Here is a 144,179-nt window from a genome sequence, read left to right as displayed (position 1 = left end):
TAATAAAAATCAGAAGTAAACTCCTTTTGTATTCAAATAACTGAAAATAAACATATTTACAGCGTCTGTGTTTAGCCGTCACTTTAATTCAATAACATTTTATTTACAGAGCACCAAATAAAGCCTTTACAACTGATTAGGAGTGAATGTTGCAACCGGATAGATTTCCTAGAACACTTTTTGCCAATTGGAAGAATGAATGAAACTGTATTGTCTGCATTGTTATATATATATATATATATATATATATATATATATATATATATATATATATATATATATATATATATATATATATATATATATATATATATATATATATATATATATATATAAAAAGATCGAATTGAAATGTATGTAAATAACTTTAAATATTTCGCTGTAGTTGGATTGATGACTTTTTTCAATTAAATTTTATTTATATAGCGCTAATTCACAACACATCATCTCAAGGTTCTTTTCAAAGTCAGACTCCATCAGATCCTCCAGGTTGGTGAGAAAGTTTCCTCTCTAAGGAAACCCAGCAGGTTGCATCAAGTCTCTCCAAGCAGCATTCACTCCTCCTGAAAGAGCGTAGAGCCACAGTGGACAGTCGTCTGCATTGTTGATGGCTTTGCAGCAATCCCTCATACTGAGCATGCATGAAGCGACAGTGGAGAGGAAAACTCCCCTTTAACAGGGAGGAGAACCTCCAGCAGAACCAGAACCAGGCTCAGTGTGAACGCTCATCTGCCTCCACCCACTGGGGCTTAGAGAAGACAGAGCAGAGACACAGAAAGCTCAGAAGCTCACATTTAACCCAAAATAAGATTTTTAAATCTAAAGCTTTATATTGAATCACAGTGACTGTATCCATGAAATATGTTAATATAATTGTAAAGCAACATCTAAACTGAACAAATTTCACAGAGTACATTTTTCTTTGACCAAAACAAAATGCAGAAGCAGTCTAAGTACACACCAATGTTTAGCAGCAATAACTCTCAATATTTATTTCCTGACTTTCTCAGTGTGTCACATCCTTGTGAAGATCTCTCTCTCTCCTACAGCTTTTCAATCAGGTCTGGACTTTGACTAGGCCACTGAAACACCGTTTCTTTTTCAGATGTTCTGTTGCAGAGGAGCTGCTGAGTAGCACCGTAGTCCAGTTATCATTTACATGCCGCTTAGTAAGCCTAAGTCTTGCTGCTGTATTAATTATTATTAGACAGCAGAGACGTCCTCCTTTTAAACAAGTCAGAGTTGTTCAGGCTTTTTATTTAAGTTATCATTTAAGATACAGACGTCTGCAGTGTCTGAGAAGATCTTTTTGGGGGGTTGTTTTGTCATTTCTGAGCATCGTACGCTCTGACCTTGGGATGAATGTTGTGGGACGTCCACTCCTCGTCCCTCAGTGTTTTCTAATCAACACCAACCCTTCCCTCTGTCTATTGTTTTAACTTGTTACCAACACCTTAAGCTGTTTCTGTCCGTACCTGTCTGTAGCTGATGGTCACTGTTCCAAGTCCCATCATGTCGTACGTCTGAAATTTGTCTGCAGTGAAGAAGAAGAGGGAGGAGGAGAATTAATTTGCTTATTTTCTGTGGACAAACCTCCTGATATTGAGCCATGAGGACACAACTGTTCAGATTTACTGAGCAACTCGTCACATTTCCAATGAGATGATTGCCTGTTGGGTCAGAGTCTGCAGGTGAAAACGGGCGAATTTGACCCAAACAAAGAATGTAAATTATACAGTCACATTATTTTATTCAATGTCTTCAACCTTCACAAGAGCTTGTTCTGATCTCAGTTCACAGATTAAAAGGAGGATCATTCATGTTCACAGTTAATCACCTAAAAAGGAGCAAAAAAAAAGAGATTTCTGATTTTCTTGAGTCATAAAGACTGATTTTATAATTCCCTTCACTTTCAGGACACTGAGTGATGCTCTACTGCAGTAAGATCCTGATTTTTATTTAATAACCTTCACTCAGCTGCAGCCAAGGCCAAAAAGCTTTGGCGGGGACTCAAAGTTCTGGCAAAATTAAGATTACTGATGCACAGCTTTGCATCAGTGTGCAGGGAACCGCTGAAGGAATGATTTTATGCATCGTCAAGAACTTCAATGTTGGGGGTTCGGCTGCAGGGAAGAAGGTTTCAGGACGTCCAAGAGAGTCCAGGAACCGGCAGGACGGCGCTACGGAATCACACTGCCACCGGTGCAGAGCCTGCTCAAGCCTGGCAGCAGATTAATGTCAGTTTACTTAAGTAAAATTAAGTAACATTTTCTCAAAATGAGTCTATTTGTCCTTGATTTGAACCAATGGAATGAGTATTTCAACCCCTAAAATAGGATAATTAGATATGCTGCACTTGAAATAAGATGATGGAGACGAGCTGTTGACATTCTCAGTGCAAAAATCGTGTTCCATTAGCAGATCATCTTATTTTCCTGCTCAATTTAAGGACAAATACACTCATTTTGAGAAAATTTCACTTATTTCTAGTTCTGCCTTTGCAGTGTTCAGACCCCAAAGCCACCTCTCTCCAAGAAAACCACAGACCACAGCCTGAAGTTGCTCCAGGAGGGAGGATGGTTGTATTTCCTCTGATCAGACCTCCTTCTGTCTGTCTGAGACATCTGGAGGAGAAAAGCTGAGCCGTACCAGGAGCAGTGAGGTGAATCCTGATCCAGTCCCTTTTTAAAGGTCGCTGTTTGCATCCATCGGAGTGGACTTCCTCCCATTTCTGAGGAAGAACACTGTTATAAACCAAGAGTTCAATCCAAATGTCCTCCAAGAGCAACAGTCCAACAGTTCCTGCAGACCTGCTGGTCTTCCAGCATGATGGGTCTCACAAGGCTCATGAGATGCAGAGCGATGAGAGCGGTGAGACTTTGAACCTGTGGTCAGGTGAGTCCCTAGATCTGTAACTCCAGGAGAAGTGTGACCAATGAGACAAAATCCAAGGAAACGCATCAACCATGATTTGGTCCAGAAGTTGGTATCCAGTAACCTGACTCCACCAGATGGATTTGCTCCGCATATCCATCTGGAAACCTTCCGTTGAAGTAATTTTGGGAAGGGGCGAAAATACTGGTTAGCTGATTGGCCTATGTTGGTGATAGACGGGCCAAATAAACCAATCAGATCAACGAAGCATATGACGTACTAACAGCGACGACGAAAACACAAACCAGTCGGGAGAAGAGCAAAAACATGTTTTCCTCTGAGAAAAGCCTCCAGAGCAGTGTTTTGCTCTTCTTTCAGTGAAGAAATACTCTGTAATTCCGATAAAACTTGCTCGATAGCCACGCTAACGCTAGTTTCATCGGCTGAAGCCGCCATGTTCTTTAGACTGAACTGTCGCGCTCCTCGTTGCGTCACACCTCAACCCGCCTCAAAGCCAACGCTGATTGGACGTTCGTTTGGTGAACGGCTCCAAATTTTCTTTAACGGAAAGTAGCCAGACTGATCTGCGAGTGAAACCTTGAAAGCTCGCGAGATCAGGATGGTCTAACGAGGCTAGGTATTCAGCACCTCAGAGAGAATCACAGGAGTTATGAAGGAGGTCCAACACTGGCAATGTTGGTTCACTTCCAGTTCCTTGGAACCCAACCTTTCTCTGGACCTGAGCCGGTCCTCACACATTGGCCCAGTTCTGAGGAAGGTCCAGCAGAGACTGGACTTCATGCAGCAACTCCAGAAGCGTCAGCGTTCCCCAGGACCTGCAGGTCTGCCATCGCTCAGGCTGTCCTGTGTGGTTTGGCTGACCCAGAACAGGACCGGACCGGACTACAACAGGCGACTGGGTCTGCAGAGAGGATGGTCAGGACTGACCTGCCCTCCATCCAGGAAAAGAGCAGCTAACATCTCTGCAGAACCCACACATCCTGGACACAGACGGACGTTTGCCTTCAGGTCTGCACTACACAGCTCCATCTGCTGAGCCCAGAAGAACCAGAACCCCAGAGACCGCTTGTTCCCTCCGATCAACACTCAGCAGTCACAACTTATCTGCACCAATCCAACCACGTCTTCCTTTTTCTGTAGAGACCTCCATGTAAACATACTTACAAGAAAAATAGCTTAGTTCTCCTTTTTAGTATATTTGCACAGACTCACAACCTGCTCGGCTGTTAAACACTGAGCAGGTTGTGAGAAAACCTTTTAGTTTTGAGTCATTTCTGCTTACGGATCATGCTCTCCAGCTTCATGATCATGTACAGGAAGCCCGGGTAGCTGAGGGTCAGGTCGGGCTCCGTGTATCTCAGTCCGACCAGCTGCATCACCAAGCTGTCCACCGTGATGCCTGCAGCACAGAGAAGGCCGACAGGTCAGGGAGACATTCAGGAATGATCAGAGGAGAAAGGAAAATGTCTCAAACTGGGATCAAATATGCCCAATGATGATTTAGACTGAATTTTAAATATAATAATAGTTGTTTTTAAATTATGACCCTTTTTTTAAGTGATCTAAGTCAGTTTGTTGCGAATTATTATCAACCAAGAGGCTGAAAATCCAGCCTCAGGCTCAAAGAAGTTTTTATAATAAACGTCATTGTGTCAGAAGAGGCAATCCGCCCCCTGCTGGTCACATCTGTTATTACACATGCAGAGAAAAAAAGGTTTCTGGTGTATTTTCGCTGCTGCACACTGCCTACCTGCTGCCTTCAGGGCAGGTTCGACCTCTTTGTACTCCAGGCGATGACTTTTATTCGTGTCGTAGACCAAGAAGATGTCCTGGAACACAAACTGAGCATCAGAACCAACTTATGGGAGACTCATGTTTCACTAAATCAAATTAAGGGTTGTCTTCTTCTGGTTACGCTGCAAACATCTGGATTTTTTATTTTTTTTTTCATGCATCCTTGTAAAGAAATGAAAATATCCGCAGCCATGTGATCAGCGTTGCTGCAGGTGATGCGGATATTTACCGTCCACTTCCTGATTTTGTCCCACAGAGTCTCGAACACGTTCCAGGTGAGCTGAGCGCTGCCTCGGCTCTGCAGAAAACACCGAGGTCAAAGAAAACATGCAAGCAATGGAAAGATCCCAGCCGTCCTTGAACGCGGCGCAGAGGCTTCTGGCCTGCAGCACCTGAGTCCTGAGCAAACATGCTACGTTTGCATCTGCATGTGGTTTTAAATGAAAACCGAAATGAGAATCAGGACAGAGCGGGACCTAAAGCAGCGGCTAAAACCGAAGGACCTCCAATTATTGTTTCTTTTAGAGATGTTTTCCTGAAGGATACGTCCATCAGGACCACCAGGCTCTTGCAGTGCTCCATGGAAAGGTACTTCTCACTTCCTGCCAACACTGGAGACACGAGAGACGAACGTCAGCAGGTTAATTTTACCATCTACCAAGTGATTAGATCTGTGCTGAATATTCAGGAGGATGCAGAGGACAGCAGACAGGGACTGTGACACAGTCAGGTGGAGACACCCCAGAAGGAATCTGGACTGAAAGGACGGGGACAACACGGACCTCCTCCCTTTATGACCTCAGTCAGAAGGTGGTAGAGGTGCAGAGGCCTGCAGATTCCGTGCTGAGGACATGAAAAGCAGGAATAACATGAATCAGAGCAGAGCACTAATAAATCTGCATTAAAACAAACACACCCAACATCCTCCTAGATCTGAGAGCATCTGCAGAACCTGCAGCTTTCATTTAGAGCTGGGCCATAAATCGATTTAATCGATTAATTCGAATTTACAATTCTTTAAGATTTCATTTTTGGAAAATCTGGATTTTATTTTGCCAATACACTCATTGGGTTTCCATGAAGAGAACAGCATGTGATGCTGAATAAATGTTTAGGCAAAATTATTGTCAAAATATTGTTAAGTAGAAACTTTTTTTTACCATAATACGAGGTACTTCATTTACTTATTTACTTTTTTTAAACTTAGTTTGAAGTTCACAAGTGCAGTGAAGCCTGTTCTTAGCTCAATGTGTAATACCACTAGCAGCAAATGTTTTGTTATATTTTCATTGTTCATAATGGCACGGCTGCCATCTTGTTTTACATGTTTCACAGCTTGTTTTTAGTTGCTCTTTGAATTCAGGTCAACTCCCTGATAATGCTTGACATAAAAGCAAGGTTTTAAAATAATTTCTTTTTATGAAACAAAAAGGAGGAAAAAATTGATTAATCGGATTTGGTATGATAAAATCGGAGATTTATATTTTAATCCATATCGCCCAGCCCTAATTTCACTGTCTTCCTGCTCAGAGCAGCAGGGACGTCTCACCTTGTTGCTGTGCTTGTAGAACAGCTGTTTGATGGATGTGAGGGAAGGCAGGGCGTCCAGGTGAGGAAACGACGGCTGCAGGGAAAAATTCACAAACAGACCTTCATTCCAACACCTTTAATAAGTTATGTTAAAAAAAAGATGTTTAACTTCATTCAACCTTAGTTTTATAACAGATTTATGAATGACTGCAATGTTTGGGGAGGATTCAGCGAGTTATTCGTGGTTTTTGTGACAATATTAAAGGCAAGTAAAGAGATGGAAGGAGAATAAACAAATAATCAACCAAACAGATTCCCTGACTCTCTGAGCTGCGTAGTGACTTTATTTAGACCATGGGGTGTCCAAAGTGTAGGATTTTATGTGCTAATTTGGCCCCCAGCACATTTGTTTGGTGCCGTTGGAGACTTTTTATTTTTAATACGGGAAAAATTATTACCGACAAATTAAAATCTTATCACAATAGAAAATATTAAGCATTTGCCTTTGAAACAACCGTGTTTTGTATCCACATCTTTACTTTTTCTCAAAATGGGGCCACATCTATCCAGAGAGTTTTACTCAAAAGCAGACTTTGATCCCCCCCAAATCTGCTTTTAATGAATTTATCCTAATTTATCACTCTGTCTCTGTTCTCAGAGACAGAGTGATCCAAATCTTGTTTCTGTTAGTCAGAATATTTCCCAATCAAGCTCATGGTATTTAACAAACTGGACGCTTTTCTAAACATTCAAACTGCTTTTTAAGTTTTCTACAGTCACCCCCAACGTCCCCCGAAGGAAAAATAAAAAAATCCAACTACCTTAGACATTTAATGACAAAATCAGATGTGTTGTTTTTTGAGTCTATAAGACATGACAATGTATTTTTTGTAATTTTAGTCAAGACACCCCTGATTTAGTCAGTTCCCTCACTGCTTACGTCATGTTTCATGATTTAGCGCCACCTGAGGCTTAAAGGGGAACTGCAGGTGATGTGGCTTTCAACTTCCAAAAACTATAACCATAATTTAGCTTAATATAAAATAATTTGTTCTACTTTTAGGAATGAAAAATCTTGAATGCTTTGTAAACCATCTTTACCTTCCTCAGTGGAGTTTGTTTCCATCATTTGGAGTAAACCACTGTTTTTATTCATTAAATTGTGAATTCTGGTTACCCTCTGCACAGGAATCAGTTTTTATGGCTTATAAATGGAAGCTAAACATCTGTGATTTCATCAGCAGAGCTCTGTTTTAATTCACAAGGTGTGATAACTTTAATTTGGGAGACAGTAAACTATTACCTCTTTTATTAACGACACATCCTGTGGTTTTGGTTTGTCAGCCGGACTGGAACAAAAGACATTTAAAGCAAAGAATCAAGCACACAGTTATGGTTAAAAAAGAAAGTACACCCTCTTTCAGTTCTTGGGTTTCGTGTTTGGGGACAAAAGCTTTAAAATGATTTAAACCTGAGCTAGAACGAATAAAAGCACTGATTGGACACTATTGATATTTATGAAACAAACATGAATCTATTGCTGTGTGTGAAAATCTAAAGTACATCCCATAATTCAACAGATGGACTCACAGGTGACTCTAAAACAGGGATGGGCAACTTCCATGATAAAGAGGGCCACGTTTTTTTCAGCATGACCATTGGAGGGCCACATGACCACGCACTTCAAATAATTGGATATGAAAGACGCTACAAATTATTCTCAATAAGAACAAATTTTAGATGAATTTATATCTGTATTTACTGCACCAACATATAACTATTTTCTGCATATAAATGCATTTTAATATGTCCTTAAGCAAAAGACAAACTGTTTGCTTTAAAAAAATGCAAAAAAGGAATTTAAACTCCTCCATATCAATGCATTCAGGAGCATGGGTCATTTCATATTTACAAGGAAATAGGCATAAAACGGAACAGAACTTCACTCATACAATAATGTGTCTATCCAGAAACAGTGTGGGCTTTCTTACAATAATGAATGCTCTATAATTGTATTTCTGTTATTTTTTTATTATGCGCATCTGTTAGCTTTTTATTCTGAAAATGCACCATAGCTTTCTGACGCTTGCGAATGCATCACACTGGTCTGTGAACGCGGTGCTGCACGTTTGATCTTCCGCTTAAGACAAAGCTTTGCAGTTTCAAAAGTCACGTCGGCTCTCGCGGTTTATTTTTGTGTGTGAATGACAAGAGACCACAACAAATAAATCAGCCATACCTCGAGGGAACGCAAAAAAAAAAAAAAAAAAAAATCCCCATGTCCGTACTTCTTCCCATTTTGTCTGAAAAATGTGACTTTCTCGGTCAAGTTTTCCCTTTATGCCACTGCTAGTGGCCAGGGCTCCTGACTTTCTTCCTCGCTGTTGCAAAGAAGCCGCTATTGTTTGGGTACGGCGCGCCCTCTATCGGTCAAAAGTATAATTACAATTATTATTATTATTTTTTAATTATTAAATTTTTATTGATGTATTCGTGGGCCGCACTGAGTGATGACGAGGGCCGTGTGCGGCCCCCGGGCCGCCAGTTGCCCATCCCTACTCTAAAACACCTCAGCCCAGACCATCACTCCTCCACCGCCGTGCTCCACATAGGGTCTCCTTTCCTGCTTAAATAAAAGCAGCAAGGGTGTACTTAGTTTTCCACAAACTTTTTCTATGTTGGGTTAATTTTTTTGTTTGTTTAACCAACAATGGAACAATTACTTTGAGTAGGGCTGGACTATATAGATAAATATAAAATATAATATAGAAATAGAAATCATATTGATCGATATCAATAATTATCAACAAAGTGCAGCCCTGGCCATTTTATGCTGTTGCTTAGCAACCTAATTTTAGATAAAGACACAAACACTCTTAATTCAAACTCAACCCTTTATTCAACCAACTTTTTACCAAAACCGCAAGTTTTTAAAAAAGAAAAAAGAATGTGAGCTTGGTTCCTGGGTCTGCGTTGTGATTGGTTGGGAGGATGTGATGATGTAATATTAACCTACATGATTGGCTAGAATCCAAAAAGAAGGAAAACTGTTATTCTATTGAACTTTTTATTGACCCTTTTTTTTTTCTATCATTGATATATATCGTTACTGAATTATCGTCCAGCCCTAGATTCGAGGTTCAGCTGGAATAATTTTAGGACCAGCAAAGAGCAGATAATCTTTTCATTTTGTCCTTCGACATAAGACCCCCGGAAGTGAGCGGGGTGCACTTTCTTTTAACCGTGATCATAAATGTGAAGTCATGTGGAAGCGTCATGTCTGCTTCACCGTGTCGACGGCTGACTCACGTGGCGGCGTTCCCCGGCTCCGTCAGCACCCTCAGCAGGAACTCTCCCTGCTGATTGGCCTCCATGGTGGAAGGGATGATGATGTAGCGGCCCGGAGGAAGCGAGCTGCGGATAATCACCTCCCGGCGGGGGGAGGGCTGGTTGTAGCAGATGGGATAGACTTTACGCAGGTCCTGGGATGACAGGTAGGTGTTCTGAGGATGGGCCTGGGGGGGATTAAAAACAGCCTGAGCTGCTGGGAAACTGCAGGATTTTGTTTCATCTAGACTTCATACCGAGCCTATTTTCTTCAAAATGAGCGTTTTTAACAGTTTTTCTGCGTTTTTTATTGGAACCTGTGTTGCATTTGTCATTTCTGGTGGTGCCTCTCGTACTTTTTAACATTAATTTTTGGTTGGAACTCCATGCAGAGAGCTCTGTACATGCAGAAGCTGCAAAAAAGTCTTTAATCACAACCCAAAAACCTACATTTATATGTGTTGTGCTGGGAAAAAAAACTGGCACCGTAAAGTTCAGGAACCGTAAATAACGTCAAAACCAAATTTACTCAATAGTCTGAAAAAAAAAAAAAATACCAGAAAGGCAGCATGGACAAAATCACTTGGACTCTCTATTTATATCCTCAGGTACGATCTTAAATGAATAAAGCTGTAATTAATGAATGTGATGGAAATCTGTCTTTCTAAATTAAAACATAAATAAAAAGCCCAAATGAACTCTTTTGGAAAACTACTTTTAGCGTTGCAGGCCGGTGAGGATGTAAAATCATAGTTTCTTGCATCTACACACTGTTCCTAATTAAAAACCCTTTTATTTATAATGCATATTTAAAAAAAATTATTTGTTTAATCGACTTGCTGCACAGTACTAAAACACATCAAACCGAGACACATATAATAATAAAATGCAACAAAAAACAAACAATAAAAGCAAAATATGACGCACTGTGAACAACAACAAACTGACTCTGATCCAGTCACAAGCCGCTGAGAGCAAATAAATGTGTTTAAGAGAGACTTAAAGCCTGGAGATTATTTGGAGCCACGGCTGAAAAGTGTCCGATCTCCTCTGAGCTTCAGCCCAGTTTCTGGTTCAGCTCCTGAATTTGCTCTGATCCACACCGAGGGAAAGCTGGAGTCTGAATGAAAGATGTTCTCCTGGTGAAACTGATTAGACCAGAGCACAGCGCAGCTGGAATATGAATAATGAGGGAATGATGTCATCACTTTGTGTCTGTAAGTCATGTATCTGGTCTGCTGCAGGAAGCAGGAGTACCCAGAGAGAACCAATCAACACACATGGAAAACATGCAACCTCCATGCATTAAGACCCCAGGCCAGGATTCAAACTCGGGACCTTCTAGCTGCAAAGCAACAGTGCTCTAGATGCGTTTTTATTAAACCACATTGCTTCTCTTTGGAGATCTGGATTGAGATCATCAAGGTCTTCATTTAGGATGGGCATTAAAATTAATCCAAAACCTGATAGATTATACATCCAAATAACTCTTTAACAAACGTAAAGTAATCAGCAAAGTCCTTTTTCTGATCATTTTATGTTTGTTTTTTTACAAATAGTCTTAATCAGCTAAATATCATGACATCTGGACCTTAAAGCCTGGAAGAATTGAAATACTCCAGGCCCTGTAAATATATATATATATATATATATATATATATATATATATATATATATATATATATATATATATATATATATGTGTGTGTGTGTGTATATATATGTATGTGTGCGTGCGTGTGTGTATGTACCGGATATATATGCAGGGAAACGTAGAGGTTAATGCCTTTGCGTCTCTGGTACTTCTGCATGAGAGCCACGACGAAGGAGCAGGTCCTCTGGCTGTTTCTGGGGGAGTTGTCCGCCTCCGACAGAACCAGGAGGAACTGAGGGTTCTGCCAAAACAACGCTGGACAACACAAACGCGTTCAGTTGTGAGCCGTCATGCTGGTAAAGATGTGTTGGACATCATGTAAAAACTACGTGTTGCTGGAGCGGCTGAAAGCAGTTATGGGGAAAATAACGGCTAAATTACAGCCATTGTGGACGTCACAGAGGTAACATCCTGATAAAGGAAAATGGGCCAGTTATCCCGGGGGCAGTTCTGGACACCATGTTATTACACAATCTATCAGAGGACACCCAAGTGGAGACACATTTTCCACTGATATCATACGAGGAAGTGTGCAGCTCCTAGCACCCAGATTCTATAAAATGCTGATGTAACGATCATTCAAGGCTCTTTCCCTTTCATTTTTACCACAGCGGTATTATAACAGCCTCAGCTGAATACCTGTAAACTATTTGTCTGGCTTGTTTAGACTAAAAGTGTTGAAGTAGAGTAATTTCCTACAAAAGAAGTGTTCAGTGTGTGGGAAAAAGGCTTTTACAGAAGCAGAGGCCTGTTTGCATCAGGGACCTGCAGATAGGAAGGTAAACAGGGTTTAGGCTCCTGGGCATCAATTCAATTCAATTCAATTTTATTTATATAGCGCCAAATCATGAAACATGTCATCTCAAGGCACTTTACAAAGTCAAGTTCAATCATATTATACAGATTGGGTCAGATTCAAACACCCCCACCCTGGTTAGGAGCTCACTGGCTCATTTATAGATGTATAAACCTGCTAGAATATCCAATTAAAGCAGGTGGAAGAGTTTTAGCCTCATTCTGACTCATCAGTGTTATTTTTTTAACATCAGTGCTCACGTCCTCAAATAAAAACCTTAGTCTTCTGATTAAAAGGAAACTGAATGATAGAGATATGTAAAAACAAATTTTTCGGTAGGCTAATAAAGGTTAAAAGGTTCTTAAGAGAAAAAAAAACACCTTGAGCTGCTTCATAAATGAGTTCAGATTCCATTTTTTCTGGTTCTTGGGATGATGAGTAGATTTTCTAAGAGCTAGTGTTGGAATGTTTGGCTTCGAAGATTAAATAATAAAGATGAGAGATTTTATCAGAGAAGATTTACTAAAGATGAAGCTTGGGACAATGTCTCCACAGAAAGACAAATAAACTTGTCTGAACTCGCTGCGGCTTGTCGGCTGACGCAAAAGAATCAGCCTGAAGGGATTTATAAAGCTCTTTGTTGAAACACCACAAAGGTACACATGTTCAAACGATCATGGCATTGGGAAAGACTTCAGGATTAATACACAGAATCTCACAAAGAAAACCCATTTGGTTGTCAAAGTGAGCTTTTTTTCCAGCTACGACTTGCCAAGGATTCTGTTTTCGTGTCAACTCGCAGAGATTATTGTGACTCCCTTCATATCGGTTTAGATCTGTCATCCCCCCCCCCGCCACCGGCAGAAACCAGGACCGTGTAGCTCCGGCTCTGGCTTCCTGTTCGCTACACGATGGATTAAATCTTAACAGTCTTGTCCAATCGTATTATGCACTGACGCTGTCCTACCCACAAAGACTATCAGAGAGTTTCCTAACCAGAAACAATGGGTGGACAGCTGGGTGCGGTCCCTGCTGAAGGCCTGGTTCAGATCTGGAGACAGACTGGCCTACAGCAGGGCTAGAAGTGAACTTAAAGGTCCAGAAGGCGAAGCAAAGGTACAAGCAGCGCATCGAGGACCACTTCAGCAGCAACAATCCAGGTAATGTGTGGAGAGGCATCAGAAACATCACAGACTACAAGCACAGCGACCAGCGGCTCTCCCTGACACCTTAAACAGCTTCTTTGACTCTACAAGCTGCAGGGAGCCCGAACATCTCCCCCAGCCAGAGGAGAACCATCAGCCTCTCCTCCTGCAGCTCCACCAGGTGACCTCTACCCTGAAGAAGGTCAACACCAACAAGGCTGTAGGTCCAGACATGGTGTCAGCTAGCAGGGGTCTTTCTGGACATCTTCAGTCTCTCCCTGCAGCTCTCCAAAGTTCCTGCCTGTCTGAAATCATCCGTTATCGTTTCTGTCCCCAAAAAACCAACCATCTCCTGCCTCAGTGACTATCGTCCCATCGCTCTGACCACCGTCATCATGAAGGGCTTCCAGAGGATCCTTCTAAAGTCCATCAAGGACGCCGTCCCTGCTGGACAGCCTGCAGTTCTCCTACAGGGAGAATCTCTCCACAGAGGACGCCGTCTCATTAGCACTCAGCTCTGACTCACCTGCAGCAGAGCATCACCTGTCATGATGCTCTTCATGGACTTTAGCATCAGCACCGTGCTCCCAGACATGTTGGCTCTGAAGCTCCACAGCACCACACCACTGCTCTCTGCTCCTGGATCAGTGACCTTCTCTCCAGGTGGTGAGGAAAGGGAACATCTGCTCCACTGATCCTCAGGAACACCAGTGGGCTGTGTCCTTAGCCCAGCTCTCTTCACCTTTTCTCCCAGGACTGTCCTGCTGTCCCCCCCCACAGACACAGTGGAGAAGTTTGTGGACGACACCACTGTAGTGGGTCTGATCTCCACCAATAATGAGTCCCACTACAGACAGGAGGTCAGCAATCTGACCCAGTGGAGCTCCAGGAACAACCTGATCCTGAACACCAGGTTGACCAAGGAGGTAATAACAGACTGCAGGAGGTCCAGGAGGACTGAACACCTCCTCTCTACATGCAGGGAGGAGGTGGTGGAGGCATGGACAGCATCAGGTACCTGGATATCCACATCTCCTCTGACCTCTCCTGGGCTGAGAACACCTCCTACCTGGTGACGAAGGCCTAACAACAGCTCCTCTTCTTCAGGAACCTGAAACGGACTGGACTTTCCACTAAGCTGCTAAAGAACTTCTACAGAGCTACAATAGAGAGCGTTTATGTCTCAGCATAACTGTGTGATATGGGAGCTGCACAGTCCAGGAGAGGAAGGACTTAGCACAGGTGGTGAGGACAGAGCCGGGGATTATGGGATGCGCTCTGCAGGATCTAGACTCAGTTCATGCAGAACGAGTCCAGAGGAGAGCCAGACGATGGATCCCTGGTGGGATCAGCGCACTGCCCTGGTGGGATCAGGGCAGTGCGCTGATCCCACCAGGGCAGTGCGCTGATTGTCCCTCGCCATCAGGTAAACACTTCAGGAGCATCAAATCCAGTACGAGCTGATTTAGAAAGAGCTTCTTCTCTAAAGCTGTGAGGGCTATCGCCCCCTGCTGAGGAGACTGAGTCTGTACACGTTACAACACCACCACTGTGAATGCCTATTTTTTGCACACTCTTAACTATCAGGAATGTTGTATTGCACAGTTCTGCATATCAGGTTGAAGAACATTGCACAATCTTAAACGTACCATCAAAGAAGCTTCCAGTGACTGATTCATCCAACACAACGGATCACGTTTAGGTGGGAGTGACTTTCAGAACTCGGTGTGAGTACTAGCAGAACGCAAAGACTATCTTAGAACGTATTGTTCTTGTTATTGCTTATTGTTTATTGTTTGTTGTGTGTGTTCTAAGCCGGAGTATGTCCTGAAAAAATATCACCACAGTAAAACTTCTTTATTCTTGATCCAGAGGGACTCTGAGGTCCAAACAACCAGTTGTGTTCTTGGAGGTTCTGAGGTCCAACTTGGAGAAGCCGAGGTTCTCCGTAGCAGCGCCTGGAATAATCTACTGGTCTATATATGAACTGATCATAATCTCAAATTTTAAGGGATTTTTAAAGACCCGCGTACACTTAGCTATTTCTATTTTTTACATTATGTTGTTTCTTTTAAAACAAATTAATTATTTCACCCACATGCCTTTTTGTCTTTTTCTCTCCCCTCCTATTAAATATTTTATTGTTTTGCTGTGCATCCCTTTAACCCGTAGAAGCCTTTCCACATCTTTTCACATTTGGTCACAAACCTTTCAGCCTGAGAACCCCAGAGTAACAGAGCCAGAGACCGGCAACTCCATTTTGTCAAGAAGGAGGGGGGATTATGAGAATAAAGTCATAAAATTACAAAAATAAAGTAATATTTTTGTAAGAACTATTTTAAAAAAAGTGAAGCCATCCCCCATGGTTTACACGAGGGATGTGGAGCATCTTATAAAGTGACACTTTCACTTTTTTTAAATCACATCAGCATCAAATCATCATGTGACCCAAAAATTAATCAGCATCTGCTAGAATGGCCTAGTCAAAGTACAGGCCTGAATCCTGTTGAGAAAGGGGCCAAGACTTGACATGAATGGGAATGAGCAATGTTGCAAAGAAGTAAAATGTGTTTCTCCAGATGTTCATAGCTGGTGGAGGCTGTAACCGGACTGAAAATACAAAACGGACTTTTTACCGTTCTTACCAGTATAAATATTTTAAACCATGTATTATTTTCCTTCCAGTTCGCAACTACACAAAACTCAGTGTTGGTTTATCACATTAAACCCCCCAAAAAAACAGATGTTTGTGGTTGGGATGTGACAAATGATGCCAAACGTGACGCTAAAACTGTCTCTGCCTAACAGTTGCGTGTTCCTCGTTCTCTTACTGCTGGCGGGCGATCCTCCCGCCGTGATGCCCGGCATCCAGGTCCCGTGGTGCATGACGCAGCTCCACGGCTGCACGGCGGAGCCGGGCGCGCCCAGAGCCTGCGTCAGGTGGCACACCTCCATCGCGTCAAAGTTCAGCTGGAAGTCCACCACTGACATCCTGTTGGAGGCAGAAACAGTCAGAGCTCGCTGCTCCCGCCGGGCTTCGTGTTCGGAGGACAGCAAAGGTGTAAAGGTGTGAGGGAAACTCACCAGAACTCCCCGTCCTCCCGGCTGACCCTGCCCAGCCGATCCTGCTCCTCGGGGCTCACCGTCCTCCACTCTCCGCTGGAACCAGACGGTACAGAAATAATTTAAATCTGTAAAACATCCTTTGGCCCTGTTTCAACAAATCAAGGCTAGTTGATGTTTTACCGACCTGTTCACGTCACTCCAAGGCCCCGTCCACTCCGTGTTGCCCCACGGATTGAGGATCCGCACCAAATCTACATACCCATAAGATGATTTAACCTGATGGAGGGGTGGGGTGGGGGATTTTAGCAGAGGATAATTTCACCTTTAAATTAAATCTTAGCTCTAATTCTACTTTCATCCCAATAAACACCGCGGGGGGATTCAACAGCGGCTGTGGCTCTTTCAACAACATTGAGTTTGACGTTTATAATCTGAGATAATCTCCCGTTTGTGTTTGTTCAGTTACCTTCTCCACGGCTGTGAGCGAGTAAGCGTGTTTGAACATGATCCCCAGCTCGTTCCTCTGCTCCAGAGGACCCTGACGTGCAGAGAACATCCACCCACGGTCAGAAAGGGATGACTCAACCTTACAGCGCAACATTTCTACACACACTGCATAAAAATACATAAAACCCTCCAGAACTAGAGCAACAGACCTTGTAAAGATATGATGGCGAAAGCTGGTAGAGTCTAATTATTTACAGTAAAACGAACAAAAGGCAACGGTACTAAAGAAATGAATGTAAACTTATGAATGTAACTAAAGTTAAACATCATCTCTGTAATTTCCCTGGCATTTGGCAGACAGGAATGCTCTGGTGCATGTTGATGCTTTTGGATGCTTTCACTGGGATTTTCTCTGCAGGTTCGGGGATCCAACCAGAACCGGCTGACAGGTTCCAGGCACACCTCCTCCGCCTCCGTACCTTGCCGTTGGCACAGTTAATGAGCGCTCCTTTGGCCAGCAGGTCTCTGAGGAGCTCCGGCAGGTTTTTGGACGCCAAGGGGAGGTTAAAAACCTCGGTCACGCCGCCGGTCATGTCCACCATGGCCTCGTGAGGGAAGCCCATTTCCAGAGCTCTGTAGCCTCCTTTCAGCCTGAGACGACAAACGCAGTCAGACGTTAGCGGCTCAACACAGGGGGTAACTTCAACTGCCAAAGGTAAATACTGTAGATAAACGTCCATTCAGACCAACTATTGGTGGGCTTTAGAAGATTCAAGGTTCCCGTTATTACTGTCTCTATATTGGGCCAGGATGTTGAAGTTGTGCAGACCTGCAGAAAACTTGGGGTCCTGATTGATGAAAACCTAGACCCTGAAGGAATTCTAGGGCCAAAATATTAACACAATTTATTTATTTTTTACAAAAAAGATTATGGTAATTGTTTACCTTCTCTGAAAATATAATAATTTTTAATAAATTAGTCAGATTTTTGTAGGAAATGAATGCGTAAATCACTGTAGATCCAAAGGTAAAAAAAAAAGGGTTTTGCTCATTTGTCGTATTAAAAGATCGTCATCCAATTTGCAAATGATTTTGAATAGTTTATTTTTCATTTTTTAACAATAATAAACTCTTTTTGGTCTATCAATGTGAGAACAGTATTTGGGTCAGTTGTTCTTTCAAAACACTTGCTGTAATTAATCAATTTTAATAATTTAATTCAAAGCAGATTTTAATGCACCTAAGTCTGCATTTGAGTAATCAAATCTCATTGGATAGATGTTACTATGAAATTAAAGAGAATCTCAAAAGTGTGTTTATTAAAAGATGAATACTTTGTGTTGTACTAAACATTTTCAATTGTAGGATTTTAACTTTTCTGTAATAATTTTTCCCTTATTAAAAACTAAAATCTTCCATCTGCATCAGCCACCTGTGCTGGTGAACCAGATCTTTCTTGAAATGCAGCTGGAGGGCCGCCCAGAATCAGTGCAGTGGCCACAAACGGCCCGCGGGCCGCACATTGGACATGCCTGAACTGGACTGTAGGAGGAAGCCTAGGCACCTGGAGATAAGTTATGCATGCACAGGTAAATCATGCAAACCCCATGCACAAAGAGGATTTGAACCCAACACCTTCTTGACTCCAACAGTTCTCCCACCTGCAGTCATTTTCTCTCGTCTCTGAATGCATTTCTGTGTGCTGCTGCCAGATATGTGAATTTTCCCGTGGTTGATTAATAAAGTGTCTGCCTGTCCGTCCATCTATCTAAACAATGTGTTCTGCAGATATAGATGGGGTTTCTATATTGTTTATTATTTTCAGAAGTTGTCCTGTAAAATTTATCGGTACCACTTTACAATAAGGCTTCCCTCATAGATGGCTAGTAAATAGTATTAAGATATGTTATTAATTAATCTGTAAACACTTTATAACTCATTCATAGGTGTTTATTATGCATTAATTCAGGGCGAGCAAGAGAAAGAATTGAGCGGTTTGTGCTTACAAAGTAGAGTTAGTCTAACATGTTTGATATAAGCAACTCTAGAAATATATAGTTGAACAGATTAGGCTCATTATTTGGCAAGAAACCGGTCAGCTTTCTCTTTTGCTAATAAACACTTATGAAAAACGTATAAAATGTTTACAGTTTAATTAATAAAAATCCATAAACTATTTATTAGCCATCTATAAGGGAAGGCTTATTGTAAAGTGGTACTAATTTACCCAACAAGAAGAACGTAAGACGAAAAGGAAAGTTCTCTAAATAAAAAAGTCTTTTTTGTGACTTTCAGACTCCTTTATTGAATTTTTCTTTTTAGAAATATCTGCTTTTTCATCAAAAAATTAACAACCTAAAACCAGAAGAGCCTGACTAAAAGTGACAATGAGTGAAAGAATTTGCTGCATAAATTTGATTGAAATAAAACGTTTCTGCCCACATATTAACAGGAACTCACTTGGCGTAGGCTTTTTCCAGCAGAGCGCTCCAGAACTCGTGTCTTTCAGGGGAGCTGAGGTAGAGCAGCTTGTTGCCCTGCGTTGGCAGCAGGTCATCGATCCTCACCTCCACCCACTGCCCGTACTGCCAAAACTACACAAAGAGACGTTACACCACAGAACCGTTACAATAAAGTCCAACACTACTACAATTGGGTATGTTATGGTCTTTACCAGAGGCCTGGTGTTCAACAGCAGCTTAAAATATGTCCACTTCTTAAAATTCATAATTTTAAAAAGTGATCTAAGACCAGACACTGACATAGCCCAGCTACAGAGAGTACAAAATCTACCTGGCACATACAAATATGTGCACATTTCCCTTATTTTAACTTTTCTCTTTTAACTTTTTTAACCATTTGTCTTTAGCACCTTCCTTCTGGAGCACAGCATGAAAATAACATTGCTGAAACTGAATCTCCTCTTGTTGTTCCTGTTCATGTGCAGGCTAGCATCTAGTATAACTAGAGACCACAGAAAGCTAAAAGATCAGTTTCCACTACAGCCCAGCTGGCCCAAGAAGCTCGGACAGTAATTCCTACTGCAGCACAGCTACCCATTATAAGAAGCTAAAAGCATAGTTAGCATTGCAGCATAGCAAGCCCAAAAAGTGAAGAGCAGTTAGTACTGTAGCACAGCTAGCTGCTGCAATAAGATAGAAGATCAGTTATGACTGCCGTTTACTAGTTTAAACAGGACTGGAAAAAAGTATGTCCATCCATTGATACAAAAATGCTATAATTCACTTGATGACAACTGTCATTAGTGTGTACAAAAAATATATTGGACTAGAAAATTGTTTATTAAACTTATTTATTGAGCTGAAACGTATCAATGCTGTCAATGTGCCCTCTAGTGGATCCATCACAGACAAGAGAAGACCTTGTTGTTATGGCAGCCACGTCATTTATTTCTTACAAAAACATAACCGCAGGTGATGAAAGACTGCAAACGGATCCATTCTGTAATCCACACTGTTGCACAGTGCACAGTTAAAGGCTGAGAAAATCAAATATTCAAAAGACTTAAATTTTTTGCTGTGTTTCAAGTAATCATTACGCATGCTCTGTGCAGTCAAAGCATCGATCGGAATGCGAGTTAACCATTTTTCTGTATTTTTGTTACTCCCTTTTAAAATCATGCAATTTTCACATGATTGCAACGATATAAAAAAAACAAAGTAAAAATAAAAATTGCCTTCCCTGAAGTTATTCTGTTAGCACGTGCATAGAAGAGCTGACAGAACGAATCGCGTTTCTGGAACAGATCAGGTAATGACACTCCCTCCCCATGAACTGTCCCGTATTCTAGGTGTCGAGCTGGCATCCCTACGTATTCAATAAGTGTCGAGTTGGCAACCCTATGTATTCTATAGGTGTTGAGTTGGCAACCCTACGCATTCTATATGTGCCGAGTTAACAACCATATATATTCGATAAGTGTCGAGTTGGAAACCCTATGTATTATATAGGTGCCGAGTTGGCAACTCTATGTATTCTATATGTGCCGAGTTAACAACCCTACATATTCTATAGGTGCCAAGTTGGCACCCTTGCGTATTCTATAAGTGCCAAGTTGGCAACCCTACGTATTCTATAAGTGTCGAGTTGGCAACCCTATGTATTATATAGGTGTCAAGCTAACAACCCTATGTATTATGTAGGTGCCGAGTTGGCAACTCTATGTATTCTATAAGTGTTGAGTTGGCAACCCTACGCATTCTATATGTGCCGAGTTAACAACCCTACATATTCTATAGGTGCCAAGTTGGCACCCCTGCGTATTCTATAGGTGTCGAGTTGGCAACCCTAGTACAGCGGTAAAGCTAGCTGCTACAAAAAGCTTTTATTACCCCAGTAGCATGGCTGTACAGCACAAGAAGCTAGAGTTTCCACAACTAGCTGCCTCAAGATGCCATTGAAATGTAATTAGACTTCTATGTAGAGAAGGTCTGAATAAGAGCCACTTATTCAGACAGTGAAAAGAGTTAAAACTGTGTGTTCGTTTATAGCGCACCATGTTCAGAGTCAGCGAACAATAGTTTACAGGGACCTGTGTGAAACAGACCATAATCCTGTGTGATCTTTAGATTAGTTGAAAATGTGAAGACCAAATAATCAGACGATTTAACTGTTCATGCCCCCCCTCTCAGCCCCCTAAAACAAATCATTTCTAACAGCTTTTAATGAAGAGTAATGATTAAAGATTGTGATGTTTGCTGATGCTTTCCATCACTTCTGATACAGATTTTTCTGTATGATGTGCAACTCATAATAGTCAAAGCATAACTACAAAGTGTTTAAAAAAAGTGCAAAAATATGTCAAACACAGTAGTAGACATATGGGACTGTTAGATTTTTGCCACATGAGAACCATTTAGACTGAGAGCTTTTATAGGAAATTTAAAGCAACTGACAATACAGGTCAGGTCGCATAACAGATGAAGCTCTCAGTTTTCATTAATTCTGCAGGAACGGGAGATGTGGAAATATAATGCATACATACAACATAAATACCTGACACTGCATTTTACATTTATTTTGGAAGTTCACAAACCGTTCCTTCTTGAAAATTGTGTTGTACATTCCTTTAACTGGACCACAGGACAAATGTCTAAAATAAACTACGATCAGGATCTTAAACAACACTGAAATATGACTGAGCGGATACACAGATATTTAAATTAAGATCTCATCAGAAGTCATCGGAAAAATTTTGTTAGAGACCCCCGGCAGCATCTTGGTGACCAGATACGTACTTTGAAGGTGAAGCTGCCATTGTAGCCGCTCTGGAAGCTCTGGTTGAGAGGCACAACCTTCTTGAGCAGGTGAGGGTGCATAGCCAGAGAAGCTATGGCAGAGAGGACCCAGCAGTCACCTGCAGAGGACAGGCCAGGACGTCCCGTTAAAGCCTGACAAGAAATTCTGTTCACATTGCACAGGCCTCAGATTCAGTCAGACCACTAGAGAAGCTCAGCAGAGAGCTAGGAGGAGCCTGCAAGGTGTGAGAGAAATTAGCCTCATGCATCATTAAAAATGCGTGTTACGTTATGTAGAAGGTTTACAACGATTTGTGGATACCTTTTGTTAATTGCTAATTATTTTTATAGTCCACACGCAAATATCAAGCAATCTGAACAAATATAGAGAAAATTGCCACACACTTGATTTTAACATCACAAAAATATACCTTATATATATTATTTTTTCAACAAAATAGCAACTTTATAGTAATAATATTAATAATAATGATAATAATAATTCATCATGTTCAAGATCTTAACATGAAAAACGAGTTAGAATAAACAGAAAAAAAATCCTAACATAAAATATGTAAGGCAAAAATGCTGAATTAAATACATTTTAGTTTCACTTCTCCTTAGCTTGAATACATTTTGTTATTTTTAGATCTCGACATAAACATTTTGACATTAAGTTTAATTTTTTTTCTTCAAATTTACAATAATTTTGACCCTTTCTTGGCTCTATATGTGCGCCCACAGACTGTTCGGTACACGTGAAAGACAGAGCAGTAAATCCGCCTAAAACATATACGCCTGCTTTCTTTAAGCACATCTGTCATTTAGCAGCTGGTGGAAAACCGGTCTGTCTGGGTTGTCTGTCAATATAATTCTTCTCTTTTGTTAATCAAAGTGGAAAAGACAGTTTCAGAGTGTGTATAAAGCACCGCTAAATTACAGACACACAGACAAAAGAATGGTTGGGTTCACATGACCTGACGGGACTTCTTCTTTTCTAAACTCAACACCTTCATGCTCAAATAAAATATGCAGCTGACATTATGGACTTATGACTTTTGAAGAAAACCTCAATAGTCAGAGTAGAAAAACAGTTTGAGCTCTCTGGCCATGAAGAAAATAAGCAGAGGAGTCTTTCAAACAGTCAATAAGCATATACAGTCCCTCCAGAGGGTTCTGGGTCTTCCACAGGTTCTCCTACCAGGGGGACGTGCCTGAAAAGCAACCTGGAGGCATCCTGATCAGATGTCTGAACCTCCCTCCAGAGGAAGCTCATTTTAGACCCAGGATCTGGTTCTTTCTGTCCTGATCCAGACCTCACCACCATCGGTGAGGGTCAGGATGTAGACGGACAGGAAAACAGAGAGCGATGCTTTTTGGCTGAGCCCTTTGGTCACCACAACAGACTGGATCAGCGCCAGCATTACTGCAGATGAAGCCCCGGTCTGGATTCCGGTCTCTGGTTCCATCCCACCATCACTGCTGAACAGGAGACCAAGATATTTAAACTCCTCTGACCCCCCAACCCAACAGGAGCAGTCCACCTTTTCCTGGACCAGACCTAAACAGAATTTACATTAGAATAGAGTCTATTGTTGCGGTAATCTTCCACGTCTGGTACTCCCCACCGAAAGATTTTAGCACCAGTCGCCACGGGTTCTAAACCTAAGAAAACTGTGAAGCATGGCGGTGGCAGCATCGTGCCGCTGGAAGGCTTTGCTGCGAGTGGTTTGTCTGCATCGCATCAAGTGAGCAGAATCGTACGACAGGAGGAGAACTTCCAAAGCAGAGGTCCCCGATGTTGGTCCTCCTGGGTCCGCTGCAGTGGACATTTTAAACGCTTTCCTGGTTCAGCGCACATCAATCAAATAAGTCGTTGATGTGGCGGACCTGTGCAGAACCCGGCCTGCTGTGGAGGCACTTCAGCCGCTTGAATAAACTGTCTGAGCAGACGGGACACATCTGAAACACGCAGGACGCTGACTCCAGAGGATCGGACCTGGACCCCAGATGGTGGAACATCGAACTCAGACGGGTCTCCCCACTGGACAACGATCCTAAACTCACTTCAAATCTGGGTTTGGACCGGATAAAACAGACTAACATTAAGTTTTAGAAGACTTTGTTGAAGAATCCAAAAAAAGGTTTAACAAATAAAACAACCGGACTTCTATAAGTTTTGCTTCCCATCCAGTAAGATTTCTCAATTTGAACTGAGAAAGTCCAGCTATTTTATTTTTTAACCTTTTTTTTGGATTGATCATGACCTGGATGACTGAGACCCGCGGCGCTTTGCCGCCTGTCTTCCCCCCTCTTCCTGTCAGATCACTGTCAATAAAACGCCACTAGAGCCACAAACACATAAAAAAAAGTTTTTTTTTCCTGCGTCGCTCTCACAGCGTCACGGGTTAGCTTCGGTGTGAGTGGTTGAAATAGCACGTCGAAAAATATGACAGACAAGTGGCTTATCCAATCATATGCAAGGATTTTTAATAAGGCCCAGCCTTCAATAAAGGCAATTCCTATGGAGAGGTCCCAGATGGATGTGAGTGGAGCTAGGCGGAGCGACATGCATCTGGCTAGAGTCAGGTTAACGTAACGGAGCATGTGACCAAGTATTATTAGAGGTGCATTTAATTTGATCCTGTCTGTAGTAAAGAAAATCCTTAACAGATTTGAACTTCTGTAGTTTTTAGGAATTTTTGCATCTGCTGAGCTCAAATTAACCATTAAAAGCCCCAAAATTAATAAGAATTACCGATTTTTATACCACTCAATGAAATCTTTGGTTTAAATCCACCAATCCTTTTTAGAGCCACCAGGTTCTGTTTTACGGCTCAAGGCTCTGCAGTGTGCATCAGGTGAGGCTGGCAGAGAGAAACTGACTTACTGAGTTTTCCCTGGCAGATGTCCAGCCGAGAAGCTCCGTCCACGATGAACTTTGGTGAAGGACAGAGTTCCTGCAGACGTCACGGAGTCCAGATGAAAAGGAGAGAAAGAAAATCATTCGTGAAGGGTTTAAAGTCAGTCGACTTATCAGAACATTGTCAGAACATTGCAGCTTTTTCTGCAGAAACACTCCGAATAAAGGTTTAAAGTTTTTTGTTCTTGAAAAAAAAAAAAAAATTATTTACAGAATTAATTTCTTCAACTTTTCTCAAACATGCATTGCAATAAACTGAAGAACAAGAATCTGCTGTCGTTGCATAAGTTTGCACACCCTTTTACCGTTGCTTTGTTTGTCAATCACAGTGAATCAAAGTGCTTTGAAATGAAGATCAAGTGTCGTAGCGCGGTTCTCCTTACAGTTTCATCTCTTAGCTAAAGCCACAGGCTGCAGAGAGGTCCGTCTTTGTATTCTTTATATATTTTATGTGGCGTAGCTCTGAGCCTTACCAGTCTGTAGGCAGCGCCAGAGGAGAACCGATGAACATGAAGTCAGTTCTGAACATAAATTCCTGGAAAGTTAGTGTCCCACAGTTCGTCTGTAGATGTTTTCACAACCTTCTAGTTCTGAGTATACGAGTTACGTAACAATTGTGTAAGCTAGAGCAGCTCTCTGAAGGAGCAAAACACTCTGACACCTTGGTGGAAATCATTGCTCTCATACTGCCAGATTAACGAATAAACCCGACACGACACTGCGCATCACTAAAGGTTACCATACTAACAGTAAAACATGGGGGTGGCAGCATCATGCTGAGGGATTACTCTTCTTCAGCTGGACCTGTGTTTTATGGTGGAGGAAATTGTGAACAGTTCCAACTTTCAGCAGCCAGTTTTAACTCAAAGTTTTCAGTGAGGAAGGTGATAAATCAGCAGAAGATTGACTTCAAATAAAGAAATTCAATTAAATGTTATTTATATAGCGTCAATTCATGATACACATCATCTCAAGACTTTTTCCAAAGTCAGACTCCATCAGATCCTCCAGGTTGGTGAGAAAGTTTCCTCTCTAAGGAAACCCAGCAGGTTGCATCAAGTCTCTCCAAGCAGCATTCACTCCTCCTGAAAGAGCGTAGAGCCACAGTGGACAGTCGTCTGCATTGTTGATGGCTTTGCAGCAATCCCTCATACTGAGCATGCATGAAGCGACAGGGGAGAGGAAAACTCCCCTTTAACAGGGAGGAGAACCTCCAGCAGAACCAGAACCAGGCTCAGTGTGAACGCTCATCTGCCTCGACCCACTGGGGCTTAAAGAAGACAGAGCAGAGACACAGAAAGCACAGAAGCTCACATTGACCCAGGAGTACTTTCTATGTTAGAGAAGACAGAGCAGAGACACAGAAAGCACAGAAGCTCACATTGACCCAGGAGTACTTTCTATGTTAGAGACGACAGAGCGGACAAATGCAACAGTTTAGAACGGCACTAAATCTGTGGAAAACCTGTGGCAGCACCTAAACAGAGCTGTGGACTATGTCACCTTATAAAAGTTATGCTTTTATGAAATATGAAACAAATGGAATAGTTATTTCTGCATGGTCTCCATTCTTAACATCACAAAAACCTGACAAGGTTCTCAGCACCTCCGTCATTCCACACTGAAAGGTGGAACGAAGGGGACCCTATATCAGAAACATCAGGCTGGGATTTACAAACGTAGAGAAAACGAGCCCTGGCTTATGGCTCCATGGTATTCCCAAAAAGATGCATTTTAACTTCCTATTTTCAAATACAGTAGTTGAGTATTGTTATAAAAATTAAAGAAACATATTAAAACATTCCACCTGGTTTGGTCCTGTGAGTTTTAGACAAAGCAAAACATGCATTTATTAAAACAAGATGTTTTTTTTCTCTTTCTAAAGAAAGAAAAAAACATCTTTAGGGGCCACAAAACTTAGCTCTGGACGCTCTGGACGCTTTCTTTAAAGTCTGGACCAGGAAACCAGGGATGATGGTTTTGGCCCACCGTGGGTAAAGTTTATGCTGTTCTTGAACTCCATGTGCATCTCAGAACTACATAACCGGGATGAGGGTGTGTTAGGATCTCAGCTTGGCGTCAAACTTTCTGCAAAACAGACAATTATTTTTGTCTTCGTTTCTGGAAAATCTTATCTTCTTAATCCGTTTCTTTCACAGGCAAGACGTTGTTTTGCTAGTGAAATCCAACCTGCATGCTTACGTTGAGAGATTATTTTTCAGTTTGTTCACTTTTCTCACGGGGGGGGGGGGGGAGGTTGCTGGTTCCTATCTCCAGCAGGCACACCCTGGAGAGGCTGCCAGGCCATCACAGACAGGACAAACAAACCACGTGTGCACGCTCAGACCCGGAGGCAATGCAGTGTAAACAATCGGCAGCCATGCTGCAGGAAACCGGAGTACCCAGAGAGAATCCATGCATGCACAGGGAGAACATGCAGAAAACCCCCTGACCCAGAATCAAACCCAGGACCTTGTTGCTGCATGGCGATGATGCTACCGTCTGCAGCTCTTCACTTTCCCTCTTAAATAATTGTTTACGACCGAACGACAAACTATTTGGACACGGCAACACGCCGTCTTCTGATTCAAAGCGCCCACATGATTAAACTAACAAGACAAAACCGCCGTATCAGGACTGTTCGTGTCTCTGCGCTGTTAAAGCATGTTTCAGCAGCACCAAACAGGGTCATTACCCGCCCGCATACCAGTGTTCGTCTCAGGAGGCAGTAAGCTACGCAGTCACTCAACTAATGGCTGGGAGGCGTGCCAGAGCTGGAAAACACAGCAGGATGTTCTTCCCTCTGTTCACCGGACCGGTTTGCTCATCCTGCAGTCTTCACTTCAGAGCTGCAGCGCTTAAAGAACGGCAGGAAAAACCCTTTAAAGACTTGAGGTTGTTTTTTGCTACGGAGGACAATGATTTGTTTGGAATTGAGTGTTAATGTGTAACTGCACTGCAAAAACGGATCTAAAAATAAGTAAAATGTTCTTAAAGTTAGTGTATTTGTGTTATAAGAATTATTATTCTGAAGTCACTATGGCCTCACACCACTCGGACAGAGGAGGCCTGGAGACCTGATGTCTGTGTATAAGATCCACTGTTTTCTGATTGCAAGGCCAAATGCTGCAGCTGCTGAGGGATACTGATTGTTTACGATAGACTGTCTTTGTTTTGTCTCATGGGAAGGCCACGGTGCAGTATTAGGGGAAGCCCGAAAAGCGAGGCAGGCAGAGACAGGGCAGACAGAGACTGCAGCGGAACCGAAGGGTGCGATTACTTTCCATCTATGTGAATCTGCTCTGTTTCTCAATAAAAGTGCTGGAACGTTATACCACCGTCTTGTCATTTAGTAAAGATGGGAACTCAGTTACTATTGTTTAATATTCCACCCAAAACTCCCATAACAATTTGTCCTGGATTTGAGTAGCTAAATAATATGATTTGCCAATGGAATAATATTTCTGTCCTTAAAATAAGAACTCATAACTCATCTCTATCATCTTATTTCAAGTGCAGGATGTTTAATTATCTTATTTTAGGGGTCAAAATACTCATTCCTTTGGCAGATAATCTTATTTACCTGCTCAAATCAAGGACAAATACACTAACTTTAAGAACATTTTACTTATTTTTAGATTTGTTTTTGCAGTGTGCAGTCCTAAAGATTTCTAATGGAGGAATTTCTGGGCAGCCAAAGCAAACAAGGATCGCCTGTGTTGCTCAAAAGGACATTTTTATTTAAAACGTGGCGGTATTTACGTAAAAACAAACAATCATGCATCTCTTTCATTTGCTGAGTGGATTTGGAGAAGATTTAGAAGGTGAAACGATTAAAGTTTTTACGTAAATCTGCCGCTGCTGTTAACACCAGACCAGGGTTCTGCAGCCGTCCAAGGAGCCGTTTATTTCCTCAGTCCAGCCAAATAACACCCGTTTAGAAATATTTCCTCACTTTTTGAAGACAAAAAGCAAATTAAAACACCTTTTATAAATATCTCCGGCAGGAAATTTCTTTGTAATTTTTAAAACCATTTTATTTCTATTTTTAGGTTTTATATTAAAATCCTTTTTTTCCCAATAGGAGGATGGCTACATTTTCTTCTATGATATTTTGATATTTGTGGAAATTGATGTTAAAAATAAAAGAAGCACATAGTTTCTAGCCTGATGTCAAAAAAATAAATCTAAAAAATCTTACAGGTGATTTTATTGCCGTTCCATTCAGGAAATTTAAGCAATTATTCCACTAAAAAAACTGAACAATTGCCACAGCTTGCATTTGTTATTATATCTTTATTTAAATTTCTTATTTGGCTTTTTATCATTTGGAGTTAAAGTTATTAAGGGCCATTATGGAAGGTCCAAAGAGCCGCAGAGCACTATTTTATTTAGAATATAAATAAATAAATATATAGTTGTTTAATTTAACACTTGACATTAATCCAGGTGTTTGCTTTGAGTAACCACAAAGTTTTTTGGTCCACTTTAGAACGCTTTTCACAGCTTATTTATTTTCTGCAGAAATCCAGGACTCTACTGTTGGTTCTGCTTATTTTTACAGTCTTTTCCTCACAACCTAAAAACAACATCTAGAGTTAACTTTTGGGAGAGAGCTCATAAATGGGTACCGATCTTACCAGCAAACTCATATTTTGAACAGAAGCTACAGTTTGTCTTCTCAGGCTTTTATTAACTAAAATAGGCCGTTCTCTTGTTCACACTGAGCCCGTATGATTTGGTGCTCCCTGCTGTGAACGGTCGGGACAACGCCGGTCCAGGCATGTTTGACTTCAGGCTAAATTTTCAGCTCCAAATCTACCGGTAATTTGTCTGAGTGGCTCTCAGGAGCCGTCGGCTTTGGGTTCAGATCAATCATAAGACTAAAGATTTTATTCCCCTATAAAAGCATCTGGTTAGACGCCGACTTTGTAAATGTCTACTGAGGTTTTTGGTGGATTTCTGTCACAATTTTTCATTTTTTTTTTTTTTTTTTACTGATCCGACCCACCTTCTCACCTTGAGCTGTTATTTTTCATAAGACAAATGCAGTTTTGTTTCAAAGCTCAACTAAAACTAAAATGAATTCAGTCTAATCTTACTTAAAAGGGAAAAATAGTATTTTTTTGTAGCGGTTTGGAGGCATGGTGTCATGGAAGATGTTGAATTAGGCTGCATTGGACTGGATTAAACTTCAGCTGTATGGGATTCTTGGGATGTGTTCTCCTGGTTATCTGAGTAAAAAAAACGGTGATTTCTGCGTGCAGAGGAGGTGACAGAGAGGAGGAGATGGATGGAGCCACACAGCTGAGCCCGGAGGAACCAACCAAGCCCGGATCAACATCATTTACATGCACTGAGTGGTTTTAATTCACCTAATCCTTTTATAATTCGGCTCTTAATCCCCAGCAGGCGCTGCCATACTAACGCTGCAGCCTGCCAGGGTAATTCAGAGGCTCAGAACACCGGGGAGCCGTGGCCGATGATCCTTTCCAGCCAAAACCGCTGGCAGAACCCGGAGCAGAGGCCCAGGCGGGTCCTGAGACACTAAACAGCGTCTGACCCACCAGGAAGGCTCCTTCCTGTCGTCAGATTCAGATGTTTCCTGGTGCCCTGCATGGTGTTTTCCCTGCATGGAGTCTGCATGTTCTCCCTGTGCATGTCTGGATTCTCTACGGGTACTCCGGCTTCCTCCCACAGTCCAAAAACGTGACTTTTAAGTTAATTGATCTCTAATTAACTTAGATTGCAGTAGTGCGATTGCACTACTGTGATTTTTAAAGTGATTTCTAGAGTGATTCTTTTCAAGCTGTATGCAAACGAAATTTTGTTCTGTACACACTGTGTGCATACAAAATGACAATATAGATATCTATCTATCTATCTATCTATCTATCTATCTATCTATCTATCTATCTATCTATCTATCTATCTATCTATCTATCTATCTATCTATCTATCTATCTATCTATCTATCCACAGCGCTGCACGGATAAACGGCTACATACAGTTCATGGCGATTGTTTCACACTTTCAAATTAAAGCCACTCTGTTGTTTGATGCACACAGTTTCATCTGGTTCATTTTAGTCTTTTTTAATTGAGTTTTCTGCTCCAGAACACATCCGTCCCTTAACTAACGGACAGAATACTGAGAACAGTCCACACAAAATCTGACAAACGGTGAACTGTAATATCTCTTTGAGCTGATATGAAACAATCCTTCAATCTCTGGCATAAAACAATAAAAAAAGAACAACATTAAAAACCAAACTAAGTGCTTCACTACCTTTACCAGGTAGTCTTAATGTGCATCCACTGGGGGCCCTTTACAAAATACACCGCCTACTATGAAGTACCTCACTGGTAATACCTAAATAACTACAATCATCATATACAATAATAATGTGACAAAAAATATATTCCTGGCACTTAAATTTAATTTGAATAGTGTTGTTTATTTTTTGGTAGGGGGTGGCGGGGTGAACAGTGAATCATACTGTGAAATACTGAAGTGGACTCTGATTAATTCAGTCTCAATTGTAATCAATCAAATTATTATTTATTTTGTTTGGGTTTTGGTGGGAGGGGGCAGGTTGTTGTTATATGTAGCATGTGTCAAATATGAAAGCACCAATGTGTTATACAAACAATACGGCACGATATACATGAAACATATTTTCTTTTTTCTTTTTTACTTTAAAGTTGAATAACTGAATCAAAATGTGTGCAAATTTGACAGCTAATATTTTATATTTATATTTTAATTTCATTTAAACCCTTGAATTTATGTCAAATTCCTAATCAAAATCATATAATTTTGACATCATATGCAAGGCTTTGAATGAAACAAGAATATTAGCTGTCTAATAAACATACATATATATATAGTGTATATATATATATATAGTGTGTATATATATAATATATATACATTATAATTATATACTGTATTAACTGTATATATATATATATATATATATATATATATATATATATATATATATATATATATATATATATATATATATATATATATATACTGTGAGTCTGGGTGCTCTTGGTCGCCCCCTTCTGGTTCTAATTAGTGGCTCGGGTCTCTTATCTCTCAGACCGACTGAGCGGCTCATTTATAAACTATAAAAGGAATAAAACTAGAATAAAATGACAAACCAGCAGCACCTGGAAGTAGAAACACTCCGCAGATTATTTGTGCAGGCAAAGTTAAAATAGGTGAAACTCGGTTTTAAAGCTTTATTTAATGTCCTGCGTGTTGGTGGCTTTACCTTCGGGCGCTTCCACTTGACTCCAGCCTGCATCTCCAGGTCTCCCACGGGGAAGTGGTAGTCCACGCACAGCCCGTCCCGGCCCACCGCGCCCACCTCCCCGCTCTCCGAGGGCATGTCGGCGGCCAGCAGGTCCGCCAGCCAGCGGCGGGACTGGGAGCCCATCAGCTCATCGGAGCAGACCGAGTCCAGCTCATCGCTGTCCGGCGGAGGCAGCGAGCCTTCAGAGGACAAACTGCGGGACTTGATCATCGTGAAGCCGGGCTGTGCTCACCTGAGCTCCACAGGTAGATAATAAACACCTGCAAGCCCCGCCCACCGGGGAAAACTCAACACCTTTATTTACCTGAGGCGCGGCTCCTGCGGGTTCTGAAGGGATTATAGTCAACATAGGAGATCTGCTGCTGTAAAGCAAATCACTGGATGGTTTTAGGTTACTCAGATTAACCAAACTTTATTAATATATGCTGTAATAACTAATGTTCAGGTGAATGTGTCCTTCTCTTTGATCCGCCTCACTTTGACCTTTAAGCCATGATGTAATAAAATATAGATTTCCTCATGTAATTATTTCTCTGTTGGGAAACCCCGGATTGTCTCAAAGGCACCACTCCTTACTAAAGCAACAAAAATACCAGAATTTGGTTCAGGTTGGATAACATGCGAATTAAATTGTGCAGGTGCTGCCCAGCTTTTAACTTTTTGTTCTCTCTCTTCTTTTTCTTCATAGAAGGTACACCTGGTCTGGCGTTCTGTTAGCTGTGACATCATCAGGGGAGGCAGATCATCCTCTATTACCATCTAACATAGAAAGTACTCCTGGGTCAATGTGAGCTTCTGTGCTTTCTGTGTCTCTGCTCTGTCTTCTCTACCATAGAAAGTACTCCTGGGTCAATGTGAGCTTCTGAGCTTTCTGTGTCTCTGCTCTGTCTTCTCTAACATAGAAAGTACTCCTGGGTCAATGTGAGCTTCTGAGCTTTCTGTGTCTCTGCTCTGTCTTCTCTAACATAGAAAGTACTCCTGGGTCAATGTGAGCTTCTGAGCTTTCTGTGTCTCTGCTCTGTCTTCTCTAAGCCCCAGTGGGTGGAGGCAGATGAGCGTTCACACTGAGCCTGGTTCTGGTTCTGCTGGAGGTTCTCCTCCCTGTTAAAGCGGAGTTTTCCTCTCCACTGTCGCGTTATAGACACAAATATTCATAACATAATTTTATTGGTTAGGTAATCTGTGTTTTTACAATATTGCTCTGTAAAGAACGATCCAGTCCCGCTGATTATTGTGAACATAGAGCCTCCACAGCGACATCTGGTGGGCTCTGGCCCCACATGCAGAGACGCCACAGCTCTAATGTAAAATGAGGACTTTGCTCCAGGAAGCAACAGCCCGGATATTTATCTTAGCACCAGGAAGAAGCTTCTGCAGTTCATCTCTGGTTCAGAAGTGGCTTGACACGAGGGAGGAACCCGACATTTGGAAACCGTCTGTAGGATTCGTCTGTTTAGAGACTCCAGCCTCAGCCCACTCCTTGTGAAATTCCTGAATTTCACTTGAGAATCGTGTCAAAGTTGAGCTTTTTCTTGCCGTTTGTGCACTTTTTCCTTCCACTCAACTTCCCACTGGCACGTTTGAATACAGCCCTCTGTGAAAAGCCTCCTTGTTGTGGAGGAAACAACTGTGTAGGGCATAATATGGACTTTAGAGATTTATTACTATTACTGATCCGCTATAACAACATTTATAATAACATAATAGCATTTTCTGAAACTGGTTTTGAATTTTCACTATCTGTAAACTATTCTCATCAAATTAATTATATAAAACTAGGCAAAAAAAAAAAAACAATTTAACTTTTTCACAACATTAAAATATTTGAGCTGCACCTTTCAGCAACAAGGTGATGCTCAGATAAAACTTCAGCAGATCACCATCTAAACTATGACGCATTGTCTGTTGTTCAGTTCAGTCTCCTTTAAAAACGTAATAATTAAATCCAAGTTCAGATAAGATTATGATGCAGAAGAAGATAGACATCATGTAAGCAAAAAACAAATATAAAATCCTGTTTCACTGCAACAACTGACATCTGCAACAGCAGCAAGGAGGCAGAAGCATCATCAAAACAAGCAATCTCCCAAAGGTGAGGCTTGCCAGAAAAAGTGACACCACTGAGCTATACTATACACTGGAGTGCTAATAGCCGCTGTTAAAACGAGTTGCTGTGAAGCCACCAGCCGCCATATTGGTACTCCCTATTTCCTCCAGTAACTAGGGAATATGTGCGCTACAGCATCGAATAACGAGGATTTTCTCATGTTCAGGGGGGGCTTAAGACTTTTAAAATGTCAAATGCCATATAGTTTTATGTTATGTTCTAAAACTATCAAGTACTGAGAAAGTCATGTGCTGAAATATTTTGCAATTTATTTATATATATATATATATATATACATATATATATATATAACATTTATAAATATATAACAATATACAAAAACATATATTTACATATATGTTTACATACATATATACATACTTATATATACATATTTAATATGAATAACATGTAAAATATTTCAGCACCTAATTTCCTAGTAGTTGATAGTGTTAGTACATCCACTGACTGTAGAATTACCTGTGAAACGTTTTCACTCAGCCAGAAAACTGCTTGTTGTTGCAACCAAATCCTGTGGGATTCTGTGAGAGTAGGGAGTAGCAAGATGGCGGCCAGTGACTTCAGTTTTTCAGCAAAATCAGCGCTCCAGTGTATTATATAGGTCAGTGGATAAAACTCAAGGATTCATGATGTATGGAAAGCTCATTTATAACATTACCAGGCTCTATCTAGGAACTGATAATTGATTATAATTAGGAGTGCAGTTTAGGTATTGCAACAAGCTGCCAACGGTTATTACTTATAAGCCGTGTTCATATTTTAGTGTTGATCAGTCGGTTCTGCAGTAGAGGAGGTCGTTAACCAGTGTCGCTGTTCTGGTGTTCAGAACATTAACAGCAGGTCCACTAAAGAGGCGAGCCCAAAAACAGGAGCGGTTCTGCAGGAGCTACAGTCAGTACCGGTACCAGGAGGCGGTACCTGGACCCTGCAGAGGTCTCACAGGCGGTCCAACTCCACCAGGACGGTCCATCAGTACGTTACTAGAAGGTTTGCCGTGTCTCCCAGCACCGTCTCTGCTACTCTACTCTAGGAGAGCTGGACCGGGCCGCCAGAGGTCCTCAACCCATCAGCAGAACCGGTACCGGCTCCTTTGTGCAAGGAGGAACAAGAACTGCTGCAGGACGTCATGTTCAGATCCATCTGACGCCACCAGAGCCTCATCCTGTTTTACCTCAGGTCCAAACGTCCCTAATCCAGCCCCAGCATCATAGATCTGCACTAAAGGAACATTTTAAAAGCTTTTTATTTTTTTTAAAACGATAAAATCATTTCTGGGATGAAAGAATCGAACAAGAAGAACGACAACCAGGCATGATTTTTTTTAGCTTGATTTTATTATTTAATTTTAGCAATTGTGAAAACGAATGTTGGGTGTGTGCGTCTGCTCGTGTCATTGAGATGTAGCCATGATGCTGGAGACGCCTGCGGGGAGGAAAAAACAACGAGAAATCAGAATAAAATATTATATTATCAATGTAAAATGCAAACAATATAATATTTTTTTTTTAAAGTCAGTGTTATTTTTAGCTCAGCACACCAATTAACCAATTATTTGTTTTCTACATGATAATCCTCCAGATACCCTAATTTTCAAATCAGGTGACCTGTAGTCACTTGGAATGAGCTGCTGCTCTGCAAGTTATTATTGAAAAACTCATTTATTTCACTAAAAGGAAACACATCATATAGATTAAAACAGACTTAAGATGTTTTAAAGGAGTATTGACGACACCTAGTGGTTAAAAACAGAACTACACCAACAAAGCTTTTCAGGGAATTTTTACTTCCACAGCATAGATATATTATCATGTATTATTTTCTGTTTCTGGTCCGCTTCTCTTACTGCAGGCAGCTGCTCTTTTGCCAAAATAAAATACCAAATAATGCGCTCTGTTTTGGGAACCCTCATATGATTGGTTCAGGAACCAGGAAGTAATAGGGAAGTTTTTAGGGAACGTTGCTTCCATCCTGGGTTATTTACAGTAAATATATGACTTATTGCTCCTTTAATCTCTTTATTTCTGTTAATTATGATTTAACAGACCAATAAAAAGCAAAATTTTTCATGCAGAAACAAGTCCTTAATGAAAACTATGTTTAATATCGGGTTATTTTTATTAAAAGCTACTTTTAATCTGACAAAAAAGCAGTTTAGAATAGCCTTTTCTTATTTAATGAATAAAACAGTGCATCACACAGGTGTCCTCCCTGATCATATTTAAATCTCTTTTTTTCCTCTGCTTTTTAATACTTAGTTGGTTGTTGGTTTTCTGTTAATCTGATGTCCGTGTATTTCCTTATTTTATTAATCTTGAATTTTATTGGTTCTGGGGCTTCGTCTATATCCTGTACGGCATGTTTGCCTCTGTTTGTGTTAAGAGATTTATAAATAAAGTTTTAACACGGCCGCTAAACTATGGCAGAACACAAATCAAGGTGCTTCAGTGGCCTAGTCAAAGTCCAGGTCCCAGTCTGATTGAAATACTGTGGTTATGACCTTCAGAGAGCAGAGCAGGAATAAAATGTCCAGTTAGGAGGCGTAGAACCAGGAAGTCAGAGGAGTTGCTGCGGCTGAAGGTTCTACAAGCCGTTTAATCCTTTGGTGTACTTAGTTTTCCTCATCCCTGCAGTACAACTTAATATTAATAATAATAATTGAACTTTTTTGATCTCACAATGGAGAAATTCACTTCTGCATCTTAACCCATCCCCTAGGGGAGCAGTGGGCTGCCACTGCGCGGCGCCTGGGGAGCAATCAACTTCTAGAAATCCCTTCCATCACTATTAAAGTGCAAACTTTGCAAATTCTGCCAACTGAAATTACCGATAGCCATGAAAATCTTCACAACAGCATACATTTGGCAAAAAAAAAAACCCCGCCGACTTCTGAGTGCAGACTGCTTAACGCCGTGTTCCCCGGCAGCGGGTTAGCGGCTTCAGCTTCACTCACTCTCAAAGTCGATCTTCTCCACGATGTTCTTGGGCTTGATGCTCTCCTCCTGGCTGTAGATGAAGATCTGGCCGTCCTCGTTCTCCGTCCAGCCGTACTTATTCATCCACACCTTCAGCTGCGTGTCTGCAGAGACCGCAACATAAAAAACCCAGTTTCAGTCGGAAACTTTGGTCGTTTCAGAGCCAAACGGCACAGATAAAGAGACGATAGCCACAGAGACATGAGCCGAGGCGTCAGACAGACTGACGGAGACGTGTCCTCACCCAGCGGGTCCCCCAGCATCTCGGCCAGCAGCTGCCGGTCGATGGTCTGGTAGGTGATGCCCACAACATGGCAGATGACTGAGGAGGAAGCCGACATGAATATTTATGGCCAGACGGTTGTATTTTCTGCAGGCAGCCCAGCGGAACAAGCTCGGGTTCTCTGAGAGTCGCTATTCGGTTAGAAAATCAAACTCACATTTCCGAACCGAGTCCTCGAAACCGGCGATGCCGTCGATGAGCTCTCTGTTCTCCTCAAGACTCGTCTGTCGGGAGGAGAAAACGTTTCTGTAGGTTTAGCAGCAACTAGAAGAACCTAAAGCCGCCTCAGCTCTTCTGCCAGAGTGGAGCGCTTGTCTGGGGTCGGACCGCCTCGTCTCCGCTCCTGCAACCAGCAGGAACGGAGACGTCCGCAGCAGCGGAACCCGCCTAGAAACCTTTCCCGGTTCACACAGAGCACCACTGAGGCGGGCCCCGAGTTAACGAGTCTGCATACAGACAGAGAGACAGCAGCTCTGCAGCCGAACACCAAGCCAGGGTGGAACGGCATCAGCAATGACCTCAGAGAAGAAGCTTTGCTGCTAGGTGTTTATCAGTAATCCGTCACTCTGGGAAGGATTACTGACATTTCCAGACAATACCGGCCCTTCGCCACACAGAAAGGAAGATTGTTCACCAGTAGAAACATCTCAGAACATCTGCCCAACAGCTTTGGGTGCTCAGAGAAAAATTATCTAACAAAAGCGCAGATTAAAGGTTAAAGTTGAGGCTGGACGATAATTCAATAACAATATTTATCGATCGATAGACGTATATTAATGACAGAAAAAAAAAGGTCAATAAAAGTTTAATAGAATAACAGTTTTCTTTCCTTTTGCATTCTAACCATGTAGGTTATGATTACATCATTATCTTCCCAACCAATCACAACGCAGACCTAGGAACGCTCCGCCCCCTTCAGAGTTCAGAGTTAACGCGTTCTTCTTTCTTTTTTAAAAACTTGCAGTTTTGGAAAAAAGATGGTTAAATAAAGGGTTGAGTTTCAATTAAGAGAGTGTGTCTGTATCCTATAATAGGTTGCTAAGCAACAGCATAAAATGGCCAGGGCTGCACTTAAAATATATGTTTTGAATTTGTTGATAATTATTGATATCGATCAATATGATTTATATTTTATCTATATATTTTTTTTCTAGTTCATGACAGGACAATTTGTAAAACACTCTGCAAGTATGGCTGTTCAGGAAGGACTGAAGGAGACTCTTCTCTCCACAAACAATATGGCAGCATGACTCAGCAAAGTTTAACTTAGCTGAACTCCAACGCTGATCTGCAGACAGATGAGACCACAGCGGAGATATTTGATCATAACGCTCAGTACAATGTTTGCAGACAACAGAACACCGTACATCAGCTCAGGCAGCTTCAGGACTGAAGCTGGTACTGCAGCCGCGGGGTCTGGACACCTTACAGGTATCCAGTCCACCACGAACCTCTGTGCACCAAACATTCTAGTCTAGGGCTGTGCATAAAAGTCGATACAAAGATTAATATCAATGTTTTTAGAAACAATTTAATATCGATATTCTGGCTTTCAATATCGATATACCTCCCAACCCCTAGGGGGCATTATTAAAGCGCGCCATTGCTGATAACAGCGAGGAAGAGCAAGTGAGACAAATTGCTGGAATGGCGGACAATATTTTAGAAGCTCCTTCGTCCCTAAAATCAGACGTTTGGGCACATTTTTGGTTTCTGTGATACGTTAAATGCATTGAACCAAATGCACTTTATTTTCCTATTAATATGTCAGTGTTCAATAAATTGAACATAAATATATTTGGCTGGTTTTGTTGATTGGAGGACCTTGAGCATTAACTAGGAAGTAATAAATATCAATATCGTCAAATTAAATCAAGTTGAGCAATATCAAGAATCGGATTGTATCGGCTCATCCTAGATGATACCCAGACCTATTCTAGTCTAATGTGAGCGATCCGTCTGACGGTGGAAGCTCAGGCCAAACCGGGTCATCAGCAGGACCAGGAACAGAACACAGCCGCAAATCCGTAACCAAAAGGTGTAACAATGGTGAACTTGAAAGAAATGTGGCGATTACAATGAGTTCAACAGAAACGTGTTTCATAGACGTACCCAGAAGCTCTGGAAGTGGCAGGTTTCCAGCAGGTTCCCCAGGTAGAGGATCTGTCTGATGGGTCGCTCCTCTTGCTGCGACACTGTAGTCAAGGAAGCTCCCCTCACCCCCAAACAGATCCCACGACACGGTTTACACGCCCATACACAGCTACAAATGTTCATGTAAGGAACCCACAATGTTCCTGCCAGGGTGTCTGCCTCGGTTCTAGTCCGTGAGGCAGACACCCCGTCTACTTTTAAGACTAATCTTAAAACGTTCCTTTTTGACAAAGCTTCTAGTCAGAGTGGCTCATGTTACCCTGGGCTACCTCCATAGTTATGCTGCTATAGGCTTAGGCTACTGGAGGACATCAGGGTCTATTTCTCTCACTCTGCTGAGTTCTCCTACTGCTCTCCAATCTGCATTGTTTGTTGTTATTTCACCTTTTAACTTCTTGTTCTCTGTCATGTTTCTCTTCATAGAAGGTACACCTGGTCTGGCGTTGTGTTAGCTGTGACATCATCAGGGGAGGGTTCATCCTCTATTACCATCTACCATAGAAAGTACTCCTGGGTCAATGTGAGCTTCTGTGCTTTCTGTGTCTCTGCTCTGTCTTCTCTAACATAGAAAGTACTCCTGGCTCAATGTGAGCTTCTGTGCTTTCTGTGTCTCTGCTCTGTCTTCTCTAACATAGAAAGTACTCCTGGGTCAATGTGAGCTTCTGTGCTTTCTGTGTCTCTGCTCTGTCTTCTCTAACATAGAAAGTACTCCTGGGTCAATGTGAGCTTCTGTGCTTTCTGTGTCTCTGCTCTGTCTTCTCTAAGCCCCAGTGGGTGGAGGCAGATGAGCGTTCACACTGAGCCTGGTTCTGGTTCTGCTGGAGGTTCTCCTCCCTGTTAAAGGGGAGTTTTCCTCTCCACTGTCGCTTCATGCATGCTCAGTATGAGGGATTGCTGCAAAGCCATCAACAATGCAGACGACTGTCCACTGTGGCTCTACGCTCTTTCAGGAGGAGTGAATGCTGCTTGGAGAGACTTGATGCAACCTGCTGGGTTTCCTTAGAGAGGAAACTTTCTCACCAACAATGGAGGATCTGATAATAACGCAAATATGTAAAATAAAAATATGATCCTATTTAAAATTGTTAATAAGGATAAACAGAAACGTAAAAATACACTTTTGTTTTTTGTCAGAAGGAACGACAGGTGAAGCAGCACCAAAGGGATACGTGTGTCTGGTCGATCATACACTTGCAGAGGGTGAAGTCGGTGTGTGGCAGGTTGGTCAGAGCCTTGAGAAGAATCTGTGACGTCACGGGAGTCTGGAAGTAAGCTGGATTAAACTGGTACCTGTTGGTGTGACGGGCAGAGGCGTCACATTACTTAAAACCTCACATAAAATCCATCATAAACACTTATTACAGAAAAACACCGGATGAAACAGGTCAGCTGCCAAACTTTTTACCAGAAACTTTCAGGAATCTCTCCATAGCATTAATTAGCAGTCAGATTGTTTAATACAAAGACTTGTTTGCTGGTTGCACATTATGTTCAACAAGGATTGATATTTAACTCAATTACAAGCTTTTCTCTTGAATAATAATATTCTGATTAATAAAAACAGTTAAATTTCTTGTTTAAAAAGTCCTTGTTTGCAAACATCTTTATCTCCAGAACACTTTTGCTGCTTGCGGTTAGTGCAGCGGAAAGTCCAAATTAAATCGCAATTATGGTTGAAATATATTGCAATTTTCATTTCTGGCAAAATCGTACCGCCCTAACATAACGTGGCTACATACCTGAAAAAAAATAGTTGTCTGGTAAACCTTATTTATCACTGCAGAGTTTTGGGGGTTTCTCTAAACCAGAGTTTGGAAAAACTTTTTGTATCTGCAGTCTGAATGAGGAGTTAATTTTTCAGGTATTTGATCCCCAGACAGTGTTAGTTTCACTCACAGCTTCAGCACAGCCAGGTTGGCCTCCAGGTCGTAGGCGTTTTCCCGAGCTTGTGTCTCCACATAACGCTCCAGCGTGGTGAGGTTCTCGGGGTTGTACCTGCAGGGGAGACAGACAGATGTAACATTTAATTCATCACTGAGAAAAATCCCACCATACAGCTGCTAGGTGTTTATCCAGTTTTTTTTCTCTTTTGGTGTTGCATTTTCAGATCTTTTAGCCTACTTCATGTAAAAACTACTTCTCTAAGTGTTTTTATTGTACAGGTCTGGTAATAATCTGCATGGCTGTGTGGTTGAACTCAGATTACATATATTTTGTGATTTAATTAACGCTACATTTACCGTTTTACACGAGGCCAGATTGGCTTAGTTTAGTTTTACTAAATCCTAAATGAACTAAACATTTAAAAAGGACACATTGTATTTATACGGGTCTTCGTCTCATAATAACATTTGCTTGATTAACCGAAATATCTAATGGCATCAACAAAAAACAAAAAAACAATAACAGGAGAAACCTGCCATGAGCAAATGAAACCAGAATGAGTTTTAAATAACTGTTCTGATCACATCTAACGAACCCGTAAACATGTATTTTATATTTCAAAAGTTGTGATGCATAGCACACATTTTAATTACAATTTAGCCGTAACAATTACTTCAGCTGGCGTTGCTAGCACTAGTTATGGTTCATTTTAGATTGTTGTTTAATAGAAAAACAGTCTAAACCCAGCATAAAAACGGAAAACTGAGCGGTTATCCCCGCTGAGAGGCGTCACTGCCTCTGATTTAATGCAGAAACTGAGAATATCGGTTTAAAACAAGCTAGGCTACTGTTAGCATCGACGGCTTTATCAGCTCCATTTTCGGATCATTCGCACCTATCGATCCCTCGCAGGAGCTTCCCCACGTTCGCCCTCATCTGCTCGAAGGTTGACGCCATTCGGTCCAAAGTTTTACAGATTATTCAGGAGTAAAATGAAAATTTATTTCGCACGTGGGCCAGAAACCGGAAAACAGACCGGAGCGGAGGAAGAAAAGGGTCGGACCGGAAACACAAGGGACAGGAAGTGTCAACTAGAGAGGAACCAGCATTGATAGTGGCGGCGCATAAATTAGAGCCGCCATCTTGGAATAGTCGCTCTGCAAACAGCCCAAGGATACCAGAGGTGGATTCCACAGTCTACTCGGGATTTCTCATCGACTTAAAATAACACATAATCATCATGCCGCGTTGTTGCTTTGCTTTATTTTTAATCATGTACTTTAAATCAAACAATTATTAATTGTTTACACTGTTTCCCAAATGCTACGATAACTTTCACACACCATAGGGAGGCTGCTGTGCTGCAGTATTATGCATATTGTATTATTGTACATTATGTAAATATTGCAGATTATATCATTGTGTGTTATATAAGGCAAGGCAAGGCAAATTTATTTGTATAGCACATTTCAGTACAGAGAATATGCAAAGTGATTTACATGATTAAAATATAGGAAAATAAAAAATAATAAAAGCAAGTAGGAATAAAATGTAGAAACAAAAGAGAAAATGGGAAAATAGAAACTAAAAGCAAACATTAAAAACAGTTGGACTAGAAAGTTTAACTAATAATGTTTCAGTAAAACAGTTTAACTAGAACAGTCGAAAGCAATCCTAAATAAACGTGTTTTTAATCTGGATTTAAAGGTACTCAAGCTTTCAGCACTTTTACAGTTTTCTGGGAGTTTGTTCCAGATCAGTGGAGCATAGGAACTAAATGTTGCTTCTCCATGTCTGGTTCTGGTTCTGCAGAGCAGGCTGGAGCCAGAAGACCTGAGTGGTCTGGAGGGTTGATGCCCTGATAACAAGTCTGTGATGGATTTAGGTGCTAAACCATTCAGGGATTTATAGACTAACAGAAGGATTTTAAAGTCTATTCTCTGAGATCCAGGGAGCTAGTATAAGGACTTTAGAACTCGGGTGATGTGCTCTACTTTCTTAGTCTTAGACGCGGGCAGCAGCGTTCTGGATCAGCTGCAGCTGTCTGATCCACTTTTTAGGCAGACCTGTGAAAACACCGTTGCAGTAATCAGATAAAAGATAAACGCATGGATTAGTTTTTCCAGATCCTTTTGAGACATCAGCATTCAGCTTTTCGACACTCCCCTTTTTCACTTCTAACTGCTGGCGCATTTCTCTAAGGAGATTTTTTCTTCCCAGAAACAACCTTCCCTTTAACTGGAGCAATGCAGTCAATGATGTCTGAGACTTTAGACTGAAAGTTATCTACTAGTTCATATACTGAGTTGCAGCCCAAGGTTGAAGTAGCAGAGTAAGCTTGAATAAAAGTTTCAGTGGTATTGTCCTTAAAGGTGCGTTTTCTTATGACGTCCCTTTGGCTAAACGAGTCACAAGAAATGATGCTTTCAAAGGTAACAGAGAAGTGATCAGATAAGGCAACATCAGTTACATTGCCCTTAGAAATCTTTAGGCCTTTAGTGATGATCAAGTCTAAAATATGTCCCTGTTTGTGCGTTGGCTGTTTAACATGTTGAGTTAAACAAAAGTTTCTAAGTGTGCCACACAGTTTTTTTGCACTTCTGTCTTCAGGGTTGTCAACGTGAAAGTTAAAGTCTCCCACAATAATTAAACAGTGATAATCAACGCATATCACAGATAGGAGGTCATTACGATCATTAAAAAGGTTTGATGTGGACTTAGGAGGCCTGTAAACATTCAGAAACATAGTTCATATCGGGCTCTTTACCTGGAGAGCCAAATGTTTAAAAGAGTTGAATTTTCCCCAAAACACCTTTTTACACTTTAGTGAATCATTAAACAATGTTGCCACTCCTCCACCTTTCCTTTGCTGTCTGCTCTCACAATGAAAATTATAGTTTGGAAGAGTTCAAACTATTCCAACAGAATATGTGCTTCATTAAATTCATGTAACCATGTTTCTGTTAGAAACATAACATCAAGAATATTGTCAAGAATGAAGTCATTAATTAAAAGGGATTTTCCTGACATAGATCTAATGTTTAATAAACCCAGTTTATATGACTTAGTGGTTTATGTTGTCTCTGTGGCAGGTTGCATCTGACAGTTTATGACTTTTAAGTATAATTGATTATTCCTTTTTGTTTTCCTTTTGCTTTTCTTATTTCTGCCACGTATCATCACGGATATTCCATAATCTCGGGCAAAATGCCCAGGTTGGTGCTGGAAGACTGTCATGTCTGATAAACGTGCGGCCAGGGCCCGATCTGTATCACAGAGAACTTATCTGAAGGTCCTCAGCACAGGCATGTTCAATGTTGCGTAGAGGAGGAGGATCTGGGGCTCTGCGGTCTTTGGAAGATGCTGGTTTAGTCACAAAGCTGGGGTTGTCAGAATGGCTATGTGGAGAGGATGTCAACCGTAGGCCATTCTTAAAAACCTTTTTCATGTTGTCTGTGAATTCCAAAAAGGAACACCTGGGCTTTGTGGAGAAGAAGGTGAGGTGGGTGCAGTCTGGACCGGTGTTCGTAGGGATGGAGGTTTTTGGTCCTCTTTTTGTCCTTTTGAGATCTAGGATGCTTTATGCTAGAAGCGTGTCAAAGTCCTCTGTGGTGAAGGTAGGCATAATGGAGTGGTTCTTCTCCATATCCACTTCACGTTGAATTCTTTCCATAAGAGCGTTTTTCCTGTGAACTGACTCCTCTGGGGGGAAAAGAGACATCTTGTGTAGATTAGCTGAAAACTAAAATAGTCCACACGGGGGGAAAATCAAAATAAAAAATAAATAGAAAATAAATAAAATAACTAAATCCAACTTTCTGTAGTTTTGGCTAAGATATAAAAAGGAGATAAAAAGTGAAAGGCAGGGGCGCGCATGTGGCGCAGCAGGTAGGTCGACCCATATACAGAGGGCTTAGTCCTCGACGCGGCCGACCCTGGTTCAAATCCGACCCGCGGTCCTTTGCCGAATGTCTCTCCCCCTCTTCTACTCCCCCTTCCTGTCAGCCTACTTCTGGAAAAAGCGAGCCGCAAAAAAAAAAAAAGTGAAAGGTAGGAAAATGCAAGGAAGCAGGGAGCAGAGAAAAAAGCATCCGAGCAGGCAGAGAGGCGGTCAAAAAAATATAAATAGGCTGGAGTTTTTTCCATTGTCAAATATTCCAAAGAAAGTAAAAAACAAAGGACCTGGACTTGTTTTCCGTAGTTGAAGACGTTTCATCGCGGTTGTTAAAGCCATTAAGCCAGCAGATTTAACAACCGCCCATTACTAAGGGGCGGACCTGTTTCTGTTGAATTTGCATGTTATATAAGCCATTGCAAGGCCTTTGTTTGGCAGCAGTATAAAGCTTGGTACTCCACATTACTCCAGACCTTTTCAATTGAGAAAGCTTCCTGGAGAGGAAGCGAAACGTCTTCAACTACGGAAAACAAGTCCAGTTGCTTTATTTTTTACTTTTTTTTGGAATGACCATGACCTGGATGACTGAAAATCTTCACCAGTATAAAGCACTGTCTCCAGTGCCGGCTTCCCGCAGCTTTAAATCACTGTCTCCAGTATTCTGTAGCCAGGCGCCTTGAGCACCCTGTAGCCAGGCCTCATCCACAGCCCGTAACCCGACGCCGCCCGTAGTCCTACCGGCTACGGGCGGCGTCGGGAGAGGAAGCGAAACGTCTTCACTACGGAAAACAAGTCCAGTTGCTTTGTCTTTAATTTTTTTGGTATGGTAACTAATCTTGTTTCTTTTAATAACCTCAGCTAGTGGGAGAATATAGATGTAGAATAGAAGGGGTCCCAGTATTGAACATTGGGGTACCCCATATGTGAATTTTGTCCGGTCTGATGAGAAGTTACCTACTGACACAGATAAGTCCCTGTTCTTTAGTTGGGATTTCAACCAACTGAGTTCTGTACCAGAGAGTCTGACCCAGCTCTCCAATGCCTTTAATAATATATCATGGTCAACAGTGTCAAATGCTGTGCCGAGGTCCAACAGAACCAGCACTGTGGTTCTTCCACAGTCTGTATTTATGTGGATGTTATTGAACACTTTGACGAGGACGGTCTCTATAATATGGTGACAACAGAAACCAGACTTAAAAGCATCAAAGCGGTTGGTCATTGTAAGGAAGCTGATAAACTGATGAAAAACAGCTTTTTTTAATAACTTTACTAATAAATGACAGGTTGGAGATTGGCCTGTAATCCTGCAGATGTGATTTGTCCAGATTGCTCTTTTTTATCAGAGGTTTAATAACTGCTGTTTTCAAAGCCTGGGGGAAAACACCTGAAAAGATGAATTTACTATTTGAATCAAGTCAGAGGCAACGACAGGCTGAACTTTTTTTTAGAAAGGTTGTAGGTAGAATATCAAGACAGACGGAGGAGGAGCGTAAATGATTTACAATCTCTTCTAAGCTTTTACAGTTGAGTAGTTGAAATGTAGTCATTTCCTCTGCATTTATGTTTGAGCAGAACACTGGTACTAGATTTGACATGGATGTGCAGATTAACCCTCTAATTCTTTTTATTGCCTCTGCAAAGAAGTTGGTAAATTCATTGCAGACCTTGGTAGAGTGGAGCTCTGGTGGTTTAATAACAGGAGCGTTTATGAGTTTTCAACTTTGGTGAATAAAGTGTTATGGGTCTCAAAGGATGATGACCACATTAACAAATATGTTACCTGTTTTAAGCAGGTGAAAGAGGAGAAGTGAGGACAGGATGCGAATCGTTTCTCTCCCAAATCACGTCTGGAGAAACAGCGGAGACGTGCGCCCCTTTACCGCTCCCAGCGCAACAAGAGAGAAACAAAAGTTCCGCCCCCCACTTCTACAGAGAAAACAAACAACTGAAACTTAAAATCACCAAATAAACACAAATAAAATTTCAAAACAAATGTAGTAACACTATTGTAGGTGCCACAAAAGCACGAACATTGTTGATGTTTTTGTTTATGATTCCTGCAAAGAACGTTTCTCTTGAATGTTTTAGTGATGAGTGGTAGCTCAGCAGCCTCTTTGTAGATTTCATAATGAACGTGAAGTTGAGTTTTATACCATTCAGCCCTACAACAAAGTTTTCTTTCACATCTCACTAATGGGGTTTTTCTCCATAGAGATTTTTTCCTCCCTCCACTTTAATGGGAGCAATGGAATCGATAATGTCGGAAATCTTAGAATGGAAATGATCTATTAACTCATCTAACGCGTGATAGCATTGAAACCAGGTGGAGGAGAAGATTTGATTAAAGGTTTCAGCGGTATTGTCTGTAAAAGAACGATTTGTTATGATATCTGTTTTGCTAAGTGAGTCGATGGAGATTGTACTTTCAAAGATAACTTCAAATAATTCAAAACACGGGGATTGTTCACTAATTATAGGAGGTGACTTCAACTTTGGTTTAAATAACGATATAGACAGGTTGAATACAACAGGTATTCAGCATAGTTGGCAGTCAGTAAATGTAGTCAAACATGAGTGATTTTGGTCTTTGCGATGCATGGCGTTCTCTTCATCCTAATAGTAAAGAATATACTTTTTTCTCAAATGTTCACCACTCGTATTCTCGTCTGGACTACTTTCTAATAAGCAGCTCACTGCTGTCGGACTTTCAGAGACGGTAATTCATCCTATTGCTATCAGTGATCACGCTCCTGTTACTCTAACCTTAATTAATAAAAAAATAACCCCACAAAACAAAAGCTGGAGATTTAATACATCACTGCTAAAGGATGAAGAATTTATAAAATTCATCAAAGAACAGTGGGCTTCATACTTGGAATACAATGATCAACCAGGTACATCAGCATCGATATTGTGGGAAGCTGGAAAAGCAGTGATGAGAGGTAAAATAATTTCTTTCTCATCTCATAAAAAGAAAAAAGAAAACAAAAAGATTCAGCAATTAGAAGAAAAACTTAAGTTACTAGAATCCTCTCAAGAAGAAGGAAAGTTAGGTAAAATCCGTGAAGTAAAATTAGAACTAAACCACTATATTGAAAAGCAAAATAGATTTCTAATACAAAGACTTCGAATAGAAAATTTTGAACATGGCAATAAGTCAGGAAGCTTCCTAGCTAATCAGCTTAAAATAAATAAGGAGAAAACTACTATATTTGCAGTTACACATTCAACTGGTAATACAGTAAGTGAACCGGAGTGTATAAATAATACCTTCCGCGATTTCTACAAATCTTTATACACGCCACAGATAAATCCATCAGAGAATGATATCAAGCAATTTCTGGATAAAATTACACTTCCTAAATTATCAGATAACCAAAGAATGACACTGGATTCCCCGCTGACAACAGCTGAAACCCAGGAAGCTCTTAAAAGCATGCCTAATAAAAAGGCTCCAGGTCCAGATGGATTCCCTACTGAGTTTTACAAAGAGTTCTGGAATATTCTAGCCCCAACGTTCCACAGAATGTTGCAGGAAATACAGGAAAAAGGCAGATTTCCAGCTAATATGAACTCTGCCACCATCAGCCTTCTGCTCAAGCCAGACAAAGATCCTGTGTTGCCCACTAGTTATCAGTTTCATCAGAGGAAGGCAGTCATCCACAAATACACGCAAATTACTTAATTTAATTGATTATTCCTACAGTAAAAACATTAAAACCAATATATTGTCTTTAGACGCAGAAAAAGCATTTGATAGAGTAAACTGGAAATTTTTATTCGCTACTCTACATAAATTCGGTTTTGGCAATTTTTTCATAAATTGGTTAAAAATTCTATACAGTTCTCCAACAGCCTGTGTCAGGACAAATAATCAAATATCTTCCAGTTTTTGTCTACAGAGGGGCACCAGGCAAGGATGCCCTCTTTCTCCATCACTTTTTGCCATCTTTATAGAACCTCTAGCAGCAACAATCAGACAAACAAAAGCTGTAAAAGGTATAAAATGCATGAAAATAGAGCACAAGATTAGTCTGTACGCGGATGATGTATTACTTTATCTCCAGCATTCAAATAATTCTCTTTTACAAGTAATTAGAATACTAGAATCTTTCTCTAAAGTATCAGATTACTCGTTAAACTGGTCTAAATCTACGGTACTGTCAATTAATTGCTCTCTCGAAAACTCCCTAAATTTACAAATGCAATCAGGAAATATTAAATATTTAGGTATTACTGTGTCGTCTAAATTAACGGACTTACTAAAACTTAACCACATCCCACTTTTAAACAGGATAGAAGAGGACATTAAAAGATGGAAATCGCTTCCAATTTCACTTATGGGTAGGGTAGCTTCAATAAAAATGATGCTCCTACTTAGAGTTAATTATTTATTTTCAATGATCCCCAATAAACCATCATCCGACTGGTTTAAATCTCTAGACTCTGCCATTTCTAAATTTCTTTGGAAAGATAAACCCCCATGTATTAGCTTAAAAACAATACAGAAGACTAAAGACAGAGGAGGATTAGATTTGCCTAACTTCCATAACTATTACTTAGCAAATAGGCTACAATACATCTCTAAATGGATAAAAAAATAATCATCTAGATGAGCCTTGGTTAGATATAGAACAGGAAATGTGCAATAATATCATGATTTCAGATTTGCCGTTTATTAGCTCAAATATAATTTGATAAATATAAATTTTCTCTGACAGCATGGTGGGAGTTCCTTAAAATGACAAAGTCATCCCTTATCACATGCAGTCGTACACCTATCTGGAATAACCCTGATATCCTACAAAATGATAAAATGATAAACTTTACATACTGGAAGAATAAAGGTATTAAATATCTGGAACATGTACTTGACGGAACCGAGTTCATCAATTTTGCTAAACTAAATATGTAATATGGCATTAGTAAAAATAAATTCTTGGAATATGAACAACTTAAATCTATAATTAAAAATACATTTAAGAATATTAATGGTGGTTTACAAATCCCAACTAATATAATAGAGTTCTTAGATTTAACCCCCCCCCAAACTACTGTCTAAATCATACAGGACACTGACTAAAATAGATGATTCAATATCTCTCCCTATTATGAAATGGGAAGAGGATTTATCAGTCACCTTTGAACAAAACTTCTGGGCTCAGATATGTCTAAGAACTTTCAAATTGACTAGAAACACCAACTTACAACTAATACAATACAAAATCCTTCACAGAGTACACTACACAGGACAAAGATTATTCAAGATGGGTCTGGCACAATCTAATATCTGTCCACACTGCATTGGCAATCATCCTGATAATTATTTTCATGCGTTATGGTTATGCACACCAGTCCAGAGGTTCTGGACACAGATATGTAAGGACTTATCAAAGTGCCTGAGCTGTAAAATTACACCTTCCCCATCAGTTTGCCTGCTCGGTAACTTTGAGGAAAGCTCTCTGGAAAAATAAATAGTTTACATGGTTTTCACTGCATTATGTATCGCAAAGAAAACTATCCTCATGAATTGGAAAAGTAAAGAAAATCTCAATATCAATCAGTATAGAGATCTTTTGTTGGATCATATTAATCTTGAGACAGCATCTGCATCCACATCTGATCGATCTCTTTGGGCTCCTCTGATCAACACCATCACTTAGTGGAATAGGGGGCGGTGGGTTGCTTTTGGCAGGGCGCAGTGGCTGGATGGAGGGGTTCCTCGGGCTCCGGGGGCACTTGGAGTGGGGCGCCTGGTGGGTCTGACTCCGGGGTCTGTTGCCCCCATCTGGGAAGGGCTTGGGAGGCCTACGGGCGGCCTACAGCAGCCGCTTGCGGCGCTCTTGGGGAGCTGCGTGGTGACGGACGTGGGTCACTGACCTGGTAGTTGTGCTGCCGCTGGGTGGGGCCGGGGTGGGTCTGGGGTCCCTGGGGCGCGCCACCCTTGGGCGGGGTCTCCGGCGGGGCCACGGGGGTTCCGGTTCCGGCGGGTGTGCCGCTTAGGGTGTGGGCCGGTGCGCGCCCGAGTGTCCACCCCTGCACATGGGGCTGGTAAGGGGGGCATGGACATTAACATCTCAGGGCAGATGCTCTTCCCCTTCTTTGGATCGACATTCTGCTAGTGGGGGGAGGGGAGGGAGGGGGAGTAGGGACAAACCCAGCCTGGATGTTTACTGTTGAATGAATGGTGAGTTGTTTGAATGTTAGTGTTGGGGAGGGGTTAAGTCTACAGGTGGGGGGGGGGGAATGGACGTTCTGGTGGGCTTGTGTCCGGCCCCCTGTCCCGGTCTTGGTCCGTGCCGTCTCCCGGTGCGGGTTTTGCTTGGGGGGTGGGGTTTGTGATGGCTCGTGCGGGCTGGCTGGCCACGGTCCCCCCTCTTATTTATTTATTCATTTATTTATTTATTTTTCTATTTTTTTTTTTTGGGGGGGGGGGTAAAGCCAGTAGGCTTGGTGGGTGGGCTGGGGGGGTGGAGGTGTTGGTCCTGGTGGGTGGTTGGCTGGCGGGCTCTGCGGCCTCTCCCTGGCCCCCGGGCTACAGTGGTGCCGCTGGCGGGGCCCCCTTCTCTGGGTGGGGCTTTCGGGGAGCGGGGGTGCCTATTGGAGTCAGTAGGGGAGCTGGCTCCCTGGGATAGCTTCCCAGTCCTTTTCTCCCCATCCCCGAACTCCTCCCTCCGCCTGCTCCATCACGCCGCCACACATGTAGGTCCTTGGGGAGAGGGCGTTACTGGAGGTTTCCACTTTCTGGTGACGCCCCTCTCCCCAATTTTATCATGCATTTTAGACAGGATTGGCTGACGGACTTCCTTTTTGCGGTAAGGCGTATTGTGTCACTTCCTGTTGTTGCTGTGTGAACGATGGAGCTTTGCTCCAGGCTCTCTCGCTTTTTATCTTTAAACCTCTTTGCTGTAACATCTGTTTCCAAACATAAGCACTTTTAAAACATTGTCTGTGGCTGCTCATCACGTTTGGGAACTCCTCGTGTTTCACACGGTTTGTTCTTTGGCGTGATAATAGGGCGCTAGCCTAGCTTTAGCCTAGCGTTAGCCTCATAATGGCTTCTCCATCTCTGACTAAGTCTCCTATCTGCTGCTCTCTGTGTCAGATGTTCAGTTATTCCTCTGCCTCCTTTAGTGATAATGGTACATGTAATAAATGTAGTGTTTTTGTAGCTTTGGAGGCGAGGGTGTCAGAATTGGAGACCCGGCTCCGTGCTGTTGAAAAACCAGCTGATAGCCGCTCTTTTGCTAGCGCGGAGCCGCATAGAGTAACTTCACGTAGCGAACCTAAAGCAGTAGCACCCGAGCAGCCTGGTAACCAGGCTGGCTGGGTGACAGTTCGTAGGAAGCATAGCTCTAGATTACAGACCCCAGATCACCACCAACCCGTCTGCGTTTCTAATAAATTTTCCCCTCTCAGCGACAATCTCGCCGAGGAGCCGACCTTAATTATTGGCAGCTCCATAATGAGGAATGTGGCACTAAAGAAACCAGGGACCATAGTTAAATTTGCCTACCGGGGGCCAGAACAGGCGACATAGAATCCTACCTAAAACTACTGGCAAAATTGTTATTCACGCTGGCGGTAATGACACCCGGTCACGCCGATCAGAGGTCACTAAAGTTGGTGTTGCTTCAGTGTGTGAGTTTGCTAAAGCAATGTCGGACTCCGTAATTTTCTCTGGTCCCCTGCCTGATTTGACCAGTGATGACATGTTTAGCCGCATGTCATCATTCAACTGCTGGTTGTCTAGGTGGTGTCCTGAAAACGACGTGGGCTACATTGATAACTGGAGAACTTTCTGGGGAGAACCTGGTCTGATCCGGAGAGACGGCATCCATCCTACTTTGGATGGTGCAGCTCTTCTTTCTACAAATCTGGCCGGATTTATTAGTCCTTCTAAATGCTGACAACCCAGGGTCCAGACCAGGAAGCAGAGCCGTAGTTTAACACACCTCTCTGCAGCTTCTGTACTGTTACCCATCCATCATCCTATTGAGACGGTGTCTTTCCCACGGCCAAAACTTAACAGATCAAAAACTTATCTAAAAGGAACAAATCATAAAAACCTAATAAAAATCAATACGGTTCACCTTGAACCTAAAAATAAAATAATAAAATGTGGTCTATTAAATATAAGGTCTCTCCCTCCAAAGACTTTGTTAGTTAATGAATTGATTTCTGATAATCAGATTGATTTGTTTTGTCTCACAGAAACCTGGCTACAAGAGGACTACGTTAGTATAAATGAGTCAACCCCCTCCAGTTATTCAAATTTCCACATTCCCAGATCTGTGGGAAGAGGAGGAGGAGTGGCAACTATCTTTCAGTCTGATTTATTAATTAGTCCCAGGCCAACTAATAATTACAGTTCTTTTGAACATTTAACCCTCAGTTTCCCTCATCCAAACTGCAAAGCAATAAAACCTCTTCTGTTTGTTGTTTTGTATCGTCCACCAGGCCCTTACACTCAGTTTTTGGATCAGTTGTCAGATTTCTTATCTGATTTGGTGTTAAATACTGATAAGGTTATTATAGTGGGTGATTTTAACATCCATGTTGACACTGAATGTGATAACCTTAGTGTAGCCTTTAAAACTATCCTAGATTCAATTGGTTTTGCTCAAAATGTGCATGAACCGACGCACTCTCGGCTCCATACTTTAGACCTTGTTCTGACATATGGCATTGATTGTGAAGAATTAACAGTATTCTCTCACAACCCTGGCCTGTCTGATCATTTTTTAATAACATTTGAGTTTAATCTAACTGAGTTCTCCACCCCCAAAAGAGAGTTCCATTATAGTAGATCTTTATCGGATAATGCTGTATCAAAACTTAAAGAGTCTGTCCCCTTTTTAATATCCTCCGTATTGCAGAAATGCCCTGTAGATGGCAGCCTTGCTGTTTCTTCCCATTCACAAATCGATACCTTTGCTAACAATGTTACTTCATCATTGCGTTCTGCATTAGACAATGTAGCTCCCTTGAAAAAGAAGGTGATTATTCACAGGAAGCTGGCTCCTTGGTTTAATTCAGAGCTGCGTTCCTTGAAGCACAATGTTAGGAAATTGGAGAGAAAATGGCGCTCTACACACCAAGAGGAATCCTACTTAATCTGGAGGGACAGACTATTGTTGTATAACAAGACCCTCCGCAGAGTTAGAGCAGCATATTTTTCATCATTAATTGAAGAGAATAAAAATAATCCTAGATTTCTCTTTAGTACAGTTGCCAAACTTACCCAGAGCCACAGCTCTGTTGGTCCATCCATTCCCTTAGCTCTTAGTAGTAATGATTTTATGGGATTCTTCATAAATAAAATTGATGCCATTAAAAATAAAATAATTGGCATCCTCCCAAACATGATTACCTCGTCCTCAGTAAGTGAGGCAGCATTGGAGGAATCTTTAGAATCTGCACAGTGTTTGAACTGTTTAGAAGCAGTAGAGCTTTCTGAGCTATCTAAAATTTTAGCTTCATCTAAACCTTCTACCTGTATGTTAGACCCAATCCCAACCAAGTTGTTTAAGGACATATTCCCTTTGATCAGTGGCACTATTTTAGACATGATTAATCTATCCTTAGTAAATGGATATGTACCACAGGTTTTTAAAGTAGCTGTTATTAAGCCTTTACTTAAGAAACCTTCTCTTGATCAGGATGAGTTAGTAAACTACAGACATATATCTAATCTTCTTTTCTTATCTAAAATTCTTGAGAAAGTAGTTGCTAATCAACTTTGTGAACATTTACAAAGTAATGACCTACTTGAGGAGTTTCAGTCAGGCTTCAGAGCTCATCATAGCACTGAAACAGCTCTGGTGAAGGTCACTAATGATATTCTCATGGCCTCAGATAATGGACTTGTGTCTATACTTGTCCTGTTAGATATCAGTGCTGCATTTGATACAGTTGATCACAATATTCTCCTACAAAGACTTGAACATACTGTAGGGATTAAGGGGAAAGCATTAGGCTGGTTTAAATCTTATCTGTCAGACAGATTCCAATTTGTTCATGTTAATAATAAATCTTCCTCAAACTCTAGGGTCACCTGTGGAGTACCACAGGGTTCAGTCCTTGGACCAATTCTCTTTACTATATATATGCTTCCAATTGGCAAAATTATCAGACAGCATGGGATTAATTTCCACTGTTATGCTGATGATACTCAGCTATATTTATCCATAAATCCTGATGAATCCAATCAATTACTTCGACTGCAGTCATGTCTCGATGACATCAAAAGCTGGATGACTTTAAATTTCCTGCATCTAAATTCTGACAAGACCGAAGTTGTAATCTTTGGGCCAGAGTCCTCAAAAAATAAACTTCTTAACCAATCACTTAATCTGGATGGCATTAACTTGGCCTCTGGTAATAAAGTAAAAAATCTTGGTGTTATTTTTGACCAAGACATGTCATTTAAATCCCATATTAAACAGGTTTCCAGAGTTTCCTTTTTTCACCTCCGGAAAATCGCCAAAATTAGAAACATTCTGTCTAGGAGTGATGCTGAAAAACTGGTCCATGCATTTGTTACTTCAAGGCTGGACTATTGTAATTCTTTACTATCAGGAAGTCCACAAAATGCAGTTCAAAGCCTTCAGCTGATCCAAAATGCTGCAGCAAGAGTTCTGATGAAAATCAACAAGAGGGATTATATTTCTCCAATTTTAGCTTCCCTTCATTGGCTTCCTGTTAAATCAAGAATAGAATTTAAAATTCTCCTTCTAACGTATAAAGCCCTTAATAATCAAGCTCCATCATATATCAGAGCTCTGATTACCCCGTATGTTCCTAACAGAGCACTTCGCTCTCAGACTGCAGTCTGCTGGTGGTTCCTAGAGTCTCTAGAAGTAGAATGGGAGGCAGATCCTTTAGCTATCAGGCTCCTCTCCTGTGGAACCAACTCCCAGTTTTGGTCCGTGAGGCAGACACCCTGTCTACTTTTAAGACTAGGCTTAAAACTTTTCTTTTTGACAAAAATTATAACTAGTGGCTCATGTTACTCTCAGCTACCTTTATAGTTTTACTGCTATAGGCTTAGGCTACTGGAGTATATCAGGATCTAATTTTCTCACTCTATTGAGTTCTACTGTTCTTCAATTATGCATTATGTGTTGTCATTTCTGCTTTAACTTTCTGTTCTCTCTCTTTTCTCTTCATAGTAGGTACACCTGGTCTGGCATTCTGTTAACTGTGACATCATCCAGAGAAGACGGCTCACCCGCTATTACCATCTAATGTAGAACAGATTACTAGATCAATGTGTGCTTCTGTGCTTTTTTGTCTCTCTTGTTGTGTCTCTGTTCTGTCTTCTGTAACCCCCAGTCGGTCGAGGCAGATGACCGTTCATACTGAGCCCGGTTCTGCCGGAGGTTTTTCCTTCCCGCTAATGGGTGGGTTTTCTTCCCACTGTCGCTTCATGCTTGCTCAGTATGAGGGATTGCAGCAAAGCCATGTACAATGCAGATGACTCTTCCTGTGGCTCTACGCTTCCCCAGGAGTGAATGCTGCTTGTCGGGACTTTGATGCAATCAACTGGTTTCGTTATATAGGACATTTTTGACCAATCTGTATAATCTGACCCAATCTGTATAATATGATTGAACTTGACTTTGTAAAGTGCCTTGAGATGACATGTTTCATGATTTGGCGCTATATAAATAAAATTGAATTGAATTGAACTGAACTTTCACTCCAAACATTTTCACATTTTATGCTGTGTGAGCCTCGCCTCGGACGGCTCCCTTCACCTCCTCTCGCACTTAGACATTGAGGGTTCTGGGCAGTTGCTTGGAGGGGGTGAGCTGGCACCAGCTTCCTTCCGGAGGGGGGGTGGGCTGTGCCGTGCACCCTCTTCAGCGCTCCCAGTTTTTAAACACACTTGAGAACAACATGCAACAACACAACATCTGAGCGGGCGTAGGGAGGATCGGGGTCTTTTGCACACCAGTCTGGGGCCTGGAGGAGCGGGCCACTGGGTCTGGGGTCTTGGGGGGGGGCTGCTGTAGGTAGTCAGCGGCTTGCCAGGTCTGGGGCTGACGCCTCTGCTCCCCCCAGGAGGGGTGGGGGCAGGGGTGGCTAGGGTAAGGTGGGGGAGGGAGGGGGTTTACTAGGTACTTAGGGGGTTAGGGGGGTTCTGGCTGGGTGGCCCGTATGGGTCGTGTTGGCTCCCCCTATTTGGGTGGCCTAGTCCAGGGGGCATCTGGTCCGGGGGCAGAGCCAGGGGTCGGGCACAGGCAGTCATACAGTTGTATTGTGGTGACCCCCCCTCTTGTGAGTGTTGGATGCGACTGTTGTGTGGGAATGTGTGTAGTGCAGTGTCCTTTTTCTTTTCTTTTTTTTTTTGTACGTCTGTGTGTGGCAAGTGGGGCACTAGGGAGGGATGGTGTGAAAGAGTTTTTTTTTCTCCAGGTATGGGTCAGGTCCACTCCCTCTCCCAAGAACATCTCAAGTCTCCGCTAGGTGCGGAGCCCATCCCCCACGTCCTGCCCTCCTCCGCTGCGCTGGCAGGCGCCTTGGCCCTCGGGTGCGCTGGTGGGCCTCGGGTTTGGGTTCCTGGGTGGGTGCCGGCCACGGGGGAGGGGCGCCCCTGGGGCCTCTGGCCCTCAGGGCCCATGGCCGGGACCACTTCAGCGGGGCTGGCTGCCGGCGGAGCCTGGGGCCCGTCCGCTCCTTGGGGCGTCGGCATTGCAGTGGCTGGGGGATTTCCTCGGGGTTGTCTCTCCTCTTTCCTGGGGGGGGTTGCAGATATCCTGTGTCGGCCCCTCTCGGGCGCCCTGCTTTGGGGACCCCTTTGGGAGTCCGGGGTTATGGGTCCCCTGACTCCTGCCTCTGTGCTCGGGGAAGGTGGGTCTTCGGTTCTCCACAATCACTATCAAGCTATTTCCTTCTGTATAATTTTCACCTAAACTAGTGCACTCTCACAATCTCCCACAGGTGCTGGGTCCCAGGTATTAAATGTTCACTTATATACAGAACGCCTATAATTTATTTATTTATTTTCTTTCACTTTCTTTAAAGGTATCACATTACACATGTCAGCTTAAATAATAATACATATGATTTAGCAATGGTATCAAGGTGTTACACGATTGTATCTGTTGCTTTATGTCTGTTGGTTGTGCTGTTCTTTTTGCATCTCTCTTTCCAGGTGATGGAGCAGACGGAGAATGTTTTATCACTTTCTCCCTTTTATCTCTTCTTTCTTTCACCTCTTCTCTTTCCTATTTTTCTCTTCTTGTTCTTCCTTTACTCTCCCATTGTAGTGTCCATATAATTTGAAATTCTCCCTGCAGGAATCACAATAAAGCTATTAACATGCATAAATCAAGCAGAGCACTATGGCCAAAGCTGTTCACTCCACTTGTGAAAGCAAAATCTGTCGAGCTCTATCTGGCATTGAGACATCAATTCTTATTGCCACATTGCTAGACAGGACACTGAAAAAAAAAAAAATGTATAACAGAAATTATCCGACAGGGCGACATCAATTACAGAGATTTTGGAAATATTTGCACCCTTGGTGATAATAAAGTCCAGAGTTTGTCCTCAATTGTGCATTGCTTGTTTGATATGTTGAGTCAAACCAAAGTTATCCGATACATCACACAGCTTTGTGTTTCTCTGTCTTTTGGATCTTCAACATGGATGTTGAAATCTCCCACAATTGTTAAACAGTCATAATCACTATTTAAACCCCCAGCAGAGGTGAAATAATTCTAGCACCAAGAAGATTTTTTTTCTGGTTTTTATTTCATTGCAAAAGCTTCAAAGATCTCAGGTACAGATTCAGAAACAATTGGATTTTACTTCAAACAAGAATCACGTAAATTTTCTAAGATATAAGCTCAGGATCTAAGATATGAAGCAATAGGCAAGGCAAGGCAAGGCAAGGCAAATTTATTTCCATAGCACAATTCAGTACAAGACAATACAAAGTATTGTCGAAGAACCACAGACTAGCCTTAACCAGGCTTTCTCATTCAGGCAGAAACCTGGAAGGAAGCAACGCTTAAAGGCTCACGCTGTTCTCCACCACCTTCGGGTCCAGGTATGTGTAAGCCAGTTCTAGACGTTTGTTTCTCTTTTTGATTTGCTTATGCAGGTTTTTAAGCTGCTGTTTGAAGGTCTTTATCTTCTCCAGGGGAACCTTGTCGGTGAAACGCTGCTCTGGGTAGTTACCAAGATACTCCTGTTGACATCAGAGGCACAGTCAGTCTGGTTTCCATCACTGTTTCAATCATTATTTACGTTCCTCAGATAAATTGGTTATTTCTACAAGTCAAGACTTCAAAATGCTGCTTTAAAAATTTTAAGATGATGGCGAGAGATGCTAAAAGCTGCTGTATTAATGTATTGTTGCCTGCAAGATGAATTCTTGTGGATTTTTTTGCGCTCACAAACACACAAGAATTCATCTTTTACCGGTCCTGTTTTAACTGCTTGTGTCCAAGCCAAAAACGGTTCAGGCCAATCACGTTGCAGTATTGAGGGACATATCAAGGGCGACTGTGGCTTGATGGGTTGAGTAGTCGTGTTGCAATCAGAATGTTGTTGGTTCGATTCCAGCTTCCCCTTGCCACATGTCGATGTGCCCCTGCGCAAGGCACTTAACCCCAAATTGCCTACTGCGTCTTGGTGTATAAATGAGAGCGACTGGGTGAATGTGGCTATAGTGTAGGAGGAAAGCAAGAGAGGAGCCGTTTTCCTCATCTGTCTCCCCTGAACTCCCAACATGAGCAGAAGACTTTAAAGACTGAACAAACTCAGAGTAAAATCTCTTCTCCCCAGCCTAATGCTGCATTAGTCGCACTCAGGATCTTCTCCTTGTTATCGTATCAGTGTCATCACAGCCTCCTATATGAATCAGTGTTTCTGACATCAACCCCCAAGCAGCATAGATGCTGGTTTCAAACACAGAAGAAAAATTGTGCTTTTACATGATAGTGTAGCTGGGGGCTCAATGCTTAGAGCAGGGGTGCTCACACTTTTTCAGCATGCGAGCTACTTATAAAACAACCAAGTCAAAATGATCTACCTACCCACGACAAAAAAGCAAAACATATAACTATTTTCAGTATTATTTGTATGTACAATGTATGCTGATGTACAGTACCTTGCATAACCGAATAAGCTAATATTGCACAACACACATAATAAGTATTTACATTTAGTTTACTTTGATGACTTGCACTGAATTAAATCAGCCAGGGATGCACCGTCCGGACAGTAGCTGCTGACAGCCAGCCTCAAGCACATTTCCAAAGGTTCATCCGTCATGGTGGCATGGTATTTGGACTTAATAATCTTCATGTATGAAAAGGCTGACTCACATAAATAAGTGGAGCCAAATAATGCAGTCAAGGAGGTAGCACATTTCCTCAAGCTGAGGGTTAGGTGAGCATTACCGTCACCAACTGGTAAGGAGTGAGGACCACATGATTTTCAACGTCACTCTGCGATCGACCAGTACTGCCTCCGCGATCGACTTAATGAGCACCCCTGGCTTAGAGACTCTAGAGCAGAGTTGTGAGCAGTTAACAAAGCCATGGTCACTTACTGAATCTGAGGACTGCTTGCTGAGCAGCCAGACTGTTGCCATCCCATGTACTGTAACATCAATAGAGGGAAAGGTGTCCAACATCGTAGCCTCCGTAGCTTCTCCCTTTCTGGATGGTGGAGGACCCTCCAGGGAGACTGGGGTGTTGGGCATCCAGCCGATGAAGTCGTACTGCGGAAAATCAGTTGTTAGCAGCAAAAATTATACATATACTTTTTCAGCTATAGCAATTTGTTCGGGACCCTTTTAAAAGGATTTTTGCATTTCCATAAAAACATGTTTTTTTGTGCCTTTATTAAGATATTTCCACCAAAAACCGATAGCTTGTCTTGTTCCCCTATCCGTTACGAAATAAACACAGAAAAAATTACGGCTCTAGCATGTACGGTTCCAGTGGTTAAGCTGTGAGGTTGGCACTCCAGAGGTCGCAGGATCACAACCCAGTGTAGCAGGTTTAGATTATTACATTTTCACCCCCATAGTATACATATCAAAAGCTGTGTCTTCATCCCATGAAGTGCTCTTTTTGTATCAGCCGCCATTTTGAGCCACCATGGCGACGTAATAAACAAAAACCATGCAAAATTGTATTTTCTCCCTTTTTGAGGCACTTCCCAGTACAGGATTTAGACCAAACTAACAGAGTACTATTATAGGGTGACCAAACGTCCGTATTTCCCGGGACATGTCCGTATTTCACGTCCTGTCCCGGGCGTCCCGGGTTTTTTTTTAGAAAGTGAGGAAATGTCCTGCTTTTTAAATTACCTTCATTGGACCATTGGATTGACAGGCACTAGGGCACTGCGCACGGCGCTGCGTGTGACGTAATCCCTGAGCCGCGTCAGTGCGGGCAGCCCTGTTCTTAATCAGAAGATAGATAGCGTGGATAACAATATCTATCGATCGATTGACGTGGGGCGTGATAGGAAAAAATAGGGTCGATAAAAAGTTCGATAGACAGTTTTACTTCCTTGCTACAGTCGGCACGCCGTCACTAAGCGCCGCCCTCTCAAACCACAACACAGAGCATGTGAATATGTAGCAGCAAGTGGCGGCGGAGGAAACGGTCCCAAAACGAGGTTTTACTAGTTCGCCAGCCTGATAGAAATAAACAACAGTGATTTGTAAAACTTGCAAGGAACCGGTAAAAGCAGAGTCTGGTAACGCAACCCACCAGTATTCATCACGTAAGCCGCTCAGCCGCTCACACCCGCAGCAGCGCGAGCTGCGCGGCCCCGCGAGCTGCGCCTCGTCGTCGCGTTCTGTAACTTCTTCCAAAACAAAGCAGGTACAGCAGCTAAACTGGGCTCCCTTCTTTGTGATAAAATGACAAAGCATCCAAGCGGCATAAGGACATAACGCATGCAGTAACGTGCTTCATAGTGATGGATATGTCTGCTGTTCTCTGCAGCTGAAAAACCTGGCTTCAAACAATAACCTGCCACTCTTGATCCGCTATATAAAGTTAAGTTATTTTTGTTAAAAAAAATCTGTTATGGTTAAAAAAGTTGGTTGAATAAAGATTTAATTGGAATTCTGTGTTTGTGTTCTTTAAATCAAATCATTTAGCAATGTCATAAAATGTCCAGGCAGAGCTGCACATAAAATATGGTTTTAAATATTTTCAATAATTATCGATATCGATCAATATGCCTTTCCTTTTTTGATCGATAAGCTTTTCTTCTATATCGCCCAGCCCTATGCCACATACATCTCTCATGGGAACAGAGATTCCCAACCCCCCCCCCCCGCTCACAGGTGTCCTGCTTTTCCCAAATGAAAATATGGTCACCCTATACTATTACCCGGTGATACTGAACACAACCATGTTAGCGGCTAACGGTTAGCATGTTGCTAACCGGAATTAGCTCTAGGAAGGTCCTACCAACTTATGCTTGTACTTCCTTTACGGAGAAAGCTCCACAATAAATCTGGGCCATGCTGGATAAAGCACGTCTATTTTATGAGGTGTCAAACATCCATTTTTGACCCCCGTTTTGCCTCTGCTACATGCTGCAGAAATGCTCCAAAGACACTAAAATCATGCATTCCACTCAGTCCCCCACATGATAAAGATAATGATAAATAGGACAGAGGGCTGCAGCTGTGAGTTTGTTTCCATGACAACAGAACTCTACTCCATAGGCTTAACATGGCACCTTTCGACGGCCACTGCGGGGGATGTCACTACCCGATCCGTACCGGTAGCACGATCTGTTCCATCAGCTCATTTGCGCATGCGCAAACAGAATAATGTCTGGGTCGTCAAAAGAATTATGTAATTAAGGTCCTGAAAATACTTATTTCTATACTTAAATCATTAAAGAATGCTAAACTATATCTTATAGAAGATACTGTAGACTTTTCTGGAAGAAATTGATGCGTTTTAAATTCTCTCCATTGTATTGTTTGACGTCATCATCGGATATGCTCAGAAGTCTGTTAGTTTTATTGCTTGTTCAAACAGGACTGGAAAAATATATTTTCATCCTTAATTATACGGTGAATTTTGTTATACATATAATCTTGTACAAAACATTTGTTTTATTGGAAAGTTAAAATTAATCGATTGAGATTTTAGCACCCTCTGGTGTACACATCATAAACTAGAGAAGACCTCGTCATTATAGTAGCCGCATTGTTTCTTTTTTTACAAAAACCGAACAGGGAATACAACAAAGAACACACATAAAGCCAAGGCATACCTTATTAAAATACATTTATTAAGCACAAAATACATACATATGCAAATCAAATAAATGATAAAAAAAACCTGAAGAATATTCAAAATGAATTTCTATACTCCTATATGTGTTTATAGCTGGAGTTTTTATGTACTTTAAGAAATGGTTTATATATTTTTATTACCACAACTGGGAAACATTTTTGCTATAACCACCCCCCCCCCCAAAAAAAAACAACAATGTATTTTTTTATGTATTTCTGTTGTTTCAATTTTAGAATATGCCATATTTACACAATATACAAAGATATACAAAAAGAAACCCCCGGCCCGAAAAAAGAAAAAAGAAATATTGCCTACCGGAAGTTATGCTGTTCGCGCACGCGCAAAGAAGCTGATGGAAAGAATCGTGCTACCGGTACAGATCGGGTAGTGACAGGGGCTGTGAAGACCGTAGGAACCTGAAATTCATAGTGTTACTTCCTGTTAATATTTTTGACAGTACGGTACGCGCCACGAGGCAGGCCCCTCTCTAAATTTCTTCAGAACTTTTCTAGAGTTTCTCTATGCTGGATTCATAGCAAACAGACCACACATAATCAGTGCCGACCCGAGCCTCTTAGGGGCCCTAAGCAGAATTTTATGTGGGGGGCCCCCCTCCCACCACGCAGAATCACCTATGCTAGAAGATTATTGACACAAACGTCACGCTATCATGTTATAGCGAATATTAGAAACGAATACAGTGAGGTTATGCATCAATACAAAATAAATAAACAATACTTGAAATACTTCCCTCTTTTATTAAATCTTCTGAATACAAACTGTCACAAAACATATTAAGTTTTATCATCATTCATTCATTCATTTATATCAGTGGTCCCCAACTTCTTGTTATCACTGTGGACCGGTCATCGCTTGCCAAGATTACCACTGACCGTGGGGGGATGGGGGTTTTATATATATATATATATATATATATATATATATATATATATATATATATATATATATATATATATATATATATATATATACATGTGTGTGTGTGTGGAAAAATACATAAAGAAGGGGAACCTGCAATAAAAGAATAAAAAGTGCAGGAATTTTAACTCACCATAACGTTAAGTCAATGGCAGCCCTGAGCTTGTGTCTCTGCAACAAGATGGTCCCATCTGGGGGTGTCTTCAGTAAGTTCGTCAAAGTGACGTTTAACTTTTCTGGTCCTGGTTTCTTCAAACTGCGTTTAACTCCATTAAAAACGCTGATGGCGTTGTGCAGAAAAGTCAATGCTTTCAGAATATCCACGTCTGGAGCTTGCAGGAGCTGTGAAGCAGCGTTTATGCACTCAAGAATCTCGGTTTGCATGTTGACCAAAAAATTAAAGAAACTTTACTTTTGGCATTTTCGAGCCACTTGCTTTACTACGCTCCTATTTTTTGTCTCTGGTCAGGGATATTTTGATGAAAGCTTTTATAATCTCACCATATCTGTGCCTAAACGCTGAAAGCGTTTTATGTGCAGATGACCAGCGTTTGATACAGAGGCGTTTTATTGTGACAGTTCTGCTCTCTGCCGCGATTAACTCACCGGGGAGCGCCCATCAGTTTATATTGTGACCTAAAAAGTTGTTCAGGCTCTCTACTGTCATAGAACTGCTTCACTCCGAGGCTCGATCAGTCGGAAAATATTCCAGATGAGGATTTTCATCATTCCGCGCCTGTCACCCGTTGCTGAGACCTGCAGCTGCATCATTTTCAGTGTAAAGCTCATATGGGGGGGGGGGGGGGGGGGAGCTTAGCTTAGCCGACAGAGGTAAGCTAATCGCCTGTGCTTTGTCTACCACAAACTCACACATTATAAATAGTGATTATTAGTTGGGCTACGTGTAATTAACTCGCCTCCCTGGCTGTGTTCAGGTGGGGCTGAAAATGATTTGATACTTGTGTAACTTGATTGCTAACCTAAAATAATCCAGTGGGGCCCCCATGATAGTCTGGGGGCCCAAAGCGGCTGCTTAGTTAGCTTAGAACTGGACATCAGTTGGACCAGAGTACATAGCATGGTACCCCAACACACTGTTCCTCCTCAACTGGGTCCACATGTTTATCCCAGAAGAGTAAAGAGTTCAGGTGAGGATACCGGAGGCATCACTCTTCATCCCTCCTCCGTTGTACTGAGCACCAAACCCTTCATCACATTGATGTGGACAAATTAAAGGACTAAAGCTGGCTGCAGAAACGTCCTCAATCCCAAGGGGAGCTGTAATTCCCCCCCACAATTCCATATCAATATAACGTTCTGGACTTCGTCCTGTTTCTATTTCTGGAGTTTTCATCTGCCTGCCAGGTTTCTGCTCCAGCCATTATCTAACTCAGCACATCTGCTCAGCTCCACCCCACCTGCAATTATCTTCCACCAATTCCACCTGCCCATATGCCTACTTATACCCAGTCCTGCCTATCCATCTTCGCCAGAAGCTCAATGATTGACTCTCAGCCAGTATCTGCACGTCACTACTCAACCTGCCTGTCTCTCCAAGATTCTGTTTGCTGCAAATCTGCCTGTTACGCCTGGGTTCTGGTTGCTCCTTCCCTGTCTGTTTACTGGACTCTGTACATTGTAGAAAGACAGTTTATGTTTGCATGTCCACTACTATTCACCTTTTAAATAAAACCTTGAATGTTAAGTGTCTGGCTGAATACCGGGTTCATCTGAAGAAGAATCATTACAATCAATAGACATTAAAACTGCCAAAGCAACCACAAGAGTCCTCATCACGCTGTGATCTGCGCATTTCTCTCTTTCCCGTTTTCGCTAAGCACAATTCTCCTTATTCAGCTATGGTTTTATTTTTATTTCTTATTTGTTTCCATAGCCTGTTTTGACGTCAGCACCACCAAGACCATCATCACCTGAGCCAACCAACGACCCTGGATTACTGCGGAGGTCCGTCAAGCGCTAAAAGCACGGAACTCAGCCTTCAAGTCTGGATACAAGGAGGCACTGAGGACAGCGAGAGCCAACCTGAACCGTGCCATCAGGCTAGCAAAGCGGAACCACAGTCAGAAAATCCAGGAGCTTTTCCATGACGCCAGCAACACCAGGAGCATGTGGAAAGGCATCCGGGCGATCACTGAATACAACACGCCCTCCCCCCCGGTGGGTGAAGTTGATGCTGACTTCCTCAATGGACTAAATAACTTCTTTGGGAGGTTTGAGGCACTAAACAGCACTCCAGCAGTGAAAGCTGTTCCCCATCAGGAAGAGGAGGTCCTCTGCCTTGACACCGCCGACGTGTGGAAGATTCTAAGGAGAGTCAACCCGCGGAAGGCCCCAGGCCCCGACAACATACCTGGGCGGGTGCTCAAGGAGTGTGCAGGTCAGCTGGCTGGTGTCCTCACAGACATTTTTAACACCTCGCTGGACCAAGCCACAGTGGCAGCATGTTTTAAGTCTGCCTCCATCATTCCGGTGCCAAAGAAACCTCAAGTCACCTGTTTCAACGACTACCGGCCTGTTGCACTGACTCCCATCATGATGAAGTGCTTTGAAAGGCTGGTAAAGGAACACATCGTCTCCAGTCTCCCATCAACACTCGACCCGTTCCAGTTTGCCTACCGACGGAACCGCTCCACTGAGGACGCCATTCTCCTCTGCTCTTCACCTGAGCCTGGCACACCTGGAGGAGAAGAACACGCACGTGCGGATGCTGTTCCTGGACTTCAGTTCAGCGTTCAACACCATCATCCCACAACATCTGGTGGGAAAACTGGAGCATCTGGGCTTCAACACACCCCTACGAAACTGGCTGCTAGACTTCCTCACCAACAGACCTCAGTCAGTCCGGGTCGGACAGAACACCTCTGATGTCATCACCCTCAACACGGGCTCCCCTCAAGGCTGCGTCCTGAGCCCCCTGCTGTTCACCCTGATGACACACGACTGCGTCCCCAGGTTCACCACCAATCACATAGTGAAGTTTGCAGACGACACAACGGTGCTGGGCCTGATTAGAGACGACAACGACCAGCACTACAGAGAGCAGGTGGAGCAGCTGGTGGGCTGGTGCAGAGACAACAGCCTGATCCTGAACGTGGAGAAGACGAAGGAGATCATCGTCGACTTCAGGAAGAACCAGCCTCACCATGCTCCACTGCTCATCAACAACTCAGCGGTGGAGGTGGTCAGCAGCACCAAGTTCCTGGGGGTGCACATCACGAACAACCTCACCTGGACTGTGAACACCACGTCACTGGTGAAGAGTGCACAGAAGCGACTGTACTTTCTGCGGAGGATGAGGAGAGCCCGCCTGCCCCCGCCCATCCTTACGACCTTCTACAGAAGCACCATAGAGAGTATTCTGACCAGCTGTCTCTCTGTGTGGTGTGGAGGCTGCAGTGCCTCCGACTGGAAGAACGTGAGGAGAGTGGTGAGGACAGCAGAAGGGATCATCGGGGCTCCTCTTCCCTCCATTAAGGACATTTCATCGCAGCGCTGTGTGTCTCGAGCCCGTAACATCATCAGGGACCCATCACACCCCCACCATAGACTATTCTCCCTGCTGCCCTCTGGAAAGAGGTTCCGCAGCATCTGCTGCAGGTCCACTAGGTTCTGCAAAAGCTTTTTCCCTGCTGCCATCAGACTGTTGAACTGCTGAACTGCTGAAGTATAAAAACGGACTGTGTACCACACTAGATTCGCTGATTTGCCCATTTGCACATTGTATCGTATCCTGCAAAATTGCTGCTGCACCTTAACCGGAAACGTACTGCAAAACTGTGTACAATGCAACTGTCTACTTTTAAATCACTGCTGCACCTTAATGTATATTTGTCTACATTTGGTTTACATTGTTTACATTTCAACTGCCTACTGTTCACTGCTGCACTTTATCCGGAAGTAAATTGAAATTTATCCTGTAAGTGACTGCGATTGATCACTGCACTTTATCCTGTACTGTAATTCACTGCAAGGTATCCTGTAGAGTTACTGCAATATTTCTGAGCTGTGTGAAAACAAAATTTCGTTCTGTATGCACTCTGTGTATACAAAATGACAATAAAGAAAGTCTAAGTCTAAGTCTATAATGCAAATATCTCTGTTTCCCTCACATTGTATGAAAAGTGCTCTGACATTAAAGACTGTATACCCCATCAAGTTTCCCAGAGGGATACCCACACATCCCTCACCATCTCATTTTAAAGGATCCTAATGTGTTTCTGGGCCAGAAGGCATATATAGTCCATTAAGCTAGTTCTGGTTCTGGTCTGGGACTGCGCAGAGCGGCTGTGGATACTGCTGTTGCCTTGCAGCAACAGGTCCTGGGTTTGAGCCCAACCCTGGGCCTTTCAGCATGGAGTTTGCATGTTCTCCCTGTGCATATGTGGGTTCTCTCCGGGTACTCCGGCTCCCTCTCACAGTCCAAAAAACATGACTATTAGGTTAATTGGTCTTTTTAACTTCTCCTTAGGTGTGAGTATGTGAATGGTTGTTTGTCCTGTCTATCGCTGTGTTGCACTACGACACACTGGCGACCTGTCCAGGGTTTACCCCAGAATCACAAAGAGGAGTTCCACTTTTTCTAGTACAGGCCTTAGACTAAAAAGAGCCGAACCAGAACCCAAGACTATATCTCAAGATCCTGGCGTTGAACACCACAAACTGGACTGGGGCCAGGGGGCACCCCTAGTGGAGTCCACCCTTTTTCTGCTGAGAAAATATTAGACAATGACCAAAGCTTCTATAGTACTCTGTACTCTGGCATAATTCCTCACAGAAAGCCTTGAGGGAAACACTCATAAGCCCTCTCCAGAACCACATGGACCTGCTAACCCAAATTCCCATTAACCCCACAGTGGTCAGCTTGCAGGATGACCCCAACCCTGAATCTGGCAGGTTGAACAGCTAGAGTAAGAGGGACAAAGTATCTTTGCTTCATACTTGGATGCTCTCTTTAAACTAGGAGCCCCGGTCCCAGGCCTCCATGAAAACTGGAGAGGTGTGCTAACTTAGACACTTCCAGGACATCCAGAGACCCAAATATCTCCACCAGGGAGCTTTTTGACTACATGCACTCCTAAAGACTTGGACCATTGTCCTCCTTGAACCCAAGCCCTCTTCATACATCTACGTTAGAGCAGCTTACCTGTCCAGAGTTCACAGCAGAGTGCTGTGCTGAGCAGGTGAAGATCACCATGGTGACAAACTTCAGCAACTCTTTCACAGTGTTCAGTCTCATTGGAATATCTGAAAATGAGAAAAAGTATTTAAAGTCCTTCAGGTGAAAATGCTCACTATTTGACAGAATGTGGACCTTTCTAGCTGGTAATAAAACATCTGCCCACCTGTCTTTTTCTCACTAGTGAATCCGTTTGAATATATTGCATAGATCCACTCCTGCAGAGCCTGGTCATCCTGGACCATCTTATCGTCCTTGTAGTAGAAGCTGAGTGTTCCCTTCACAAACCTTAAGGAAGATTCAGGATTCAGTCAAGTTGCAGTTTACAGTCAATCTACATGGCAGTTAAAAGCCCGGCTGACGTTATACAGAAAAGCAAGAGCAGCACTTTTAATATCTTCTCTACCTGGGAATTAATCAGAAAAAATATTGAAAGGGAAGAAAGAACGGACTGGACTCCCTCAACCACAGTACTCTTTACTAACCTGCTCAGAACCACTTTCTTCTATAACATATTCCGCTGAAGAAAATCTAATAGACCTGATCGGACCTGAGGATGGTGCTCTATAAGTCCTGGGTCCAAAGTCTGTTGAGGTTCTGTGTGCCAGTTTTCTGGTGATCTGTCCAAAGACACATGGAACCGGAGTCCACAGCCTTGAGCATGGCTCAACCCCATGGATGTATCTGCTATTGCTTACAGGTGCTCTATTATGAAAATAAATGTTTGCATATTTCTGTACTTCCAATTGGGTCTCTGTCAATATTTAGTTGGTTTCTATAAAACGCGCCGTTTCAAAAACCTCACGATTCTTACGTCACAATTGCTGTGGATGCTATCCCCCAACTAGCAACCCAAGTCATTCCAGTAAGTTTAAAAAACAAAACAACTGGATTTTTTTTCAAGTTTGATGACATTTTGCTTCCTATCCAGAAAGCTTTCTCAATTGAAAAAGTCTGGAGTAATGTGCAGTTCCAAGCTTTATAGTACTGCCCATTAAAGGCCTTGTAATGGCTTGGATAAAATGGAAATTGAACCGAAACAGGTCCACTGCCTTAGTAATGGGGAAAGAAAGCTTTCTCACTTTTGAATTGAGAAAGCTTTCTGGATAGGAAGCGAAACATATTAAAACTTCAAAAAAAAAATCATGTTTTGTTTTTTTACTTTTTTGGAATTACAATGACCTGGATGATTGATATTCTTCACCAGCATATTGCTGTCATGGTTTTCAGGTGACGAGCCCACATGCAGATACGATCGGGAGGCAATGCACAGTTTTAAGATGTTTATTTTTGGAAACAGGCAGATCTACGGACGGAACTACGGGTGAGTCGGCTGGGTCAGAACGTCACGGCTGGAGAGTCTGTAAGAAAGAGGAAGTAAGAAACTCTGAAAGTAGAACCAGGAGAATTGCTAGAAGTGCGCTGCTTACCATTGGGCTGGGCGGACCTAACCGGGAAGAAGTAGCGTCGGGAGTACTCTATGATTCTACTCAGCTGGAGATAGGCGGCTAGTGGCTGAGGACGGCTGGTGTAACTGGCGAGGGATCCTGAGCGAACCTCGTCGGCAACAGTTGACAGATGGATTGACCAGAGTGAATGCAGAACCAGCAGAAACCGGGAGAGGGGATCTCAGGCCTCGCTGGGTAACATCCAGGAAGTATGAGGGGAGCGCCAGAGCAAAATCTGAGCAGGCGGTTCTGCTGGTCATTTTCTTCGGAACGAGACGTCAAGACGGGTGAGTGCATCCAAGCACCAAAATCACGACTGGTTAAGGCTCTGGCGTCTTCCATCTGTCAGCGCTCTGCTTAAGAAGCCAGAGGAAGCCGCCTGCAACGAGCTGCAGGTGTGGGCCACGCCTCCTCAGCCAACCAGACACACCTGAGGAATAGAGTTAGAGTAGAGCAGCACAGAGAACCCTGACACTACCCCCCCCTCAACGGCCGCCTCCTGGCGGCCCAGACGAAGAGGTGCTGGGCTGAGTAGCCCAAAAATCTAAAATCAAGTCCTTATTCAAGATAGTAGCTGCGGAAACCCACGAGCGCTCCTCAGAGCTACAACCCTCCCAGTCGACGAGGTATTGGTGACCCCTACCTCGCCGACGGGCATCCACAACCCTGAGAACCCGAGGGTTCTGACTGTCCTGGGAGGGTGGAGGGGGTCCGGAAGGAGGGCACAAGTTGCTGTCCAAAACGGGCTTGATCTGGGACACATGAAAGGTAGGGTGTACTCGGGAGTGAGGGGGCAAACGTAGACGGACGGTGCTCGGGTTAATCACTGTCTCTATCTCATAGGGACCAGTGAACCGGGGAGCAAGCTTCTTAGCGGATGGGTTGGACAAAACATCTCTGGAGGATAACCAAACCTTCTGACCGGGGCGATACTGAGGAGCTGGTCGGCGGTGCTGGTCGGCAAACCTCTTGCTCCGCTCTGCGGTGCGAGTGAGGGCAGTGATAGTTGTTCTCCAGATGTCCTGGCAGCGAGCAATGTAGTCGTTAACGGAGGTGAAGGGAATCCTGAGTTCATCTGTGGGTAGAAGTGGAGGCTGATATCCTAAAGCAACTTCAAAAGGTGAACGTCCAGTAGCTGAGGTGATGTGTGAGTTAAGGGCATACTCCACCCAGGGCAAAAACTTGTTCCAGTCAGAGGGTGAAGATGACGTAAGGCAGCGGAGAGTAGTTTCTAGTTGCTGGTTCATGCGTTCAGTTTGGCCATTTGTCTGAGGATGATATCCTGAGGTGAGTGTATAACGGGCACCCAGAGCAGAGCAAAAGTGCCGCCAGACCTGGGAGATAAACTGAGGACCCCGGTCAGAGAGGATGTCAACTGGGATGCCGTGAAGTCTGAACACATGTTTGATAAGGAGCTGGGCTGTCTGGAGGGCGTTGGGTAATTTGCGGATGGGAATAAGATGACAGGACTTAGAAAACCGATCAACTACCGTCAAGATAGTTGACATACCTTGGGACAAGGGGAGACCGGTAACGAAATCAATCGCAATGTGGGACCATGGACGTCTAGGGATGGGAAGAGGATTTAACAAACCGGAAGGTGGCTGAGTAGAGGACTTATTCTGGGCGCAAACGGGACAGGCTAGAACATATTCTCTAACATCCTTAGTCCATGAAGGCCACCAGAAACGCCGGGAGACCTGGGACTGGGTTCTAAAAATGCCCGGATGGGCGGAAAACTTCGTGTCATGACTCCAGCGTAGAACCTCAGGACGAACAGACTGGGGAACGTACTTAAGTCCAGGTGGCCCTGTACCTGGGTCCGGGTCTAAAAGTTGGGCCCGTCTGATTCTGTCCTCCAGATCCCAATGCAGCGCTCCAACAGTACAAGTGGGAGGAAGAATCGGTTCCGGCTCCCTCTCTTGTTCAAAAGAGGTAAACAGACGGGACAGTGCATCAGGCTTGACATTTCTGGAGCCGGGTCTGTAGGTGATGGTGAGGTTAAATCGAGAGAAAAACAAAGACCAACGGGCCTGTCTTGAGTTGAGTCGACGGGCTGACTGCAGATAGGAGAGGTTCTTGTGATCTGTCCATATTATGATGGGCTGCTCGGATCCCTCTAACCAGTGCCGCCACTCCTCCAACGCTAGTTTAATAGCTAGTAGCTCACGATCACCTACATCATAGTTCTGCTCTGCCGGGGATAAACGACGGGAGAAGAACGCACAAGGATGTAACTTACAGTCAACCTCAGACTGTTGGGACAAAACCGCTCCCACCCCGGTATTAGAGGCATCGATCTCTAGAATAAACTGTTTGGCTGGATCGGGGTGAACTAGTATGGGAGCCTGGGAAAAACGAGACTTAAGTCTACTAAAAGCCTCCTCGGCCTCTGGACTCCAGACATAAGGAACCTTGGGGGAAGTGAGAGCATGTAATGGAGAAGCTACCTGACTATAGTTCCTGATAAAGCGCCGATAGAAGTTAGCGAAACCAAGAAAGCGTTGGAGCTGTTTGCGCGACTCAGGAACAGGCCATTCCACTACTGCCCTTATCTTTTCTGGATCAGACTTCACCTGTCCGCCCTCTAAAACAAGACCAAGAAAGGAAACAGAAGACTGGTGAAAATCACATTTCTCGGCCTTAACAAATAAGCGATTTTCTAATAATCGCTGGAGAACAAGACGGACATGTTGTTTATGTTGTTCTAGGTCATGAGAGTAAATCCGGATATCGTCTAGATAGACGAAAACAAAAACATTCAAAAAATCCCGAAGGACATCGTTCACCAGTGCTTGAAAAACTGCCGGAGCATTGCACAAACCAAAAGGCATGACTAGGTACTCAAAGTGACCTAGCGGGGTCTTAAAGGCCGTTTTCCACTCATCCCCCTGTCTCACCCGAACCAAATGATAAGCGTTGCGCAGATCAAGTTTAGTAAAGATCTTGGCATTCTGGACTGGCTCGAGAGCTGAGGATAATAGAGGGAGCGGGTACTTATTCTTAACGGTTATTTGGTTAAGCCCTCGATAATCGATACAGGGTCGAAAGGTTCCATCCTTCTTACCGACAAAAAAGAAGCCGGCGCCCAATGGGGAGGATGAAGGACGGATTAACCCAGTAGCCAGAGATTCCCCTATATACTTCTCGAGCGCTTGACGTTCTGACCTGGAGATGTTGTAGAGCCGACTCACCGGTAGTGGAGCCCCAGGCAATAGGTCAATAGCGCAATCGTAAGGGCGATGTGGGGGAAGTGAACAAGCCTGAGTCTTACTGAATACCCTCCGTAGATCGTGGTATTCTTCCGGAACTAGCGAGAGGTCAATAACGTCCCCAGATTCTGTCTCAGAGGAAGGGGTAACAGATACAGGGCGAGCGGACTGTAAACAACGAGAATGACAAGCTGGAGACCAAGATTCTAGTCGGGACTCGGCCCAGTTAAACTGCGGGCTGTGGACACTTAACCAGGCTAAACCCAAAACAACGGGTGAACGCTTTACCGGGAAGACAAAAAACGAAAGTTGTTCCCGGTGGTTACCAGAAACTATCACTACTAGTGGTCGAGTGCGATGGGTGATTAAAGTTAAACTCTGCCCATCTAAAGACGACACCCGGAGAGGCTCGGGTAAAGGTTCGACCGGCACACGAAGCTGATCCACTATGGTTTGGTCAATTAAGTTGAAATCCGAACCGGAATCAACTAGAGCCGAGACATCGAAAGTATCCTGGTCAAACATTAACGTGACTGGCAAATATAAGCGAGAAAGAGAAGGCGCCTTAGTGACTACTCGGGGGCTAGAACTACTATCGTCCACCGTTCTCCCCGTTACGAACGGCGGACTGGGTCTTTTGGCCGAACCGGACAATCTCTTAGGAAATGACCTTCCCCTCCACAGTATAGGCATAAGTTGCCCGAGAAGCGCTGTTGACGCTCCTTATTAGTTAAACCAACCTGGCCCAACTGCATGGGTTCGGGAGGTGGTGGAGTGGACCGGGGTTCCCTATGGGTGAGCGTGGAAGAGGTGGATGATCGCAAGACTTGGTTAGGTCTAACTCGGCTCCGACTACGTAGCCGGGAATCCAAACGGATAGCTAACGCCACAAAATCCTCAAAATCCTCGGGTTCCTCAACCCGGGCTAATTCATCCTTAAGGGATTCATCAAGAGCCTGAAAAAATACTGCCTTTAACGGTCTTGGTTGCCAATCCGCCACAGCGGCAACCGTACGAAACTCCACAGAGAAGTCTGATACGCGTCGACCGTGCTGCTTTAACGAGAGGAGATGACGAGACTGGTGAGCCGAATCTAACTCGGGTGAAAAAATAGTTTTAAAATCGGTAACGAAGTCCTGAAAAGTAACCCCGAATGACTGACAATCAGGGAATCGAGCCTCAGCCCATCTAAGTGCCTTACCTGTTAGTAGTCGTAATACATAAGATATCTTAACCTCATCTGAGGCAAATGTCTGAGGGGATCGGTTAAACACCAGTTTACACTGAAAAAGGAAACCTCCGCAACTCCCATGGTCACCAGAGAATTTATCCGGACTAGGAGACGCGCCCTCAAGTGGCGGAGCCCAAATCTGATTATCAGTGCTCGGAGCGACGGGAGGCGGGGTGCTAAGGTTTTGAGTGACAGGCGACGTCATCGCGGAAGTGACTGTGTCCATGAGCTGGCTAAACTGAGCGGCTAATCTATGAAGCTGTTCCTGTGTTGAATTGACGGCTAAACCTAGCGACTGCATCTGCTCTTGCTGTGCGGCTATCTGCCGCCCGAACGTATCCGCTGGACTTTGGTGGCCAGAGCCTTCTTCTGTCAAGGTTTTCAGGTGACGAGCCCACATGCAGATACGATCGGGAGGCAATGCACAGTTTTAAGATGTTTATTTTTGGAAACAGGCAGATCTACGGACGGAACTACGGGTGAGTCGGCTGGGTCAGAACGTCACGGCTGGAGAGTCTGTAAGAAAGAGGAAGTAAGAAACTCTGAAAGTAGAACCAGGAGAATTGCTAGAAGTGCGCTGCTTACCATTGGGCTGGGCGGACCTAACCGGGAAGAAGTAGCGTCGGGAGTACTCTATGATTCTACTCAGCTGGAGATAGGCGGCTAGTGGCTGAGGACGGCTGGTGTAACTGGCGAGGGATCCTGAGCGAACCTCGTCGGCAACGGTTGACAGATGGATTGACCAGAGTGAATGCAGAACCAGCAGAAACCGGGAGAGGGGATCTCAGGCCTCGCTGGGTAACATCCAGGAAGTATGAGGGGAGCGCCAGAGCAAAATCTGAGCAGGCGGTTCTGCTGGTCTGTTTCTTCGGAACGAGACGTCAAGACGGGTGAGTGCATCCAAGCACCAAAATCACGACTGGTTAAGGCTCTGGCGTCTTCCATCTGTCAGCGCTCTGCTTAAGAAGCCAGAGGAAGCCGCCTGCAACGAGCTGCAGGTGTGGGCCACGCCTCCTCAGCCAACCAGACACACCTGAGGAATAGAGTTAGAGTAGAGCAGCACAGAGAACCCTGACAATTGCACACCATTTTGTGAAGGACACCCTTGGAGTAGTGCATGAGTATGAAAAATTACTTGGAACATTTGCAGATTATAGGAAACATCTTTGTTTCAATTTGAGATGTAGACAGCAAAGACTCTTCCCCAACCGCTTAAGACTGAATTGTACCATCAAGGGCAGAAGAGATTCTTAGGAATGCACAAAACAAACTGCTTAGTGACAGGATAAGAAAGACCCACTTCCCAATGGAAGCCCTCTCTCACAAAAGAGATCAGACAAGGCAGAAGCTGTCTGTCCAATTTTCTCCCTGAAACCTTGTTTGAAGAAGTTTTCAGTTTTGTTAAGATCCAGCTTTCACAGCACCAGAAAACGACCGAAAGGCAAAAAGCTAAATTCAATAAATTACAACAGAAGCAGCACCTACACTAGGTACCAATATACCACATAAGAGTTTATGAGAATGCTACTTCTTCATGTCTTCAAATGTTGGACTCTGTTTACCATGCTTCATTAAGGTTAATCACAAACTGTAGAGCCATGACACATCATTGTAACCTGTACCCTCAGGTGGGATAGCCTTCCCTCTCTATGAGGAGGCAGTGTCATAGGTACAGTTTATTTACGAGGCCCTTCTTGGATTACTGCCCTCCTACATTTGTACCTGATTTACACAGACAAATGTGGCCTCTTATGCCCTGAGATCCAACGATCAGCTGTTGCTCACTGTTCCTTTTGCCCTAACAGAGCTAGGGAAGAAAGACTTAAGCTACGCAGCTCCTTGTGCGTGGAATTTTTTACAAAGAGACTTTGAAGTTGTTGAAGAGTTTTTATCCTTAAATGCTTTTAAGTTGAAAGTGAAAGAATTAAAAAACGGCCTCAATTATCTGTAATTGTTTTACTTTCAATTCAATTCAATTCAGTTTTATTTATATAGCGCCAAATCATGAAAGATGTCATCTCAAGGCACTTTACAAAGTCAAGTTCAATCATATTATACAGATTGGTCAAAAATGTCCTATATAAGGAAACCAGTTGATTGCATCAATGTTCCGACAAGCAGCAATCACTCCTGGGGAACCGTAGAGCCACAGGAAGAGTCATCTGCATTGTACATGGCTTTGCTGCAATCCCTCATACTGAGCAAGCATGGAGCGACAGTGGGAAGAAAAACCACCCATTAGCGGGAAGGAAAAACCGGCAGAACCGGGCTCAGTATGAACGGTCATCTGCCTCGACCGACTGGGGGTTACAGAAGACAGAGTAGAGACACAACAAGAGAAACAAAAAAGCACAGAAGCACACATTGATCCAGTAATCTGTTCTACATTAGATGGTAGTAGCGGGTGAGCCGTCTTCTCTGGATGATGTCACAGTTAACAGAACGCCAGACCAGGTGTACCTACTATGAAGATAAAAGAGAGAGAACAGAAAGTTAAAGCAGAAATGACAACACATAATGCATAATTGAAGAACAGTAGAACTCAATAGAGTGAGAAAATTAGATCCTGATATGCTCCAGTAACCTAAGCCTATAGCAGTAAAACTATAAAGGTAGCTGAGAGTAACATGAGCCACTAGTTATAATTTTTGTCAAAAAGGAAAGTTTTAAGATTAGTCTTGAAAGTAGACAATGAAGGGAAGCTAAAATTGGAGAAATATGATCCCTCTTGTTGATTTTCATCAGAACTCTTGCTGCAGCATTTTGGATCAGCTGAAGACTTTGAACTGCATTTTGTGGACTTCCTGATAGTAAAGAATTACAATAGTCCAGCCTTGAAGTAACAAATGCATGGACCAGTTTTTCAGCATCACTCCTGGACAGAATGTTTCTAATTTTGGCGATATTCCGGAGGTGAAAAAAGGAAACTCTGGAAACCTGTTTAATATGGGATTTAAATGACATGTCTTGGTCAAAAATAACACCAAGATTTTTTACTTTATTACCAGAGGCCAGGTTAATGCCACCCAGATTAAGTGATTGGTTAAGAAGTTTATTTTTTGAGGACTCTGGCCCAAAGATTACAACTTCGGTCTTGTCAGAATTTAGATGCAGGAAATTTAAAGTCATCCAGCTTTTGATGTCATCAAGACATGACTGCAGTCGAAGTAACTGATTGGATTCATCAGGATTTACGGCTAAATATAGCTGAGTATCATCAGCATAACAGTGGAAATTAATCCCATGCTGTCTGATAATTTTGCCTATCGGAAGCATATATATAGTAAAGAGAATTGGTCCAAGGACTGAACCCTGTGGTACTCCACAAGTGACCCTAGAGTCTTGATATGTTTTTTATGTACCTGTCATTAAATTTAATGTATCTCTGTTAAATATGTAACTTTGCTGCCTCTTGGCTTGGACTCCCTTGAAAAAAGAGTTTTTTTAATTTCAATGGGATTTTTTCTTGGTTAAATAAAGGTTAAATAAAATAAAAACTCTACATGTGGCCATTTTCGTGTATAAAGTCTGAGCGAAAACATTGCGTTGGGGGCGTGGCCAGCTACAGCTTATTTGCATACATTAGAAACTGCACATTCTAAATTGAGCTCATAATAGGCTAAACTGGGGATATATAGGTCATTAACAAAACAATATCACTGAGGGATGTAATAAACAACAATAATATTGGTCATTGCAACACACATTAGAGTGAAGTTCTTCCTCTATATATTTAACCCGTACCTCAGGGGGCTGTGGGCTGCCGTTGGGAGGCACCTGAGGAGCATTCAGTGTTTCTCAGGGACCCAGAGTGGCAGTCTTTGGGATTCCAACCCAGAACCTATCTGGGACACAAGTGCCTGCTCTCTAACAATTAGGTCACCACTCCCCAAAATAGAGCATAACCCTAACCTGGATGTTTTCTATCACATGGCTAAAAGCAATCAGTCTGTAGAACCTGTAGATGATGTTCCACAGTTTCAGTCCATCATCTCTGTAGTAGAAGTTGGGCACATCTTCCAGCCCACGGTCAGAGATGTCGTCTGGTAAACAGAGGGATCTGTACGTCACAGAGGACAGCGCCTCCCTCAGGATGGTGAGCATACCTTCTCCCCCAGAGGATGCGAACTAGGGAGGAGACAGTGAGAGTGGTGTAAGCTGATGAGGAAAATGTGGACATGGTTCCTGATTTTGTGTTTTCTCTTCCTTACATACCCTGGTGAAAACGCCTGTATCAGATATGAGGAGCTTTCGTGCCAAAAAGTTGATCATCAGAGTGTAGCGAGTGTGAGGCATGAGAAGCTGAAACCGATGTCCTGTTAGTAACGTAGCAGCTCACTATTTAGCAACACATCACATTTACTGAATTTATCTTTGAATCCTGAGTGAAGACAGCCTGACAGAGGTCTTAATGGTTCAAAGTTAGAACTAAAACCACATGATTTAGAAGTGATGTGGATAGCACAGGTATAAATGTAACCATTGAGCTTCAGGTACCTTGTAAAGAGGGTGCATCATGGGCAGGTGGCGCAGCAGAGCCACTGTGAACACCTCAGCAAGCAGGTGGGTGCGCAGCAGGTGAAAACTTAGTTGATGCAGGTTAAAATCAGCATTCCTCACAAATGTCTTGGCCAACAACCAGTCCCACTCCGAGTCAGTAGGAAGGAAGATGGGATTGTCCTTTGCCGGAGTCTGCTTGAGCTGCAGGAGAACAGGAAATGACCCAGACTAATTGATGATGGTGCAGAAGATGTGTGTTAAAAGCGTGATGAACTAGTGTTGAAGAGAGGAAAGAGCCAAACAGATCTAGCTAAAACTCCATCAAACTGCGGTCTAGACACAGGAGCCCCATTCAACGAAAACTTCACATCTGACCTCAGGTACCAGAAATACAGCCTTTCCCTGAGTGGCTTTCCCTCTCCTCTGGTAATAATGCCCGATTAGATGCTATTTTATTGCAGCAGAAAAATCTCTCTCTGAAAATGTTAGAAATTCTGCCCTTTAATTTAAATACATGGATCCAGCAGCAACTAATTATTGTGTCTTTAAAGCATTACAGGTTCAAAGCTTACTGCCCCCTAACAATTAAATCAGTGCAGCTCAAGAGATTTTTATTCAATTCAATTCAATTTTATTTATATAGCGCCAATTCATGAAACATGTCATCTCAAGGCACTTTACAAAGTCAAATTCAATCTTATTATACAGATTGGTCAAAAAATTTCCTATATAAGGGAACCAGTTGATTGCTTCAAAGTCCTGACAAGCAGCATTCACTCCTGGAGAAGCGTAGAGCTACAGGGAGAGTCGTCTGCATTGTTGATGGCTTTGCGGCAAATCCCTCATACTGAGCAAGCATGGAGCGACAGCGGAAAGAAAACAGTAGAAATCAGTAGAGTGAGAGAAATAGGCCCTGATGTCCTCCAGTAGCCTAAGCTTATAGCAGCATAACTACAGAGGTAGCTCAGGGTAACATAAGCCACTCTAACTATAAGCTTTGTCAAAAAGGAAAGTTTTAAGATTAGTCTTAAAAGTATAAAGTGGTGTCAAAAATACACACATTTGTTACTTAAGTAGAAGTATAGATACTGCAGTTTAAAAACACTCTGGTAAAAGTTGAAGTATCAACTTGACCTCTTTACTCAAGTAAAAGTGAAAAAGTATGTGCTCCAAAAACTACTTAAAGTATAAAAGTATAAAGTAACCTTTAAATAAAATGCCACTATATGAATTGAAAGCTTAATTTAAACACTGATTAGTTCTACATGTGGCCCAAGACACAACATAATCATTAACCCATTAGTCAAAGACAAAGTCACTCAAGGAGCATGTTCTCTCTCAAACTTTATTGGAATTCAATTCCAAACAGAGGTAGTATTCAACTGCCAGAACATAAATGTGTGAGTTCCATCAAATACCTAAGGTAAACTACACCCTTTGGTGCAAAAACATTCTATGTAGTTTGTGTGGAGAGAGAGAGAGAGAGAGAGAGAGAGAGAGAGAGAGAGAGAGAGAGAGAGAGAGAGAGAGAGAAAAGAAAGAAAGAGAGAGAAAAAAAGAGAGAGAGAAAAAGAGAATAGCTATAGAATAGCTAACCAATGAGTGTTTGCGTTATATGACTCATCCAATTACACTAGTTCTCACTAGGTGTGGATGGCGCCGATGATGTGCATTGGATGGCGCACATTATGTTAAATAAATATTTATAAATTTTAAACTGAAGCCAAGAGTAATGAGTAACGTTTGTTTTAAAAATGTAAGGAATAGAAAGTACAGATACTTGTGTGAAAATGTAATGGGTAGAAGTAAGAAGTAGGAGGAAAAATAAGTAATGGAGTAAAGTATAGATGCCTAAAAATTGTACTTAAGTACAGTAACGAAGTATTTGTACTTCGTTACTTGACACCTCTGAAAGTAGACGGGGTGTCTGCCTGACGGACCAAAACTGGGAGTTGGTTCCACAGGAGAGGAGCCTGATAGCTAAAGGATCTGCCTCCCATTCTACTTTTAGAGACTCTAGGAACCACCAGCAGACCTGCAGTCTGAGAGCGAAGTGCTCTGTTAGGAACATACGGGGTAATCAGAGCTCTGATATATGATGGAGCTTGATTATTAAGGGCTTTATACGTTAGAAGAAGAATTTTAAATTCTATTCTTGATTTAACAGGAAGCCAATGAAGGGAAGCTAAAACAGGAGAAATATGATCCCTCTTGTTGATTTTCATCAGAACTCTTGCTGCAGCATTTTGGATCAGCTGAAGGCTTTGAACTGCATTTTGTGGACTTCCTGATAGTAAAGAATTACAATAGTCCAGCCTTGAAGTAACAAATGCATGGACTAGTTTTTCAGCATCACTCCTGGACAGAATGTTTCTAATTTTGGCGATATTCCGGAGGTGAAAAAAAGGAAACTTTGGAAACCTGTTTAATATGGGATTTAAATGACATGTCTTGGTCGAAAATAACACCAAGATTTTTTTTTTACTTTATTACCAGGGGCCAAGTAAATGCCATCCATATTAAGTGATTGGTTAAGAAGTTTATTTTTTGAGGACTCTGGTCCAAAGATGATAACTTTTGTCTTGTCAGAATTTAGATGCAGGAAATTTAAAGTCATCCAGCTTTTGATGCCATCAAGACATGACTGCAGTCGAAGTAACTGATTGGATTCATCAGGATTTATGGATAAATATAGCTGAGTGTCATCAGCATAACACTGGAAATTAATCCCATGCTGTCTGATAATTTTGCCAATCGGAAGCATATATATAGTAAAGAAAATTGGTCCAAGGACTGAACCCTGTGGTACTCCACAAGTGACCCTAGAGTTTGAGGAAGAATACATTTTTAACATGAACAAACTGGAATCTGTCCGACAGATAAGATTTAAACCAGCCTAATGCTTTCCCCTTAATCCCTACAGTATGCTCAATTCTTTGTAGGAGAATATTGTGATCAACTGTATCAAATGCAGCACTGAGATCTAACAGGACAAGAATAGACACAAGTCCATTATCTGAGGCCATGAGAATATCATTAGTGACCTTCACCAGAGCTGTTTCAGTACTATGATGAGCTCTGAAGCCTGATTGAAACTCCTCAAGTAGGTCATTGCTTTGTAAATGTTCACAAAGTTGATTAGCAACTACTTTCTCAAGAATTTTAGATAAGAAAAGAGATTAGATATAGGTCTGTAGTTTACTAACTCATCTTGATCAAGAGATGGTTTCTTAAGTAAAGGTTTAATAACAGCTACTTTAAAAGCCTGTGGTACATATCCATTTACCAAGTATAGATTACTCATGTCTAAAAAAGTGCCACTGATCAGAGGGAATATCTCTTTATACAGCTTGGTTGGGATCAGGTCTAACATACAGGTAGAAGTTTTTTTTTCAAGATGGCGCTGCAAAGACAGCTACCAGTCACATCGGCTGCATCTTTTATTTCTCTATTTTCTCTTCTTTATAATGTTTTATGGAGTATTTTAATATTAGTGAATGCCATATCAGGCACCCCGGGATTATGTGCACCGAAGAGGCATACTTTTGGGACCCTAGTGATGTGTGTTTTGCTACTTTTGACACTCTTTGAAGCGATAAAGGGAGACCCCTTTGCCCGAGACTCTGAACCCATTGTCTACACTCGAGCCCAGCTACTCGGAGTACGGGACTCTATGCGCTCCGGCCCTGCTCATCAACATGCTGAGAAAGCGGTGATACCGGCTGAAATACGGAGGAAGAGCAGAGGCAGCAGGACAAAGCGGGGGAAGAGTTATCTACCATCGGTTATCACGGGTAACGTGAGATCTCTCCCCCCCAAGACCGAGGAGCTAGCAGCGCTACTCGTTTCCAAAGAAGGTACAGAGACGTTAGTATTATATGTTTCACGGAGATGTGGCTAAATGAAACTGTAACGGACTCAATGATCTCACAAGACGGCTTTAAACTCATCCGCGCAGACAGAACCTTGGCGGAGTGCGGAAAAAAGAGAGGAGGGGGACTGGCAGTGTTTGTGAACGAGCGGTGGTGCAACACAGCGCATGCGCACGTGAAGGAGCGGTTTTGCTGCCCGGATGTTGAAATCCTGGCAGTGAGTTTGAGACTTTATTACTTGCCACGAGAGTTTGGCCACATGATCTTGCTCTGTGCCTACATACCTCCATCAGCAGATGCTGTGGCTGCGTGTGAGAGTAATCACTGCAAACTGCAAACACAGCACCCCCGCTCGCTCCTGCTGATCACAGGGGACTTCAACCACGCCCCCCCCCCCCTTTGTTCCACCCTCCCCACGTTCACCCAGTATGTCACGTGTGCTACAAGGGGAAATAAAACACTGGACCTTTTTTATGCCAATGTTAAGGACGCCTACACCTCCGTCCCCCTTCCCCCACATGGACGCTCTGACCACAATCTAGTTTACCTGCTCCCCCATTACATTCCACTAGTGAGGAGAACAATAGCACATAAGTCAGTGAAAGTCTGGTCAGATGAGGCCACTGAGAGACTGAGGGATTATTTCAGATCCACAGACTGGAGCATGTTCCAAAGCTCTCATGGTGATGACATCAACAGCCTGACTGAATGCATCACTGACTACATGACCTTCTGTGTGGAGAGCATCGTGCCTACACGATGGCTATGATGCTTTGCAAACAACCACCCCTGGGTGACCCCTGAGCTGAAAGTCCTCCTGAACCAGAAGAAGAGGGCTTTCCACTCAGGAGACAGAGAGGAGCAGCGTAGAGTTCAAAAGGAGCTCCAGTGGAAGATCAGGATGGCAAAGAAGAATTATGGGAAGAAGATGGAGGAGCAGCTGGCGCAGAACAACGTCAGAGATGTGTGGAGAGGTCTGAAGAACATGTCCGGCTTCGGGCAGAGAAACAGCAGAGCTGCAGATGGTTACACCAACTTTGCAGATGAGCTGAACACATTCTTCACTCGTTTTGACTCCCCCCACACTGGCCCCCTCCCTGCCGTCAACCCTCCACATGTCTCCAACCACCAGCCCCCCAGAGATCTACCATCCCCCCTGCCGCCACTCTCATCAACCCCCGAACCATCCACACCTTCGGCTCTGCCTTCCTCACCAATGCAGGTGAGAGGACAGCTGATGAGGCTTAAACAGAGGAAAGCCGCAGGACCAGACGGCATCCCCCCCAGGCTGCTGAGGACCTGTGCAGATGAGCTCTGTGAGGTCCTCTGTTACACCTACAACCTGAGCCTGGGAGTAGTCCCCACCCTGTGGAAGACCTCCAGTGTGGTACCGGTTCCCAAAACCCCGCACGCCAGGGAACCGGCCCACTTCAGACCAGTCTCCCTGACCTCCCACCTGATGGAGACCATGGAGCGCCTCATCCTAGCTCACCTGCGCACTGTGGTGAGCCCCACCCTGGACCCGCTGCAGTTTGCCTATTGGCCCAACATCGGAGTAGATGATGCCATCATCTACCTGCTGCAGCGGGCACTCACCCACCTGGAGACCACCGGGAGCGCTGTGAGAGTCATGTTCTTTGACTTCTCCAGCGCTTTCAACACCATCAGACCGGTGCTGCTGAGGGAGAAGCTGGAGGACGCTGGGGTGGACAAACATCTAGCTGACTGGACAATAGACTACCTCACTGACTGCCCTCAGCTGGAGTACCGGTCGGTCATCAGGGACTTTGTGGACTGGTGTGAGAAAAACCATCTGTGCTTAAACACCAGTAAGACCAAGGAGATGGTGATCGACTTCAGGAGAAGACCCCCACCTCACTCACCTGTGAACATCCAGGGGCAGGACATAGAAACTGTGGAGAGTTTCAAATTCCTGGGTGTTCACGTCAACAATAAACTGGACTGGACTCACAACACCGACGCCCTGGATAAGAAGGGTCAGAGCCACCTCCACCTCCTGAGGAGGCTGAGGTCCTTTGGAGTGAGCAGGCCCCTGCTTAAGACCTTCTATGACTCTGTGGTGGCCTCAGCCCTCCTCTACGCTGTCGTCTGCTGGGCATCAGGCAGCACAGAGAGGGACAGAAAGAGGCTGAATAAGCTGGTGAGGAAGGCCACTTCTGTTCTGGGCTGCCCTCTGGACTCTGTGGAGGAAGTGGCTGAGAGGAGGGTGTTGTCCAAGCTCACATCCATCATGGACAACACCTTCCACCCCCTGCACCAGACTGTAGAGGAGCTGAGCAGCTCCCTTCGTGACAGGCTTAGACACCCTGCCTGTAAAAAGGAGTGTTACCACAGGTCATTCATTCCTGCTGCCATCAGATTATACAATGCTGCAAAATAACTGTAATTATAACTGTAACCACAACCGTAACTATAACTGCAACTGTAATAACCAACATGCAATAACTAATCTGCAATTCTATTTAATACACTGTGCAATAATCCTGAAAGAAGTGACTTCTGCTGCTGCCACACCCGAATATATGTAACTACACACGCATATAAGCCACAGTGAATGTACAGAAGACATCCTCTGCCTTATTTCTTTTTGTATTTTTCTTTTTTCTTTTTATTACCTACTCCTTTTGATACATGGTATAACGAGGACACGCTGTATATATTTGATGCACCTCGTCCTACTTGACTCCTTCCTATGACTACTGATTACTGAGCCGATGTGACATTTGAATTTCTCCAATGTGAGATCAATAAAGCCTATCTTATCTTATCTTAGATTAAGCTAGAATTTTAGATAGCTCAGAAAGCTCTACTGCTTCTAAACAGTTCAGACACTGCGCAGGTTCTAAAGATTCCTTCAACGCTGCCTCAGTTACTAAGGATAAGGTAATCATGTTTGGGAGGATGCCAATTATTTTATTTTTAATGGAACCAATTTTATTTATGAAGAATCCCATAAAATCATTACTGCTAAGAGCTAAGGGAATGGATGGATCAATGGAGCTGTGACTGAGTAAGTTTGGCAACTGTACTGAAGAGAAATCTAGGATTATTTTTGTTCTCCTCAATTAATGATGAAAAATATGCTGCTCTAACTCTGCAAAGGGTTTTGTTATACAACAATAGACTGTCTTTCCAGATTAGGTAGGATTCCTCTTGGTGTGTAGAGCGCCATTTTCTCTCCAGTTTCCTAACATTGTGCTTCAAGGAACGCAGCTCTGAATTAAACCAAGGAGCCAGCTTCCTGTGAATAATCACCTTCTTTTTCAAGGGAGCTACATTGTCTAATGCAGAACGCAATGAGGAAGTCACACCGTTAGCAAAGGTATCGATTTATGAAAGGGCAGAAACAGCATCTACAGGGTATTTCTGCAATACTGACGATATTAATAGGGGGACTGACTCTTTAAAGTTTGATGCGGCATTGTCCGATAAAGATCTACTATAATGGAACCGTCTTTTGGGGGTGGAGAACTCAGATTAAACTCAAATGTTATTAAAAATGATCAGATAGGACAGGGTTATGAGGAAATACTGTTAATTCTTCACAATCAATGCCATATGTCAGCACAAGGTCTAAAGCATGGAGCCAAGAGTGCATCGGTTCATGCACATTTTGAGCAAAACCAATTGAATCTAGGATAGTTTTAAAGGCTACACTAAAGTTATCACATTTTGTGTCAACATGAATGTTGAAATCCCCCACTATAATAACCTTGTCAGTGTTTATCACCAAATCAGATAAGAAATCTGACAACTGATCCAAAAACTGAGTGTAAGGGCCTGGTGGACGATACAAAACAACAAACAGAAGAGGTTTTATTGCTTTGCAATTTGGATGAGGGAAACTCAGCAGGAGGCTGAAAGAAACAGTTGAGGAGAAACTAAATCAAGCTTCTTCTATGGCCATTGCGGTCTCCAGACCCAAATCCTGTAGATAACATCCAAATGACACGAACCGGGAACCATCCAGAGAAGTTGGGCAAAGAGGCTTGCCTAAAATCTCTCCCTCTGAATGTTTTAACCCACCTACAGAAGATTTGGTGCTACCCTGTTGGGGGATGTCTAAAGTATCAGGAGAGACTATCGGAGGACTCTGCCATTAACTGCTGATCTAACCTGGATTGCAATCGGCATCAGTTTGTCATCAGGAGTTTTGTGCAGCAGAACAAGAGGAGCCACCAGGTACTGCTGCTTCCCATTTACGATGTTTGCTTTCACTCCATCCAGGATCTTGTAGTCACACAGGAAGATGTTGCCTTTCTGTTTAGAAAATACCAGGAGGAAGTCAAAGTTACTGGGATGTTTAAATATTCAGGAATCACCATATAATGTCTGATGATCACCTTCATCTCATCTTTCAGACGCTGGTTACTGCCCTTGAAGACCATCTCATCAGTGACAGGAAAGTTTTGAGGCAGAGCTCGACAGCGGCAGATCACCATGGGGTTTACTCCATTCAGGAACTGGTAGCCAAAGAAGGAATCCTCCTTCCAGTGGTCATGGACATAATCTGGAAAACATGGACGAACTCAGCGAATATCCTCCTCTGCTGTCAGAGCACAGACTGCTATCACTGAACATGCCTTAATCAGATTATTAATCAGAATTTTAATTCGATATTACCCAGCTACAGAGAGTGCAAAATGCAGTGGCACGTCTTTTATCTGGTACATGCAAATATGAGGACATCTCCCCTGTTTTAGCTTCACTTTGTTGGCTTCCTGCACATTTTAGGATTCATTTTAAAGCTCTTCTAGATGTTTTTAAAGATCTTCATGGCCTTTCCCCTTGCTACCTTTCTGAGCTGTTGCACTATTATTCACCATTGCACTCCCTTAGGTCAGCTGGTTAGCTGCTCCTTAGGGTGCCTAAAACAAAACAGAAGTGTAGGGAGGACCATGTCTTTGATGCGTCCTAAAATGTGGAACGAGCTGCCACTGAACACCAGACAGTCTGCATCACTGTCTGATGTTAAATCTCTTCTTAAAACTATTTTCTTTGCCTTTGACACTGTAATGTGACTATCGCAAACTAGGTTAGTCACTGAGGAAAGGACATAGTTGTCTGTCTGACTCGCTGACTGAAGGAGGAAACTTGGCTCCAATATTGTATTGTAGATGCAGAGTCATCTACAATAAGCACAATGTCTCCTGAAGTAAAGTTGCGCTTGATTTTGTTCCATTTTTGGTGTTCCTGAAGCTGTGGCAGATATTCCTTTGTCCATCTTTTCCAAAACAAGTCTGTCATGTATTGTACTTGTTTCCATCTACGCACGGCATACAGGTCGTCCCTTTTAAAAACACCAGGTGGAAAAGATGGCTGACCCTTGAGGAGAAGAAGATGGTTAGGAGTCAAGGCCTCCAGGTCATTCGGGTCTGGAGATGCTTTTGTTATTGGTCTGCTATTGAGAATGGCCTCAATTTCGCAAAGCACAGTGTGGAGACCAGAGTTTGTACTCTCAATGTAGAATTTAGGACTTTCCTGACTGAGCAAATTAATCTCTCCCAGGCTCCCCCATGATGAGAACTACTTGGAGGATTAAATGTCCACTTTATTCCCTTTTGTATGAGGTCATCATGGATCCGAGTCTGATTCCACATCTCCAAAGATCTTTTTAACTCTTTATCAGCGCCGACAAAGTTGGTTCCATTGTCTGAGCAGAGTTCCTTGACCTGGCCTCATCTTGATATAAAGTGACGCAAGGCGTTAAGAAATGAATCGGTCTCCAGTGATACAGCTACTTCGATATGCACAGCTCTTAGAGCTAAACAGGTGAATATTACTCCATATATTTTCACTGTGGATCTTCCACAGTGAAAATATATGGTTTCACCTCAAACGGACCAAAACAATCAACTCCTACTGAAGTGAATGGAGGTTCATCTGGAAATATCCTATTAAATGGCAACTCCGCCATCCGTTGGCTTGCTGGCACTGCCAAAACCCGTCTGCAAACAACACATTTTGCCAAGATTTTTCGAAAAGCCACACCGGCCCTTGTAATCCAGTATTTCTGATGTAGCTTTGCCAACATGTGAGTCCGTCCACCATGGCCGACTTCTTTGTGCACATGTCTCAGAATGAGATCAGAATTATGCTGGTCTTTGGCCAATATGATTGGATGCTTTGATTCTTCAGGCATTGCTGCCCTACTGAGCCTCCCACCAACTCTCAAGATGTCATTGTCAAGTATTGGGCTTAGTTTATAGATGTGGCTTGTCTTTTTCACGTTTTGTTTCTTTACAAGACTAGAAAACTCCTCGGGGAACCTTTTCTTTTGACAAAATCCTATAATTTCCAACTCCGCCTCACTTAACGCCTCAGTGTTTCTGATGCTCTGGAGCTCTTTGCTCAGAACATCGTTCTGCTCTTTCTCACCCATCTTTGAGTGTAACAGCAGTGCCTTGACCTCTTTCCTCTTCTTCCATAGACTGAAAAGTCTGTTCTTTAATCTTAGAACCCAAGCCATCACTCTTTTCAGTTGGTTCCATGATGACGAACGGTCAATAAGTTGAGAAACTGAGTCAACTCCTACGGCTGCAGCTACATTAACAAGAACACTAATTTTGACCTCATGATCATCTTGCTCCAATAGCTCGATTGAATCATCTGGGTTTGTTGGCCAGTGTTTTTCTGAACATAAAAGAAATCGTGGGCCACACGTCCACTGTTCTGTCATGAGAAATGCTTTAACTCCAAGCCCCCTGGAAGCAAGATCTGCTGGATTGGACGAGGTGCTCACGTGTCTCCACTGTGCTTCACAAGACACATTAAGAATTTCTGTGACCCTGTTTGCCACAAATGTTCTAAATCTTGAGGTCTCATTTTTTATGTACTTTAGCACTGAGGTACTATCAGTCCAGAAAACAGAGTCAAGCAATGGCATCTGCAGCTCCTTTCTCTATAATCTGTCCATTCGTGCTGCAACTACTGCTGCTGTTAGCTTCAGTCTTGGAATGGTAATCGGTTTTAAAGGAACCACCCTAGACTTTCTCATGATGAGAGTGCAGCACAGCTTTCCATTTGTGTTGCACAACCGCAAGTAGGTAGCTGTTCCATAACCCACCTCACTTGCATCTGCAAAATGGTGTAGTTGGGCAGATGCCACATTGCCAAAGTCCACGGGCTTAAGACATCTGTCGACTTTGAAACTCTCCAGTAGGTGGAGCTCTTGAATCCAATTGATCCATTCCTGTGCAATAGGTAAAGGTACCACGTGATCCCACCCAAGGCCTTTCCTGCATAGCTCCTGCAAAATTAGCTTGGCTTTTAGTACCACTGGTACCAGCTCTCCAAGGGGATCATATATAGAGCTGACAACAGACAAGATCCCTCTACGAGTCAAAGGTCTATCTTGAATTGAGATCTTGAACTTGAATGCGTCCGATTGCACACACCACTGCACTCCCAGAACCCTTTCAACAGGAAGCAAACCATAGTTCAGATTGAGCTCCATTATATCTACTGCCCTCTCCTCTTCAGGAATAGCAGCCAACACGCTTCTACTATTACTCATTCACTTTTTCAGTTGAAATCCACCTCTGGCACAAATAGCTCGAAGGTCTTTATAGAGGGAAATAGCCTCAGACTCAGAGGGCACAGAGACAAGACAGTCGTCTACATAAAAGCTGTGCCTGATGGTGTCTACCACCTGATGACTGAAGAACTGTCCATTATCATCTGCACACTTTTGCAGAGCAAAAAAGAGCCCCAAACAGATGGACACACATTCTGTATTCTTCCAAGGGTTGTGAGAAGTCTCCACTGGGCCACCACAGGAACCTCAGCAGCTTGCGGTCTTCAACTGGGACCCGCACCTGGTAGTACATGGCCTCGACATCAGCCGTCAAAACAACAGTTTCCTTTCTGAATCTGGTTATGACTCCAATCAATGAGCTGGTAAGATCGGGTCACTGTAACAACTGTGCACTAAGTGATGTACCTTGGAATAATGCTGCACAATCAAACACCACTCTGATTTTGTTCTTTCGTGGATGTATTACACCATGATGTGGAATATACCAGTTTCTTTGATGTTTATAAACCAAGTCTTCAACAGGCACCTTTTCAGCATAACCGCAGGAAATGATAGTGTCCATAAAAGTGGTGTATTCTGCATGGAATGAAGCATCCTTCACAAACTTTTTCAGACTCAAAGCACGTTGCTCTACTAACTTGCGATTATCAGGCATGCACACGTTTCTTTTCTTCAAAGGCAAATTAATGGTGTAGTGACCATCCATCAGCTTAATTGAACTATTGACCATTTCCATAAATTGTCTATCTTCTCTTGATGGACTTAGTTGCTCTTCATGACTGCATTCAGGAAAATCTAATTGGAATTGCTGCTTCCATAGTTCATCCAATTTCACAACAGAAATGCAATTAGCAGTGATACTGGGTTCTTCCAAGCCTGCTTCACCACATATAGGCCCATTAACAGTCCAGCTCAACATGGTCTGAACAGCATATGGCCCTCCATCTTTACTTGGAATCACCTTTATAGGTTCTAGAGCTCTAGGTGCATTCAAGCCGATCAAAAGCTCAATGTCTGCATCTATTTCAGGTAAGTGTAACCCACGCAAATACGGCCATCTGACCAGATCCTGCTCCCGTGGTATGTTGCTCCTGCACACGGGCATCATCTTCTGTGTAAAGACATCTGGCAAGTTACAGTAGAGATCACTCTCCAAACCAGCTACTTCCAGACCTGATACTATGTGACATCCCACAAGTTTCTCCTGGCCCATGGTGCGCAAAAGGATTTTAGTTCCTCTTCCTGAAACATTCAGCTTGTCTATCAGACTTGATGTACAAAAGGAGCCCGAGCTGCCTTGATCCAAGAAAGCATAAGTTTCAACAATTTTGTAACCCTTCTTGGACTTGATCTTAACTGGAACAATGGATAATTTACATTCATGATTACCGGCCCCACTGAGACCACTACTTTGCACAGCCACAACAGAGCTGTCCACTGCCGTACTTGAATCAGCTGCAACTTGGTCTTTGGCTTTCTCTTTGCTCTTTGGATGAATATGAAGTATGCTAGGGTGCTTAGCTCCACATGTTTTACATGACAGTCGCCTCCTGCAGTCCTTGCTTATGTGCCCTATGCACATACAGCCAAAGCAGACTCCATGTTCTTTCAAAAATGTGATCTTGTCGTTATGTGACCTCTTTTCCAGTAGAGAGCACAACTCTAGTGCATGTTCACCCTTACAGTATAGGCAGGTCCTTTTATCCAGTGGAGTTCCTTCCTTCTTCATATCAGTCTTTCCATACAATGATCCTACTGTAGTTGCAAAGCTTCCTTGGTTCTGTGTGCGACGCTGATAACCATCTTTGCTGCCACTTTTATTTTGCATTGTCTTTGGGGTATCCTGTATATTGCCAAAAACAGGATCTACAGCAATTTTCACCTGGCATTCAATAAAACTTACAATGTCAGGGAAAGTAGCTCTTTGATGACGTGTCTCTTGAATGTTACAAGCGGCTGTCCTCCATTTGTCTCTCAATTTGTATGGCAACTGCATTACAGCATCCTCTTAAGAAAAGACCATAAGCTTGGAGAGATTTGGCATCTTCTGCTTTCACCATAGGCCATGAAAGAGTTTTATCCAAATAAGCTGAGGCGATCTTTGGTTCTTTACCGAAGTGCTCTTCCAGCAAAGCCTTAACCCTTTGATATCCTGTGTCTGGAGGCATTTGCTGACAGCTACGGACAAGCTCTTGTGGTTGTCCTCTTGTGTATTGTGCCAGAAAGTGCAAACAGTCTCCGCTATCACTTGTCCGTTCTTCTATATTGTGTTCAAAAGCTCTCATAAAGGCATGGTATTGAAGTGGATCTCCATCAAATACCCGAATCTCTCTCTTTGGCAAATGAGAGATGTTCTGTTGTCGTACTAGCAGATCGGAAATTTCATTTTGCCTTGCCATTATGGATAACAAATTATTACCGTCATCATCGACTGGCATCGGAACATGTGGACTAGCTACAAACTGAGGAGCTGAAGCAACATTGTTGGGAGTCATCGGGTGTCCATGGGGCCTCTGCTGCACTGATTGAGATCCAACATCAATGTTTCCTCTTTTATTTGGATTTGTTACATGAGGCCTATTTCCAATTTGACTGCCATGCACTCTTTGGCCACCATTAACAAATGAGTCAATCTCAGCATCAAGTACAGTGTGAGCCCCTTCAGCGACATATGAGTCCATACCATCAGATATTGTACGACTGGTACCTTTTATGTTGCTTCCTGAAGCGCCAAGGACTTCCATCTTAGCGTGAACGGCTGCCATCTCCACTTCAAGCTCAAATCTCTTTCAGTTTCTTTATTTCCTCCTCTTTTTGGTCCAGTTTTTGTTGAAGTAAGATTTGACGAGCAAGAAGAGCAGTCATTTCAGCCTTTGCTTTAATAAGAGACGAGGAAGTGGAGGAGTGTGAAGTTCTTGAAGACCCAGTTTTTGATCCTTGCTTTTGGCTTCCAACATTTGAAATGCTGTGTTTTGGCTGAACATCATCATGTACTAGTCCTGCAATGTAATTCTCAACATTTTCATTTGTTGCACATTCTGTTACCGATTTCTTTATTTCCAAGAGCCACTGTGTCACATCCTCTATTAATCCTTTGTTGTATTTATTGATGCTTGCAAACCAGGAGTGTTGTTTATCCTTTTCCACATCAGGTAATATTTCCATCTCTGACTCATACAGAGAAGTTGTCTCCTCACGTAGCTGAATCAAGATATTAAGCTGAGTTTGCACCTGTGAAACATTATCATCACTCCCCATTAGTTATTTTAAAGCATGGATGTTCCCCTTTCATTTTATTCACTCTTACTTGACGTTCTTTTCGGAGTTTCTCCATTTTACACCCCAACGCCTTTTCAGTGAGAATGACTTTCCTTTTAACAGTTTCAGGATCATTTGTATTTGAACCAGATTTTGATTGATATTAACATCAGACAGTGTGTGCACAACAGAAGTACTAAATATGCCACATTCCACATTTGTGTCAAAGCCACATCCAACTCAGCTGCTTTGTTTTGGCACAAATCTTATTTCCATAGAGAACAAGCCAACATTGCTTCCAAATCCCCTCTCCAATTCAAGCTTGAGTTACAGCAGTAACTGCACCAACATCCAACTTCACTTTGAGTTGCACAAACAAGCAATCCATCTGTCCAACAGTTTTCTGGTCGTGAGCAATTTAGGAAACATCAAACAGTAGCCACGGCATCCATGCGCATCCAATATGCAGCAGTAACCAGCATCAGCTATGTCCAAGCAAGTATAAACTTCACAGCAGGAATATACTTAGTTTCAAACACCATGGGTTGTGATGTGCTTCTTCCTTTCATTCAAAGTTACTCACGGTCACCATCTGAAGTGGTTAGGTGGTACATAGTGCACAAGTCCAGTGAAGCTTAGGAAGGATCTGAGACTTAGCATGTTTCTGTTGACAATGTAATGTGACTATCGTAAACTAGGTTAGTCACTGAGGGAAGGACATAGTTGTCTGTCTGACTCGCTGACTGAAGGAGGAAACTTGGCTCCAATACTGGTTGAAGGGTGTTTATTTTTCTTCTTCTTGCAAACTACGCTTTGACAAGATTGTATATTGACTAGAAAGATGTCATGGTTGAGTTTTGGTTTGGCTTTGTTTTTCTGTTACTTTCATTTTTTCATCTCTTTTGGGTTAGGTTTGACTTTATTTATTATTAGTTTTCAGTCATCAGTTATTTTCTGTCAATTTTCACTTCACCTCCTCAGCAGTCAGTCACACCTGATAATCATTTACCAGCCAATTAGCCAGACCCTTGTTCCACCTGTGAAGTGCTCTATTTAAACCTCCCTCTGCCTTCAGTTCAGCACTGGGCCGTCATCATTCCACACCTCTCCATGCCAGTCCCCGGTTTGCCTTGGAAGCTTTGTTTTGCTCCTGTTGTTAAGGTTAGTCCTGCCAGTCACTCTAAAGACTGTTTGTTCCTGGAGAGGTTCTGCTCTGTGTCCTGGTGTCTCCAGAGAACTGCTAACTGGACTAGCCATCCTGGAAAGGCTCTGCTCTGTGCCCTGGTGTCTCTCAAGTTCTGCTAACCTGACTAGCCGCCCTGGTGAAGTTCAGCTCTGTGCCTTGGTGTCTCCAATGAACTGCTAACCTGAGTGCTATGAGGCCTGCTAGCCGAGCAGCACCTAGCAAGTGTGGACTCTCTGTCTCCGGGCCGTCAGCTCCTGCCATCATCTACATCCCTGACTTTCTGCTGTCCTGAACCTCCGGTCTTCATCACTCACCACCCAGCACACTTCTTTCAATAAAGACTCAAACTTTTAGTTCCGTGTGTGCGTCCTGAGTTCATCGGTAAACAAAACCCTGACAAAAGATACTTTGGTTATTGATTTGTTACTTTGCGGTCAGCAGAAAATATCGGCCCCTATGTCACCCTCTCTGTCACAAACAAAAGACAAAACTCCATGGGCAGACACAGGTGATAATTATCAGGCCATCATTCACACCCAGCCACACATACACACACGCAGACATATATCCAAACACACTGACTCCCTCTTGTGACCAGTGCTAGAGACATCCATGCCTTTATAGACACCATGTGAGAAGTTGATGTTAGCTTCTGCTTTTATTAAGCTTTTACTGCATGGCTGCTAATACATTTTAACCATATCCCATTTCTGTATTTTATTGTTTCCTTACTGTAGCATTTAAACGTTTTAAATATTTTTAATGTAGGTTTTACAGCACTTTGACCCCTTTGGTCATTTAAAGTGCTTTACAAATAAAGTTGGATTGAGTAGATTCAACACGAACATTCAAGCAAGGCGATGCTTTCTGGCATCTAACAGGCCACTAAGAGATCAGCTGAGAATGGGAGCAATCATACGAGCAGTATTAAATCTGAGGATTTTTTTATTAATGTTCCCTTACCAGATATTTCAGTGCGGTGGCAGCTGTACAGACACTGAATATCTTCAATGCTTCTGAACTTCTCCTTGCACTCAGCCAATTCTACCAATTTCAGCTCCACAAGTCTAAGAAATAGAAAACAAACTAAGTTCATTGTGCAAAACTCATTTCACATGGAAAGTAAAAACAGGAAGAATAATTTTTACGCTTTAACTGCAGTGTAGGCCATCTCTAGTTCCTTTGTGAAGTAGAAACGCACATCAAGAGGCAATGCACTACAGGTCTCTGCTTCCATGATGTGTGGTAATCCAGATTTATACTCAGCCCAGCTAAGAGATACAGAAGAGATGTTAGCAAAGCAGAAAACCCACCCTACCAACCCGGGACCATGCATTGGTAGCAGGCATGGACAATGAATGGGTGGATGGACAGTTTTACTTATACTCACTTATAGAGTCTCTGTTGTTCAACGATATCTTTCGTCCAGCATAGTTTGGTGATGTCATGTTTTTCTTGACTGAAAAGAACAGCTAAAAAGGGATAAAACAGAAGAAGTTAAACAGAATCTGATTAATTTCAGTCTGTTGGAAACGTGCTCTAGCTTCCTATCAGTCTATTCTTTCTCTGCTTAGTAAAATGTGTTTAAGATGGACAAACCGGATCCTTCTCTGAAGTAGTGCTCCTCGCAGTCAGTGATCCATTTGTAGATGGGGAAGAGGTAGATATCTCCCATCGGAGATTTCACCTCTACTTTAGCAACAAACCATGGGCTGTTTGGGAAGAGGATGTGGTGCTCTTTCCTAAGGATGATGACTAAAAGCTCACCGAGTGGCTTGGAGCATTTCACCTTGCAGTTTTTAACCTGAAACAACAAGGAAATCTCAGATCCCAGATCAACACGAAGGGGAGGTAAACATCCAAGATTTTTTAAATAATTATCTTTATTTATCATTGCAGCTTTGTATATATCAATACAATGTGTCCTCTGCATTTAACTAATCCTTTGGGCAGGTGTTCCCAAAATGGGGGTCAGGACCCCTGGGGTGTCGCGAGATGATTTGATGCTGATCAAATCATCTGGAAAAACAGATTTAGTATTTAATTTTTTGTGAAACCGATTACAAAGTATAAATTTACAAGATGCTCCACATTCCTCATTTTAAGGCAGGGGGAAGGCTGCACCTTTTTGTAAGAGTTCTTACACTTTAAATATAATATTCCGTTTAATAAAACTTCACTGAGCAGAATTCAATTCTCAACTTGTTGTTTATAGTCATTTATAAATAAGTGCTGCGAACTGTTAGATAAATATAATGCTTGATAACTTAGGACAATATTTAAGTTGAGTCTACACGTAAAAATTAAGTATTTCAACGAGGTGGAGACTTGTGCAGATTTTTTTTGCTGGAGGATCTGGTCAGACAAAACCATTAGTGAAGTAGTTGTTACAATTGATGGGTTGTATTCAACATCATAGAGGACAGGATTTTTCTAAAAAGGTGAACATTATGATCTGCTGCTGTGCGTCACACAGATAAACTCTAAAGGCTGAGTCCCAAAAAAGTGCTTACTGTTGGTATGTTAAATCTATTCAAAATTATTTAATTCATAGAATTTTGCAAAGCGAATGTCCAGAACTTGCGCATACTAACATTTAGTTCACTAAAGTTAAAGTTAATGCATCTTAGTTATACTTACATTTTTCAAGGTAATTGGTTTCCTAGATTTTTTTTTAAGTAAGGTGAACTTGTCAGATTTTAGAGTGTAGAATAATATCTCTTTATCCTCATAGTTCCCCCCATAGAAGTAAAAAAAAAACAAACATCAAACGCAAAAAGGACGTTGCCAGTCAGTTGCAGGGTCTTGCTCAGGGACCCAGAGTGGCAGTCTGTGGGATTCAACCCAGGGAACTTGTAGCCTTTCTAGGTTGCAAGTGCTCTGCTGTTCCCACCAGACCACCACTCCCCTTTCAGGAATGTGTCCCAGTGGTTGAGGACCAACCTTTGCTGAGTGAACCAAACAGAACCATTGTACAAAAAAACTGTGGAAATCATAAATTACAAACAATCTGAGGTCCTTTGGTTAAAATCTTGCTTTGGCCAAAGGTGGCTGCTTCTCAGGGCTGAAATAGTTGAAATAATCCAAATGAAAGATGCAGTTTTTGAAGATGAGTTCTGCCTTACACTTCTTTCGTGGAAGGATGGTAACCAGCTTGTGAGCTCCACGGATTCGCTCTGACCACCTGTGCCCACCAGGGTGATGTAGACATTGTGGAAAGTGCTGGCATGAGCAGCATCTCCAGTGTACACGGTAACTTTGTAAACCACCAACATCTTTTCCTAGAGGGCAGAAGGATCCTGACAGGGAAACAACCAAGAAGCAACATGAACCTCAGGAGAAACCACAGCTTCTGTAAATAGTTGCCTGTTTATCCAACAGATTCTTCTTACCTGCATCAACTGGACCAAGGTGATCTGTATGGACCAGGAGATGGATATGCCTTTTTATATACTCAGTTCTTGTGGGAGTGGACTGTTTGTCACATAGGTAGATGACAGGTTATGTATGGTGTTTCATTGACACATCTAACTCTGATCATATCTTTGTCTGGATGTACCTGTATAACTTAACCTATGAAAGAAGCTCACATGGTTATTGATTTACTATTCTGTTTCCTTGTCCAAGAATACAGAGAAGAGTTGTGTTAAATAAAAACTGGATTGTACCAGTGGTTGCATTCCTCTGAAGATTACTCCCACACTGAAAAAAGTGACTTTTTGGTGCAGTAAACTCTATTAGAGTATTCATCATAATTTCTACATTGTAAGAACTAGAGTTCAGTAAGTAAAAAATGAAGTAAAATTAAATGTTTTTTTCTATGTAATACATGAATTTTGGGGAAAGAGTAAGTTTTACTTAGATTTCCTTATACTATTTAAATGTTTAATAGTAGTATGTACATAACATAACCCTGCAAATACTACATAACCTTTACTCTAAAAATGGAAACGCACGCATGACGCATGCGCACTGTAGCTCACAGCAGGACTGATTCTGCTCCAAGTCTAGACGTTACGGATCACACACAGAGCAAGAGATAGTCCCGACAACAGTCATTTTGCAGGTAAGTTAAAATCGCTCCGCTTTAAATTTGTGATAATAAATAAGTCTGCATGTAGTTTGACGCAAGATATGTCACTGTTCATAAGTTTATTAGTTGATGTAGAACATGTTTTTGTTCTCTGTAAAACTTTTGGCGCCAACATGGAAGTAGCTAGCGTTAGCTTAATTGGACCGGGAGATTTTCTCCCAGACAAGAACTTTACTGACCATTTTATGTTGCTCTAAAACATAAAGGTATTTAAAATAAACAAACAATGCTTAGACTTGGGGGGATTGAAAGCCTGGCGCCCCGCCGTCTTTATAATATGGTGGGGTGGACACTGCAGTTAGCATGGCTAGTAGCATGTGGAGTTATATTTTGCCTTTGAATGGAGCGCGCAAGAAGCAATCTGAGGGGAGTGTTGGCCTAGTGGTTAGAGCAGCGCGCTTGCACTCAGAGAAAGTTGCAAGTACCCGGTTTGATCCCCAGCGCCTGGGTCCCTGAGCAAGACCCTTAACCCCAGATTGCTCCCCGGGCGCCGCACATGGCAGCCCACTGCTCCACAAGGGTGATGATGGGTTAAAACCAGAAAACAAATTTTGTTGTAATGTATGTTTCAGTGACAATAAAGACGATATTATTATTATTATTATTATTATTATTATTATTATTATTATTATTATTATTATTATTATTATATAACAATGGGATTGAAGAAAAAAGAAGAAGAAATAAACAGTTGAATATTTTAGCCTAAAGTATTTGGACTAAAATATTTACTTGAGCTACTAAGTGAGATGTGAAAAATTACTGAACGTAAAAACATGGCGACACGATATGGCAGCCAGCACAGACCTTACAATGTATATCCATGCATATACAGTATAAATCATTATTCAGAGCTTATTGGAACACTTCAGTTTGTTGATGGGTGTAACTACTAAATAATGAAAAAATACTTTTGAAGCGAACTACTCAATTTTAATAGATAACAGGTTCACACAATGTCACTTTAATGTTCAAGTTAAGAAGGAAGTAGTCAAAGGAACAGAGGTATTCTTGTGTTCATTCTTCCGTGATAATGAAGTTACCTTGTGGAAAGCCATGAGATTTTGTCTGGATGCAACAGTACTGCAAAAGCTTGCTCGCTGCTCATGGGACTGATATATGCCCTGAACTTGGCATACCCTCCCACTTTGCGCTACACTTTTGAAGTCTTCCAAAAACTCTTCCTGGAGTTGGATGGATTTAAACTGTCCCCAAAAGTAAACACCCTGAAGTTGAAGTTGCTTTCTTAAATGAATTCATACCTTTGTTATCTTAGAGGAGGAAAATGTGGCATCAAATGGCAAGAATTAGCAGTGGGTTTCCATAAATCATAAGGCCCGTTTACACTACACTTTTTTAACCGAGCCGAGACCAGTCCGAGCTCGGTGACCGAGATAACTCTTGTGTGTAAACGGTCAGTAGACTGAACCGGACCGCGCTAACCCTAACCGGACCGCGCTAACTGCGGACCAGTTCCCTAGTAGGTCTCGGACTGTTTTTTTTTATCCTGGTTACCTGATAACGAAGAGCGCATTAGCAGACCGCGTCATCCTCTTACAGTCAGCTGACTGTCAGCGGGTTTTCCGCCGTGTCTGGCTGCACGTCCCGATTCACACTCCATTCAGACAAATTTCAGACATTCATAATAATACTAGCTTCCTTACCGTGCCACACGGTTTCCAGAGATGATTCTGCTTAGCAGTGTGATGAACCTCAGCGTCTGTCGTTGTTTCTGGCGTCTGTAAATCCTTATTAGACGTTCGTTTGTCTTATCCACGTCCCAAAAGCCGACTCTGTCTAACCATAACATCCTGAATGTTACGGGTGCCGTCATTTTGATTTGCTCGGTCCCGCCTTCAATTCCAGAGAGCGGTAGTACCGCAGATCATCACTAGGAGGCGAGGAGCAACCATGGAACCGAGGTAACCGAGATAACTCTTGTGTGTAAACGGCCGTTTTTATCCCGGTTAACTGATCCAAGCTCGGACTGGTCTCGGCATGGCTCGGTTTTTAGGTGTAGTGTAAACGGGCCTTTAGTGGAAGGTTGCCTGTCATTAATGTTTTTTATTTTTTGCCAAATAAGGTATCTGTTATTTGGCAAAATAATAGATACCTTTATTCAAATTTCTTGTAGAGATTTTATTCTTCATCGAGAATGGTTAGACAGTTTAAGCTGTACATTTTTAATTATGTTGATTTTGTTTCATTAATGTTGTAATTATTCTTAAAATGCACAAGTCTGGAGGACTGGTTTAAATGTTGGAATTGCACAGTTTCAGTGTATAGGTTTGTTAGATTTTGATTGCATATTTGAGTTGTGAGTATGTTACCAGATCTGTCTTGGATGTGGTGTATAATATGTAATACAGTGTATTTGTTGTTTACCAGTCATACCAACCTTTTCTTTTTTTCAGTACTTTTGTTGGAGATGCAGCATTAGTTTACTGTTGGTACAAATTCTAATGCACTTTTACTATTAATATACTTGTACATGCTTTTTCACTTGTACATGCTTTTTTTCATTTAAATAGAGGATTATATAATCTTTACACCACTGCTCAAAGTTATAGTGGCTGTTTCTGTTCTGACCCTCACCCAGAAGTTGTTTTGAGCATGTTTGAGAATTTCATGACTCATTCAAAGTGACTTCATTATCACGGAAGAATGAACACAAGAATACCTCTGTTCCTTTGACTACTTCCTTCTTAACTTGAACATTAAAGTGTCATTGTGTAACTTCTGCTGTTATCTATTAAATCCGATTAGTGTTAAAGGAATTCTAAGAAATAACTGAGTTCCCTGAGTTATTGAATAAGGAAACAGTGAAGTGGAATATATGATGTTTTACTTCGATCTGTGTTGGACTATGGATGCATTGTTTATAAGTCAGCTGCAAATTCTTTGTTATTAGATTTAGATAGAATTCAAGCTAAAGCACTTAGGATATGTTTTGGTGCTTTTAGAACCTCTCCTGCTCTTCAGGTGGTCACTGGAGAAATGCCAGTGGACTTAAGGAGGATGAAACTGTCAATAAATTATTGCTTAAATTTACAAGGGCATGAGGAAAATCACCCTAATAAACAAGTATTCAGAGAATGTTGGAAGTATTGCTATAACGTAAGGGGTTTTGGATGGAAAGGAAATATTTATGCAGATCATTTGGGGATAAATAATATAGCATGCTGTAAAACTGTAATTAAATCTAAAATTGCTCCATGGGTATTTAAAATGCCAACAGTAAATTTAGAAACCAAAAAAATAGAACAGTCCTGTGGAGGTTTGTATCACATTATTCAGCAGTATTTAGAACTTATGTATGAAAACATGACATAAATATATACAGATGCATCAAAAGAGGAAAATGGTAAAACAGGAGTAGCAGTTTATATTCCAAAACAAAAAGGTTTTATGAAAGGAAGAACAGCAGATAATTTATCAATTTATTCCAGCAGAGATGTTGGCAATTTGTTTTGGCATTGCAATGGGTGCTGGATGTGAAGCTTAGTAAGGTAGTTATCTGTTCAGACTCAATGTCTTGATTAACCAGCATTATAAGTGGAAAATCTAAAAGCTGTCAAGATCTTTTAGATGAAATTAGTTATTTGATATATGATAGAAAGCAACAAGCAAAAATAAGTATTCAATTCACATGAGTTTCAGCACATAAAGGAATAGTAGGTAATGAAAAAGTAGATAAATTGGCATGTGTCATCATCCAGGGAAGACGGCTTACCCGCTATTACCATCTAATGTAGAACAGATTACTAGATCAATGTGTGCTTCTGTGCTTTTTTGTCTCTCTTGTTGTGTCTCTGCTCTGTCTTCTCTAAGCCCCAGTGGGTCGAGGCAGATGGCCGTTCATACTGAGCCCGGAGGTTTTCCTTCCCGTTAATGGGGAGTTTTTCTTCCCACTGTCGCTTCATGCTTGCTCAGTATGAGGGATTGCAGCAAAGCCATGTACAATGCAGACGACTCTCCCTGTGGCTCTACGCTTCCCCAGGAGTGAATGCTGCTTGTCGGGACTTTGATGCAATCAACTGGTTTCCTTATATAGGACATTTTTGACCAATCTGTATAATCTGACCCAATCTGTATAATATGATTGAACTTGATTTTGTAAAGTGCCTTGAGATGACATGTTTCATGATTTGGCGCTATATAAATAAAATTGAATTCAATTGAATTGAAAAACTGTGCAACAAAAATAAAAATGTAATAACTTTCCCGTTACTGGGAAAAGTTTTCCTAAAATTGCATTACTTTACAACTTTACACAACTTGTGACAACCCAATGTTTTCTCATTATCAACGTTTCCTAGAAACCATCATACCTTTTTTTCTGTGGGGAGAATATAAGATTAAGGTTGATCCATACTCCAATCTGGAAGGTGGCGGTAATGCACATAAAAGTTGTTTGCCAACCACCATAAAAAAGAGAAGAAGAAGAATAATAAGAAGAAGAGGCTCTATTTGTTGTGTGCACTGAGCTATATAGCTCAGTGGTTGTGTCAGTGCGCGCTATTATCCAAGATGGCGACGACCAGTGTGGCAGAGAGTGATGGATTAATTAGCGACAGCGATGGGAGTTCCATGGATTTATCATCATCATCTGAAGGCGATTTGGAATATATAGAAGACTTTCTTGATAGCAACCTGACTTTTGACAAAATCCAGCCGTACCAGTTTGAGGCAAGGAGACCAAAAAGGGACGATGTGAGTTGAATCTGTCTGCTGCGGCAGCCATCTCCTTATTTTTGTGTTTTTTGTGATGTTTTTTCCACTTTTACCCGATGTATTGCAACATCCAACTGCAATGCACGTGGGCATTGTTGCTTCAACAATAGCTCTCGCAAATTTAAATGGTGAAGTTCTCTCAAAATCCGAAATAATTGTTGTTTATCGCAGCTGTATGAGCGCAGTGCCTCTCTGCTAAGAAACGTCATAGGATGTGATGTCAGGCGGCCACCCTCAGTATCGGTGATCGCAACGACAATTTATGTTTTTATTTCTTTACTGATTAATGCTAAATTCATTAAATCACCACAAACGTGTTAGTTTTAGGTATAGCTAATGATCCACTGATTTTTTCCTTGTTGACCGGACTTTCCCTTTAAATCATTTCCTGTTTCACCATCTCCTCGTGATTGCTTCGACGCAATATTGTGGTATTACTGACTAATCGCGTCACGTTGTAATAACGCGAGACCCTAAGCTGTGAGCAATTCAAATTCATGCTGGATATCCGGAATCTCGACCGCCGCGCCGGCTTCAGCGCGTTCTAGATGAAGGTGAAATTGCTGACAAAGAGCCGATCCAGTCATTCAGCACATCATCGCTCAGTTGGAATGAGGGGAAAACCCACCGCCATCTCTGAGGGAACAGCTCCCAGATTTGCCATTACTCCTGCGAGTGCTTACACGCTTGGAGCTCCATAATAATTGTTCCTGTCAGCTGAAGAAATATTGGAGGTGAACTTACTTATTAACTTGTACTTCCAGAGGAATGGCGGGCTGAGGTCCTCAACCAGCTGCATTACCAGATAGGCCATTTAGGTATAGAAAGGACTCTGGATTTTGTCAGATCACGGTTCTTCTGGCCAAGAATGTCAGTTGACCAGTTATCTTTTGGACTGCCTGTGTCTGAAAAACCATCTATATCTCATTCACATTATGTTGAAAAGCTCAAGTCACACCTTAAAGGAAGTTATAAGATTGCAACTTAAAACTCAGATTTGACAAGCAAGTCACCGCTGCAGAACTCTCAGTTGGAGATAGAGTTCTGGTTAGAAATGTCTAACTATGAGGCAAGCACAAGCTCGCAGACTGGTGGGAATCAGACGTGTATATTATTCAGAAGAAAGCCCGACCTCTTCCAGTATACATAGTTAAACCAGAAGGCAAAGATCGTACCATCAGGACCCTCCACCATGACCTGCTGTTCCCTTGTGGTTACCTGTCCCCAGCCTCTAAAACAGAACAGATAAAGCCAACAACAGCCCGTGACTTCAGAATCCCACAATTAGTCAAAGACTTTTATTTTTTCGGGCCCACTTCCTGTGTTGCCCCAAATTAGCTATTTTATTTAAAGCCCCGCCTCCGGCACGCAGTTAAGGATCCTCACCATGTCTTCTTCACATATTCATCTAAAATCTTTAAACCTATTGATTTGATTGCCGGAATCATTGGCGTTGTTTACGTTGACCGTCGCCGGGATTCTGTCAGAGCTGATTGTGGCCCCACTCTCTTTTAGAAGGTCGGGGTTTTTTTTCCCTGTCGGATCAGATCCTCATCTGGATCTGAAGATGGCGAGCTAGAATTGGACTATGGACTTTATGATTTTGAAATTAATTTATTTTCAGTCAATTCTCTTGTGTCTCATTGTGTTGCTGTAATTGTCTGTTCTTTTTTCAAATCACTTAATATATATTCACCAAAACTAAAAGCACTGCCTCCTGTTTTTTTCACACCTCAGGCTCCTTAAAAGGAAACTCTTCTGAAGCTGGTTTTGTAGCCGCAGTTAGCTACCTAGCCCATAAGTGTTACATTTGCCTTTGACTGTTCTGGTTAAACTGTTTTTACTGAAACATCATTAGTTCAACTTTGTAGTCCAACTGTTCTTAATATTTGCTTTTAGTTTCCATTTTCCTATAATTTATTTATTATTTTTTTCCTACATTTTATACCAACTGGCTTTGAGTCTGTTTTTATTTTTGTTTTCCTATATTTTAATCATGTAAAGCATTTTGCGTTGTCTTTAAACTGAAATGTGCTATACAAATAAATTTGTTCTGCCTTGCCTTAGCAGCTGCTGATAAAATCACATGGACGTCTGAGGCAGAACTGGCTTTCTCTGCTCTGAATGCAGCCTTGTCCTCTGCACCGTTGCTGGCTTTGCCAAACTGCCAAACCCATCCATCCATCCATTTTGTGACCCGCTTAATCCCTCATGGCGTCGCGGGGGTTGCTGGTGCCTATCTCCAGCCTCTGGGCGAGAGGCGGGGTAAACTGACAAACCATTTTTTCAAATGGTGGACAAAATATCTAGTTTCAACTGTTTTGTTGCAATCTCATGCTGACAAATTGCGACCTGTGGCTTATTATTCCAGTAAATTTAACGCAGTTGCAGCTGATTTACCTGGTGGCTTGTCCGCTATGGCTGCAGCTGAGAAAACAATGTTCCAACTCTGACAGTTTTTGTTCCACATTCTATTTCTATCACCCTCTGTCACGATTTGTCTTCAATGAACCCAGAACCACACACACAAAGCTAAAATTGAGAGTTTATTGAAAGGTAATGGAATGGTGGATGAAGAAACCATAGAGGCAGGATTGAACTGGAACAGGAGTGTAGATGAGAGCAGGAGCTGACGGCCCGGACCAGAGTTCTTGGAGACCAGAGCACGGCAGAAGAATCCACAGCACGGCAGAGAGGGAACCTTGCTGGACAGAGTCAAAACAGGAATAAGATTAGATTAGATTCAACTTTATTGTCATTACACAGGTACAGGTACAAGGCAACGAAATGCAGTTTAGGTCTAACCAGAAGTGCAATAGCAGCAAGTGCAGGATAAACAATGGTTCCATATGTACAGAACATGGGTTATTACTGAATAAAGTAATAGAGATGTATACTAGAGATGTATACTATTATAGACAGAATTTTACTGATAGATTTCTCCTATGAGTATAATATATAGATAACTAGTATTGTGAACTAAATTTACAGCTGGGTATGTACCAAATATAATATACAGGTAGATATTACTATAAATAGAGTTTTACAGATATGTACAGATATGTATATATAGATAACTAGTATTGTGAACTAATTTTACAGCTGGATATGTACCAAATATAATATACAGGTGGATATTACTATGAATAGAGTTTTACAGATATGTACAATAGCATAATATACAGATGATTGTTATTATAACAGAGTTCACATGTACTATGAATATATGTACAGATGGCTATTACTATAGGCAGAATTGTGAGCATGATATACTGGTAGCTATTACTATAAAATGAATAATTAAAGTTTGGACAGAAGCTATTTAAATTTAAGTGCAGTGGAAGGTAATTACATATTACAGTTAAAGTACGGTATTGCAAATGTATATGTAAACAATTGGTACTGTGAATAAACAGTCAGCAGTGCAAATCAATATTCAGTCATAGTTAGTAGTGCAAGATGCATGTGAACAGTTGTTACAATAGTAACAGTCAGGAGTGCAGGTGAACATTACAGTCTTTTAAATAACAGAATAACAAAATGGAGGTAGGTGTGAGGAGGGAGAGGAGAGTCTATCAGTGAGGGTTAGAGTTCAATAAAGAGACAGCTCTGGGGAAAAAGCTGTTCTTTAGTCTGCTGGTTCTGGTCCGGAGGCACTTGAAACGCCTGCTGGAGGGCAGGAGAGAAAACAGTCTGTGGGCTGGGTAGGATGAACTTCTGGATGTGCTCAATGATGGGTAGTGGAGTCCTAGTGATGTAGTGGGCGGCTTTCACCGCCCGCTGCAGTGCCTTGCGCTCTGCAACAGTACAGCTCCCATACCACACTGTTGGTCAGGATGCTTTCTATTGCACAGCGATAGAAGTTCACCAGGATAGTCGAGGATAGCTGATTTTTTTTGTTCCGCACATGCCCTGAGCACACGTCCAGGGATGTTATCTTGTCCAGCTGCCTTGTGCGTGCTGATCCTGCTCAGTGCATTGCAGACATCTGTGGAGGAGAGTGTGATGGTCCCAGTTTGTGCGTTGGCTGTTGAACATGTTGAGTTAAACCAAAATTTCTAATTGTGTCACACAGTTCTTTTGCACTTCTGTCTTCAGTGTTGTCAATGTGAAAGCTGAAGTATCCCACAATAATTAAACAGTCTCAATCAACACATATCACAGATAGGAGGTCACTAAGATCATTAAAAAAATTTGATGTGGACTTAGGAGGCCTGTAACCATTCAGAAACATGGTTCGTATCGGGCTCTTTACCTGGAGAGCCAAATGTTCAAAAGAGTCAAATTTTCCCAAAAACACCTTTTTACACTTTAGTGAATCATTAAACAAAGTTGCTACTCCTCCACCTTTCCTTTGCTGTCTGTTCTCACAAAGAAAATTGTAGTTTGGATGAGTCAACTCTAACAGAATATGTGCTTCATTAAGTTCATGTAACCATGTTTCTGTTAGAAACATAACATCAAGATTATTGTCAATAATGAAGTCATTAATTAAAAGGGGTTTTCCTGACAGAGATCTAATGTTTAATAAACCCAGTTTATATGACTTAGTGGTTGATGTTGTCTCTGTGGCAGGTTGCATCTGACAGTTTATGACTTTTAAGTATGATTGATTATTCCTGCTTGTTTTCCTTTTGCTTTTCTTATTTCTGCCACGTATCATCACAGATATTCCATGATCTCTGACAAAAGGCCCAAGCTGATGCTGGAGACTGTCATGTCTGATAAGGTTGCTGCTAAGGCCCGGTGTGTATGTGGGACCCGAGTGGTAAACTTAAGATTATTATCAATAACAAAACTAATGATTCCAAACAAATTAAACTAAGAATAAAACGGGTTTGATATCGCAGGGGTGAGCAGTGCATTTAAAACCAACATGATTAAAATTCTAAACACTTTATTACAATAAAAGTAAAGCCTAAAAACTGTACAGCAAATAACCCTAAAAGCTTTACTTAAAAATGCAAACACCCTAAAAGCTAATAAAAAGTTCAGCACCAAACAATCCTGCAATCCTGTAGGTAGAGTGGGTCAGCTACTTATGCTCAGCGTCCTTCTGCAGTCCACCCCCCAAGTTATTGACCCAGCAGTTGAGCCGAAGGGGCCAGCGTCTCCCCTGAGCCTCTTCTCCATCCTGCCCTCGTCCCTGGCTCAGATGGGTTCCTCCCCGTCTGGCCATTGTGCATAGCAAATTGAGCGGCAGTTCTCGGCCCAGGTGCGCCTCACCATTGCCCCACTGCGGTCTCGTTGCTCTCGGTCCTGGGGTTCACTTCTGCTTGGACTCGATCTGGATCTGCCGCACATCTTTCGTGTCGCAGAATTGCTGGACAGCGCTTCTCTCAAGATGCCTCTTCCGGTTCCTTCCGATCACCGCTCGTCGGTCAGCCGCTGCCCAAGCGCTGGCCGGGCGCTGGCCAGGCGCTGGCAGCCCTCCACAGCCTGCTCTGTCAGTCTCTGCCCTCTCTCCTCCTTCTCTGACTGGGTGTGGCCGCCCCTTTTCTTCCTGCCTCATCACTCTGGATGAGATACACCTGTGTAATCAGTCAGTGGCCAGAGGAAAGGGGTAGGATTTGGTGTCTCCAAAATGCATGCAAAGAAATATACATACAACCATGCAACCAAACAAAGCTGAAACAAAAAGACATGCACATAAAAAAATCCACCTTCCTACATGTATCACAGAGAAGTTATGTGAAGGTCCTGAGCACAGGCAGGTTACGTGATACGTAGAGGAGGAGGATCTGGGGCTCTGCGGTCTTTGGAAGATGCTGGTTTAGTCACAGAGCTGGGGTTGTCAGAATGGCTATGTGGAAAGGATGTCAACTGTAGGTCAATCTTAAAAACCTTTTTCATGTTGTGTGTGTGAATTCCAAAAAGGTACATCTGGGCTTTGTGGAGAAGAAGGGGAGGTGGGTGCAGTCTGGACCGGTGTTCCTGGGGATGGAGGTTTTTGGTCCTCTTTGGGAGTTAAAGGGGAGTCCTCTTTTTGTCCTTTTGAGATCTGGGAATCCTCCTGTAATTCTGACTGTTGGGATTAATGTTTATACTTCATTAACCGATTTATCTTGTTATGATGTAGTAATGTAAGCTTCTGATATAATCGTATTATTCACATGATAGCTTAATCATGTCTGTGCAACGAAACAGAAGATTATGTTTCTTCCCTTCCTGAAATAAGAAGACTCAGCTACAAGATTATGTGCTGACTGAACGTGATTATTCAGCTGTGTATCTTTGTTGACAACTGAGGCTGTAAACGACCTGTTCCCCCACTCTTCAGTACAGCCTCAGTCCTGTAACTAGGGAAACGCCCCAAACCTAATAAAACCGAGGAGAACGCTGAGACCGGCAGAGTGGGTTGGAGATTGTAACTGTACGGTCTCTTCCTACTCTCCTCGCAAGCCAAACCAAACTAATTGTTTTTGTGCCTTTCTTTCCCTGTGTTGTATGATGTTTTAGGTAATTAGACCTGACATTAACTTGGTCCTTCGAGCCGGATACCAACATACCTGAAGATACTGGTGGACGCGGGTGAAATCCAGAAAGACTGTGGCCACAGCAGGACTGAAGAGTCCTTCAGACCCTTTAACGGGACTTGGTTTCCTCCCGTCCCCCAGGATTCTGAAGGTTGATGGTGATCCGAGAGATTAAGGCACAAAGGAGGACGGCGGAGTCCTGTAAATTTCGTAAGTAGGTTTTTCATTGAAACAAAAAAACCTGAGTGAAAAAGAAAACAAATTAGATTAAAACAAAATAGAGCTAGGTTTTCATTGAAACAAAAACCTGAGTGAAAAGACAAAATAGAGTAAAATAATTCCTACCAGGGGAGCAGGCCGCCGGAACTGTCTGTGGTAAAAGTAGGATATTTTATGTCTATGAAAGAAAAGACCCGAGGGATTCTAGACCCTGTTCGGGCAAGATAAAATAGAGATTAATTCCTACCAGGGGAGCAGGCCCCCGGAACTGTCTGTGGTAAAAGTAGGATATTTTTCGTCTATAAAAGAAGTGGAACTAATTCACCTACCAAGGGAGCAGGCCCCCGGAACTGTCTGTGGTAAAAGTAGGATATTTGTCATCTCAATTAAATAGGCCTTAAAAGTGTGACTGAGAAGTGTGATTGGGAACAATATAACCACTAGGTTTTATTGCTCCATACTAAAACAGCAGGAAAAGTACAGTATGACTTTTGTGGATGCAAAGGCAGGAATTTCTCATCTGAAAAGGTTGAAGCAGAAGTTACCACAATAGTTTTTAGTATCGTCCTGCTGAAAAACACACCCCAGTGTTTAGAATACCCTAGGTCAGGGGTCACTAATTAAAAATCAGTGGGGTCCGAATAACAAAAATCAACAACCAGTAAAGGTCCGGACACATTTTTAATTACAATCTGTTACTTCAAACAGTATTTAACACTGAAATAAAATGTTTATGCATCCACCTTTTACATTGACTTTTTAAACAAAAAAATAACATAAAAATAGAACGTTTTTCTATTTTAAAATCCAAAGTGCTTTTTGCTTTTGCTTTTTTTTTCTAAAAAGTAGCCAGCAGCAGCAACCCTGACTGACACAGCTCATTGGCTAATTTGCATCACGTGCATCCTCGTGCCTGACGCTCCGGAGGGCTTTGCCATATTAACAACAGAAGCGGCGCAAGTGAAGTTAGCACAGGGGTTGAAGCAAAAATAATGTTTGACTGAAAAAAATTTTCTCGCCAGCCCATATATTCCTGGGGCCGTGGACATCATGCCGCATTAGTTGGCTCACTTGCTTAGTGTGCAAAGTCAACTAAATCTGGTACTTTTAAAATATCCATTGAAAATTCCTGTATCTCTGCCACCTTTCAGCTTTAGACCCTTTGTGTCATCCTGGACAGCCTCTCCATCACTTTCCACATCCACATCATCATCTGGGTTACTTTCATCTCTGCAGCATCAAGTTCTTCCTTCACACTGTTGACAAACTGGTCTACAGTCCACTTTACAATCCCAGCTTCCTTCCCTCCCTGTCCTCCAGAAACCCTCCAGAAACTGCAGCTGATTCAGAGGACAGCAGCTTCATCATTACATCATCTACTTCACACCTATACATCAACTCCACTGGCTCCCTGTCACATTCAATATAAACCAATTCTATGATCATACAAGGCCAAACATGCAGACGCATCACCAACACTATGATGACGTCATACATTTTAATTTGACACAGATTGCACATGACAATAATCAGTCTCTGCTTTGCCTGTTATTGTTCACCAATTAATCATTACAGTTTATAAAAAGGCACAATTTACCTTTTTTTAAGTTTAATAAAATGGTTATATTTTAGCCCAGTGACTGGAGACCTGTCCTGGATGAACCCTACGTCCGCGCTCCACTTTAACTTCATAAAAAAACTCTCTGAGAATCGCCTTTCTCTGGCCTCACCCAGTTAGAACCCGTTCTCCAGTCCATGTTGTAGCTGCAGTTTATTTGTTTTATCTTTTTGATGTAATTTTCTTAACAATCTGTAAGCATCAAAATCCTTGTCATTTTATTTAGTGTCCTGGAGCGCAGCTGCTCATCAGGTGATCACTGTTGCATACTGACTGACAGCAGATGCAGCTCTGCCTTCTTTGTTTCAGAACAGCGCAGTTTTTTTTGTTTTTTTTTTTACTTTTTCCCAATCGAACCCAGTCAAATGCCAACCCTTCTTCTTCAAGGGTCATGCTAAATTAGCCTGAGCTAGCGCGGTACTCTTCTTTGTGTTTAAATAAAACAGAATAGCGAATCACGAGGAGATCCCTGGTTGGTCGCCGCGTTTATCAGCGAGGGAATAAACGCTGACAGACGACATGGCCACAGGTGGAAATAATTCATTAATTAACTGCCGGAGCAGATTGACGCTTACCGAGGGAAGTTGTTGTCAGGTGCTGAACTTTCTGACCTGCTGGTTCGCATAAATCCAAAGAAAACCTTTGACCACCGCTACTTTCATTCATACCATCTGTGGCCAGTTTAAAACGCTCTCCCAAAAGTTAAAATGATGAACACCGATAAACCACAGACTGGCAATGTCCACTTTGGAAAGACCCGCCCTGCTCTCATTCTGATTGGCTAATGTCCCGGCTCTGCCATGTTTGATTGGTTGAGAGCAGTTTCAGATTAAAACCTTGAATAAAAAGTCTAGACGGGACTATTTGCGCTCAGTTTCCAAATGACGGAAATCCGTCGCAGCGACGGAGAACTTTAACCCCTGAGTTAGACACTGTCGTCGGACAACATGCAGTAATATATAAATGTTTTAAATCAGGTTGGGTCCGGATTAGCCAGCAGGTGGGTCCGGATCCGGACCGCGGTCCGCTAATCCGTGACCTCTGCCCTAGGTGTTAATACACTGGACCAAATTGATTCAAAATGGGAAAATGCTCAAGCAAATTAAGGGAAGGATTATAATGCAGCGACTGGAAATTTGTGCAAGCCAGGGATCCCAATTAAAATTAAACACTTAGACAAATGGATAGAAAAATACGGATTTGAGGGACGCCTCAATTCCCAAAAAATTGCAGAATTAAAAGACAAAATAAAAAGGTGCAAAAATTATAAAAACAAAATTTCAAAAGAAGGATGGGAGGATTTAGAATGGTGGGAAAAAGTAGCAAAATCCAGAGAAAAAGGGCAAAGAAATAAGAAAAAGGAGAAAGGCAGAACAATGTTTTGTAGGCAGGAGGATAATGAAACAGGGCCTGTAGACCAAGGTCATGTTAAAATAAAATAGAAAATAGGAAGAACCAAACAAAAAACAGATGGAAGTTTTGATGAATACAGAGTAGGGATGACCGCTGTGTTCAAAATACATTCAGGTCTGAATGAGGAACAAAACGCCCAAAGTCCCTATCAGCAGCAGTTAAAGAACGCTCTGCATGCAGGTTCAAGTAACGCAATACAGCAATGGATAAATCAACATTACATAAGCATGGCGAGTGGTAAACCAGAAGATTACATTTATCATGCACTCCATGCAGAAAAAGTAATGTGTATCTTTGTTGACAACTGAGGCTGTAAACTACCTGTTCCCCCACTCTTCAGTACAGCCTCAGTCGTGTAACTAGGGAAACGCCCCAAACCTAATAAAACCGAGGAGAACGCTGAGACCGGCAGAGTGGGTTGGAGATTGTAACTGTACGGTCTCTTCCTACTCTCCTCGCGAGCCAAACCAAACTAATTGTCTTTGTGCCTTTCTTTCCCTGTGTTGTATGATGTTTTAGGTAATTAGACCTGACACTGACGTAGCCTCTCTCTGTGTCATCTTTCTGGCTATCTTTATCTTGGCTTATTCGGGCTGTACTGGGCTTATCATTTGTTTTGGCACAGGTTGAACTTTGTTTTGGGATAAAGCTGATGGTGCATGCTTCACAGATTAGAAGATGTTTGAAATCAGCTGTTTTGCACCTGACCTATTTAGTTGAACAGATGTCTCCTCTTACAAAAGATGTTAAAGTTATCTATGAAGGTTACAGTTGTTTCATTGCATGTTTTTTTCAGCCATTTGTTTAGCATCAGAACTCTGGAAAAAATCTCATCTCCACAATTAACGGGCACGTAAGGGCCGCTGAGAAACAACTTGACATTAAGGCCATCAACTAGATTTAGCAGACAAATATAATCCTCTTTCAGTACTTCTGATTTTCTTATCTGGGTGGCGTCGCCCAGGGCAGCTTGTACTATGAGTTTTTCCAGGGTCGGGCGTTCTTTCAAGATCCTTGGAAGGATGTCTGAGACATTAGACACCAGGGTATTGTTCAAAGAGTTATAAATCAACACCTCTGTGTTTTTCTTGTTACAGAAATGTTTAATCCCACTTACAGATCCATTGCATAATATCAGGGTCCTTGGCCCTGTGGCTTGTTATTCCTCTGGTAGCTTAGATTGAAGATTGTTGACATACCTTTGATTGTTGTCGTGATCCTTCTGGGTCTAATGTTGGAGTGGAGCGAATCTGTTTAGTAACAGAATTTCAATGTTTCCAGCAGGTTTACTCCTATCATTTGTTGTGAGAACAGCCCGTTGTTTCACTTTTGTTGGGACACTTCTCTGTATTATCAGCCAGTTTTCTTTGTCTAGGTGTGGGGTTCGTTGATCCTTTGGCCTTACACCCAGAGTGGTCCAGGGATTCTCATTTTCCTCAGGGAAATGTTTATTCGCTGAGTCGCTGGGCTGATGGTCACCGTTTGGAATCACAGCAGGGTTGTTTCATTTCCAAACACGGCGTTGACATCATAATTCACTTCGAGTCGGCGGATTTTCAGCTCCATAATGGCTATTTTCTGTAGAAGCGTGTCAAAGTCCTCTGTGGTGAAGGTAGGCATAATCAAGTGGTTCTTCTTCATATCCACTTCATGTTGAATTCTTTCCATAAGAACGTTTTTCCCATGAACTGATTCCTCTGGGGTGAAAAGAGGCATCTTGTGTAGATTAGCTGAAAACTAAAATAGTCCACAAAGGGGGAAACCATAAAAATCTAAAATAAATAATAGAACATGAATAAAATAACTAAATCCAACTTTCTGTAGTTTTGGCTAAGAGATAAAAAGGAGATAAAAAGTGAAAGGCAGGAAAATGCAAGGAAGCAGGGAGCAGAGAAAAAAGCGTCCAAGCAGGCAGAGAGCCGGTTAAAAAAATATAAATAGGCTGGAGTTTTTTCAACTGTCAAATAGTTTTTCCTTTGTTCAATATTTACTCTGGTATTTATGCTTTTCTTCTACTCTTGGTGTTTCTATAGAGCTAACTTTAGTTTGGACCGCTTTGCTCTTGTTTCTTGTTCTCTTCTTTTCTCAGCGCTAATAATTGTGTGTAACTGTCTGTGTGTTGTCAATAAGCTATCCACATATATTAAATTTGTTGAAAATCAGTTCATAACTGTTTGAACAATTGAATTTATGATCTAGAGACTGGAAGATGCATTCACAGAATGGAAGCCAGCACAGTTAAATGGGGATTGCGCAATCTCAGAGGAGGCCAAGCTCGCTGCGGCCTCACCGGCTTCGCTATCAAGCGCCACCAAGGATTTACATGAAAAACAGCGAAAAGTCTGTGATTTTGAATAGAATATGATCAAAAATGAGGAAATTAGATAAAAAAAGAACTTTTATTACAAATGACTGAGTGAATCACAATTTATATTATGGTGTCATCATTATATATTTTCTTTCTTTCCACGATGACAAGTGAGGCCTGGCCTCACTTGCCTCCCCTGACTGCACGTCACTGGTGTGTGTGTGTGTGTGTCCTGTCTGGCAATGTAGCATTAATAATTATTATCTTAATGCTAAATCAGAATCAGAAATACTTTAATAATCCCAGAGGGAAATTACAGTTCCAGTACAACCATCCATCACATACATCACAAACATTTCGGGGGAACAATTCACTGAGGACTTGCTGCCAAGGACCCCGCCTGACGCGGTTACCACAGGGCGTTGCCTTTAACTCTGTGGAAAGATAGGAGCCACATTTGGGGAGGGAGAGGAAAAAAAATACATATTTCACACTTTATCCTATTCCAGGATACAGTTTGAGATATCAAAAAAAAAAAAACTCCCATGAGAAAAGCACATATTACAAGATAACATTTATGCAGGGGGGTTAACCTTGGAGAATAGTGGCATGAAGCTCGTATGTTGTTGTGGGCATCAGTTATGTGTGTTTGTGTGGGTGACATTTTTTTTCATGAACGCTGTCCAGAAGGGCCATTGTCCTTGATATGATGGAAAAGTTATCAACTGGCGCCACAGTTCAGAACGCATCCACAGATGTCCGCGGGGGAGCGGGGTAGCATGAGCTCTCTCACCATAACATCCGGGGGAGTTTTATTAATAAGGGAGGCATAATCCAAATACACAATTTGTTATGAGAACAAGCTGGACCAACTTTTCCGTCGCTGGCTCCACGTGGCGAATCCAATATTCCAAATTTGTTGGTCTTTGATCTGCGTTTCACATCCAGATTATATCCCATCTCCCTTTTGAGTTCAACCACTGAAGCCAGTCTGCGTTCCAGCACATCCAGCTTGAAAGAGCCCAACAGATTTTACTTTCACCAGTGGAGCCTTACTGCTTTCACCATAGTGTTCTGCTTGATTTATATATGTAAGAAGCTTTATTAGATGTGTAGCCCTGTGCTATATTTTGGATTCATGTTAATAAATGGGATGGTTTTAGTTCATTAAGGTTTAATAGTTTAAATAAGTTGAAATGTTTAAAAAAAATTTAAAAGCAATTTCTAAGCAGTAGTAATATTCTTATGTTTAATGCTTTTGTTTTATACATGTTTGTATTTTATTTTTGTTTGCAATATTTGCTGGATTATTTGATTCATTTCTGATTGGTCAAGAAGAATACCGACCACAGAATTGCGGCAGAAGAAGAAGAGGAAAGAGGAGAAGAAGGAGAGAGTTGGTCGGAGGATGGTGAAGGAGAGTCAGCTCGGTTGTTTCTCCCAGGTAGCATAAGCTAAATCTATACTTTTCCAGGCTATGGGAAAGCAGCTGCAGCCAAGCGTTCGGCTAGGACACTTATATTGCAGTGGACTTTAGTAAGGTGCTCCGGGACACTTTGTTATCGGTCTGTTTGAGAAGCTACAAGTTAGACCTGTGTGAAAAAACTGCATGCGACCAGCGCGAGAGCGCGCCAGGTTCCGAGACAGTGAGGAGAGTTGGCTACTATGGCAAGCCGTTTTAACATAAATTCGGTTTCGTCTGACTATCCGTAATTACATTCCAGATATCTTAAAATGCATTTTGACTAGACAAAACTACATTTTGACTATCCGGAATGGTAATTTAAGATATCTTTATTTACATTCTGACTAGGAAGAATAATAATTCAAGATATCTTCAATTACATTTTGACTAGTCAAAATTCCTTTCAAGATATCTCAAATTACGTCACCGGATTCGTCATTGAAAGCGTCACACATCCGTAGATGTAATTTAAGATATCTCGAACGTAATTATGACTAGTCAGAATTACAATTTAAGATATCTGAAATAAGACATTGCGTGTAAGCCCCTTATTGGCTGTAAGCTGCCCAAAGCTGCCTGAACATTCAATGGCGCTGCCTGTTTTCGACAAAATTGTAAGAAAATGCCACAATATAGAAAGAGCTTTTTAAGTATGGGATATGCAGAGAGGGCGAAAATAGTATACTTGAAGAATGCTTAAGAAATTTACAAAGAATTTCGGATTTACTTGCTGCCGACGCACACAATGCACTGAAAAACGGCTAGCTGAAAGCGTTACTGTCAACTCATGTCCAAGCTGGAAATAAGGAATATTCCTCTGCCCGGACCAGTTCTGTTAATAACCAGATGCAGTTTTTATACTGTGGTAAAGCATCTGCCTCTTGGGAATTATGGTAAAGCCAGCTAGCTCTTGATTTTCACATGCGAGACGGCACAAAGCATTACAGCACCCTCCTTTAGCTTCTCTGAAAACAAAAGCGCATGCCTCCGGTTCCTGTGTGATGATATATGGCAAGCCGTTTCGTAATTCAAGATATCAGTAACGTCATTTTGACTAGTCAGAATGTCAATTTAAGATATCTTAAATGGAAAAGCTGAATAATTCAAGATATCTCTAATTCATTTAGAGATATCTTAAAAGGAATTTTGACTAGTCAAAATTACAATTCAAGATATCTTAAATTTATTTTTTACTAGTCAAAACTGCATTTCGCCTATCCAAAAATACATTTAAGATATCTTGAATTATGGTGGCATTTGAGATATCTTTAATTAGAATTATGACTAGTCAAAACTCAATTTAAGATATCTTGAATTGTAATTTTGACTAGTCGTAATTTAATTGTAGATATCTGAAATGGGTATTTCAGATAGTCAGTAATTCATTCGAGATATCTTGAATTGACGTCTCCATACAACTCAATGGAAAATCTGATGTCATTTCGACTAGTCAGAATGTAATTAGAGATATCTCGAATAGGTATTTTGACTAGTCAAAATACAATTAGAGATATCTTAAATTGCTAAAACGTCTAGTCATAAAACAATTTGAGATATCTCGAACGTAAGGGCGGTAAAACCGAATTTATGTTAAAACGGCTTGCCATATGGCTACAGTGCTGGTGAGCTACTCGACAGCTGCGTGAAGCTGACACCCCACCCACAGAAAAAACTCAGTTAAATAGACGGAATGGTTAGTGCTTCGTTTGTGCAAGTTTGTGCCGTTAAAATTAGCGTTTGTGCTGTTTTGGTTTTGAAGATATTAAAGAATATTTCACCCCCCCCCCCCCCCCCATTTTGCTTTGAATCCAACCAAACTGGTCAACTTTTTTAGTGCTTCGTTTGTGCAGGTTTGTGCCGTTAAAATTAGCGTTTGTGCTGCTTTGGTTTCGCAGATAATATAAGTTTTAATTTCAGCCGATGACGTCATCATGGCCCGCCGCTTCAAAATAAAGTGCTACGTTTTTCTTTCTTTGCTGGTGCTGAGCTGGATCCAAAGCAAATCACAGTGGGCTACATTTTCAGTGCTTTGTTTGCGCAACAACAGCCTTGGAATAAAAAAAAATAAAGTTTTCATTAAGATTTGAAGCCCAATAGTTTTTGCGGAGCGTTAAGTTTTTAATATTTTGTGCTGAGCTCAATACAAAACAAACCAAATTGGTCTATATTTTTAGGCATTTCTAATTGCCATCTATATGCTTTATACTTTCAGCTGATAACACAGTCAATACATTCACAGTTAAACAATATTTCCCAGTTCATGTATAAAGCTAATAAAAAGTGGAGTGGGCCTTGAGCCTAATTAAAGGTTTAGCTTAGGTGGAAAGGAATGTTTTAGGAGATCGTTCCTTACAGTTTTGTTATACTTTATAGGCTGACCAGTGTGATTTATTTTATTTTAATAATTTTTTTGTTATTGATTTTAGTTTGGGTATGTTTTCTGCGTTATATAAGCCTGTATACTCTAATTGCCTTATTGTTTGGTGCAGACACCCCCAAATCTCCCTATTGTGGAGCAATAAAGGTTTTCTATTCTAATTAATTCAGAGGAGTAATGAACTTTGACTTCTAAGATCAACTATAACCAAGTTACTGTTTGAAAATGTTAGAAACATTATACTCTTGAAGAAGAATAAACACTTCTGATTAGGAAAAATGAACTTTATGAAAACAGTTGAACATTCTAATAAATTAAATGCCTTTTTTGGGGGCTCACTTGACATTGCCATCTAAAGTAAAGTTCTTTAAATGAGACAAAATAAATCGTAATATTTATTTAGGAATAAAGTATAAAACAATATAACACACACATTTTACAATAGTGGCTAAAACAACTTGCATGATAAAAGAAAAATATGAAATTAATAACTGCTGTACCGATCCGTTGTGGTGAAGAGAGAGCTGAGCCAAAAGGCGAAGCTCTCGATTTACCGGTCGATCTACGTTCCTACCCTCATCTATGGTCACGAGCTTTGGGTCGTGACCGAAAGAACGAGATCCCGGATACAAGCGGCTGAAATGAGTTTTCTCCGTAGTGTGTCTGGGCTCTCCCTTAGAGATAGGGTGAGGAGCTCAGTCATCCGGGGAGGACTCAGAGTAGAGCCGCTGCTCCTCCACGTCGAGAGGAGCCAGTTGAGGTGGCTCGGGCATCTGGTCAGGATGCCTCCTGGACGCCTCCCTGGTGAGGTGTTCCGGGCACGTCCCACCGGGAGGAGGCCCAGGGGAAGACCCAGGACACGCTGGAGGGACTATGTCTCTCTGCTGGGAACGCCTTGGGATTCCTCCTGAGGAGCTGGCCCAAGTGGCTGGGGAGAGGGACGTCTGGGCCTCCCTACTGAAGCTGCTACCCCCGCGACCCGACCCCGGATAAGCGGAAGACAACGGACGGACGGACGGATAACTGCTTTTTTGAGAAAAGTGTTGAGACCAAACGGTAGATCTGACCACATCTTCTTACACAAGTGAAGAACATCATTAAGGACGCCAGCCATCCTGCACAGAGACTATTCCAGCCTCTCCCCTCAGTCAGGAAGCTGAGATCCATGAGATGGGACTCGTGGTGAAACTGCCTTCATGTGTCGACTTCATGGCTTGCTGTTGTTGGATAATCACTTTTCTTTTCATGTGGCAACCAAGCCACCGTATAAAATAAGCATACTTATAACAGTGGAAACTAAAAAAACAAGTTTCCCAAGAGGTCTTTGCCAATAAGCAGGAATATATAAATAATTTAATAAGAATGCTGTACGAGGGCTCGGTAAATGACACAACTTCATAGTAATGTTACTGATTTATCAGTAGAAATATATTAAAAAGACTTACGGGGTTGTTTTTTTTGTTGGTAATAACATGATTTACCGTAGCGCTTTATTTTGAAGCGGCGGGCTGGGATGACGTCATCGGCTGAAATTAAAATTCATAATATATTCGAAACCAAAGCAGCACAAACGATAATTTTAACGGCACAAACCTGCACAAACGAAGCACTAAAAAAAAGTAGCCCAGTTTGATCGGATTCGAAGCAAAATGGGGAGATGACTGGGTGACCTTAACAAATATTGTGCCTGGGGTTTATTTATATTGAAAGCCGGCATAGCTCTGACATTTAATGATGATTTTGTTATTGTATTTGAATTGAATGTTTGCTCATGTCATTGAACGTGACTGATGGACACTGAGTGTTTGAATTGGAAGCACTAAAGGGTATTTTTTCAGTTTTAAGGGTATTTGTGTTTAGATACATTAATTTCAAATGTGCAGTGCTTTAGGAGCACTGTGAATTTATTTGAGCTTTGACATCACTCTGTTGAGTGAGCATTTTGATTCATTGAGAAACACAGCGGAGTGTGTTCTGCATTTATTTAAATTCTGTAATTTCATTTAACCCTTATTTTTAGTAAAAAGTAAAAAGACATTTTCTCTTGCAGTTCATTATTTTATTGTGATATTCTTACAGGGTTAAAACAGGTGTATATATTTCTACAGAATATTTACTAGGGTACTCATAACAAATCCGATAATAACGACTGCAGTTTTATCACCTTTTAATGATAGGAACTCAGGGCGCCCCATATTTAGTTGAGTCATAGGTTTTCGGATGTTTTGCCAGTAATGTAGGCAAGGGGGGCGCTACAACTACTTTGCAGTCTCTTTGTAGATTTCATAATGAAGGTGAAGTTAAGTTTTAGGCCATTCAGCCCCACATTAAAGTTTTCTTTCACATCTCACTAATGGGGTTTTTCTCCATGGAGTCATAATCCCAATCACCATTTAAACCCCCAGCAGAGGAGAAATAATTCTAGCACCAAGAATAATTTTTATTGGTTTTTATTTCATTGCAAAAGCTTCAAAGAACTCAGGTACAGATTCAGAAACAATTGGATTTTATTTCAAACAAAAGTCATAGACATTTTTTAAGATATAAGCTCAGGATCTAAGATATGAAGCAATAGTTTCCCTCCACCCCCTAAGAACCACAGCCTAGCCTTAACCAGGCTTTCTCATTCAGGAAGAAACCTGGAAGGAAGCAACGCTTAAAGGCTCACACTGTTCTCCACAACCTTCGGGTCCAGATATGTGTAAGGTAGCTCTAGATGTTTGTTTCTCTCTTGGATTTGCAGATGTAGCTTTTTAAGCTGCTCTTTGAAGGTCTTTATTTTCTCCAGGGGAACCTTGTCGGTGAAACGCTGCTCTGGGTAGTTACCAAGAAACTCCTGTTGACATCAGAGGCACAGTCAGTCTGGTTTCCATCACTGTTTCAATCATTATTTACGTTCCTCGGATAAATTGGTTATTTCTAAAAGTCAAGGCTTCAAAATGCTGCTTTAAAATGTTAAGATGATGGTGAGAGATGCTAATAGCTGCTGTATTATTGTATCCTTGCCTGCAAGATGAATTCTTGTGGTATTTGTGCGTTCACAAACACACAAGAATCCATCTTGTACCGCTCCTGCTTCAACCGTTTGTGTCCGAGCCAAAAACGGTTCAGGCCGAATGAAAGCAAGAGCGGCTGAGCCCCGAGCCGACCCATAATAAACATGGCAGCGCAGGAGGACGCATGTGTAGCTGCTGCTATCACATATGATTTGTAAGAATCCATGATTGTTCTTAAATAGAAGAACACCAAGAAGTGCCTTGACTAGCTTACCCTTTTGGGGTTCCTCATGATGCTTGCTGCTCACAATTTAATTTGATACCGTGATTGGCTAAAACCAACCTTTGGTAAGTGGGCACTAGGTGCTGCTTCTTCCAATAAGCTTAGAATGTTCTACTGAAATTCTCTCCTTTCCCCAAATTGATTAAAATGGAGCAGTCCCAGATTGATTGTGCACAACTAGAGTGCTACACATTGTCAATCTGACTGGCCAGGTTAGAATTAATGAACATTAATGGGCCCTAAACTGTGTTTGATGTTAAATATGTGAATTAGATGTATGGAAACAGGGAAGGACAACAAACTGAACTTCATGTGTTTTAATTAATATGCTGGAAAGCAAGAGAGGAGCCGTTTTCGTCATCTGTCTCCCCTGAACTCCCAACATGAGAAGAAGACATTAAAGACTGATCAGACTCAGAGTAAAAGCTCTTCTCTTTAGCCTAATGCTGCATTAGTTGCACTCAGGATCTTCTCCTTGTTATTGTGTCAATGTCATCACCGCCTCCTAGAATCAGTGTTTCTGACATCAACCCCCCAAGCAGCATAGATGCTGGTTTCAAACACAGAAGAAAAATGTGTGCTTTTACGTGATAGTGTAGATAGGGGCTCAATACTCAGAGACTTTAGAGCAGAGTTGTGAGCAGTTAACAAAGCCATGGTCACTTACTGAATCTGAGGACTGCTTGCTGAGCAGCCAGACTGTTGCCATCCCATGTACTGTAACGTCAATAGAGGGAAAGGTGTCCAACATTGTGGCCTCAGTAGCTTCTCCCTTTCTGGAAGGTGGAGGACGCTCCAGGGAGACTGGGGTGTTGGGCATCCAGCCGATGAAGTCGTACTGCGGAAAATCAGTTGTTAGCAGGAAAAATGATCCCAGCTAATATTTTACAATCTATTGATCGGTGGATTTTCCAGGGCATCAATGAAAGAAAGGATGTGTGTAGTGTTCATTTTGAAGTACTGGCCTAATCCTGCTTAGCTCTGAAGGCCCATTTTTACTCCTGTTTAAAATTTGACAATAAATGAGGACTCAATGATCAGAGGTAACGTTGTAATTAATTCATTAGGAATTCCCAACGGAGACAAGAGTTACACACCATAGTTACCTACGTCCTTCTCCCAGGTATTGCAGCTTTTGTCTGATCTAAGTTTTGCAAAGACATCCTTTTAATACACTGTCTGCCCTCCTCCGCTGAGTTCGGGAGGGAGGAGTCTGTGGGCTGTATCTCAAACAAAGAGGCTGTTCTTCCCGGTAAGGGGTCAAGCCAAATGACCTAACAGCTATAAAACTGAGATGCATGTTACTTTACCCTGAAAAGAAGACACAGACAAAAACCATGCATTCTCAGTTCTTCTGTATCAATACAACTAAGATATTTATTTTCCTCAACAGTAGCTTAGGGGTGCATGAGCTCAACAAAACATCCCATATTACTGTTGAATGCTACGATAATGATGTGATTTGCAGTCAATAACTGAACACTGTTAATGTTTCTCTATGCTGGATTCATAGAAAACAGACCACACATAATTAATATCCACTACTAGAAAACCTGCTAAAATGTCTTATTTCTAGCTCAAACGGTTTTATTGCAAATGTTGCGTCTTGCTGCCATCTCCTGTTTTAGGATGATAGCAGTGGGACCGTCCAGACCGGCCAAAAGAGTAAAGAGCTGAGATGCCGGAGGCATCACTCTTCCCCCCTCTTCCGATGTGCTGAGCAACAAACTCTTCCGGACATTGATGTGGAGAAATTAAAGGACCACAGCTGACTGCAGAAACGTCCTCAATCCCAAGGTGGGCTGTAATTCCCCCACACAATTCAATATCAATCAACATTGAAACTGCCAAAGCAACCACAAGAGTCCTCGTCACGCTGTGATCTGCGCATTTCTCTCTTTCCCGTTTTCTCTAAGCACACTTCTCCTTATTCAGCTCTGGTTTTATTTTTAGTTCTTATTTGTTTCCTTGGCCTGTTTTGATCTCATGAAAATATCTGTTTCCCTCACATTGTATGAAAAGTGCTCCGACATTAAAGACTGTATACCCCATCAAGTTTCCCAGAGGGATACCCACACATCCCTCACCATCTCATTCTAAAGGATCCTAATGTGTTTCTGGACCAGAAGGCATATATTGTCCATTAAGCTATTTCTGGTTTTTGCCTTGGATCTCCAGGTTTCGTTTAGTCCTCCACTTCCGCCAGTGCCAGACTCCAGAACCACAAGGAGGAGTTCACCTTTTTCTAGTACAGAGCATGGCCTTAGTCTAAGAAGAGCCAAACCAGAACCCAAGACTACATCTCAAGATCACCATAAACTGGACTGGGGCCAAGGGGCATCCCTAATGGAGTCCACCTTTGTCTGCTGAGAAAATTATATTAAGCAATGGCCAAAGCTTCCATAGTACTCCGTTTGAACAGCTAGAGTAATATCCATATTTGGATGGTCTCTTTAAACTAGGAGCCCCGGTCCCAGCACTCTGTGAAAACTGGAGAGGCGTGCTAACTTAGACACCAGGGAGCTTTTTGACTACATGCACTCCTAAGGGCTTGGGACCATTGTCCTCCTTGAACCCAAGCCCTCTTCATACATCTACGTTAGAGCAGCTTACCTGTCCAGCGTTCACAGCAGAGTGCTGTGCAGAGCAGGTGAAGATCACCATGGTGACAAACTTCAGCAGCTCATTCACAGTGTTCAATTGCATTGGAATATCTGAAAATGAGAAAAAGTATTTAAAGTCCTTCAGGTGAAAATGTTCACTATTTGACAGAATGTGGACCTTTCTAGCTGGTAATAAAACATCTGCCCACCTGTCTTTTTCTCACAAGTGAATCCGTTTGAATATATTGCATAGATCCACTCCTGCAGAGCCTGGTCATGCTGGACCATCTTATCATCCTTGTAGTAGCAGCTGAGTGTTCCCTCCACAAACCTTAAGGAAGATTCAGGATTCAGTCATGTTGCAGTTTACAGTCAATCTACATGGCAGTTAAAAGCCTGGCTGATGTTATACAGAAAAGCAAGAGCAGCACTTTTAATTTCCTCTCTACCTGGGAATTAATCAGAAAAAGTATTGAAAGGGAAGAAAGAACCGTTTGCAGTCGACTGAACTCCCTCAACCACAGTACTGTTTACTAACCTGCACAGAACAACTTTCTTCTATAACATATTCAGCTAAAGAAAATCTAATGGACTTGATCGGACCTGAGGATGGTGCTCTATAAGTCCCTGGGTTCAAAGTCTGTTGAGGTTCTGTGTGCCAGTTTTCTGGTGATCTGTCCAAAGAGCAGCCTGACAGATGGAACCGGAGTCCAAAACCCCTGAGCATGGCTCAACCCCATGGATGTATCTGTTATTGCTTACAGGTGGCCTATTATGAAAATTCATCTTTGCATATTGCTTTACTTCCAACTGGGTCTCTGTCAATATTTAGTTGGTTTCTATAAAACACACCGTTTCAAAAACCTCACAATTCTTACGTCACAATTGCTGCAGATGCTATCCCTCAACTAGCAACCCAAGTGTACCTCCTCCAATTTTAGAAGAGGAGCAACTTTGGCTGGTTTTCCCGGTGCGCTGTACAATGGATCCCGCTGTACAGTTTTACGTTGCTGTTCAGCAAGAACACAATTAGCCATTAGCACAAGCTAACGCTAACATTAGCCCACTGATAGCCTAAGGATACCCTGGCAGACATTCCTGATTTTCAGGAAAGGTCTCTGTTTCCCATTTTCTGTGTCCCCCATTTTAGTGTTTGAAGAATGATTAAAAAATGTCCTGTGTAGAGTGTTATTACGGTAGGTGAGTAGACAGGCTAAGTTAGCATGTGGTGCACAACAACAGCCTTTATGGTTGCTATGGGGCTGTTGAAAGAGGGCAGAGTGCCGGCCGTCTTTAAATGATAAATAAAAGAGCAGAGCGCGAGCTTGTCATGACCAACAGGGAACTGTGCTGAGATATTATGGTCTGTCTGAATAATCAATTTTGTTCTGACAGGGCTGATCTTTGCTGCTTCTGAAGGAGGCTCTGCTTCTGGGTCTGACTCAGATGAATTCCTGTACTGTTGTGCATCTACTGGCGGCCATTTTGTGGTGTATAAAGTCTGAGTGAAACATTGAGTTAGGTGCGTGGCCAGCTGCAGGTTATTTGCATACATTAAAAACAGCACATTCTAAACTGAGCTCAAAATAGTCTAAACTGGGGAGGAGAGAATGATTTTGTGCAGAAAATGTAATGAACATGTTGGTATGGCCCAGAAATCTGTCCTAGAGTTTTAAGGGGAGCATATAGGTAATTTTATTGGATTCATCCTGATGAATCCAATCAGTTACTTCGACTGCAGTCATGTCTTGACGACATCAAAATCTGGATGACTTTAAATTTCCTGCAATCTAAATTCTGACAAGACCGAAGTTGTAATCTTTGGGCCAGAGTCCTCAAAAAATAAACTTCTTAATCAATCACTTAATCTGGGTGCATTAACTTGGCCTTTGGTAATAGAGTAAAACATCTTGGTGTTATTTTTGGACCAAGACATGTCATTTAAATCCCATATTAAACAGGTTTCCAGAGTTTCCTTTTTTCACCTCCGGAAAATCGCCAAAATTAGAAACATTCTGTCCAGGAGTGATGCTGAAAAACTAGTCCATGCATTTGTTACTTCAAGGCTGGACTATTGTAATTCTTTTACTATCAGGAAGTCCACAAAATGCAGTTCAAAGCCTTCAGCTGATCCAAATGCTGCAGCAAGAGTTCTGATGAAAATAAACAAGCGGGATAATTTTTCTCCCATTTTAGCTTCCCTTCATTGGCTTCCTGTTAAATCAAGAATAGAATTTAAAATTCTTCTTCTAACGTATAAAGCCCCTTAATAATCAAGCTCCATCATATATCAGAGCTCTGATTACCCCGTATGTTCCTAACAGAGCACTTTGCTCTCAGACTGCAGGTCTTCTGGTGGTTCCTAGAGTCGCTAAAAGTAGAATGGGAGGCAGATCCTTTAGCTATCAGGCTCCTCTCCTGTGGAACCAACTCCCAGTTTTGGTCCGTGAGGCAGACACCCCGTCTACTTTTAAGACTAATCTTAAAACTTTCCTTTGTGACAAAGCTTATAACTAGAGTGGCTCATGTTACTCTGAGCTACCTTTATAGTTTTACTGCTATAGGCTTAGGCTACTGGAGGACATCAGGATCTAATTTTCTCACTACATAGAGTTCTACTGTTCTTCAATTATGCATTATGTGTTGTCATTTCTGCTTTTAACTTTCTGTTCTCTCTCTTTATCTTCATAGTAGGTACACCTGGTCTGGCGTTTTGTTAATTGTGACATCATCCAGGAGAAGACGGCTCACCCGCTACTGCCATCTAATGTAGAACAGATTACTAGATCAATGTTTGCTTCTGTGCTTTTTTGTCTCTCTAGTTGTGTCTCTGTTCTGTCTTCTGTAACCCCCAGTCGGTCGAGGCAGATGACCGTTCATACTGAGCCCGGTTCTGCCGGAGGTTTTTCCTTCCCGTTAATGGGGAGTTTTTCTTCCCACTGTCGCTTCATGCTTGCTCAGTATGAGGGATTGCAGCAAAGCCATGTACAATGCAGACGACTCTCCCTGTGGCTCTACGCTTCTCCAGGAGTGAATGCTGCTGGTCGGGACTTTGATGCAATCAACTGGTTCCCTTATATAGGACATTTTGACCAATCTGTATAATATGATTGAACTTGACTTTGTAAAGTGCCTTGAGATGACATGTTTCATGATTTGGTGCTATATAAATAAAATTGAATTGAATTGAATTTTTAACAAAATAATATTACTTAGGGATGTAATAATAATAATAATAATAATAATAAACAGTCATAATAATAATGGTCATTGCAACACACATTGCAGTGAAGTTCTTCAGTGTTTTCCAAGGACCCAGTCTGTGGGATCCAACCCCAAACCTCTCCGGGACACAAGTGCCTGCTCTCTAACAACTAGGTCATCACTCCCCAATAGAGAGCATAACCCTAACCTGGATGTTTTCTACCACATGGTTAAAAGCAATCAGTCTGTAGAACCTGTAGATGATGTTCCACAGTTCCAGTCCATCATCTCTGTAGTAGAAGTTGGGCACATCTTTCATCCCACGGTCAGAGATGTCGTCTGGTAAACAGAGGGATCTGTACGTCACAGAGGACAGCGCCTTCCTCAGGATGGTGAGCATACTTCTCCACCAGAGGATGCAAACTAGGGAGGAGACAGTGAGAGTGGTGTAAGCTGATGAGGAAAAAGTGGACATGGGTTCCTGTTCTGTGTTTTCTCTTCCTTTACATACCCTGGTGAAAACGCCTGTATCAGATATGAGGAGCTTTCGTGCCAAAAAGTTGATCATCAGAGTGTAGCGAGTGTGAGGCATGAGAAGCTGAAACCGATGTCCTGTTAGTTAACGTAGCAGCTCACTATTAGCAACACATCATGTTTACTGAATTTATCTTTAAATCCTGTGTAAAGAAAGCCTGACAGAGGTTCTTAATGGTTCAAAGTTAGAACTTAAACATGATTTAGAAGTAATGGGGATAGCACAGGTATAAATGTAACCATTGAGCTTCAGGTACCTTTAGAGAGGGTGCATCATGGGCAGGTGGCGCAGCAGAGCCACTGTGAACACCTCAGCAAGCAGGTGGGTGCGCAGCAGGTGAGAACTTAGTTGATGCAGGTTCAAATCAGCATTCCTCACAAACGTCTTGGCCAACAACCAGTCCCACTCCGAGTCATAGGAAGGAAGATGGGATTGGGTCCTCTGCCAGGAGTCTGCTTGAGCTGCAGGAGTAGAACAGGAAATGAGCCAGACTAATTGATGATGGGTGCAGAAAGATGTGTGTTAAAAGCACGATGAACTAGTGTTGAAGAGAGCAAAGGCCAGACAGATATAGCTAGAAATCCATCAAACTGCGGTCTAGACACAGGAGCCCCATTCAAAGAAACTTTACATCTGACCTCAGTTACCAGAAATACAGCGCTTCCACAGTGGCTTTCCCCCTCCTCTGGTAATAATGCCCAGTTAAAAGCTGTTTTATCGCAGCCGAAGAATCTCTCACTGAAAATGTTAGAAAGTCTGCCCTTTAATTTAAATACATGGATCCAGCAGCGACTACTGTCCCCAGTAAAGAAATTATTGTGTCTTTAAAGCATTATTCCCAAAAAAAGTAAAAAACCAAAGCAAACTGGACTTGTTTTCCGTAGTTGAAGACGTTTCGCTTCCTCTCCAGGAAGCTTTCTCAATTCAAAAAGTCTGGAGTAATGTGCAGTACCAAGCTTTATACTGCTGCCAAACAAAGGCCTTGTAATGGCTTAGATAACATGCAAATTCAACCGAAACAGGTCCACCCCTTAGTAATGGGCTGTCTTTAAAGCCATTAAGCCAGCAGATTGAACCGAAACTGGTCCACTCCTCTGTAACGAGGAGTTGTTAGGGTTGTTATTGGCATGGCGTAAAGGAACATGTTTATGATCACCCGAATGAGGGTGAGAGTTAAGGTGATGGTTGGCCGAATTAATCCGATAACTGTATTGTAAGTTTTTAAGAGTTGGAACCTAAGGCCTCCTCCTCTGTTTAAGGTTGTTTTTTCTCTCTTAACGTAGATGGCTTCCTTCACACCCCTTTCAAACCATCTGTCTTCTTGTCCAAAATGTGAACATTTTGGTCCTCAAAAGAGTGTCCTTCTTCCTTAAGGTGTAGGTGGACAGCAGAGTCTTGTCCTGAGGAGGTAGCTCTCCTGTGTTGAGCCATGCGTCTGTGGAGAGGTTGTTTGGTTTCTCCAATATAAAGATCAGAACATTCCTCACTGACTGAACTGCATACATCACTCCGCTCATCTTAGGTTTGGGGGTTTTGTCCTTGGATGCACCAGCCTCTGTCTGAGGGTCCTGTTTGGTTTGAAATGTACTGGGATTTTGTGTTTGAAGAAAATCCTCTTGAGTTTTTCAGAGACTTCAGCAACATATGGGATGACAATGTTTTTTTGTTTATTCTTCTCACCCATTATGTTCTGCAGTGGGTCTTTTGGATTTTCTTGCTGATTTGACCAAAAGCCCAGTTAGGGTACCCACAGGTTTGGAGGGCATCTTTGATGTGTATCTGTTCCTTGTGCTTCCCTTCCCTTTAAAGCATTACAGTTGCAAAGCTTACTGCCCCTAACAATGAAATCAGTGCAGCTCAAAATGTTGATCTTCTTGTCTAGTCAGCGCAAAAATGAAACAGAAACAGACCAGGTTGGACCAGAACCCAAGTTTAACTTCCAGTATACCAAGGGAGGAAGATGATGAGAGAGGTAAAACCATCTCTGAGACTTGCTGATGGAGAACTGCAGCAAAGACAAAATCCTGGGGTTCTTCAGCCCTCAAGTGTCAAGTTATCTACAGGCCAGTTGGTTGTTTAGCAATGATGCTAGAAAAATCCTTTTCTGTCCTACACCCCAAAGTGCTCAGCTCTGCTGGGAGATTAACTAGAAATAACTGAGACGGATGGAAGTTTCATCAAGAGCTGTAGAAAAGCCTGTCACTCCGCTGAGATGTTTTGGGCCTGTTTCTCTTCCTGGGGACCAGTTTAGAGTTTCAGAAACCAGAACATTTTAAAGTCAAAATCAGGTGGCCTTTGCCAGAAAATAACATTGGGTTTCATTGGGTCTTTCAGCAGGAGGCTAAAAGAAATGGTTGAGGAGAAACTAAATCAAGCTTCTTCAATGGCCATTGCGGTCTCCAGACCCAAATCCCGTAGATAGCATCCAAATTAAAGGGACCAGGAACCATCCAGAGAAGTTGGGCTTGCCTGAAATCTCTCCCTGAATGTTTTAACCCACCTACAGAAGACTTGGTGCTACCCTTTGGGGGATGTCCAAAATATCAGGAGAGACTATCGGAGGACGCTGCCATTAACTGCCGATCTCACCTGGATTGCAATCGGCATCAGTTGGTCATCAGGAGTTTTGTGCAGCAGAACAAGAGGAGCCACCAGGTACTGCTGCTTCCCATTTATGATGTTTGCTTTCACTCCATCCAGGATCTTGTAGTCACACAGGAGATGTTGCCTTTCTGTATGAAAATATCAGGAGGAAGTCAATGTTACTGGGATGTTTAAATATTCAGGAATTGCCATATGATGTCTGATGATCACCTTCATCTCATCTTTCAGACGCTGTTTACTGCCCTTGAAGACCATCTCATCAGTGACAGGAAAGTTTTGAGGCAGAGCTCGACAGCGGCGGATCATGGGGTTTACTCCATTCAGGAACTGGTAGCCAAAGAAGGAATCCTCCTTCCAGTGGTCATGGACATAATCTGGAAAACATTGACGATCTCAGCAAATATCCTCCACTGCTGTCTACATCACTGTCTGGTGTTTCACTGATTTTAAATCTCTTCCTAAAACTAATTTCTTTGCCTTTGACACCATGTGAGAAGTTGATGTTAGCTTCTGCTTAAATTATTAAGCTTTTATTGCATGGCTGCTAATGCATTTTAATTACATCCCATTTATGTGTTTTATTTTTGTTTCTTTACTGTAGCATTTAAACGTTTCAAATCTTTTTATGTATTTTTTTACAGCATTTTGATCCCTTTAGTCATTTAATGTGGTTTACAAATAAAGTTGGATTGGATTGGATAGATTCAGCACCAACATCCAAGCAAGGCGATGCTTTCTGGCATCTAACAGGCCATTAAGAGATCAGCTGAGAATGGGAGCAATCATACGAGCAGTGTTAAATCTGAGGTTTTTTATTAGTGAGATCCGTACCCAGGCAGCAGCGTGCCACCGGGCAACGCAGTCTTGACACTCAGGCAGGGCGACAACGGCGTCTAAAAAGACAACAAAACACCAACACCCCCCACCACCCCCACCCCCCCCCCCCCACCCCCCCCCCCCCACCCCTTCATCTGCCACCACACCACACACACACACACACCAAAACAAAGTCAACCTAACTGTATACTTCATGCCCTGGAAATCTGTGTATTTTATACTGGATATTTCACCTGCTTATTGCTTTAATCCTAATTATTTCCCTGTCGTGGGATGAATAAACGATTAGCTAATGTTAACTTATCTTAAATAACACTTTTTAATAGGATATATGTACTGGGTTCTTTCAAGGTCTTAATTACATTTTCTGTGTGGGCTCCAGTAACATATGATAGATAATATCTACTTTAAAAGTTAACATGAACTGCTGCTGAAGATGACCACTCTGATCTACCTGGATGTTCTCTGGAGGACTGAAACGCCTTAGTCAGTGACATCTGTCTGTGGGTCTGTCGGGGCAATCAGAGATGTTTCGTCTCCTCTCTCCGTTTCTGTGGCTCGATGTTTTCTTGCTCATGGTTTTTCACGTGCTTATATAAATTGTTGTGTTTCCACTGAATTTAACCGGCTTTTTACAAAACATACAGCTTGATTTCATTTACGGTATGAAAATAAAGCCAAACGGTGCTACTTCCCCTGTTCATGTTTTTTCGCTGCTGTGGTGTCTCTCTCTGTCTGAGTCTCTGAGCAGCAGCGCACCATGCGGTTGTTGTGTGGTGTGAGTTTGTGAGGAGCTGAGTGGGCGGGCCAGGCTGAGCCTGCGTGCTGATTGGCTGCCGCCACTGAGTCATGTACGAGAGGGGAGGCAATGTGCCGTGACGACTGGGAGACTGGTGAAGCTGCCGCAGTGACACGCGCGCTGACTGACACTCTGACCATTTGTCAGTGTCAGTTTTGCCCCCCCTCTGTCCTGGGCCCAGGACAACTGACAACCGTTTGTCCCCCCCTGTCGGCGGGCGTGCCCGTACCAGATATTTCAGTGCGGTGGCAGCTGTACAGACGTTGAATATCTTCAATGTTGTCCACTTCTCCTTGCACTCAGCCAATTCTACCAATTTCAGCTCCGCAAGTCTAAGTAATAGAAAATAAACAGTAAATTCATCGTGCAAAAGTCATTTTACATGGGAAGTAAAAACAGGAAGAGTAATTCTTACGCTTTAACTGCAGTGTAGGCCATCTCTATTTTCTTTGTGAAGAAGAAACGCACATCAAGAGGCAATGCACTACAGGTCTCTGCTTCCATGTTTGTGGTAATCCAGGTTTATACTGAGCCCAGCTAAGAGACACAGAAGAGATGTTAGCAAAGCAGAAAACCCACCCTACCAACCGGGACCATGCATTGGTAGCAGGTATAAACAATGAATGGGTGGATGGACGGTTTTACTTATACTCACTTATAGAGTCTCTGTTGTTCAACGATATCTTTTGTCCAGCATAGTTTGCCGATGTGTGATGTTTTTCTTGACTAAGAAGCACAGCTAAAAAGGTATACAACATAAGAAGTTGAACAGAATCTGATTCATTTCAGTCTGTTGGAAACGTGCTCTAGCTTCCTCTCAGTCTATTCTTTCTCTGCTTAGTAAATGTGTTTAAGATGGAAACCGGATCCTTCTCTGAAGTAGTGCTCCTCGCAGTCAGTGATCAGTGATCCATTGTAGATGGGGAAGGGGTAGATATCTCCCATCGGAGATTTCACCTCTACTTTAGCAACAAACCATGGGCTGTTTGGGAAGAGGATGTGGTGCTCTTTCCTAAGGATGATCACTGAAAGCTCACCGAGTGGCTTGTAGCATTTCACCTCGAACTTAACCTTAAACTGAAACAACAAGGAAATCTCAGATCCCAAATCAGCATGAAATTTACCAAGATTTTTAATATAATAATCTAATATATAATCTTTATTTATCATTGCAGCTTTGTATCAATAAAATGCAGGGGTTCCCAAAGTGGAGGTCAGGACCCCTGGGGTGTCGCAAGATGATTTGATGCTGATGTGCAAAATAGATTTAGTATTTCCGCTTTTTGTGAAACCGATTAGTAAGTATAAATTTACAAGATGCTCCACATTCCTTGATTTAACGCGGGGGGAGGGGGAAGGCTGCACCTTTTTGTAAGAGTTCTTACACTGTAAAATGTAACATTCAGTTTTTATTAAAAACTTCAAGTGAACAGAAATTAAATTCTCATCAACCTTTTTTTAAATAAGCGCTGTGAATTGTTACATAAAAATGAAGTATTTGAAAGAGGAGGAGACTTGTGCAGATCACTTTAACCTCTTGGCAGATTTTTTTTGCTGGTAGATGTGGCCAAACAAACCATGAGCGAAGTAGCTGTTACAATTGATGGGATGTATTCAACATCAGAGAAGACAGGCTTTTCTAAAAAGGTGAACATTGTGATCTGATGCTGTGCGTACACAGATAGAGTCCCAGTGTCCTGCGACTGCACGGATAACAACATGAAAACCTAATAAGGTACTATGAAAAGTAACTTGAGATACACATCATTGCTCCCTGTAAGCAGATGAATTCTAAAGGCTGAGTTCCAAAAAAGCGCTTACTGTGAGTATGTTAAGTCTACTCAAAATGATTAAGTTCATAGAATTATGCAAACCTAATGTTCACAACTTAGACTTGTGCCTTACACTTCCTTTGTAGAAGAATGGAAACCAGCTTGTGAGCTCCACGGATTCGCTCTGACCATCTGTGCCCACCAGGGTGATGTAGACATTGTGGAAAGTGCTGGCATGAGCGACATCTCCAGTGTACACGGTCACTTCGTAAACCACCGACATCTTTTCCTAGAGGGCAGAACGATCCTGACAGGGAAACAACCAAGAAGCAACACAAACCTCAGGTAAAACCACAGCTTCTGTAAAAAGTTGCCTGTTTAACCAACAGATTCTTCTTACCTGCATCAAACTGGACCAAGGTGATCTGTACGGACCAGGAGGTGGATATGCCTTTTTATATACTCAGTTTCTGTGGGAGTGGACTGTTTGTCACATAGGTAGATGAGAGGTTGTGGATGGTGTTTTATTGACATATGTAACTCTGATCATATCTGGTCTGGATGCACCTGCATTATTTCCCCTTGTGAAAGAAGCTCACATGGTTACAGATTTACTACTCTGTTTCCTTATCCAAGGACACAGAGAGAGGAGTTGTGTTAGATAAGGACTGGATACCATCAATAATCTTGATGGTATGTTTTTAACAGAAACATGGTTACATGAATTTGCATCTAAATTCTGACAAGACCGAAGTTTTAATCTTTGGGCCAGAGTCCTCAAAAAATAAACTTCTTAACCAATCACTTAATCTGGGTGGCATTAACCTGGCCTCTGGTAATAAAGTAAAAAATCTGTGTTATTTTTGACCAAGACATGTCATTTAAATCACATATTAAACAGGTTTCCAGAGTTTCCTTTTTTCACCTCCGGAATATCGCCAAAATTAGAAACATTCTGTCCAGGAGTGATGCTGAAAAACTGGTCCATGCATTTGTTACTTCAAGGCTGGACTATTGTAATTCTTTACTATCAGGAAGTCCACAAAATGCAGTTCAAAGCCTTCAGCTGATCCAAAATGCTGCAGCAAGAGTTCTGATGAAAATCAACAAGAGGGATCATATTTCTCCAATTTAGCTTCCCTTCATTGGCTTCCTGTTAAATCAAGAATAGAATTTAAAATTCTTCTTCTAACGTATAAAGCCCTTAATAATCAAGCTCCATCATATATCAGAGCTCTGATTACCCCGTATGTTCCTAACAGAGCACTTCGCTCTCAGACTGCAGGTCTGCTGGTGGTTCCTAGAGTCTCTAAAAGTAGAATGGGAGGCAGATCCTTTAGCTATCAGGCTCCTCTCCTGTGGAACCAACTCCCAGTTTTGGTCCGTGAGGCAGACACCCTGTCTACTTTTAAGACTAGGCTTAAAACTTTTCTTTTTGACAAAAATTATAACTAGTGACTCATGTTACTCTCAGCTACCTTTATAGTTTTACTGCTATAGGCTTAGGTTACTGGAGTATATCAGGATCTAATTTTCTCACTATATTGAGTTCTACTGTTCTTCAATTATGCATTATGTGTTGTCATTTCTGCTTTAACTTTCTGTTCTCTCTCTTTTCTCTCATAGTAGGTACACCTGGTCTGGCGTTCTGTTAACTGTGACATCATCCAGAGAAGACGGCTCACCTGCTACTACCATCTAATGTAGAACAGATTACTAGATCAATGTGTGCTTCTGTGCTTTTTTGTTTCTCTTGTTGTGTCTCTGTTCTGTCTTCTGTAACCCCAGTCGGTCGAGGCAGATGACCGTTCATACTGAGCCCGGTTCTGCCGGAGGTTTTTTTCCCCGTAATGGGTGGTTTTTCTTCCCACTGTCGCTTCATGCTTGCTCAGTATGAGGGATTGCAGCAAAGCCATGTACAATGCAGATGACTCTTCCTGTGGCTCTACGGTTCCCCAGGAGTGAATGCTGCTTGTCGGGACTTTGATGCAATCAACTGGTTTCCTTATATAGGAAATTTTTGACCAATCTGTATAATCTGACCCAATCTGTATAATATGATTGAACTTGACTTTGTAAAGTGCCTTGAGATGACATGTTTCATGATTTGGCGCTATATAAATAAAATTGAATTGAATTGAATTGAATTGAATTTAATGAAGCAGCTACTCTGATAGAGTAGACTCCTCCAAACTATAATTTTCTTTGTGAGAGCAGACAGCAAAGGAAAGGTGGAGGAGTGGCAAACTTTGTTTAATGATTCACTAAAGTGTAAAAAGGTGTTTTTAGGAAAATTTGACTCTTTTGAATACCTGGCTCTCCAGGTAAAGAGCCCGGTACGAACTATGTTCCTAAATGTTTACAGATCCTAATTTAAAATCTAACTTTTTAAATGATCTTAGTGACCTCTTATTTGTGAAATGTGTTAATTATGACTGTTTCATATATTGTGGGAGACTTCAACTTTTACGTTGACAACCCTGAAGGCAGAGGTGGAAAGAACTGTGTGATACATTTAGAACTTTGGTTTAACTCAACATGTTAAACAGCCAAGGCACAAACAGGGACATATTTTAGACTTAATCATCACTAAGGGTCTAATCATTCCAAGGTAAATGTAACTGATGTTGCCATATCTGATCACTTATGTATCTTTAAAAGCATAATTTCTTGTGACTCATTTAGCCAAAGGGACATCATAAGAAAACACACTTTAAGGACAATTCCACAGAACTTTTATCCAAGCTTACTCTGCTACTTCAACCTTGTGCTGCAACTCAGTATATGAACTAGTAGATAAGTTTCAGTCTAAAGTCTCAGATATCATTGACTGCATTGCTCCAGTCAAAGTGAAGTTTGATTCCGGGAAGAAATAATCTCTGTGCTGTTATTCTGTTTTTATTTTTATGTTCTATATTTTAATCATGTAAAGCACTTTGCATTTTCTTTGTACTGAAATGTGCAATACAAATAAATTTGCCCTGCCTTGCCTTAGCAGCTGCTAAAGAAAACCCGTCTGAGGCAGAACTGGCTTTCTCTGCTCTGAAAGCAGCCTTGTCCTCTCAACCGGTGCTGGCTTTGCCAAACTGACAAACCATTTATTCAAATGGTGGATGAAAAATCTGGTTTCATCTCATCTGTTTTGTTGCAATCTCATGGTGACAAATTGCAACCTGTGGCTTATTATTCCAGTAAGCTTGACGCAGCTGCAGCTGGTTTACCTTGTTGTTTGTCCACCATGGCTGCAGCTGAGAAACCAGTGTTACAACTCGGACAGTTTTATTCCACAATCTGTTTCAATCATCCTCCTGGAACACAAGGCTTCTCATTTATCAGCAGCAAGGTGGCTCAAATATTCTTCAATTTTATTGGACTTGTCTAACATTGTTGTGAATGTAATGTAATTGCACATTCAACCACACTGATCTTCAGGAAACTGAAACTGATTGGATTTTCTACTTAGCTGTTAAAGATGCCATGACATCCCTAAAGAATGGTTGGGGCCCGTCTGTCAAATCACAGGATTAATGACCCATGCTTTGATGTCAGTATGTGGAGTAATGTTACTCCAGACTTTTTGAATTGAGAAAGCTTCCTGGAGAGGAAGCGAAACGTCTTCAACTACGGAAAACAAGTCCAGTTGCTTTGTTTTTTACCTTTTTTTGGAATGACCATGACCTGGATGACTGAGAATCTTCACCATCAACAAGATATAATTCAGGTTTGTTAGAAATAATTGGAACTGAGGATAAGCTGTACACAAGGACTTGTTTGGTTTATTGTACAACAAAATTAAGCTCCTGAGGCGTTGGGGCTGTGTTCAGGGTATTTCACTATAAAATTGCACTGAGCTTATGTATGACAATGCATTCATGACAGCTGTAGAAATACCATATTAGAGGCTCTTTTAATATGATTATAGAATATTAATAGAAGGGCAAACAGCAACAAATCACTTGTTTTAGCCTAGGTAATATAAAACTGTGATTATGAAATACAATAATGATTCATCACAAACCAGTCCATTTGAAAGAAGGCTTTTAATATACTTTGAGAAGCAATATATGAGAAAATATATGAGGAGAATATGAGAATTAAGTGCAAGGCCCAAGGTCTTTGATTTTATTAGATGTATAAAAAACAGGTGGTATATTTGCTTTGGCTCTCATCAAAACTATATGAAATTGAATTGGATATGATGGCTGTTCTAAAGGAGATTTTTGACTAGAATGTTAATGCAGCTAAAAGAGGAATTTTGAGGAGCTTCAAGATATCAAAAGGCTAAATTAAACACGTCATCTATTGCACAATCATTTGATGCCATCTGGTTACGCTAAGCTGAGGCGAACCTCAGAGGGACAGTTTAACGTGAAAAGAGACAAAAATATATGATAAAACAAATCTAACCATGACGTAAACATCTGAATGTGATTTTGCGGCTAGGTCAATGTGTTCTGGCCTTGTCAGGGACTGGAACGCGAAAAGAATACCAGATGATGGAGGGGTGAAAGGGAACTCTTAATAATTACTGACGGACACAAAGTGTCTGCGATGAGATCAACTAATTGTATTCTGCTCACCTAATAAGAGCACACATACAGCCAGGCCAGCTGACAGCTTTGCTAGGGCACGGGACAACACAGTCTTTTTGCCCCCCCTACACCTGCCGCCACCACACACACACACACAAAAGTCTACTTAACTGCATACTTCATGCCCTGGAAATCTCTGTATTTTATACTGGATATTCTCAACCCATCTATTGAATTTAGTGCACTAGTTGATCTTTTCTTCATAAGAGACAACAAGCACTGCAACCAAAAATATGGCCTTTTTTGATCTGCTGTATATAGCCAGTCCCTAACAAATTTTTCCCTTCCATTGCAGGAAGTAGAATATGTTAGATACTTTGTGAATTCTCTGCCCGCTGAATCTCTGAGAAAGGCTTTCTTTTTGACATTAACGCACAACATTCACAGATACTTTTGACATTTTAGCTTGAAGTATCATGAAACTGTTGACCTTTCGGGTTTTGTGATTTTTATTCTAATATTACAATTATATAATAATAATAATAATTTTATGTTTGTTTTTTGTCTTCCTAATCCACCTCATATACCTTTCAATCCTTATGTAATTTTGTCTGTGTTGTGTCCACCTATGGAGAACCAAGTCTTCCATAATTAAAAATAAATACAGAAATAAATAAATGCTCAATAAATAAATATGCATACAATTATGTGCCACCAAAAATATAATAAACAAATAAATGTAGGTAGAAAATAAATTATACAGTGAGACAAAATGTATATATCTCCGTAAAAACAACAAACAGAAATGTAAAAAGGACAGACAGAAATGTAAAAAAGACAAACAGAATGTAAAAAGGACAGGCAGAAATAAATAGCATCGGAGAAATAAATAGGGCGAAAAAAATACAAAGAAAGAATAAAAACAGACAAAAATATTATAACATGCACATAAATAAATACTTAAAAAAAATAAGTAATTAATAAATAAAGTGGCTAATTAAGGAGATATATACATTTTGTCTCACTGTATAATTTATTTTCTACCTACATTTATTTGTTTATTATATTTTGGTTGCACATAATTGTATGCATATTTATTTATTGAGCATTTATTTATTTCTGTATTTATTTTTAATTATGGAAGACTTGGTCCTCCATATCCACCTGCCTGTTGCTTTAATCCTATAAATTTCCCCGTAGTGAGATAAAAAGGATTAGCTAAATAACACTTTTTAAAAGGTTCTTAAAAGGTCTTAATTATATTTTCTCTGTGGGCTCCAGTAGCATATGATAGATAATATCTACTTTGAAAGTTAACATGAAGTGCTGCTGAAGATGACCACTCTTATCTACTGGATGTATTCTGGAGGACTGAAACGCCTCAGTCAGTGACGTCAGTCTGTGGGTCTGTCGAGGCAGTGAGAGAAGTTTCGTCTCCTTTTCTGTTTCTCGATGTTTTCTTGCTCATAGTTTTTCACGTGCTTGTTAGATAAATTTGTTGTGTTTCCACTGCATTTAACCGGCTGCTTGATTTCATGTACGGTATTAAAATAAAGCCAAACGCCGCTTATTCCCCTCTTCTTGCTTTTCCTCTGTGCGGTCTCTCTCCCAGTCTGAATAGGACTGCCAACTCCTCAGTAAGGAAAGTAGCTATTGGCTGGTCTAAAAGTCACTAGAAGTCGCTGAATGACGTCATCGCCTAATTTGCATAATCTGCCACACGAGGATGTGCATATTATTGACGCTGTGTGAGAAATAACGTCGTTAGAGAGAGACAAAAAGTGAGAAAAAACACTCAGAATATATATAGAGACTTTTTTCTGTCCATTAATGTTATTTATTATTATTATTATTATTATTATTATTATTATTAGTATTATTATTATTATTATTATTATTATTTTTTTTTATTTATTTTTTATTAATGTTTATTTTATTACAATACTAACCCTCCTCCTTTACCCGGGTTTGAGACCGGCAAAATGAACCATAAAGAGAAACTATGGCGGAGTTACAAATTTTTTCCTTTCAACATTTTCTTTTTCTCTTGTGGTCCACTAAGGAGCCTACAAATCACGGTAAAACATGAACATGTGGCTGTGTGAATCAAATGCCGTTTTTTATTTAAGATAAAATATTTCAAATTCAGTTATTTATGATCAACATGCGCCGTCAATCCCGGCGCATGTTAGCTTTATTTGCAGTCTGGACGCTGAGGGTAAACATGCTGTGGCTCTGACTGCAGCGCTGAGAGGGACTCATGCGGGAGGGGGAGAACGGGGGAGGCGCCCCACGGCAGTACTGCCGCTGGAGGACAAGAGTATGAACGATACGTGCTTTCACGTCAGAGTCTCCAGAAGTCGCTAGATTTGTCGCTAGTCGCTTTTGTGAAAAAGAGTCGCTGGAGGGGTCTGAAAAGTCGCTAAATATAGCGACAAAGTCGCTGAGTTGGCAACACTGGCCGCGCGGTTGTTTTGTGTGTTGAGTGAAGAGAAGCTGAGTGGGCGGGCCAGAGTGAGCCTGCGTGCTGATGGCTGGCGCCACTGAGGGGGAGCAGCAGAGAGCCGTGACACACAGACTGCTGCTGCAGCGCGCGCGCTGACTGACACTGACCATTTTAATGATCAGAGGTCCGTTTTGGCCCCCCCTCTATCGTGGGCCCGGGACAACTGACCTGTTTGTCCCCCCCTGTCGGCGGGCGTGCATACAGCTGTAACCTTTATAGACAACTTTTAAAATCTTTTGGGAGAGGAGACATCTGTTCAACAGATATTGTGTTGTTCTAAATGGGTCAGGTGCAAAATGCCTGATTTCAAACATTTTCTATTCTGTGAACCATGCCCCATCAGTGTTGTTCCAAGACAAAATACAGCAAGTACAAAAACAAATGATAAGCCCATAGACAGCACCGAACAAGTCAAGAAAAAGATACCAGAAAGATGACACAGAGAGAGACACATACAGAGGATTCACCCCAGATCTCAAAAGGACAAAATGAGTACTCCCCTTTAACTCCCACAGAGAACCCAAAACCTCCATCCCATGAACACCGGTCCAGGCTGCACCGCCTCCCCTTTTACACCGCTAAGCCCAGATGACCCTTTTGGAATTCACACACACAACATGAAAA

General features: G+C 42.1%; 3 protein-coding genes and 1 pseudogene across 4 annotated transcripts in view; all 4 read right to left on the bottom strand.

Moving 5' to 3' along the window:
- zgc:85932 (uncharacterized protein LOC405875 homolog) overlaps positions 1–32,417 on the bottom strand; it is a 32,805-nt gene extending 388 nt beyond the window's left edge. The window contains exons 1-19 of the mRNA XM_012854022.3: positions 32,121–32,417; positions 24,803–24,872; positions 21,913–22,031; positions 19,115–19,248; positions 17,134–17,305; positions 16,674–16,745; positions 16,392–16,483; positions 16,226–16,300; positions 15,973–16,133; positions 11,298–11,455; positions 9,529–9,734; positions 7,523–7,568; positions 6,239–6,313; positions 5,472–5,532; positions 5,236–5,300; positions 4,919–4,987; positions 4,646–4,724; positions 4,178–4,294; positions 1,476–1,534 (exon numbers count right to left, since the gene is read on the bottom strand). Of these exons, the coding sequence (XP_012709476.2) occupies positions 1,476–1,534; positions 4,178–4,294; positions 4,646–4,724; positions 4,919–4,987; positions 5,236–5,300; positions 5,472–5,532; positions 6,239–6,313; positions 7,523–7,568; positions 9,529–9,734; positions 11,298–11,455; positions 15,973–16,133; positions 16,226–16,300; positions 16,392–16,483; positions 16,674–16,745; positions 17,134–17,305; positions 19,115–19,248; positions 21,913–22,031; positions 24,803–24,872; positions 32,121–32,372 (2,082 nt within the window). The 5' untranslated portion in view covers positions 32,373–32,417. The remainder of the gene's footprint in view (positions 1–1,475; positions 1,535–4,177; positions 4,295–4,645; positions 4,725–4,918; positions 4,988–5,235; positions 5,301–5,471; positions 5,533–6,238; positions 6,314–7,522; positions 7,569–9,528; positions 9,735–11,297; positions 11,456–15,972; positions 16,134–16,225; positions 16,301–16,391; positions 16,484–16,673; positions 16,746–17,133; positions 17,306–19,114; positions 19,249–21,912; positions 22,032–24,802; positions 24,873–32,120) is intronic.
- A 3,185-nt stretch (positions 32,418–35,602) lies between these two features.
- On the bottom strand, positions 35,603–42,655 carry eif3k (eukaryotic translation initiation factor 3, subunit K). Of its 2 annotated transcripts, none has more exons than XM_012854020.3 (8): positions 42,479–42,655; positions 41,596–41,694; positions 40,869–40,989; positions 39,658–39,735; positions 37,703–37,769; positions 37,507–37,584; positions 37,241–37,366; positions 35,603–35,712 (listed from the first exon to the last, which is right to left on the bottom strand). In XM_012854020.3, exons 1-8 carry the CDS (start codon positions 42,538–42,540, stop codon positions 35,681–35,683), a joined length of 663 nt encoding a protein of 220 aa, XP_012709474.1. In that variant the 5' UTR covers positions 42,541–42,655; the 3' UTR covers positions 35,603–35,680. The 2 variants fall into 2 exon arrangements, with proteins under 2 accessions (XP_012709474.1, XP_012709475.1); XM_012854021.3 differs by having other exon boundaries at positions 39,658–39,732.
- A 16,276-nt stretch (positions 42,656–58,931) lies between these two features.
- On the bottom strand, positions 58,932–99,601 carry LOC105918858 (polyunsaturated fatty acid lipoxygenase ALOX15B). Its single transcript, XM_012854018.3, has 15 exons — positions 99,574–99,601; positions 99,307–99,480; positions 97,781–97,985; positions 97,572–97,653; positions 97,330–97,452; positions 97,145–97,248; positions 88,544–88,710; positions 88,317–88,460; positions 80,305–80,508; positions 80,023–80,109; positions 79,766–79,935; positions 70,083–70,204; positions 69,884–69,984; positions 61,053–61,223; positions 58,932–59,684 (listed from the first exon to the last, which is right to left on the bottom strand). The coding sequence occupies exons 2-15, from the start codon at positions 99,454–99,456 to the stop codon at positions 59,505–59,507; spliced, it is 2,010 nt and encodes a 669-aa protein (XP_012709472.2). The 5' UTR covers positions 99,457–99,480; positions 99,574–99,601; the 3' UTR covers positions 58,932–59,504.
- Positions 99,602–123,318: 23,717 nt separating this feature from the next.
- LOC118560513 lies at positions 123,319–135,799 on the bottom strand (annotated as a pseudogene).
- Between the last annotated feature and the right edge of the window lie 8,380 nt (positions 135,800–144,179).

The sequence above is a fragment of the Fundulus heteroclitus genome, unplaced genomic scaffold, assembly GCF_011125445.2.
Source record: "Fundulus heteroclitus isolate FHET01 unplaced genomic scaffold, MU-UCD_Fhet_4.1 scaffold_44, whole genome shotgun sequence".
Taxonomy (NCBI): domain Eukaryota; kingdom Metazoa; phylum Chordata; class Actinopteri; order Cyprinodontiformes; family Fundulidae; genus Fundulus; species Fundulus heteroclitus.
The sequence above is the reverse complement of the archived record's forward strand: the minus strand, read 5'-3'. Positions and strand labels throughout refer to the sequence as shown.

Bases quoted from the DNA above. Each gene is read 5' to 3' on its own strand.
- eif3k (XM_012854020.3), bottom strand. From the start codon at position 42,540: ATGGCGTCAACCTTCGAGCAGATGAGGGCGAACGTGGGGAAGCTCCTG. The intron at 37,770-39,657 runs GTACGTCTATGA...TCCTCCCGACAG, and splicing joins GCCACTTCCAGAGCTTCTGG to ACGAGTCTTGAGGAGAACAG. The intron at 37,585-37,702 runs GTGAGTTTGATT...CTTCCTCCTCAG, and splicing joins CGAGGACTCGGTTCGGAAAT to TCATCTGCCATGTTGTGGGC.
- LOC105918858 (XM_012854018.3), bottom strand. From the start codon at position 99,456: ATGTTGGTGGTTTACAAAGTTACCGTGTACACTGGAGATGCTGCTCAT. The intron at 97,249-97,329 runs GTAAAAATTATT...TCTATTTCTTAG, and splicing joins GCCTACACTGCAGTTAAAGC to ACTTGTGGAGCTGAAATTGG. The intron at 88,711-97,144 runs GTAAGGGAACAT...CATGTTTTCCAG, and splicing joins CCACCGCACTGAAATATCTG to ATTATGTCCATGACCACTGG.